Source organism: Haematobia irritans, chromosome 4 (assembly GCF_050003625.1).
Source record: "Haematobia irritans isolate KBUSLIRL chromosome 4, ASM5000362v1, whole genome shotgun sequence".
Lineage (NCBI taxonomy): Eukaryota > Metazoa > Arthropoda > Insecta > Diptera > Muscidae > Haematobia > Haematobia irritans.
In genome coordinates, this window is record NC_134400.1 from 159,729,328 (window position 1) to 159,851,432 (window position 122,105).

General features: G+C 33.8%; 4 protein-coding genes and 4 long non-coding RNA genes across 20 annotated transcripts; 2 read left to right on the forward strand and 6 right to left on the reverse strand.

The window, feature by feature from the left end:
- Positions 1 to 517: 517 nt before the first annotated feature.
- On the reverse strand, positions 518 to 76,863 carry ens (MAP7 domain containing protein ensconsin). 10 transcript variants are annotated; one of them, XM_075306468.1, is made up of 15 exons: positions 76,704 to 76,863; positions 57,090 to 57,140; positions 34,983 to 35,236; positions 34,781 to 34,917; positions 34,303 to 34,424; positions 33,374 to 33,640; positions 29,554 to 29,694; positions 25,326 to 25,886; positions 20,028 to 20,198; positions 16,353 to 16,522; positions 15,530 to 16,294; positions 5,342 to 5,587; positions 4,695 to 5,260; positions 4,468 to 4,622; positions 518 to 2,192 (listed from the first exon to the last, which is right to left on the reverse strand). In XM_075306468.1, exons 1-15 carry the CDS (start codon positions 76,750 to 76,752, stop codon positions 2,176 to 2,178), a joined length of 3,672 nt encoding a protein of 1,223 aa, XP_075162583.1. In that variant the 5' UTR covers positions 76,753 to 76,863; the 3' UTR covers positions 518 to 2,175. The 10 variants fall into 10 exon arrangements, with proteins under 10 accessions (XP_075162583.1, XP_075162586.1, XP_075162582.1 ...); XM_075306471.1 differs by having other exon boundaries at positions 25,638 to 25,886; positions 34,983 to 35,239; XM_075306467.1 differs by having other exon boundaries at positions 34,983 to 35,239.
- Positions 76,864 to 77,018: 155 nt separating this feature from the next.
- Positions 77,019 to 77,997, forward strand: LOC142234597 (uncharacterized). 2 transcript variants are annotated; one of them, XR_012721658.1, is made up of 4 exons: positions 77,019 to 77,069; positions 77,189 to 77,354; positions 77,419 to 77,524; positions 77,590 to 77,997. It is a non-coding gene; the product is annotated as an uncharacterized LOC142234597 (long non-coding RNA). The 2 variants fall into 2 exon arrangements; XR_012721657.1 differs by lacking the exon at positions 77,019 to 77,069 and having other exon boundaries at positions 77,087 to 77,354.
- A 2,696-nt stretch (positions 77,998 to 80,693) lies between these two features.
- LOC142234156 (uncharacterized) lies at positions 80,694 to 81,544 on the reverse strand. Its single transcript, XR_012721575.1, has 3 exons — positions 81,422 to 81,544; positions 81,267 to 81,345; positions 80,694 to 81,173 (listed from the first exon to the last, which is right to left on the reverse strand). It is a non-coding gene; the product is annotated as an uncharacterized LOC142234156 (long non-coding RNA).
- Positions 81,545 to 96,028: 14,484 nt separating this feature from the next.
- LOC142234157 (uncharacterized) lies at positions 96,029 to 96,880 on the reverse strand. The gene is made up of 3 exons (XR_012721576.1): positions 96,758 to 96,880; positions 96,602 to 96,681; positions 96,029 to 96,508 (listed from the first exon to the last, which is right to left on the reverse strand). It is a non-coding gene; the product is annotated as an uncharacterized LOC142234157 (long non-coding RNA).
- Positions 96,881 to 98,321: 1,441 nt separating this feature from the next.
- LOC142234008 (transmembrane protein 50B) lies at positions 98,322 to 99,237 on the forward strand. Its single transcript, XM_075305066.1, has 4 exons — positions 98,322 to 98,510; positions 98,579 to 98,713; positions 98,780 to 98,909; positions 98,990 to 99,237. The coding sequence occupies exons 1-4, from the start codon at positions 98,427 to 98,429 to the stop codon at positions 99,097 to 99,099; spliced, it is 459 nt and encodes a 152-aa protein (XP_075161181.1). The 5' UTR covers positions 98,322 to 98,426; the 3' UTR covers positions 99,100 to 99,237.
- Positions 99,238 to 100,419: 1,182 nt separating this feature from the next.
- Positions 100,420 to 101,633, reverse strand: TfIIEbeta (transcription factor IIEbeta). The gene is made up of 4 exons (XM_075305064.1): positions 101,474 to 101,633; positions 101,146 to 101,410; positions 100,794 to 101,084; positions 100,420 to 100,736 (listed from the first exon to the last, which is right to left on the reverse strand). Exons 1-4 carry the CDS (start codon positions 101,533 to 101,535, stop codon positions 100,476 to 100,478), a joined length of 879 nt encoding a protein of 292 aa, XP_075161179.1. The 5' UTR covers positions 101,536 to 101,633; the 3' UTR covers positions 100,420 to 100,475.
- A 2,090-nt stretch (positions 101,634 to 103,723) lies between these two features.
- Positions 103,724 to 105,161, reverse strand: LOC142236948 (uncharacterized). Its single transcript, XR_012722272.1, has 2 exons — positions 104,993 to 105,161; positions 103,724 to 104,056 (listed from the first exon to the last, which is right to left on the reverse strand). It is a non-coding gene; the product is annotated as an uncharacterized LOC142236948 (long non-coding RNA).
- An 8,542-nt stretch (positions 105,162 to 113,703) lies between these two features.
- On the reverse strand, positions 113,704 to 120,074 carry LOC142233619 (RNA-binding protein 45-like). 3 transcript variants are annotated; one of them, XM_075304611.1, is made up of 9 exons: positions 119,875 to 119,999; positions 117,346 to 117,696; positions 116,589 to 117,193; positions 115,986 to 116,049; positions 115,828 to 115,928; positions 115,659 to 115,765; positions 115,411 to 115,581; positions 114,930 to 115,001; positions 113,704 to 114,063 (listed from the first exon to the last, which is right to left on the reverse strand). In XM_075304611.1, the coding sequence occupies exons 2-8, from the start codon at positions 117,648 to 117,650 to the stop codon at positions 114,933 to 114,935; spliced, it is 1,422 nt and encodes a 473-aa protein (XP_075160726.1). In that variant the 5' UTR covers positions 117,651 to 117,696; positions 119,875 to 119,999; the 3' UTR covers positions 113,704 to 114,063; positions 114,930 to 114,932. The 3 variants fall into 3 exon arrangements, with proteins under 3 accessions (XP_075160726.1, XP_075160725.1, XP_075160724.1); XM_075304610.1 differs by lacking the exon at positions 113,704 to 114,063 and adding an exon at positions 114,106 to 114,674 and having other exon boundaries at positions 119,990 to 120,074; XM_075304609.1 differs by lacking the exon at positions 113,704 to 114,063 and adding an exon at positions 114,106 to 114,674.
- Between the last annotated feature and the right edge of the window lie 2,031 nt (positions 120,075 to 122,105).

Consider the following 122,105-nt stretch of genomic DNA (forward strand, 5'->3'; position numbering starts at 1 on the left):
CCTCTACAAAAATCGACTGCTTTGAAGTCTTCACGCACTTGAGAATTATACCATCATCTGTCACGACAACATTACCTAGATTTTTTTTATCTGATTCAAATCACGAAATTAATTGGTGCAATTAATATTTTAATTGAAATTGCCGCTTCCATAGCTATGTGTGTTCAAACTTTAAACCTTCATTAGCTAGTTCAATTCCTGCATATTTTATCGCAGTCGGTTGTGCGTTCGGTAAAGCGACATTTAGATAGAAAATTAAGCCACATTTTTTTTAATATATGAGAAAAATTGTCTAAGGTAATCAAGACCCAGCCTAATATAGTTGGGAAACAATGTCTTCCCGATTTCTTGAAAACATAGAAACTTTTGAAATGTCTACAAACTCGAAATGCATTACATTTCATTTATGTTAAATAATGCATTGATATTCATTTAGATTCAAAACCTTCTACAAAGTTTGTGTTTAACATCGTAATTTATTATGCTTTTCAATAAATTAATAAAGAAAAAAAAAGGATTTTGATCAAAGCTTAATTTTGTATTTTGTTTTGTTGGTTTAAATATTATTGGTAATACAAAAAAAAGAGTTTTATATAAGAAATAATAGTTTATAATTAACATTAACTACATAAAATACAAATTTGAATTTTGAAATTTTTAATTGCTTTCTTCTTCTAGAAGCTTGACATTATTGACAAGGATAAAAGAATAAATACAATCAAAAAAATGGTTTGCTTAATTTCCATCATTTAACTTTCATAAATAATTTTATTACACAGGCGGTTATTAAGGTTGATATATTTTGTATTTGTTAAATAAAAATTAGTTTAACCTATAATGCTACCAAATGTTTTTCTTTCTTCGTAATATTAAAAAAATAATATTAAATACAAAATACATATCGAATAATTGTTGCACAATTTCATTTTTAAATGAATCTAAGGACAATTTACAAGAAGAAAACAAGTGGTACTAGTAGAATATTTCACTTATGATGGGACGGGGGAAGGAAAAAAGACAGAATACATAAACATCAACAAATGAATACGACATTTAAAGACAGTTTTATATTACGAGACTATAGAATATTTATAGACAAATTTATCTGACTGTGAAAATAATGGATTGATTTGTGCATTTAGCTTTTTTGAGAGAACTGAATAAGGGAGTCTTGCGAATTTATTTTTTTTTCTTTTTTTGAAATATTCTGTCTTTTTTTTTTTTTAGAATATTGAACTTATTATGGGTCATCATGTGATAGATGATCGGTCTGGATAGGTTTTGAACATGTATATATATCTGTGTTTTCTTTCATTTATATAATCTATATATATTATATAGTACGTTCTATTTTTCTCCTCTATCATCATCTAAATATGTAAATATTGCTAGGCATGGATGTAGTATGTATATACGTATAATTTTTTGCAGTTTTCTCAAAAAAAATTTGCTCTAATTATTAGGCACACAGTTAAATGAAAATACAAATACAGGAGTTATGAAAAAATGTATATGTATTGTGAAAGCAACTTTCTTTTGAAAATGCCTATGGAGTAGCGTTTTGATCCAAAATATTATTTAGTTTTAATAGAGCAATATGCTGGCCTTCAAATAAAATAGCTTAGGATTCTTTAAAAGAAACAATTTTTAAATAAGAGTTTTTAAATAATTATCTACAAACTAAACTAACTTGCTTGTTTTTAGGATTCTCTCGTATTTTATGGTTATTAAACATATATATAAGTTTATCATTAATTAATTTTTCCAAAAAAGCTTTTAATTTTATATGTGTGTATGTAAAGTATAGTTTTATAGTAACCATATTTTTTTGTCTCGTATTTTATGTTTTCTCGTTACGTGTATGTATATGTGTGTGTGTCTGCAGAAGGTTGATGCCTTTTATTTTTGTTCTCTCCTCGAGGGGGGAACAGATTTTGGAATCATTTACGTCAACTTCCCACTTCAAATCATTGTTTCATTTTGGTGACCTATCACCTGCTTTTCTTCATACGGCATAATCATCATAATCATCATTGTGATTGTTGTTGAAGAACGAACCTCTTGTTGTGTTGCATTCAATATATTTGTATATATATATGTGTGTATTTCTATAGTGATATATAGACCTAGATACATCCAATAATCTCGGTTGGTTCCTTCTATCTATCGATAAACTCACAGCAATGAAATATCTAAAAAATATATATAAAAGGAAAAATTATGTATAGACTTACACAACAAAATTTTAGATGTAACAAAATTTTAGACACATTGTAAAAGAGTGAGCAACTTGAACTTCATTTTGGACTTATTGCTCCTTTCAAATGAGTCCATTCATATTTTTTTAATAATGCTTAAATGAATTACTAATTAAATTTAATCTATTTTTCTTATTCTTTCCACTATACATTTACTGTTCTGGAAATTGACTACTGAGGCAACCCTCGAAATTGTATAGTATGTAGAAACAATGGAGCCCGACCGAACACAATAGTATTGGCCGAGGGAAGCCTTTGTTAATTGGCTTCGCTCGGACACTTAAACTCCGTCAAACACTGCTCTCTTTTATCGCTGCGATTAAGAATTTAAAAACAATAATCCAATCACCGAGGAAAACTCGCCGTTTACGAGAATATATTACATTATATTAATTTTCTGTTTGCATTAGGCGGTAAGGCTAAAAAAGAGTTGGGTTCTATCGTCGGTTGCCACTTTTGGTAGAATTCTACCAAAAAATGGTATATTTTTTACTGTTTGGTAGATTGGTAGAATTCTTGATGCTTTGGTAGATTTTGCAAAATATTCCTCTCCAACTAAGTGGTACTTCACAAACTTTCATAGAAATACTTTTATTTTTATTGTTTTTTTTTTTTTTATAGAAATAAAATTTTGACAAAATTTTCTATAGAAATAATATTTTGATAAAACTTTCTATAGAAATAAAATTTTGAAAAAATTTTCTATAGAAATAAAATGTTGACAAAATTTTCTTTAGAAATTAAAGGCGTAGTTCACTTTGGGTAGAGTGAATTACCCGAATTTATTCTGATAATTGGTTGATAGTTTTGCTGCAAATAGAGGATGCTGATGAGGAATGTGGTAATTCCGAAACAGCTGTACATCCAACCATCTATAGGGCTTTGCCTAAATAAATTTGACAAGCATACTTTTCCTCTGTTGGTTAAGCTACACTTGTAGTTTAGTCAATGCACGGTTTTAAGCTGAAATTAAAAACAACAATAATGATTGAAGAATAAACCAACAATAACAAACAAAACGAAATAAAATTTTGACAAAATTTTCTATAGAAATAAAATTTTTACAATATTTTCTATAGAAATAAAATTTTGACAAAATTTTCTATAGAAATAAAATTTTGACAAAACTTTTCGTAGAAATAAAATTTTGACAAAATTTTCTATAGAAATAAAATTTTGACAAAATTTTCTATAGAAATAAAATTTTGACAAAATTTTTTATAGAAATAAAATTTTGACAAAATTTTCTATAGAAATAAAATTTTGACAAAATTTTCTATAGAAATAAAATTTTGACAAAATTTTCTATAGAAATAAAATTTTGACAAAATTTTCTATAGAAATAAAATTTTGACAAAATTTTTTGTTTGTTATTTTTTTTGTACAATGTTCTCCAAATTTTGGTAGATTATATTTGGCTCGAGTGGCAACCGTGGTTCAATCCCATTTTCGGCCGAAAACCAACAAGTTCTTCAGCTCTGTTTATCTCCTCTGTTGACAAAAGCTCTCTATGTGTGAAATTAAACTAGTGTTGGCCTAGGGAAACAAAAGTCAAGAAATCGACTCTCTGACTAATTGACTTTTGTAAAATATCGAAGTCGAAATTTCGAGTAATGATATATGCCAAAATCAAGTAATCAACTTTGATTTAAAATGAGAATTAAAAAAATCCACACAGAATCGTTTTTACAATAATCGTAATAATCTTTCAAATTTAGAAATAAAACGACTGATCGGTCAGATGAATATGGCGACTACATTAAAAATCGCGGGTTCTGAACCATTGACCAGCTGCTCTATTTTTGATTGGCATAGCTCTATATCGGGGATATGCAAATTACAGCCATAATTATAGTTCAAAGTAATACCGCTTATATATTATAATTGGATTGAATAAATTGTCAAATAAAGGGAGTGATGAGGATGTAGAAAACTGGAACAGTTTTCCCCTTCCTGTCTGGACAACATAACACCATGAAAATTAGTAATGATAGGCAAAAAATAAGCCATTCTATCATTAAACATACTAAGGTGCAAAGAGAAGCGTTTTAAAATGCTCGTCCGGCAATGGCATGATAGTTGGAATAACATCACTCCTGTATGAGTAAACTTGTTAGCCAAAGGAATGTAAATCATTTTTGATTATAGTCGCGATGGTGTCTAGAATATTGTTAGAAATATGGGTGTATAGTATATGTAATTAACGTACCTTTGTTTTCATGACTATCAGCAGTGACTAGCGTTGTAGTAGTTGTTGTTATTAGACTATTATTGTTATTAAAATTAACAGTATCCTGTGGTTCAAGGCTCAGATCGATCAACTGATTTGTCGATGGTACCACTGTTTGTAAAATATCGATATCACTACAAAATAAAATGAAAAGTTTTTTTTTTTATAAAAAAAAGAGTTCCCACAAATACTTGTCTACACCTTACTTTTTGTTGCTAATACTTTCAATGTGATGGCCATTACCATTTGCTACCGACTGTGATGTGGTATTGCTGTCATTATTTTGCAATTCGGCAAAGATTTGTTTGCCATTTGTCTCTTCAACAACTATTTGCGCTTGAATTTGCTGTTGCTGTTGCAAGTTCTGTTGCATATTCTTTGCATTCTCATCAATAATCATATTGGAAAAACTATTGATGAGTGAGTTTTCTTTGTCAATAACAGATTGCTCATACATAGCTTGTGTGTTTTGATGTTCTGGTGCGGTGGCAGCAATTATAGGTGGGTATTGCTGCGATTGGATTGCAGATTGTGATGATACTGCCGCTGGTGTGGATGGCGATATGGAGGTGGTGCTAGAACCAGATGTGGGTCCGCTGTTCTCTATACTGCTGTGTACGACTTCAGAATTCTCTGATGATGTTTGTGTTGGTTCAACCAATGTGGTGTTTGCAACATTTGAATTTGATGTAGTCTCTTGATTTCCTCCTACAACCGACGTTACATTAGGAGAGTCTTCTGCACCAGATGGTTTTGGTGAGTTGTTGTTTTCCTAAATTTTCATTAAAAAATAAAGATTAAAATTATGAGATTGATTTTAGATAGAAATAGAAAATATTTTGACAATGCCCACTTTTGTAGGAGTTGAATTTGGTGTGTTGGTAGCGGGACCAACCCTGCGGGTACGTGACATAATAGCTTCTACACGTTTTCGTCTCTCTTCGCGTTCTTTTTCTTCGCGCTTAAGGCGTTCAGCAACTTCAATTTTTTGTTTTTCAGCCTCCTCTTTAGCCTTCTTTTCTGCTTCTTCTCTTTCTATGCGCTGTTTCTCTTCCTCTTCGCGTTTTTGCCTTTCTTCTTCTTCGCGTTGTTTTGCTTCCTGTAATTCACGTAGATGTTTTTAAATTAATTCATTTGATAATGTTGCAATTTATATTACAAATTGTGTGGTAATTTAAATAACATAGTTGATTAACGCAATATATCCTTTTTTATACCAATATGAGACCAATCTCAATCTCTCAAGAATATGTTAATTTTTTTTAAATTTCTGTCAGAAATCATAAAAATTTTTAGGCATAGAATTGTGGAAAATAATATAAAGGTCATTTTTGTCCGGGTAGCTAGAAGTTTAGAATTTTAGCAAAAAGTCTCAAACTACAACAGATGAGTTGTAGTTTGTTGACCAAAGAAGTACAGGACAGCTATTCAAGATGAAAAAAAAAAACAAAAATTTTCTGTTTTAGCAATTCTTTTGTTAATATGGCAAATATCCTTCAATTATGGAACAGAAGACATACTGCTATACAGTCAGTAGTTCGCTGAAAATTTCTGCTCTTCCTAATTCAGTATATCGAAAGGGAGAAATACTATTGCATAAAATCCAAAGCAGAGGACTTTAAACATTGAAAACCAATTCCAATTTTTATTATACCCCTCTTGAGGATCGGATTTATATTTTGAGAAAAAAAATTAACTATGAAATTATTATAATCTAAACGTCTTTGTGGTGATGTAGCTGCTTAGAATACGAATGCGAGTTTGTTTAACCTATTGGTGTTGGAAGCCACATTATATATGATCTACTCGAATCTATTTCTTCAGTCAATCATAAACTATGTTATGCTTATTCAAATTTGGTCCCGATTTCCACAATATGAGCATATTATTCGCATAAGTATGCTGACCGAAATATCATAAAAGTTGTACGTTATAGCAACTCTACTTTGAGGAAGGCGATTATGAATAGTGAATTAGCTAAAGCTGACCAAAGGCTTCCAATAAATGAATTTGCACAGATATTCGTCAATGACATCAATAATGGGCTGAAAGCTATGGAAATAAACAGAGGGCCAAAAAGCGTAAATGATAAATGGTTCAGTTTATTTAAGAGAAATGAAGATGGAACAAATAAGATTATATAACATAGCTTTATGGTACAATAATGAATTTCACTGGGTCAACTATCGTGTATTTAGAAATGAATACACCAAACATTTAAGAGTATGTAAAGGAAACTATATAACATAAACAATAAAATAAACGAATGCAGCAATCAAAAGGATATTTGAAGAGCAATAAAAAAAATTGTTTTGAAAAAAGACGATGATTACGTACATGAAATCGAATGGGAGAATCGTTACACAAGATGTTAAAATAGCAGAAGAATTGAACTCATTCTTTATAAAAAGCGTCGAAGATATTTCAAAATCCATACCATACGTTATATATGAGAACAACATTAATGAAAATTCTGTTTTCAAATTTAAGAATGTAACTCTGACTGATATAAAGAATACAATGAAAGCTATGAACAATAAAAAGGATTACAATTTCTTAAATATTAATACGCTATTGAGTAACTTTGATTTATTCGGAAAACATATATACAAGTTGATTAATGATTCACTGGAGAAAGGAATTTTTCCAAATTGTTTAAAAGAGGCATGTGTAGTCCCTATAAAGAAGGTGCGAAATACAAAGAATCCAAACGAAATGCGACCGGTAAATATGCTACCGACATTAAGTAAATGAATAGAGAAAATTGTGTATAAACAGCTGAATGCCTATTTTGAGAAGAATTTATTACTGTATGAGAAGTAATCGGTATTTGGAAGTAATCACAGCTGCGAAGCTCTTATAAATCTCGTAGTATCAATGTAGAAAATAGATATTGGAAGAAAAAAACTGTATAGCTGCTGTATTTCTTGATTTAAAGAGAGCAGTCGAAATAATAGAGAGATTTTACTACTCAAACTAAAAAGCTATGGTATTAGAGGTACTGAATTATGCTGGTTTACATCTTATTTAAATAACAGATACCAAAAAACCAAATTTGGCGATCAATTTTCTAATCCGAAATTCAATAATTCAGGGGTCCCTCAAGGTGCGGTATTGTGTACCTTACATTTCCTGATCTATATAAATGATTTGGAATCGGTGGTAAGGAATTCAAACGTTTACATGTTTGCTGATGATACATTAATATTTGCTGTTGGAAAAACCCCTGAGGAATGTGTACGTAAACTGAACGAGGATTTAGCTAGAGTTGATAAATATTTAAAAATGAATAAGATAAAACTAAATGTTGAAAAAAGGCAATGATAATAAACGGATCTACATCGGAGCAAGTTTGAATGGATGGTACTGAAATCGAAAAAGTTGAGGAGATAAAATATTTGGGAGTTATAATGGATAGAAAACTGAACTTCGTATCACATTTAATTTAATTTAATTTATTTATTTTCATATGTAACTACGTTTGCAAGAAAATATCGAAAAAAGATGCGTTTTTAAGAATAATCAGATACACTTTATCAATGGCTACAGCTATAAATATTTTTAACACAACGATAAAGTCCTATTTCGACTATTGCTCTACAATACTGATTCTCGGTACACAACAAATGAGAGATCGACTTCAAAAACTACATAAAAGAGGAATACGTTGTATACTAAAATGTCATCGGTTTACCCATATTAACGAAATGTTGGAAAGTTTGCAATGGTTATCAGTGAATCAACGACTAACAATGAATGTTTTATTATTCATTTTCAAAACTAAACATGGAATGATGCCGAAATACATGGAACAATTTTTGAATTATGTTGCGGATATTCAACCGTACAATCTTCGAAATGTTATGGATTTCAGACTTGATTTTTCATCAACAAACTTTGGTCAAAACCTACTGTTCTACAAGGGACTTAACATTTTTAATGAAATGCCTCAAGAATTGAAAAATGAGAACAACATTTTTGTATTCAAACGTAAAATGTTTACATATGTAAAAGAAAGATTTTAGAAATTTCAATTTGTACTTATTAAGTTAATATATTGTATATAATAGCTTATTGCTAAATAAATCAATCAAATCGATCTTATCAAAAATGGGTACAAAGAAATCACAATTAGCTTGCTTTAAATCATCAAAATATCATCTATTATCATAAAATGATCAAGATATAGGATCAACCTTGGTTATTATTACAAAACATTGATTAAAAAATGTTTGTTATTGTTATGGATGGCAACACACTCCATGAATATCCAGAAAGAGTTAAGCAATTCGTTTTCTCTCACGCATACATACTAGCCATACGTACAATTGTCATTACATATTGTAACGGTATACATTTATTTCTCTTTGTTCTATACTTGATATTAACAATATGCTGATCTTAGAATCATTCCGTTTTGAGTAGAAACGTTGAGAAGTGTACTTTGATAATAAATAAATATATTGTTCTACCACTTAAATCGTTTACGTCTTGTTAGTAGGACAGTGGGAAGGACATAACAGTGGCGACGAGCACTGGTTTGTTTTATTGTAACCACCTTGGTGTAAAAAAATATGGAAGCTGTATTTGAAAAATTCCTCGACAAACAGCAACAAAAATTGATAGAGCAATTGGTGACTTTGACCAAAAGCTCATCTGTTGCATCATCAGCGAATTTTCGTACCACCCAGAATCGAATCAAACTTTTGAAGCCTGGTTTTCTCGATACGAGGTGTTGTTCTGTGAAGATGCTGATAAACTTTACGATGCGGAAAAAGTTAGGTTAATTTTGAGGAAATTGGAACCCCAAGTGTTTGACAAATACGCAGATTATATTTTGCCAAAAATACCCCGTGACCTTGATTTTCAAACCACAATTTCTACGCTCAAAACCATCTTCGGAAGGAAGGAATCGCTTTTTAGCACCCGAATAAATAGTTTGCAATATACAAAATGTGATGATGTTGAGTACGTAACATACGGCGCAATGGTAAACAGTAATTGCGACAATTTTGAATTCGGACAACTTAAGGAAAACCATTTCAAGTGTCTCGTTTATTCAAGGTCTACAAAATCCTGAAGATGGCGAAATAAGAGCTCGATTGTTAATTTTTTTTTTGGAAACTGATACTGAAGGCATAATTACAATTGACAATATGGTAAGCGAAATACACCGAATAATCAGTTTAAAGCGCGACGCAGCTTCGGTGGAACAAAGTACTATAGTACACGCCGTTAAATACAAGGATCAGAATAATGTAAACAAACAAATGCCGATGTAACTATAATTTCGGAAAAGGTTTGGTCCAAAGTAAATAAACCGTATATTAAACAGAGACGCATCAGGTCACGTCCTGGACATCATCGCCCAATGCAAAACAGAAATTGGTTTTCAAGGGAAATTTATAATGGCGAACTTATTTGTAACCAACCACCAGCACCTAAATGTAATGGGGACAGATGTAATGGATTTGCTTGACATCTGGAATTATCCCATTGGGGTTAAATCAGCCCCCGGAGCCTTCCAACAAGTTATGGACACAATCCTTTCCGGCATAAAATATGCGTACCTGCGCGCATGAAGTTTTCGCCCGATTCGTAAGGTATAATCTTACTGTAAATTTTGATAAATGTAGTTTTTTCTCACGCAGCTGTGCTTACCTTGGCTACAAAGTTGACGGGAATGGTGTCAGACCAGATCCAGGGAAAATTTCAACAATTTTAAAAATGCCAGCTCCAACAAACATATCAGAGTTGCGTTCAATTCTTGGAGCTGTGAACTATTATGGAAAGTTTATACGGAAAATGCGACAAATACGAGCTCCTTTGGACGAACTGTTGAAGCATGACCGCGAGTGGAAATGATCCGAGGATGCAAAAAATTCATTTTCAAAATTTAAAGATATTTTAACCTCGGATTTAATGCTTACGCATTATAATCCTAAGCTTTCCATGAAGGTTGCTGCGGATGCATCTACAGTTGGTATAGGGGCATATATATGTCATCAGTACGCGGATGGCTCAGAAACGGCAGTTTACCATGTTTCACGTTCACTAACGCCAGCCGAACGCAACAACAATTGAAAAAGAATGCCTCGCCCTAGTTTTTGCAGTTCAGAGATTTCATAAGATGCTCTACGGAAGTCATTTTAAATTAGAAACGGACCACAAACCATATTTGGGAGTAAAAAAGGAATACCGACGCACACTGCAAGTCGACTACAGAGGTGGGCATTAATCTTTTATTTTGAGTTGTCATACGTGCCAACATCGCAATTTGGGTGTGCTAACATTTTATGTAGACTAATTAACAAGGATCGGAAGCCGGATGAAGATGTCGTAATTGCCAGTGCTACATTCGACGCAGAGGTGAAATACATCGCACAGAAAGACATCGAAGCTTTACCCGTTTTATACAGCATGGTTCGGTCAGCTACACAAAAAGATTCTTTGCGGCGGAAAATTACAAAATACAACACATAGTGGCCAAAATCGATCACAGAAGATGAAAATGCATTTTTTATTCGTAAAGATGGGATTTGTGTTATCGATGACTGTTTACTTTTTCTGGGTCGTATTGTGATACCCAAGAATCTTCGTCAGCGAGTGTTAATGCAATTACATAAAGGCCACCAAGGCATTGTGCGAATGAAATCCCGTGCTAGAAGCTATGTGAATTGGCCAAACATAGATAAAGATGAAGAGTTCGTTCGCAAATGTAGTATATGCGCGACAACAGCAAAGGCGCCACCAAAAACAATGCAACCATGGCCGCTTGCTCCAAAGATAATAAAAGAGGAAGATGGGAGATTGGCTACTGAGCACATCAAACCATTTACCACATTAGTTTAATACTCGAACCAAACGCGTATACGACAAGTATTGACACAGCATTAAAATGCAAATAAAAAGAAATTAAGAGCACGAAATAAATTTCCATAAAGGGGAAAATGTAATTTTTTTTTGTTGTTGCCTAAAATTTAACATTGTTTCATTAAGAAAACAAGTAAGGAAAGTCTAAAGTCGGGCGGGACCGTCTATATTATAGCCTGTACCACTTTGTAGATCTAAATTTTCGATACCATATCACATCCGTCAAATATGTTGGGTGCTATATATAAAGGTTTGTCCCAAATACATACATTTAAATATCATTCGATCTGGACAGAATTTAATAGACTTCTCTAAAATCTATAGACTCAAAATTTAAGTTGGCTAATGCACTAGGGTGGAACACAATGTTAGTAAAAAAACATATGGGAAACATTTAAATCTGAAGCAATTTTAAGGAAACTTCGCAAAAGTTTATTTATGATTTATCGCTCGATATATATGTATTAGAAGTTTAGGAAAATTAGAGTCATTTTTACAACTTTTCGACTAAGCAGTGGCGATTTAACAAGGAAAATGTTGGTATTTTGACCATTTTTGTCGAAATCAGAAAAAATATATATGGGACCTATATCTAAATCTGAACCGATTTCAATCAAATTTGGTACACATGACTATATTACTAATTGTACTCCTAGTGCAAAATTTCAACCAAATTGGGCCAAAACTCTGGCTCCTGGGGCCATATAAGTCCATATCGGGGGAAAAATATATATGGAAGCTATATATAAATTTGAACCGATTTCAATCAAATTTGGCACGCATGACTATATTACTAATTGTACTCCTAGTGCAAAATTTCAACCAAATTGGGCCAAAACTCTGGCTCCTGGGGCCATATAAGTTCATATCGGGCGAAAGATATATATGGGAGCTATATCTAAATCTGAATCGATTTCAACCAAATTTGGCACGCATAGCTGAAATGCTAAATCTACTCCCTGTGCAAAATTTCAATCTAATTGGGCCAAAACTCAGGCTTTTAGGACCATATTAGTCCATATCGGGCGAAAGATATATATGGGAGCTATATCTAAATCTGAACCGATTTCAATCAAATTTTTCACACTTGACTATACGACTAAGTGTCATGTTTGTACAAAATTTCAAGCTAATCGGGATAAAACTCTGGCTTCTGGGTCCATATAAGTGCATATCGGGCGAAAGATATATATGGGAGCTATATCTAAATCTGAAGCGATTTCAACCAAATTTGGCACGCATAGCTGAAATTCTAAATCTACTCCCTGTGCAAAATTTCAACCAAATTGGGCCAAAACTCTGGCTTTTAGGACCATATTAGTCCATATCGGGCGAAAGATATATATGGGAGCTATATCTAAATCTGAACCGATTTCAATCAAATTTTTCACACTTGACTATACGACTAAGTGTCATGTTTGTACAAAATTTCAAGCTAATCAGGATAAAACTCTGGCTTCTGGGTCTATATAAGTGCATATCGGGCGAAAGATATATATGGGAGCTATATCTAAATCTGAACCGATTTCTTCCAAAATCAATAGGGTTCTATTCTGACCCAAATTAGGAACATGTGTCAAATTTGAAGGCGATTGGACTTAAATTGCGACCTAGACTTTGATCACAAAAATGTGTTCACAGACAGACGGACGGACGGACAGACGGACATGGTTATATCGACTCAGGGACCCACCCTGAGCATTATTGCCAAAGACACCATGTGTCTATCTCGTCTCCTTCTGGGTGTTACAAACATATGCACTAACTTATAATACCCTGTTCCACAGTGTGGCGCAGGGTATAATTAAAATTTGCATTTAAAAAATAAAAACGAAAAACAACTAAAAGATTACAAACATGTATTAAACTAATCTGGTAAATGCAACATTTGGTATGACGCAAGCCAATCTCCCATCTTCCTCTTTTATTATCTTTGGCTTGCTCAACGTCCAATGCAGCGAATACACATCGACTTGGCCGGGCCAGTAGATCAGACTACTTTTCTTTTGGTTTTGAATGCCTATTCGAAATGGGATGTGTTTCCTTTAAAGCCAACAACATCGAATGCAATAATTGATTGCCTCAACGAATTTTTCTCGTAAAGGGTGATTCTTTTGAGGTTAGGATTTTCATGCATTAGTATTTGACAGATCACGTGGGATTTCAGACATGGTGTCAAAGAGAAAGATGCTCAGTATGCTTTGACATTTCATCATGAATAGACGAACGATCTGCCACAACGTCGAATTTTCAGTGAATGGGCCCTAGAAAAGTTGGCAGAAAATCCGCTTTTTTATCGACAAATTTTGTTCAGCGATGAGGCTCATTTCTGGTTGAATGGCTACGTAAATAAGCAAAATTGCCGCATTTGGAGTGAAGAGCAACCAGAAGCCGTTCAAGAACTGCCCATGCATCCCGAAAAATGCACTGTTTGGTGTGGTTTGTACGCTGGTGGAATCATTGGACCGTATTTTTTCAAAGATGCTGTTGGACGCAACGTTACGGTGAATGGCGATCGCTATCGTTCGATGCTAACAAACTTTTTGTTGCCAAAAATGGAAGAACTGAACTTGGTTGACATGTGGTTTCAACAAGATGGCGCTACATGCCACACAGCTCGCGATTCTATGGCCATTTTGAGGGAAAACTTCGGAGAACAATTCATCTCAAGAAATGGACCGGTAAGTTGGCCACCAAGATCATGCGATTTGACGCCTTTAGACTATTTTTTGTGGGGCTACGTCAAGTCTAAAGTCTACAGAAATAATCCAGCAACTATTCCAGCTTTGGAAGACAACATTTCCGAAGAAATTCGGGCTATTCCGGCCGAAATGCTCGAAAAAGTTGCCCAAAATTGGACTTTCCGAATGGACCACCTAAGACGCAGCCGCGGTCAACATTTAAATGAAATTATCTTCAAAAAGTAAATGTCATGGACCAATCTAACGTTTCAAATAAAGAACCGATGAGATTTTGCAAATTTTATGCGTTTTTTTAAAAAAAAAGTTATCAAGCTCTTAACAAATCACCCTTTATTTTGGATGGCATGGCCTGGTGAGTGATAATGACACCCAATTCACATCACAAATATTTGATACTTTTTGCGCTGAGCGAGGAATACAACACATTTGTACGGCGACATTTCACCCCCAGTCCAACGGTCAAGTTGAGCGGTTCGTGGACACGTTCAGGCGCTCCTTAGAGAAGCAATCTTCTACAAATAAAGTAAATTGAATTCGGGAATTTCTTCTTTATTATCGAGCTACAGCTCATAATAATGTACCAGAAAACAAGTCTCCTGAGAGCCAGAATCTTCCTCGGCTACTGAAGTAAACACGTTACAGCCGCAAATTGAAAAATCATCCACTGCTGTGTCCACCCCAGTTGGGAACAACATTACCGAAGGAACACCAGTTAGAAGATCAAATCGATTAAGACGTAGGTCATATCGACTTCGTGATTTTACAACCTAAAAGGGGAGATGTTATGGATGGCAACACACTCCATGAATATCCAGAAAGAGTTAAGCAATTCGTTTTCTCTCACGCATACATACTAGCCATACGTACAATTGTCATTACATATTGTAACGGTATACATTTATTTCTCTTTGTTCTATACTTGATATTTACAATATGCTAATCTTAGAAACATTCCGTTTTGAGTAGTTACGTTGAGAAGTGTACTTTGATAATAAATAAATATATTGTTCTATCACTTAAATCGTTTACGCCTTGTTAGTGGGACAGTGGGAAGGACATAACAGTTATTAAAACATTTGTAGTTTTAGCATACTGCAAAAGTAGAACAGCCCATTTTCTTACCCTAATGTTTATAAAATAAAGGATTAAAGAATACGATGTTTAAAAATATATATACAAGAACTGATGCTGCAAAATACTTTAAATACATTTTTTAAAATTAGAAAATGTCAAATTGAAAATGCCAATTTTATACTTAAAGGCCAATATTTGAGTAGTCTCCGTTTTGAGTGAAACGAAATATATTTAAGATAATTTAGCAATGAGTAGTGGGTACAAGGATATTCCTGCAAATGGTGCTGTTGATTTGAAATTGTACGAGTCTTCGACATGGTCCGTAGTTCATTTTACTATATTCGTTTTATATTCGTCTAGCACAACTGAAATAAGTGTAAAAAAAGACTCACCTCTATGGCTTGACGCAAACGCTCCTCTTCGGCCTTACGTTGTTCCTCTGCTAGACGCATAGCTTCTTCTTCAAACTGGCGTTGTCGTTCTGCCTCCTCTTCTTGCCTTTTAAGTTCAGCCAATCTTTCGGCTTCCAAACGTTGTCTTTCCAATTCAGCCTGTCTTTCAGCTTCTTCACGAGCTAATCGCCTTCTTTCAGCCAATGCAGCCTTGGCTTCTTCTTCTGTTGTAATTTTACTCTTCGCCATCATTGAAGCTGTCATTGCATCAGGATTGTCCCCAACTGCTGGAGGTAAATCGCGCACCATTGATCCTTCCTTACTTCCACTACGGGATTTCGGTTTCTGTGACACTGTTGCACCTGGCGTTGAGTCCAATTCTGTATCTGGATCTTTTTCAGTGCCTTCATCAGCCTTTTCCTCGTGTGGTATTATCTCAACAAGAGGACTTTCCTTAGCATTATCGTTACTAATTGGTTTCTTCAATTCAATGTGTCCACCGCCATTTTGTTGAGCGGTCGATGGCGTATCAGATTTAATGGCAGATTCTTCTGTTTTAACTTGATTTATAGCTTCTTTCTGTTCTTTACTCTTAGTGCTTTGCTGATCTTTACCATTGCTGGAAATTTGTTTGTTTGATGGAGGCGTTATGCCTGATTTCGACATTAATTCCTTAGATTTTTCTTTGCTCAATTTGTGCAAGCGATCAGAACTGGCTGTTTTGGAAAGCGGCTTTGGTGTAGTGGCTTTTGGAGTTAACGGTTCCTGTAACAAAAAATATTATATAGTGACAGCAAAAAATGATACCCATTGTACAACTTACTCTCTTAACTGGTGTCTTCTTTTCGGCACTGAAAAGACGCGAGGATGATGATGTCACAATGAGTGAGGTTGACATCATATTCGTTGATCGCTTCGGTGTAGTTTGTGCGGATGGTGAAATTGATGAATTTTTCACGGGCGGTTTATTTTCCTTTTTAAGTTTATTTATTTCTACAGAAGAAGAATTGTACGAACCACATTTAAGTAACTGATACAAGATTATAAACCAAGATATATTTATTCAGGATGACTTAGGTCCCTCTTGCATACAAAGTGTCGTTTTCCTTTAATTCTAAAAGGTTTCTGGCCTGACAGATAGCGCTACTAGAATTAACACCATATGATATTATTTATCCCTAACCCGTGTATAAATTTGACAGTTGTCTTAATTTTTGAATTATAATATATCCTCTCAATTTCGGAAAAAAATTCTTCCGAACTATAACTCCGGCATCTAAGAACAGAACTTTTCGCTAGAAACCAGATTTGAAGAATAAGTTATTGCGAAAGCAATTCGAAGTCCATGGGACGATTTTTGGAATCGCATTCACTATTTTGTGGAACGTTTGTTTTAGCAACTTGGAATAGCTGTTGTGATAATCCTTACGTTAATATCACTGATTATGATATCTGGGTTTAGGATTAACAGTTATTGTTAATGGAAATCTATTAGTCGATTCTTCGCTTCGACTTCGACCTTTCTTAGTATTTATAAAATGGAAGTGCGAAATTTCAATAATGCTATGTAATACATTTTGTTATTGTATCACAATTTATCTCTGAATTCCCAATGCAGCTGATTATATAACGGAACACCCCGTTTGCACATGAACAATTTGTCTGGACTCAGTAAAAAAATTACAGGTTCCCAATTAAAGCCATTTATCAGACCAAGGAAGAACTGCTGTAATCACCCCGATGGGGACATATTTGTTAGCGGTGAAAATGGTGAAATCATCAATTTCTCTGTCAGTGGTAAAGGCCTATGGTCATTACCTAGGTGAGAATGCCAAAGTCCATTGTGCGTATTCAAATCTCCTTGTGCCAATCGGTTATATCCGCCCAACCGCAACACTAAGCGTGGAGAATACTCTAGGGTATAGCTCTCAACCAGAGGGATGTACAAATTGTATACTTCTATCTCAGCAATCCCAGATTTAAATGCAATGTAACAGTCACTAGTGTTTGGCACTGGCGATATAAATCCGTATTGAGCGAAGCTGTGTAAAAAGAAATGAATCCACAAACACCATTTCTCTTGCAATCCGTTCGTAGCACATTGTATTGTACCACTTTGGTCGACCATCTTATTCCGCTAGCAATGTAAACTGTGCAAATATCATTAGTGGCTTGAGTGGCTTTCTTGTCTTTTTTTAGAAAAAAACTTAGCGGTATTTTTACTAATTTTGGAACAGCTGTAACCTTTTTTTTACTTAAATAAAGCGTAAAATGTCACCTATCACAATGTGATTGGCAGCGCTCCAAGGATATCTTTTGACAAAATACGAAAAAACACATTTTTTACCAATTGAACTCACTATAAGAGATCGCATGGTGGTAATTGGTGACTTACTCACTGCCACCTACATTTGTGGGTAAGATTACAATACGAAAAAAGACACCGGTTGCAGTTCTCTGGTGCGCACTCAACTGATTCAATACATATATTTAGAGAACGAGATTCGCCGTACAAATCAACTAATTTGCCTTAACCCTTGTGTATGGGATAACACCGGAAGCGATACCAGCGTGATGAGGTCCCTTGGGACCTACAATAAAAAAGGATGGTAGAGACGTTATCCCCTCTACCATATTTTTCGATTATTTATTGTAGGTGTGATCTTCTATGACGCACAAATTGCATATATAGACATTTTTTTGTAAATATAGAGTTTTCTTTAATTTTTAATAGAATACAGATAATGTTTAAATTTTTGATAAGTATTCTAGACGCCCTGATGTTTGTCACAGGCGTGGTACCTATAAGTATCCTTATACGTACCAAGCAACAATATATTGTTTTTATAGTTGAATGTTCTGAACAAACTGGATTTTTGAAGGAAAAACAATACGATTTTTTTAGAGTCGTTCTCAGTATTATGTGCATAGTGGTTGCTTCAAACTTGGTCCAAATTGAGGCACATCTTGCCAAATTCCAGAAGCCGATGGGTCTGGAATATAAAAACATAGATCGGCCACGATTTCTATGAAGTTCAAATAACTTTGTTTGCACTTGTTGTTTCACTATAGTGGATATATCAACGGAAGACATAAAGTTATGTACTACCAACCAACGAAACCAATAGAAACTTCAAAAATGACAAATTCTTCTAAATAACGGTATTTTCTGAAAGGATGTTAGTGTTATTAACTGTTCTCCTTACAAATCTCGCAATATCTTTACACTGCATTTTAAACTGCGTTAAAACCACTAATGTAATTAGTGGTAGGTCCCATTGGACCTCCCAGCAAAAAAAGCGTCGCCAAAAAAGTAGTGAAAATGTTTTTTTTTTTTTTTTTTGTAGATCAGGAAGTGGTGCAAAATTGGCGCAGAAGCGACGAATTTAACATGGGCTTATCATAGGACGTATGTCCACCATTTTAAAAGCCGTTGCACTGGATTTGTATCACTTCTTAAGGTGTGAAGCGAATTCAGTGTTTTGGATGTGAATTAAGAAATTTTGTGATATTTTGACAAATAAATAATTTTAAAAATTTTTTATGAGTTTTAATGCATTCTTACACTTGTGTGGAACGTTTGGCATCAAATATTTTCAAAAATTCGCAATTTTTCTAAAATGGATTTTGAAGCAAAAAATTTTAAATTTTTCCGAAAAAAACGAGTTATAAAAAATTGAAAAGAAAGAACTTCCTGTGCAGTTAAAATGAAGAACTTCTTTGGGAGGACATTTTTGGAAGTGCTTTTAAAGTTGTGCCTTTAGAAGAACTTCCAAATTTTTTTGCTGGGCCTCATCACGCAGAATCGCATTAAACTTATTCAAATACCTATAAAAACCGATTTAATGATTCAATCACATAAAAATTTTAAGTTTTCAACTTAAAACACTTTAATACAAGAAGTCATAAACCATCACGCTGCAATTCATATAAAAGATAAAGTTATGTACGAATAAAAATTAAAAAGGTCCAGCGGGACCTCGTCACGCACAGAAGGGTTAAAAAGGGTTTGGATGTACAGAATTCTTTTAAAAAAAATTATATTCTGAAAAAAAAAATAAAAATTTAAATTCCCCAAAAAAACAACCAAAGGAGAAAAGAAAGAAAACAAATTAGAAATAAATTAATAAACATCCTTTTGCAAAAGAAAAGTGCCATCTGTGGTGTTCAGACAAACAATAGCGCAGTGAATTGACTTGAGACTTTTATACATTTCTTCGTCTATGCTTATACCCTGTTCCCCTATCTCATACGAAGGAAAATTGATTGTTGGATCTATTTCGAAAGACAAGTCACTTCATATTTTGCTATCGAGTAGGGGTCGAAGTCAATGTATACAAACGAGACGAACAAAAATAGAAGAACCCCCAAAATGATTCCAATTTAAGTGACAGTAACAGAAACTTAATTATTTTAAATTCAAATTTTGCCCAATTTCGCTACATGTAGAAAAACAAAATGTTGATATCAAACATTACCCAAAATATTTTTTACATACCATCTACAGATACAACTGTACCGGCAATACTGGCTGGACGGGGTTTGCGAGCAGCAGGCATTGATCGTCTATTGATAAACCCAGATGTTGACATTGTAGTGGATGTGGACATGGCACTACCGGGTCTTGATGTGGTATGGCCGCCGGGAGTTACTGTGCCAGATCTTGAACCTATATGTGATCGGGCGACGTAAAATTGTTTCATGTCATTATTATAATACTAATAATCACAAAGACAGGATAAAAAGGATTTTTAATGGATGATCATGAAAAAAAGAACTAAAAAATGTAAAATAAAATCGAATTTTATGTAAGAATTTTACATGGAATAATAACCCTTTACCAAAAAATTTAATCGACAACCAATCACCAGGACTTCAAATGTTTTTTTCTCTTAGACAACCATACAAAGGATGTACAATAGTTACAAATGTATGTATTTACTTGTACATACATAAAGTTAGTTACTTCCATTACGATTTGATTATAAAATGTACATATAAATACATATTCACAAGAGGAAATCACTCATTATACACAGACCGGTTAATTATAATCATGTTTATATATAGCATAAATATATGTTATATACATCATTTGTATATTAGAAAATATAAGGAAGGGAACTCCGTAGAAATTTGATATTCTGTAAGCCAAACACCACATTTTTTTAAAGGCCGAAAGCATTGAGATACCATACAAAATAAAAGATATAAGCTTCTGTCAAATACAAATGTAATTTAATTATTATACAATACAAACGTTTTATATAATGGGTAAAATAATAATACATCATAAACTGTGAGAATAAAAAAAATATGCCAGAATCTTTCAAACACCTTTAAGCGAAAAAAAATGGGGAGATTTAAAATGAGACCAGTACTGAAAGAAATAGAAAAATAAAGTTATATTGCTTATGTATGTGTATACATATAAAGAGAGAGATGTATACTATTGCGAGAAAACTTTTTCTCAGTAAGAAATCAAACGAACTTAAAGATAGAAATGTGTCATATTATACAAAATTTCTAAATACGCCAATTGATAATGAGGCCATAGAAGTCCCCTTGAAATATGAAGCATTGTTTTTCAATCATATTAATTATAATAGAAATTTGTAATTAACGTTTTCATTACCAAATTAAACTTACAGTTGAAAACATTAATCATTCATTCTGATATACAAATATCAAAAGAATATACTGGAATGTGTGTTATGAAAAGCTACTATCCACAATTCCTTCAAAAATTAAGTGAGTTTCTTCTGAAAAATCATTGAGGAAGGGTGACCAAGTCACCATCTAGTGTCATTGGATAAGAACATATGTGTTTATGTTAAGAAAAAATAGGACAAATAAAACGAAATAATATAAGATATCGGTTTGTTGTTCCATTAACATAGTAACCACCAAAATAAAAATACGATGAAGCCCGGCCTTAGTTAAAACGGAAAGTTGAAACGTGTTGTCTACAAAAATGATTTAAACAATAAAACGTAGTTAAAGCTGTAAAATAAACTTTACTGCTTTGACAGTGTCGATTTTTATACCCACCACCATAGAATGGTGACGGGGGTATAATAAGTTTGTCATACCGTTTGTAACACATCGAAATATCGATTTCCGACTATATAAAGTATTTATATTCTTGATCAGGGAAAAATTCTAAGACGATATAACCATGTCCGTCTGTCTGTCTGTTGTAATCACGCTACAGTCTTCAATAATGAAGCAATCGTGCTGAAAATTTGCACAAACTCGTCTTTTGTCTGCAGGCAGGTCAAGTTCGAAGATGGGCTATATCGGTCCAGGTTTTGATATAGTCCCCATATAAACCGACCTCCCGATTTGAGGTCTTGGGCTTATAGAAATCGTAGTTTTTATCCAATTTGCCTGAAATTTGAAATCTAGAGGTATTTTATGACCATAAATAGGTGTGCCAAAAATGGTGAGTATCGGTCCATGTTTTGGTATAGCCCCCATATAGACCGATCTCCCGATTTTACTTCTTGGGCTTATAGAAACCGCAGTTTTTATTCAATTTACCTGAAATTGGAAATCTAGAGGTATTGTAGGACCACAAATACGTGTGCCAAAAATTTTGAGTATCGGTCCATATTTTGGTATAGCCCCCATATAGACCGATCTCCGATTTTACTTCTTGGCCTTATAGAAACCGCTGTTTTTATTCAATTTATCTGAAATTGGAAATCTAGAGATATTGTAGGACCACAAATACGTGTACCAAAAATTGTGAGTATCGGTCCATGTTTTGGTATAGCCCCCATATAGACCGATCTCCCGATTTTACTTCTTGGGCTTATAGAAACCGCAGTTTTTATTCAATTTACCTGAAATTGGAAATCTAGAGGTATTTTATGACCATAAATAGGTGTGCCAAAAATGGTGAGTATCGGTCCATGTTTTGGTATAGCCCCCATATAGACCGATCTCCCGATTTTACTTCTTGGCCTTATAGAAACCGCTGTTTTTATTCAATTTATCTGAAATTGGAAATCTAGAGATATTGTAGGACCACAAATACGTGTACCAAAAATTGTGAGTATCGGTCCATGTTTTGGTATGGTCCCCATATAAAACGACCTCCCGATTTGGGGTCTTGGGCTTATAGAAACCGTAGTTTTTATCCAATTTGTCTGAAATTGGAAATCTATAGGTATTTTAGGACCATAAAGAGGTGTGCCGAAAATGGTGAGTATCGGTCCATATTTCGGTATAGCCCCCATATAGACCGATGTCCCGATTTTACTTCTTGGGGTTCTAGAATCCGAAGTTTTTATCCTATTTGCCTGAAATTGGAAATCTAGAGGTATTTTTGGGTCATAAAGAGGTGTGCCGAAAACGGTGAGTATCGGTCCATATTTTAGTATAGCCCCCATAAGAACGATCTCCCGATTTAACTCCTTGGGTTTCTAGAAACCGTAGTTTTTATCTGATTTGCCTGAAATTGTAAATATTCTGGTATTTTAGGCTCACAAAAACGTGTATCGGATTAAGTTTTTATCGGTCCATTTGGTAATGCCTCCATATAGACCGACTTCACTTCTTGAGGGTGTAGAAGGCGTACTGATCATGAAAATTGCTTGAAACTCAATGTAAAATTTCCAGATTTTACTTCTACAGATTTAAGATTTCAAATCAAGACGTTATTTTATAATTTTCTTGCACACTTACAAGAGATGTTAATGATTCCTCTAAAACTCAAACACAAATGGTTCTTATAAATCCAGAATCTGATATAGTCCTCATAGGTGAAATCTTTAAATTTATCTTCGGGAAGTGTCCTCAAGTCCTCAAGCCCTCCTGAAATTTCATAGGAAACCCTAATATTTGGTTCATGGTGGTGGGTATTTAAGATTCGGCCCGGCCGAACTTAGTGCTGTATATACTTGTTTTGTTTTATAGTCTGTGTAATAAACCCTGAACGCCACTGCAGAAACACGTATAACTAGCTATCCATACATTTTGTATCTTAAAATTCCATCAACTTCTTAGTTTAAGAATGTGTAATATCAGATATAGTCCATTTACTAGGCTTATACCCCGTGTGAAAGCCGCTCATTTTAGTAGATGGTAAAAAATGGCTTAAAACTTCGTATTTAGATCTTCAATTATTATTAAAACATGCAGTAGAGCTCGAGCGAAACGAGTTTTTTTGTTTGGCCGAAGCCAAAGGCGATGTTCGACAAAAATAAAACAATAATGGACCGAAGCCAAATATTTTCCTAAAATTTCTAATTAAAGAAGTTTTCAATATTAGCCTATTTTATAAACAAATGCATAGAAAAACAACAATAAAAAGTAATTCAGTGCAAATCGTATATTCTTTTAGAACTTACAGATTTTTTAGTATCCAAAAAAAGATTTTTTGTACATTATCTTCATGGAAACTTGATCTTCTTTCGGAAAAAAGACGTCTCGCTGCACTGAACAGTTGTTTGCTGGCAACTATTTATGGAACGCTTAAATATTTTATTGCTGCTGCTCTTAAATAATAGGTTCCGTAATATATGAATTCGTTTCATTCTCTAATAATTTTTTTTACTCACGTCAATTTTATTGCACATAGAGTCATGCATTTCCATATGGAGGACTTTGAGCTTTTTGTTTAATTTGTACTGGATTTTTGACTGAGATAATTCGAAATGAAATAAATTTAAGATAAGCGTCGGTGGTTTCCGCCTCTTGACGCCGAAGACCTATTATCGATTTTTGTCCGAATACCGCAGCGAAGATAAATAATAAATAAATGGAAACTTTTATGTATTTGTAAAATAATCATGTCCTCTTTGGAGGACATCAATAGTCAAAGGATTAAACGGTTTGTGACGAAATGGAGTTAAAAAGTGTCGTTCCACTATATCAAATATTTGAAAACTTACATGACTTCGTTCCACTATATCAAATATTTGAAAACTTACATGACTTCAGACATGTCCAACATTCACAGATTTCAGTAAAGCGTTCGACAATATCAACCATTTCATTATTAAAGGTGTTAAATTCATATTTTATCGATAATATGCAATATATTTGTTCGGGAATATATCGGAGTAGTCATCTTGATTCCATATTATTTTGTTTCTTCCATCGATTATTAAACGCGAAATCTAAACTATTTTATTGTATTAAATAGACACTAATTAAGTCCTTCTTGTAGACTATGCTTTCAATTCAATTAACTGTAAAACTTATCTGAGAACCGAGAATATTCAAAAATTGTCTCATAGTTAAGTTGTGAGCAGATTAATCTACATATTAGTCTGTAACAATGTTTTGGATCTGTTGACTTTTACTTAAACACTCGATTTGGAAACTCCCTAAATTCGAGGGTGTATCATTACAGATATGAAATAAAGTACCAATGAAAAGCATGGATGTCAGTATTGAGATTTAAATCATTATGAGAAATAGACATATTCGTAATTATTTGTAACTATTAATAAATATACAACATTTCTATCTTTAATTTCGAATCTATAATTATGATTGTTAATGAAATTAAAATACTTCTCAATCTAAGTAGAAAGGCAATGGAAAAATTTTGTTGATCTGTAGTTTTGATGTGAGGCAGAAAAATGGGATAGAAAAAAATAAACAAAATAATCGTAGAACAATAAAGAGGACTAAACAAATTGAATTCTGGGAAGAGAAAAACAATGGTGGTAAGTAAATACTTTTAGCAATATTTCTGAGGTGTTTTTGTGGTTTTTTGTAGGTGGTGGTAACAGGTATGATGTAGTAGTAGTAGTAGTAGATTGCAAACACGCACACACACCTGGGTTTAAGAGTAAACTAGGAGAGTTCATGAGTAACAATGAGTCTGTATCGAAACGGTAGAGGTTAGTATTAGAGATCTGGCCTCGTTTAGACGTGTTGGATGCAGATGAAGCTAGTGATGATTGTAGATATTTTTTGGTGGCGGCAGTTTGTAAGCCTAAATTCGAGCGTGGAGTTGTGTAATAAGATGATGACGACCAAACAGTGTCATTATTATCGTTACAACAATAATGACCCAGGTGTGTCATACTCTTACAGGCATTTCGACTGCCGCTACCCAATGGTAAAAAGCTGGTGGAAATGCCCCCACCTAAATTATACTTGGGACGAGGTGCCCCTTCACCAGCCAAATGAATCATACTCCTTGACATTTTGCTAGTCGATCCTGCAGAGCCCGATTTTCGACCGCTTGAGCGTCGCCCGCCTCCTAGAGATTCAGTTTCATCCATCATTTCCATATGCTCACGACGTTGACGTTCTAAAATAGCTCGTATGTGTTCGCCATTACGGCGAATAGGTTGAGCCAATTGATCCAAACGATTCATGGAATATGCACGTCCTAATCCCATAGACAGTAGCAACAGCAGTTATTTAAGCAGTAGGTGTATATGTAATACCATAGATGATGGCGTTTGTATATTCGTCAAGAATGGCAGCATCAGTTTATTTTTGTGTTTGTTTAAAGCGGCATTATAAGAAGAGTGATGATTTAAAAAATTTTTAAAAAATTAATCATAATAACCAAACGGGCAAATAAATGTGTTTTCTTAACTTAAAGCTATATAACTATCGGTATATGTAAGTTTCATGTGTACATTTGTATGTAGGGCCGAATTTTATTTTTATTAATACAAATCTCGATCAACCACATACGATCTCGATCATAGCACAATATAACTTCTCTATACTATTCATTAACTCACATTTCATTAACATGGTAAAATAAAATACAATAGAAGTGGTATAACAGAAAAATAAAAATAGCAAAAAAGCATCGAAAATTTGGATTCTTAACAGAATATCATTTTATATCATAATAGAGGAGAATAAGGAACTCAAAGACTAAATATATGAGTAATTTGTGTTCACAGAAGTGATATACAGTATTAAATTTGGGTTTCATAGTCAGCACTTAATGGAAAATTATAAAATGTCACACATTTCATTACGAGTTCAATTATATTTTTGGCTAAATGTGCTAAATTTGGTCTAAATCGGTTAAATGAACGAGTGATTTATTGAATAATACCCGCACAAAAAGAATACTTATAATTATAGTACGGGAGCGAATATCCTATAATTTTTCAAATGTTACAGCTAATACAATTACATGAAATAAATTAAGATATAAAGTTGAAATCTAGATATAGCTTACATATATAATATTCGCCCGATATGTACACTTGTTAGTGTCGTTAAGCAATCCAACTTTGGCTAAAATTGGTTCAAATTTAGATACAACTCCCATATATATCTTCCGTCCAATTTACGTTCACGCAAGCAAAGAGGCCAAAGTATCACTCCGTTTTACTTGAAATTCTGCATAGAGAGTAGCATTGACATTCTTTCTAAGTATGTCGGAAAGAATTTGTTCTGATTTAGGTATATCTCCTATATCGCATAACCCAATGTTCACAGAGATTAGAAGTGATATTTTCGATACATGTACATATATTCCGACTTTGTTCGAAGTCAACTAAGATTTGAATATAGGTTTAATGTACATTTTTTCTTTTGTATGTCTTTGTCTGACTTTGGGCGGCTAGTTTTCTAGAAAATAAAATTGTCGTTCTATATAATTGTATCGAATCACATCAGATTTAAATATATATGGGGTGTCTAAAGGTAATATAGCCTCCAATAAATTTCAACGACTTCGGATGAGAACGAATATGTTTATCTACACAAAAAATATTGTCTTGGGGCCAACGGTTTCTTGCGTTTTTTTGCTTAGCATTTTTTCCTTGAAATCGTCAAATGAAGTCGTTTTTCCTTATAATTAAGTGATTTGACATAAAAATGTGTAACTTAACATGAAAGAAATTTTTGTTTGACTAAGGTCAACTTGACTTTAATAATTTTGAAAAATTCTTCAAAATTAATGAATTTGTCTTTAAATTTGTTGCCTTTTTGCATACTGACTACAAAGCCAAAAAGCATTAAAAAATAGGAGACTTTTTCAACACTTTATTTTAAAGGCGTTTTTTACTTGAAACATAGCATAATTTCTACTTCAAGTCGGGTCTGAATTTTGAAATTTAAGTTGAAGAAGAGAGCTGTAAAAACTATTGAAATCAAATTTGTTTCCTAGTATTAAGGACGCAAAACTCATATTTAAAAGAGTTTTGTGTCTTAATTTTATCCTTACTTCAGCCTCGGAATCAATACCAAAATCATTAATGTAAAGAAAAAATCTTTGGAACCGGGCAAGCTTTTTTCAGTGTACTGAATGGTTCTGTAAAAATATGAAATCGAATTTTTGTAATCATTTGTAAATTGAAAATTGTGACTAATCAAGCTTTTCTATTGACTAAAATCGGCTATCTAATGGTGTTGGTAACTTTGAATTGGAAACTTATAATTGGCATTTGGTATACGTAATATATGTTTTGAGCGTCAATAACAAAATTGATATATTTGTGGAAGTGGGATATGTATGGGAGTCCTATCTAAATGTCCAAATTATTGACGGACACCGAATTTGTAGCTCTTCTGTAGATTAGATAAAATTTGTCTACATATTGGAGACAATATATAAACAGCACGGTTGCCACTCGAGCCTAAAATAATCTACAAAAATCTGGAGAAAATTTTACCAAAAAACTACCAAACAAAAAATCTTATTTTGTCAAAATTATATTTCTATAGAAAATTTAGTCAAAATTTGATTTCTATAGAAAATTTTGTCAAAATTTTATTTCTATAGAAAATTTTGTCAAAATTTTATTTGTATAGAAGATTGTGTCAAAATTTTATTTGTATAGAAGATGTTGTCAAAATTTTATTTCTATAGAAAATTTTGTCAAAATTTTATTTGTTTTGTTTTGTTATTGTTGGTTTATTCTTCAATAATTTTGTTGTTTTTGATTTCAGCTTAAAACCATGCATTGACTAAACTACAAGTGTAGCTTAACCAACAGAAGAAAAGAATGTTTGTCAAATTTATTTGGGCAAAGCCCTTTAGACTGCAAGATGGTTGGATGGACGCACGCTCAAAATAAACCAAACCAACTGCTCTCAAATCGATGATTTGACAGTGGCAAAGGAAAAGAGATATGTTTGTACAAATTTATTTGGCAAAGGCCGGCTATCATAAGCCTTTTTTCGGAAGGTTCAAGTGTGGTTCACTTTGGTTTTAGTGAACTGCTTGAATTTATTCTGATAATTGGTTGATAGTTTTGCTGCAAGTAGAGGATGCTGATGAGGAATGTGGTAATACCAAAACCATCTTGCAGTCTATAGGGCTTTGCCCAAATAAATTTGACAAATATTCATTTCCTCTGTTGATTAAGCTACACTTGTAGTTAGTCAATGCATGGTTTTAAGCTGAAATCAAAAACAACAAAAATTTATTTCTATAGAAAATTTTGACAAAATGTTATGTCTATAGAAAATTTTGACAAAATTTTATTTCTACAGAAAATTTTGTCAAAATTTTTGATTCCTATAAAAATTTTTGTCAAAATTTTTGATTTCTATAAAAATTTTTGTCAAAATTTTATTTCTATAGAAAATTTTGCCAAAATTTTATTTCTGTACAAAATTTGTGAAGTACTCATAGTTGGAGAGGTATAATTTGCAAAATCTACCAAAAACATAAAGCATTCTACCAATTTACCAGACAGTAAAAAATCTACCATTTTTGTAGAATTCTACCAACTGTTGCAACCGTGGTAGACAGTCTATGTAACTTTTATCTCAGAGGCGATTCCGTATAGATTGGCAGATATCAATTATTTTGTATATATAACTTCAATTTTCCCTTGGCAAAAAGTATGCATATTATATTTTATATATCTTCCACTTCGAAATACTGACAATAAAACCCAATCAAAGAAACTCTAAGAACGAACACAATACTATTAAGAAAAAATAATAGGTGAGGAGGTACGTAGTATAAGAGAATATTTCGGATGACAGTGATGATAGATAGAAGACATTTGCTTTTTGTTTTTTGATTGTGAGTGTTTGTTCTATGATATGTGTTGTAGCATTATGTGTCTTACCTGGAGTTCTAGAAGGTGTATTACTTAGTGATGATCGGGAACCGTAATGACCATCTCTGGGGCTTGGTATTGTTGGCATAAGATCAGTTTTTCGTCTGGCCACACTTCGAAACACAATATGTGAGGAGTCAACATGATCTTCTACAAAAATTGTACGTTCATAAGGGATACACATAAAAGAATTAGGAATATATCGACCGTTAATAGTGTATCGCATTAAATTTGAAAATTGTAATATCATTTAGGAAATATGGCATAACGGCACTAAAAAAAGCATGCGGCTGATATAACTTCTGAATCGTTAAGCGATGGAGATCATGTGAAAAGCAAATTGTAAGAGTCGGTAAACGAGAGAGATCTACGGCAAGCAAAATATATATAATTGTATGGAATATCTACGCAAGTAGAAATGAGTTGCTAAGAACAATTTATAATGAGAATATTCGATAATAATCGGTATTGATATGCCCTGGGTGCAAAATTTAATGAATTCCAAAAATCTAGTTAAATTTTCAGTAAGATTTTTCAATAAAATATATTTGGAAAAGGTCAGAAATTATATGATTATAATTTATATACCAAGAAATTGAGAATTTTAACATAATATTATTGGATATTTTGATATAATTATATATGTCACACATTAGACGACAATACCATGAAATTATTTGGGCAATGCAAGGAGCAACAAATCCAATTTTTATATTTGTAAGATCACATTTTATGATAATTTAATTCTCGAAAAGTAAATTTAATTGCTTTGCAGAATTTATTGATAACCAGACAGTCAAGTGTCAATAAAACTATATTTTATGAAAATTATAATAAAGTATGGATATAAACAGAAAAAACATTCGTAAGATTTATATTAATAATCATTCATGCAAATAATACTTGTCAGAAATAAATCAATTTGTAACATACATATTAGTAAATCATCATTAAACAAATCAGTCAATATGTTACTCTAAACCCTATTTCATGAAGCTCCGTTAGAGGAAGATTATCTATTATTTCAACCGTACAACATATATGTATATAAGGCAGTCTATATACATTAGTTAGCAACTTAACTGGTAAAAATATTCAGTTAAAATTAACATGCAACGAAAATATCTTCAATTTACTTTTTGTTATCTGACAGCTAAATCCTTACGGAGGTACATGAAATGGTTTTATAAATAATATGATGCATCAAAATACTTCCTAATCAGTAACATCAACGCACATATAAAGTGAAGATTCATTCAACACTTTTTTTTATTATTTAGGCCATTACATTTTAAATAGTTTAAATAACTTCCCAACTCATTCAGAAAATCAGTACGATTTCAACAATTAAAACGTCACCATGGTCCTGTTTCATTCGCCACATTAAAATTAGTAATTTAAAAAATTTTCAATCTATTGCAAAAAAGTAATTTAGATGCTCAATTTAGGATACGGAATAATTAAACCATTTTTCGTCAATTTTCACTATTAATTCCAATAACTTACTTTTTCCCCTAAATAGCTGAATACATAACCGAATGAATGAATTATAGGCGCCTTAAATTCAAAGGTTCTGAAAAATTCGTTTGTTTTGGAGATAATTTCGGAAATATTGAATTTTTTATTACAATGCAAATCACTATAATCAACAAACCGCAGCGAAAAGTACAAAATGCCAACTCAAATATTTCCAACAATGACGCAATATGGTGTCCAAGCTATAACATTCTGGGAACTTTTCAAGTTGATCTTTACTGTTATGAAAATCTATCGCCAAAGGTTTGACTCTGATTAAAATGATATATTTTTCATTTATTTTAAATAAAATTGAAAATTTTCTCAAATATACTAATGGACTTGTTGAATTTTTAAATTACGATAATGGCATAAATGGGATCCCCTATCTTAACGAAGTGAAGAGCACCATATCCTGATGGTGTTAAAGTGTAAGATAAGTTCAGCGAATGTCTCACCCAGGCAGTTTTCCAAACAGTTTTAAGATCTGAGTTATTGTTTACCGACATAATACACTAGTTTACAAAAAAAAAATCATGTACACTTGATGAGAGGCAACTTTTCTTATGTATTTTGATCTGCCGGATTCGAAAAAAAAAAATTTTAACATTTTTTTATGGAGCAGTTTATGAGATATGCCGTTATTTTTAGTTTTTCGCTCTTTTTTCACTAAACAAATTATATCTCGAGTTAGAAATGCCCGATTATATCGTTGTTAAATGAAAGGTATTAAGATGACGAATAATCGTTTATAATTGGATCTGTGATAAGTTAAGTGGTTCAAAAAATATCGATGCGAAAAGGCCAAATTTTCAAAAAATCGTATTTTACAATGGACCTTTTCCTCCAGAAAAGTATAAGCCATTAAATTTTAAAAAATATCGATGCGAAAAGGCCAAATTTTCAAAAAAAAAAAATCCTATTTTACAATGGACCTTTCCGCCAGAAAAGTATAAACCATTAAATTTTTTTCTCTCCATGGTCGTATAGATGATACTCTAACGTAAGTAATAAGACCAACTAGAAGAAAAACGACCGAAATATGACAAAGTTATAAGCAATTGAGTGAACAAATCCGATGTCAAATCATGCAAATATGAGCAACTCACCCACACAAAAATGCCTCTCGGCCACAGAGAAATGCATTTGTCATTTTTCTTTCTTTTTCTTCTAGTTAGGTTAGGTTAACCTAACCTAACCTTCTTCTAGTTGGCCTTATTATTTACGTTAGAGTATCATATACGACCATGAAGAGAAACCGGACGTTTTTTCAATGGTTTATACTTTTCTGGCGGAAAAGGTCCATTGTAAAATACGAATTTTTGAAAATTTGGCTTTTTCGCATCGATATTTTTGAACCACTTAAAATATCACAGGTTTAATTATACACGATTATTCGTCATCTTAATACCTTTCATTTAAGTACCAACAACGATATAATCGGACATTTCTAACTCGAGATATAATTTGTTTAGTGAAAAAAGAGCGAAAAACTAAAAATAACGGCATATCTCCAAAACTGTTCCATAAAAAAAATTTAATCATTTTTTCGAATTCAGCAGATCAAAATACATAAGAAAAGTCGACTCTCATCAAGTGTACATTTTCAGTGTAAACTAGTGATATTAATGAAAGGTATAAAAAAAGAGGCCCTTATCGTCGAACTTAATAGAAGATCGAGCATTAAAGTTCAAATATGTGTGGCTGTAGTAAGAGGATAATCAAACTTTTCCATATCGGAAAGCAGAGACATTATTTCGTATTCCTAATCATAGCGGTATGGTATAGTCCTTGTATATAGAATCATGCATAACCGCCTGGTCGCCTATATAACGTAAAGTTAATTTCAGATAAATTTCGAAATTTATGGCAGGAATAAATTGACATTCATATTTGAGTTAGTGAACTTCACGAGGTCGCAGTTTTTATTGAAAAAGGTACCAAAAAGTTCAAAAATACCCACATTATGAAGCGTCTTCGTTTGTAATTTCAATAACAAAAACATTTACTAATTTCCAGCTACTATATAAGTACGTTAATGTTACCGTTTAGAATTCTGATACATAGCAGTAAATAATAAAATTTTTGGCAAATATTGAAAGCTTCAATGTTTTTTCTGAAAGGTTTAGATGTTTATTATTAAAAATTGAAAAAAAGCTTTTAAAGAATGAGATCTTCTATCGCTACTATTTTTACTTTCCATAAAAAACTTGAAGCTTTCCTTTTACAATGCCAAATTTTGTTATGATGATGTTAGAAAAACAAACAAACAGACAAAAAATAATAGATGCAATTAACATAACTGCATCCTCACCCTTAGCAGATGAACAGAAATTATTATGATTTGGGGTTTGTCTATAATGATGATTATTATGATGATTATTTTCTGTGTTGTTGGTTGTGTTTTTGGTGTTGCTGATGATTTTTGAAGTTGAATTGATCGTTGTTGTTGCCGGAATTGGTGGTCCATCAATATTTATTTCACTACCAACAATGGAAAGTGAAAATCTTTTTGGTGGCTCATCATTTATGTAGCCCCAATTAAACACTTCATACATTGATGATCGACTACGACGATGATCTTATGATGTTGTCATTTTACGTGAAAAGATGAAGGTGGAAAAGTGGATAAACAGAAAGAAAAGAGGTGACAATAGTAATAAATAATAATAATAATAACAAACACTCGAGACTAAATTGGAAAAAGTGCTTACGTTAACAATAGAGCAAGAAACAAAATAGGAAAATTAAAAGAGAGCAAATTAATAGTAATATAGAAATACGTATATAAATAACTGAAAGTGCTTTCTTTCCTATTTCATTTATCATGGCCAGATGTTTGGCGAACATGCCTCCCATACAAAAATGGAGGCATCGGATAAAACAACCCATCTAGTTCGTTTCTCTCCGTTTTCAAATTTAGTTCTTAAAACAACGCATATGATTCAAAATAACAGATATTTGAACTTGTAAGTAGTAAAAATAAGTGTTAATTTGAATGTCAATATATCTTCTGTGTATATTAACTCATTTCCAATAAGAAAACACCGAAAATAATACCTCTATTAATTACTATATTACGAAAACATTGGTCCAACAACATATCATATACTAGAACTTGTTAACAATTATTTAACAAAACGAAAGAAATGTTGGACTGTTGTCAACTATAAGTTCTGTAATTTTTTACGTTCTTTGGCAGGCTGAATTTGGATAAAAGTAAAAAAACTCAGATGAACTTACCCTCATGTCTGTCTGTACCACTGGCTGATGTTGCACGCTTTTTAGAACCACAATCGTTCAGTTCACGTTCGGAACTACGACGTGAAAGTGAAGCACCTGCAACATTCGATATTGAAGTTGAACTAAAACGAAAATAATAGCATTATATAAAACAAATTAAGAAAATTGCCATTTGAATTAAGATAACATATTCTAAGCAATTTTGAAAAACACAAATTAATCATCGTTTGTTTTTCAAATCATCTAACTAATACCCATTTTTAACTTCTTGAGGGTATTTTTATGCCTAATTCCATCAAAATATCCAATCTTTAATTTATTAAATTTTTAAAGAAGCTCATCTGGCAGACTTTAAGAAATTTTTGAACGAAGCCGAGTACTCGATCGCTCTCAAATGGAACACATTTCATATAAATATTTTTTAAACTCTACTGCCACTTATCAAATAATTTTATCTAAAAATTATACTAAAACTTACCGTCTTTGACCCAAGAATGTACTAGACGACACCATTCCAAAATCAGCAGGCTCCAAGAGGCGAGGAGTTGAGGAACCAAAAGCATATCCAATAGAATTTCGTTCTCGTTTTTTAACTTCGATTCGGGACTCTCTTTCCTGTTGAAAAAAGCATGGGAAACTAAGATCTCTTAAGTCATATGTAATTCTAAAGTGTTAATTACCATATTTTTTCTCAATATATATTCTCGTCTTTCTTTTTCAGCTTCCATGATAGCCTTCTTGCGTTCTTCAACTTGTGTACGCTTTTCCGAATCCCTTTGCCGTATTTCATCGATTCTTCGTCGGCGTTCCTCTTCTTTTTGCTCACGATATCTTTGTGCTGCTTCTGCTTGAGCCTTAAGTTCCTCTATTTTTCTTTGTCTCTCTTCATTTTGACGTTCTCTGGCAACTTTTAATTTATCGTCACGCTCTTTGGCTGCTGTTGTTTTGAACATCATACCGATGAATAAGGTCGAAGATGATCAATAACCACATGTCGACAGTCCCATATTAGTGAAGAAAGATTTATTTTCACCATAAAAAACATTAACCATCCATCCATACATGTGTAAATGTATAGCGGATTGTACGAAGCAGCCATTTCAGTAATAGTTTAAAAGTAACAAAATTCACATTGGGGTATGAAAGTTAATGTTTATTTCATTTTAGCAACGATTGACGGCAAAGCAACACGCAATTAGCATGAAAATACAAGAAAAATCACTCATTAATATCAATTTGCTTATTGTATAGGAATGTGATAAAAATATTCACATTCCCAAATAATATAATGGGAGAAACCATGCAACTCCAAAAAGATTGCTTCTGGCATATCGGAAGCATTTTTCTTTCTAGTTTATGTTTTTTAACATTTATCTTTTTTAACATTCGTATATGGCCCAGATTATTTTTGTCAGCAATCTTGTTTGATTTTGCAAATAATCGGTTCAGTCGAAAATCAAAAGTTTATTATTCGTTTTTGTCGATTTGAGTAGATTTTAATAGCATCAAAAGACGAATCCCAGTAAATGAATCCAGACATCACTTCTTGGGCTTCCGGGGATCACAATTTTATATATATATAGCCCAAATATGAACGAATAATATACATTTTTATCTATAATTTACAAGTTCTTCGATATCCATTAGATCTATACCCCTATATCAATTGATCCTTAAATTTCAATTCTTGATGGAGACGGATTTTAGTCATGATTCATGTGTTTTATTCTTCTTCAATTTTGATATCTATATATAACAGGTTGGCTGATAAGTCCCCGGTCTGACACATAGATGGTGTCGCTAGTATTAAATGCATATTATTTTTATATAGTACCAACCTTCAAATGATTCGAGTCAAAATTTGACGTCTGTAAGTCAATTAGTTTGTGAGATAGATCGTCTTTTGTGAAGCAACTTTTGTTATTGTTAAAAAGAGGAATTTCGTGTTTTGATAAAATACTGTTTTCTGAAGGGAAAAAATACGGTGAAGCAAAAACTTGGCTTGATAATGAGTTTCCGGACTCTGCCCCAGGGAAATCAACAATAATTGATTGGTATGCAAAATTCAAGCGTGGTGAAATGAGCACGGAGGACGGTGAACGCAGTGGAAGCCCGAAACAGGTGGTTACCGACGAAAACATCAAACAAATCCACAAAATGGTTTTGAATGACCGTAAAATGAAGTTGATCGAGATAGCAGAGGCCTTAAAGATAGCAAAGGAACGTGTTGGTCATATCATTCATCAATATTTGGATATGCGGAAGCTCTGTGCAAAATGGGTGCCGCGCGAGCTCACATTTGACCAAAAACAACAACGTGTTGATGATTCTGAGCGGTGTTTGCAGCTGTTATCTCGTAATACACCCGAGTTTTTCATCGATATGTGACAATGGATGAAACATGGCTCCATCACTATACTCCTGAGTCCAATCGACAGTCGGCTGAGTGGACAGCGACCGGTGAACCGTCTCCGAAGCGTGGAAAGACTCAAAAGTCCGCTGGCAAAGTAATGGCCTCTGTTTTTTGGGATGCGCATGGAATAATTTTTATCGATTATCTTGAGAAGGGAAAAACCATCAACAGTGACTATTATATGGCGTTATTGGAGCGTTTGAAGGTCGAAATCGCGGCAAAAGGGCCCGAATGAAGAAGAAAAGTTTTGTTCCACCAAGACAACGCACCGTGCCACAAGTCATTGAGAACGACGGCAAAAATTCATGAATTGGGCTTCGAATTGCTTCCCCACCCACCGTATTCACCAGATCTGGCCCCCAGCGACTTTTTCTTGTTCTCAGACCTCTAAAGGATGCTCGCAGGGAAAAAATTTGGCTGCAATGACAGTGACTATTATATGGCGTTATTGGAGCGTTTGAAGGTCGAAATCGCGGCAAAAGGGCCCGAATGAAGAAGAAAAAAGTTTTGTTCCACCAAGACAACGCACCGTGCCACAAGTCATTGAGAACGACGGAAAAATTCATGAATTGGGCTTCGAATTGCTTCCCCACCCACTGTATTCACCAGATCTGGCCCCCAGCGACTTTTTCTTGTTCTCAGACCTCTAAAGGATGCTCGCAGGGAAAAAATTTGGCTGCAATGAAGAGGTGATCGCCGAAACTGAGGCCTATTTTGAGGCAAAGCCGAAGGAGTACTACCAAAATGGTATCAAAAAATTGGAAGGTCGTTATAATCGTTGTATCGCTACTATGTTGAATAATAAAAACGAATTTTGACAACAAAAATGTATTTTTCTTTGTTAGTCCGGGGACTTATCAGCCAACCTGTTATATTTTATATTTTTATACCCACCACCATAGAATGGTGACGGGGGTATAATAAGTTTGTCATTCCGTTTGTAACACATCGAAATATCGATTTCCGACTATATAAAGTATATATATTCTTGATCAGGGAGAAATTCTAAGACGATATAATGATGTCCGTCTGTCTTTCTGTTGTAATCACGCTACAGTCTTCAATAATGAAGCAATCGTGCTGAAATTCTGCACAAACTCGTCTTTTGTTTGCAGGCAGGTCAAGTTCGAAGATGGGCTATATCGGTCCAGGTTTTGATTTGGGGTCGATTTGGGGTCTTGGGCTTATAGAAATCGTAGTTTTTATCCAATTTGCCTGAAATTTGAAATCTAGAGGTATTGTATGACCATAAAGAGGTGTGCCAAAAATGGTGAGTATCGGAAATCTAGAGGTATTGTATGACCACAAATACGTGTGCCAAAAATTTTGAGTATCGGTCCATATTTTGGTATAGCCCCCATATAGACCGATCTCCCGATTTTACTTCTTGGCCTTATAGAAACCGCTGTTTTACTTCAATTTATCTGAAATTGGAAATCTAGAGATATTGTAGGACCACAAATACGTGTACCAAAAATTGTGAGTATCGGTCCATGTTTTGGTATGGTCCCCATATAAAACGACCTCCCTATTTGGGGTCTTGGGCTTATAGAAACCGTAGTTTTTATGCAATTTGTCTGAAATTGGAAATCTAGAGGTATTTTAGGACCATAAAGAGGTGTGCCGCAAATGGTGAGTATCGGTCCATATTTCGGTATAGCCCCCATATAGACCGATTTCCCGATTTTACTTCTTGGGCTTCTAGCATCCGAAGTTTTTATCCTATTTGCCTGAAATTGGAAATCTAGAGGTATTTTCGGGTCATAAAGAGGTGTGCCGAAAACGGTGAGTATCGGTCCATATTTTAGTATAGCCCCCATAAGAACGATCTCCCGATTTAACTCCTTGGGTTTCTAGAAACCGTAGTTTTTATCTGATTTGCCTGAAATTGTAAATATTCTGGTATTTTAGGCTCACAAAAACGTGTATCGGATTAAGATTTTATCGGTCCATTTGGTAATGCCTCCATATAGACCGACTTCACTTCTTGAGGGTGTAGAAGGCGTACTGATCATGAAAATTGCTTGAAACTCAATGTAAAATTTCCAGATTTTACTTCTACAGATTTAAGATTTAAAATCAAGACGTTATTTTATAATTTTCTTGCACACTTACAAGAGATGTTAATGATTCCTCTAAAACTCAAACAAAAATGGTTCTTATAAATCCAGAATCTGATATAGTCCTCATAGGTGAAATCTTTAAATTTATCTTCGGGAAGTGTGCTCAAGTCCTCAAGCCCTCCTGAATTTTCAAAGGAAACCCTAATATTTGGTTCATGGTGGTGGGTATTTAAGATTCGGCCCGGCCGAACTTAGTGCTGTATATACTTGTTTTATTCAAAGATTATAAACTTTCTTTTAATTAAAATTGCATTATTTAATGTATCGTTAATATTTAAATTGCGCATGCTAAAATTTAGTTTGCGTAATCTTTAATGCCACGTAAATATTGTTTTCAGTGTAGGCAGAGTCAGCGCAATAGTAATGGCAGAATGTGGTCATATCGGGTAAAAGTGAATGAATTCTGAGATTGAGAATACTTCCACACCTTTAATTTTATTGACCAATAAATCATATAGCTTGTAAAATAATATGTATTGCAATTAATAGTGATTACAAGTTGTACAACTATTATTAATATTTTAAATTAAAAAGTAATTAAATTACCATATAATCCCCAAAGCGAATTTTATTCTACAATAGTTTATGAAATTATTATGTTTTGAGAAAGTTTTCTGGACTTCTTTAATTTGTTGGGTGCGTTTCTTAAATAAATTTTTACTTTTTAAATAAAGATTCGTGTCTCCCAAAAAATTGTCCAGAATTTCTTAATATTTGTAACCAATAATGCACCCATCTTGAACTTCGTGTGGCACTAAAGGCATTTTTGCAATTTTGAACTCCAATTTTTTCCCTTCAAACTACGAAAGGAAATTAAAAATGGTAAAAAATAATTGTCTAATAAATTTTCTTGAATTTGCCGAATAATTAACCAAAGTTTTCCTTCCTGGTGGGTTCACTCTTTTTTTTTTTGTGAGTTTATAAAACTCAATTTGCGGCAGATGGTTTGTATACGAGCCATGCAGTAAATTTCTTTTATTTTGAAGTGAGAACCATATCGTTAATATATTATATACTTTTATCTTTTTAACGAAATTTGAAAATAAATATCAAATTTAAAAAAAAATGCCCCAAAGTCAATGTCATAAATTACATATATGTATATTCCTTCCTTCTACATAAATAAAATTATATGTGTATGTTCGCTTAGGGTATGCCTAGAATATGTAGTCATTAAACATAACAGAAAATCCCAAGCAATTACTGACTTTTAGATACCTTTTGGGAGAACAAAAAAAAACTTATCGTTGTTTGTTTGCCATGAATGATCTTTGAACCAATCGTCACCCTAAATCTATTGTTAAAAAAAATACGTATCAATGAAAATACTACTTTCTACTTTCTTCGTTTGCTTTTTCAGTTATATCAACCAATGGAATTGCAGATACAACTATACAAGGCCTGTATGTAAGATAACGTATCATTTTCTTTTGCTAACTTTTTTATTTTCAAAATTTTTCATTTTCTCTTCGTTTACTATATTAAGATGATTGCGTCATAATTGTTCCCAATTACTGATGACGGTAAGATTTTTTTTTATTATTTATTTCATAAAGAGTCAAGTCGCTAGACCATATATGACCCAAAAATAAATAGAATAAAAATATTATAATAAAAAGAATAATATCAATTAATCAAGACTATAGAGTAGCCGGTGATACTATATAGTCTTGATTAATTGATATTACAAAAAATTTACTAAAATAATAGAATATAAATAGAATTACAATGATATAAAAAACAAGTATATACGGCCGTAAGTTCGGACAGGCCGAATCTTAAATACCCGCCACCATGAATCAAATATTAGGGTTTCCTTTGAAATTTCAAGGGGTTTGAGGACAAATCAAGCAGAACAGTTCAACCAGTACACTTCCCGAAGATAAATTTAAAGATTTTACCTATGAAGACTATATCAGATTCTGGATTTGTAAGAACCATTTTTGTTTGAGTTTTAGAGGAATCATTAACATCTCTTGTAAGTGTGCAAGAAAATTATAAAATGACGTCTTGATTTGAAATCTTAAATCTGTAAGTTTTACATTGAGTTTCAAGCAATTTTCATGATCGGTGCGCCTTCTATACCCTCAAGAAGTGAAATTTGAGGCAAATCGGATAAAAACTACGGTTTCTAGAAACCCAAGGAGTTAAATCGGGAAATCGTTCTTATGGGGGCTATACTAAAACACGGACCGATACTCACCGTTTTCGGCACACCTTTTTATGGTCCTAAAATAATTCAAGATTTCGAATTTGATGCAAATTGGATAAAAACTACGGTTTCTAGAATCCCAAACAATAAAATCATTTCTTTCACACCTATTTATAGTCCTAAACAACCTCCAATAACCACGGTTTCTACAAACCCAAAAGTAAAATCGGGAGATCGGTCTATATGGGTTCTATACTAAAACATTGACCGATACTCACCATTTTCGGCGTATTTATGGTCCAAAAATAATTCTAGATTTCGAATTTCATGCAAATTGGATAAAAACTACAGTTTCTATAAGTCCAAGAAGTAAAATCGGGAGATTGGTCTATATGGGGGATATGCCAAAACATGGACCGATACTCACCATTTTCGGCACACCTCTTTATGGTCCAAAAATACCTCCAGATTTCCAATTTCAGGCAAATTGGATAAAAAACTTCGAATTCTAGAAGCCCAAGAAGTAAAATCGGGAAATCGGTCTATATGGGGGCTATACCAAAACATTGGCCGATACTCACCATTTTCGGCACGCCTATTTATGGTCCTAAAATACCTCTAGATTTCCAATTTCAGGCAAATTGGATAAAAACTACGGTTTCTATAAGCCCAATACCCCAAATCGGGAGGTCGGTTTATATGGGGACCATACCAAAACATGGACCGATGCTCACCATTTTTGGCACACCTCTTTATGGTTCTAAAATACCTCTAGATTTCCAATTTCTGGTAAATTGAATAAAAACTGCGGATTCTAGAAGTCCAAGAAGTAAAATCGGGAGATCAGTCTTTATGGATACTCGCCATGAACCGATACTCGCCATTTTTGGCACACCTCTTTATGTTCATAAAATACCTCTAGATTTCAAAATTCAGACAAATTGGATAAAAACTACGATTTCTATAAGCCCAAGACCCCAAATCGGGAGGTCGGTTTATATGGGGACTATATCAAAACTTGGACCGATATAGCCCATCTTCGAACTTGACCTGCCTGCAGACAAAAGACGAGCTTGTGCAAAATTTCAGCGTGATTGCTTCATTATTGAAGACTGTGACAATAATAACTATTCAACATTACCTAGCATATAGTCTAGAAATGAGAATATAGGATTAAATGATTATAAATTTGTTTAAATAAAAATAAATAAATAATAGGAAAAACTAATACTGAGAAATTACTTACAAAATGTATAATATACAGAAAAGAATAAAAGAATTATATCTACTTCATATTAGTGTATATCATTACCTATTAGTTAAAGTAGGCATGAGAACCAATTCATATTTTAGTTCATTTATTAATATAATTATTTATTTTTTTTTTTGTTAATTATTATATATATCTTTTTTATGTAGGAATTTGCTTTCAAAAATTGTCTAAAACACCAGGGAATCATTAATCATTACTTATATTATAGTGAGCCATCAATTTCTTACGAAAAGAACGTGTAGTACATTCAAAACTTCTTAAGGGAAGAGGCAAGACATTGTATAGTCGGGCAGCCCTAACGTGGAATGATCGCTCTAATATTGAAGTTAACTTTGGGATAAACATCTGAGGATTCCTAGTAGATCTAAATCAATCAAAAATGTAGGAGTTCTAGCTCTATATGCGGTCTAGAAATGCATAAGGACGCAAATCTTTATAAAATCAAAAAAGTTACACCCCAAAAAGTCCATTACATATGTGGTTATATGTTGTCGTACATTAAGTGAATATACAAAACGAATTACTCTGTTGAAAATTGATCTTAATTTCTGTAGCAGAACCATAGGAACCCCAGAGTACACCTCCAAACAATATAAGAAAATTGGCATAATCAACGCATGAATTATTCTTTTTCTCATTTCCAATGGAATACATAACTCTAAATTATACAATTTCCTTAAAATAAAATTTGCCTTGGTATTAATAGAATTTATATGTAATTCAAAATTCAATTCATAATCAAAGACAAACTACTGACAGAATACTACTCTGACAGTAATACCAATAGGGGCATTACCAAAACACAAAGGCTTTGTCTTCCTAGTGTTAATTACAAGCTTATTCACATGCATCCAGTCATCCAAGTACTCACAGCTGTGATCAATGATACTCTGCAAGACATCTGAAAATTGCATATCACATCTGAACAAAATCGGTATGTCATCCGCAAATACAAATGGCAAACAGTTTGAGCTCGAAATCTCACCAAAGAAATCATTCATATACATGATAAAAAGTAGGGGACCCAGCACAGATCCCTGCGGGACGCCACTATAATGTAGGTTACATTTAAGTTGAAAAAACATATCAATTATTTATTACAAAAAAAAAATTATCCATATTAGCCATATTAGGCAAATCCGAAGGCAAAATCCCGTTCTTAAATTGTAGTCAGCCCTAAGAGCATTAAATGGGCCTACATTATGGGAAATTTTATCTGCGTTGAGATTATCACTCCACTTTTTCTCTCTTTTAGTTTTAATATAAAACTCAATAAAAAAAACTCAATGTTGCAAATTGCTGGTGTGCTATGTAGAGAACTGCAACCGTTCAGTTTTGTTCGTATTGCAGTGTTACTCACAAATGTGGGTGGCAGTGAGTAAGATATAAATTACCTTACACTCTTTTACTTTAATACAAATGCAACAACAAAAACTAACATCGACATCACAGCAATGCTTGGACAAAACACGAGTCTCCCCGAAAACTTACACTGAGCGCGATTGCAATGAACTTGGAAGTCATTCAATGTTAACAACATTGATCTTCTAAACAGATTTGGCGATTTGTTCATAGTAGTTCTGGTTGTAAGAAATCTAGACATTTGACTCATTTTACACTTTTATTGAAATTTGAGTGTAGGTAAATTAAAACAAGTATATATAGCAGTAAATTCGGCCGGGCCGAATTTTAAATACCCACCACCATGAATTAAATATGATAGTTTACTTTGAAAACTTTTCGTCGTAGTGGGTTACTTGATAATATATAGAATTGTAGGGGTTTGATGACAAATCTTCTCCCAAGGCAGTCAGCTCCCGAAGACAAACTTTAAAGATTCTACCTATGAAGACCAGATAAGATTCTAGATTTATGAGAACCAATTTTGTTTGAGTTTTAGAGAAATTATAAACATATCGTGTATATGATTAAATTACGCCTTGATTTGAAATCCTAAATCTGTAGATTTTTTCCGCCATTATTTAAATAAATACGTTGAGTAAAATCTGGAAAGGAGATTAAATATTTACATAAAAAATGTTTATCGGGACAAGAAATTCATAATGATATGGTGAATGTGTTAGGTGAAAGTGCTCCTTCATATGCAACAGTAAAAAATTGGGTTGCTGAATTTAAACGTAGTCGTACAAGCATTGAAGATGAACCACGTAGTGGACGTCCAAAAACAGCAACAACAACAGAAATTGTAGCCAAAGTGCATGATATGGTATTAAATGATCGACGAATAAAAGTGCGTGATTATAGATTACTAATTTCCAGCAAATCGGATAAAAACTACGGATTCTAGAAGCCCAAGAAATAAAGCCGGGAGATCGGTGTATATGGGGGCTATACCAAAACATGGACCGATAGGTACCATTTGCTACTCATATATTTGTGATCTTAAAATACCTCCAGAATTTCAAACAAATCGGCTAGAAAACATAGTCTCTAGACGCCCAAGAAGTAAAAATCGAGAGATCAGTCTATATGGGGGTTATACCAAAAAATGGACCGATATACCTCAATTTCGGTACACTTATTTGTGGTCTAAAAATACCTCTACATTTCGAATTTCAGGCAAATCGGGTAATAAATACAGTTTATAGAAGCTCAAGAATTTCAGGCAAAGCGGATGGTAAATATAGTTTCTAGAAGCCCAAGAAGCAAAATCGGGAGATCGGTCTATATGGGGGCTATACCAAAAAAATGGACCGATGGGCACCATTTTCGGCACACCTTTTTATGATCCCAAAAGAACTCTAGATTTTCAATTTCAGGAAAATCGGATAGAAAATATAGTTTCTAGAAGCCCAAGAAGCAAAATCGGGAGATCAGTCTCTATGGGGCCTATATCAAAACATGGACCATTTTCGGCACACCTTTTTATGGTTCTCAAATACCTCTAGATTTCCAATTTCAGGCAAATCGTATTGTAAATATAGTTTCTAGAAGCCCTAGAAGCAAAATCGGGATATCGGTCTATATGGGGGCTATACCAAAACATGGACCGATGGGCACCATTTTCGGCACACCTTTTTATAGTCCTCAAATACCTCTATATTTCCAATTTCAGGCAAATTGGATAAAAACTACGGTTTTTATAGGCCCAAGACTCCAAAACGGGAGGTTGCTTTATATGGGGGATATATCAAAACATGGACCGATACGGACCATTTTCGACTCACCTCTTTATGGTCCCAAAATACCTCTAGATTTTCAATTTCATACAAATCGGATAGAAAATACTGTTTCTAGACGCGCAAGAAGCAAAATCGGGAGATCGGTCTATATGGGGGCTATACCAAAACATGGACCGATATGGACCATTTTCGACACACCTCTTTATAGTCCCACAATACCTCTAGATTTCCAATTTCAGGCAAATCGGATGGTAAATATAGTTTCTAAACGCCCAAGAAGCAAAATCGGGAGATCGGTCTATATGGGGGCTATATCAAAACATGGACCGATACGGACCATTTTCGACACACCTCTTTATGGTCCCAAAATACCTCTGGATTTCCAATTTCAGGCAAATCTGATAAAAACTACGGTTTTTATAGGCCCAAGACCCCAAATCGGGAGGTCGGTTTATATGGGGACTATATCAAAACTTGGACCGATATAGCCCATCTTCGAACTTGACCTGCCTGCAAACAAAAAACTAATCTGTGCCAAATTTGGGGACGTTAGCGCCATTATTGAAGGCTGTAGCGTGATTACAACAGACAGACAGACAGACGGACATGCTTATATCGTCTTAGAATTTCTCCCTGATCAAGAATATATACTTTATATAGTCGGAAATCGATATTTCGATGTGTTACAAACGGAATGACAAACTTATTATACCCCCCGTCACCATTTTATGGTGGTGGGTATAAAAATGTACTACAATTTAATTTAATTTCATTTATAAGTGTATGATTATTGAAATATTACTGGATATACCAACATTTTATATTTATATACTAGTCTTGTGTCGTTCCGGAACGAACCAGTTCCAATGAACGGTTCACCAAATGGGACGACCGGCACTAATTCCGTCACTTTAGTTCCTATAGTTTCTTTTCTTATTTGTGTCTCATTCATAAAAAAAACTTATTCGCTTTAAAAAATACATCGAATACGGAATATTAACCAAAACATTTATACGAGGGCAGTTCGGAAACTTCTTAGCCTAGCACAAAAAGCGCGGTATAAACAGAAAAAAGTTAAGGGTTTTGGAAACTTCCATCTCTGTTATGTTTCGATCTGGCAACTCCTTCATATAGAAACAGGTGTTCAAAAAAGAGGCATCCGCAATATTTTTACAATGGAAAAATTAGAAATGCGTGCTGTCATTAAATATTTACATAAAAAATGTTTATCGGGACAAGAAATTCATAATGATATTGTGAATGTGTTAGGTGAAAGTGCTCCTTCATATGCAACAGTAAAAAATTGGGTTGCTGAATTTAAACGTAGTCGTACAAGCATTGAAGATGAACCACGTAGTGGACGTCCAAAAACAGCAACAACAACAGAAATTGTAGCCAAAGTGCATGATATGGTATTAAATGATCGACGAATAAAAGTGCGTGATATTGCTAATATCATGGGCATCTCAAATGATCGAGTCCATTTAATTTTGCATGAAAACTACAGATGAAACTGCTTTCTGCAAGATGGGTGCCGCATTTGTTAACAGTCGATCAAAAACGCATAAGAATGAACATTTCTCAAGCTTGTTTGGATCGGTTAAAGCGAAATAAAATGGATTTTAAGCCTCGTTTCATGACTGATGATGAGACATGCACGCAGAGAAGGAATATGATCACCTCAAACATGTTTCAAGAGCAAAATGTTATTTTTGTATGGTGACCATGTAACATGTTTGTCATTAAAAAGTTGTTTTCTCGTCAAATATAACCTGCTTGCCGAAATCAGATACATGATTTCCGAGAAAATAATATGGTTTCGAAAACCATGTTACATGATCACCACCCAAAAATAACATTTTGCTCTTAAAACAAGTTTGAGGTGATCATATTCCTTCTCTGGGTGTGGATCCACCACTATACTCCAGAGACAAAAGAACAATCCAAACAATGGACTGAAGCTGGAGGAAGTGCCCCAAATAAGGCAAAAACAATTCAATCGGCTGGTAAGGTGATGGCAACGGTTTTTTGGGACTTCAAAGGTATTTTATTGATTGACTATCTGCAAAAGGGTAAAACAATAAATTCAGAGTACTATTGCAACCTTTTGGATCAATTAAATGTACAAATTCGAGAAAAAACGTCCTGACTTACAACACAAAAAAATAATTTTTCATCAAGACAACGCACCAGCACACAAGAGTGTTTTAACAATGGCTAAAATCAACGAATTAAAGTACGAGTTGCTTGACCACCCACCTTATTCTCCTGATTTTGCTCCCAGTGATTTTTACTTGTTCCCAAATCTAAAAAAAAATCCTTGCTGGCAAGCGTTTTACCTCAAATGAAGATGCAATTACTGTTATAAACCACTATTTTGAAGACCTTGAGGAAAACTATTTTAATCAAGGGATAGAATTGCTAAGGACCATTTTAACTTTCACATAGTTCAACAAATTTACTGTAATATAGTTAATTTTTCGTAACCACAACGAAAATTAACTTAGCTAAAGGAAAACTTATAAAAATTCAGTAAATGTTGTTTAGTTCACTAACTACGAAATGGGAAGGATTTTTCCTTAAATAAATTTCCAATACAGTAGTTAATGCATCGTTGATTCTATTATAAAAATACATGGGCAATATAAAAATCTTACTACGAAATGTGGACAATTTACTATGAAAAAATTTTGTAGTAAAAATTAACTTAACGACGTTACCGATTCGTATGATGGCTACCTACAGATTATTTCCCTTTTTATTATATGTTGGAGTATTTTTCCTCACATTGAAAATTTTAGATAAAGTAGAATAAAAAGTAGTTAATATTAATTAAAGAGGGAGATATGAAATGGGCTTTTATAGTGTTAGTGTCAGAAACCAGAGATTAGCCCCATACTTGTAGGAAAGGCGCTTCGCACTTACTGGTTTGATGCAGACAATTTTTATTTTGCTATTTTCTCAAAAGTTCCCGCAAATTTCTGTGTCGATTGCACTAAATCATTAATTAAATGTTTCATGAAGTGTTTTTGTTCTTTTAAAAGTTAAAAAATGGCTAAAATAAGTGAATTAGGTTTTGTTACGAATGCAAAATGAAAAGAGAAACCGAAAAAAGTTGCAAATTCTCTTCGAACATGTATGGGGCTAATCTCTGGTTCTTAAGAAAAAAGAATAACAACATGCCCAATTCACATCTTCCCCTTTAATTGTCTTTGTCATTTATGCTGTTGTTGGTTGTTTTGATTTTAGAGACAATGGAACATTCTCCTTGTGTGTTGTTGGTATCTTTTGTGGTGAGAGCAGTGGTGCCAACTGTTTTGGGCTGAAAATCGTCAATTTTTAAAATATTTTTCGTCAAAATCGTCAATTTGTCCCAAAAAATTCGTCAAAAAATCGTCACCCATAAAATAGCTGAAAAAGGAACAAATTAAAAGTTTTATTAAAAAAAACATTAATAATTCCGTTTAACCCTCTAATTAAGTCATCTAGTTTCCAGTTTTTTAAACGAAGATTAATTAAATTAAATTTTTAATTAATTAAAAGTAATATTTCTGATTGTGACTACATGTACTACATTGTTTAACAAAATTTTCTTGACAGAAAAATGTCCTATTCTCCAAGCGAATTTAAATCCTTATTACTGGCTCGTGTATATTTTTTATTATTTCTATTACCGGTAATGAATAAATTGAATTTAACTAAACCAAGACAAAAGAATACCTTGCAATGTTTTAGTTTCAATTTAGGTTTATTTATATTGATTGCTTTGAAATTTCTTTCTACATTGGAGACGGTTGGGAGCAAGCTACATATAAATTGTCATATTTTGAGATTAAAAAAGCTTGTTTACATTACACCTTATGAAATACGTCAACTTATAACTACATCACTTTGAAAAATCGTCAAATCGTCATAAAAAACGTTAAAAAGAAACACTTGTGTCGAGCATTTTAAAAAATCGTCAACTCACAACTACGTTGTTTAAAATCGTCGTCAAATCGTCAAAGGCAAAATTTACCATCAAAAATCGTCAAATTGACGAAAAATCGTCAGAGTTGGCACCGCTGGGTGAAAGTTGTTTTCTTGCAATAGCGAGATCAGAAAGGGATCGTGTGTGTGGAGTTGTTTTTCTTTACACCAGGTATGTATGTATCCTTTATGGCTATTTGTGTCTTTGAGTTTTATTACTGCATTCAGTTCTGTTGATGCATTTATGAAGTGTACACGTGGTTTTAATTTTGCAAAATTGTAATTATTTCGAAACATTTTAGAAACTGAGAAGTGAATAATGTGATGTTAGAGAAATCAAAAACGCTTCTTATTGATAAATAACAGATTAAGGAACTTAATATTTCTGTTAATAGTTTAAAATTAGCGCGGATTTTTAATTGATTTACATAAAAGATATACAACATGAGTGGTAATAGGATGATCTATATTTATTCTACATCTGGATCACAGGTTGGAGATGCAACCATTTTTTTTGAATCTATAATTTTTATGTTACAGCAATTCCTACAGGTGAGTACTAAGTTCGAGTTTAGCCGCTAACATTAAAAATAAATAACTAAGTATAAAATTATACGTCTTCGATACAAATTTAAATATAACTTGATGGAGAATAGCCCAAACCAAGTTTTTTATAAACATTATTTTTTTATAATGGATTATTAAAGAAAACTTATCATGAAAATTGCGATTTTAGCCTCTAAACTCGAAATGCTATACTGACAAGTGGAAATTATGTCTAATTTTATAATATTTTTTATTTCAAATAAATTCTGAGAATAATTTCAAAAACGTCCCAATAGTCCATGGATATGATTCCAATAATGTACCTACTGGATGGATTTTTCAAGTTTTTCTATAAACGGTATTTTGTCCGTTTTTAATAAAACCAAAATTTCAATTTATTAAAAATAATTATTTTCACTGCAGGTAGGCAGGTCTTGTAATGGTAATTTTTTTGAATATTCTTAGTGTTTAATGCTAACTAAGCTGATATCCTTATTGGCTTCAGGAAATACTCTTGAAAATCGTAAGTTAAAAATCAATATGAACGATAGAATTTGATATTTTTCTTATTTTTTTGTATAACTTTGCAATTTCAGATGCTTATAAGACAAATCCGCCCAACAAAAGTTAGCCAAAATCGATGAAATTGGACAACAATTCAATGAATATAACAACTTATGCCACATATATCTTTCATATGGATAGAAAACACAGAAATTTAAATTAATTAGTTTAGTCCTAATAACATAGAAGATTACTCTTTTGAAGAAGCAATTACTAACTACCAACAAGTAACTGCATCCAACGTACGAATAAAAATATTTCCTTTATTGTATATCATAAGCCATAGTTTTGTGTAATATAATAATAATTTTTTGAAATAAAATACTGGTGGTTATAGAAAATTGACTTGTTTTGTACGAAAAATTTCTTAGTTGTATACAGGCTTGTTGTACCTTTGATTTCTCAATTTCTCTACTTTTTTGAAAATGATACCGACAAACAGTTTATTTCAAACCAATTTCTTAATACAGGTTTCCCAAAAAATTGTACATTTTTCCGGATAGCAGGAATATTCCGCAGCATAGTAATAATGAACTAAAATACGATGCAATACATGAAATAATTTATAAGAAAATCATGAACTTATCTAGATGAAAAAAATCTTTGGCGCCAAATCATGGTCATTCTTACTATGGGTTAGTTCATTTTTCATAAAAAATAGTAAACTTTTTTTTTCGGTGTATTGAAGTTTCAGGAGATTATATTGAAAAATAAAATAATTTTTGAAAAACTAACTATTCTCTTTCATTGATAGGCTAAGAAGTTTCCGAACCGCCCTTGTATTTCTTCATATAAACGTGCTTCATCTCCCACTACTTGCATGTGAAAGTAGTGAATTTATTCTTAGGAACTAAATGGAACGATATAAAGACTCTAGTTTCTCTCGGAACGTAGACGAAAGTTATGTTAAATATTAAAACCGGTACGAATTATTAGACCGATATGGAACAAAGGAACGATTTAAAGGAACTAGTTCCTTTCTAAAAAAAGGAACGATAAGTCCGAATCACTACGGTGAACGGTTTTGCCCAAGACTAGTGATTACAATTTTTTTCATTTGAGCAAAACTTTGATTGTCGGTATTTGCTTAATGACATAGGCATAGCTAAACGGGTTTTATGTGTTTGCCATCTCCCCCTACCAAATACTATGCAGTATTTCTTCAAACTATGATTATATATCATTGAATTAAATATTCTGTTTTCTTCATCTACACGAATTAATTGTTTTTCTTTTTGAAGTATCTTACCAATGAGCACACATTGTAGCTTTCACCCCCCAGTGACAATTGTGACAAATGAAAATAAAAATTCAAAATAAAATTATTTTATACAAAAAATTTTCAAATATCAATTTGCTTTAAATTTATGACAGAAAAGTGTCGAAATAAATAAATAAATTATTCTTACGAACCGCAACACATTTCCTCATATTTCGCATACATCGATACATTTCCAGATTTTCTTTATTTTAAATTTCCCACTTGTTGAACAATGTTTCCATTTGACTGAAAATCAAAGTGGCAATATGGCGGCGGACATTGTTGTTTCTGTAATACTGGAATTACCTTCCTTAATATGCCTTGGTAAATTTTTTCTTTTTTGTTTTGTTTGAGAAAGCGGTATGTTGTTTTTATTCAGTAGATTATTAATTTTATTAAAATAAATATAAATAAAAAAAACCAAACGCAGCGTCATTTTTTGGTTGAGCAGGTTGTGTATTTATTAAATTTATTAAAAAAACATAAAGGGTGATACGGTCAAAATTTGGTCAAGGGAAAACGCGTGTAAATCGGTGAAATCGTTTATTTAAAAAATCAAATTAAATTTCTTTTTCAAGTTCAATTAGTATAAAATTCAGGAAAAATATTCAGTTAGGCTTTCGCTTTTCCAAATCCGAATTGCCGGGCCTCGCGCTTGACACCTGCCATCAGATTTTGTACAGCCACCTTGTTCACCTTCTTCGCCGCAGAAATCCAGTTTGCCTTGAACTGCTGCTCGTCCTTAGCAGTTTGTTTGGCCTTCTTTAGGTTCCGCTTGACAATAGCCCAGTATTACTCAATAGGGCGGAGCTCTGGCGTGTTGGGAGGGTTCTTGTCCTTGGGAACCACCTGCACGTTGTTGGCGGCGTACCACTCCATGGCCTTTTTACCGTAATGGCAAGATGCCAAATCCGGCCAAAACAGTACGGAACAACCGTGTTTCTTCAGGAAAGGCAGCAGACGTTTATTCAAACACTCTTTCACCTAAATTTCTTGGTTGACAGTCCCGGATGCTATGAAAATGCTGCTTTTCAAGCCACAGGTACAGATGGCTTGCCAAACCAGATATTTCTTTGCGAACTTTGACAGTTTTATGTGCTTGAAAATATCTGCTACCTTTCCCCTTCCTTTTGCCGTATAAAACTCCTGTCCCGGAAGCTGCTTGTAGTCGGCTTTGACGTAGGTTTCGTCGTCCATTACCACGCAGTCAAACTTCGTCAGCATCGTCGTGTACAGCCTCCGGGATCGCGCTTTGGCCGACGTATTTTGTTTATCAGCGCGATTTGTAGTCACTACCTTCTTATAAGTCGATAGTCCGGCTCGTTTTTTGGCTCGATGCACGATTGTAGACGATACACCCAGCTTATTTGCGGCATCTCGGAGAGGTTAGGGTTTCGCTTGAAACTAACGGCAACTCTCTTTGTCGTCTCAGCGGCTTCCGGTTTTCGATTTCCCCCCGATCCAGACTTCCTGGCTGTCGACAAACGTTCCCCAAACACTTTAATTACATTTGTAACGGTTGATTTGGCAACTTTTAGCGATTTTGCCAGCTTTGCGTGCGAGTAGCTCGGATTTTCGCGATGCGCGAGCAAAATTTTGATACGCTGCTCTTCTTGCTTGGACGGCATTTTGACAACTGAAGAGTGAATTCCAAAATCAAAATAGGAGCAACATTCTATACACACACACCTTCAAAATGAGGGGTGTTCAGGTTTTTTAAATGCAAAATTGAAAGAAATTCGTCAAGTTTATATTGACCAAATTTTGACCGTATCACCCTTTACAATTTGTAAATTCAATGAAATATCAATAATATACTTCAAAAGAACGTACCAAATATTTTGAAATGTTAATGTACAGAAGTTCCATGAAATGCTTTAATTTGTTGTAGGTTTTCCATTATTAGTTGTTCACTAACTTTATTTGTAACGGCTAAATTTCTTGCTAAAATATCGAAACTTCTATCCACTTCACACATTTTAAAAATATTGATACGATTTTCGTCAACTTATCTACAGTGTTGCCAGTATTGGGGATTTTTCCCCAAATTGGGGATTTTTTTTCATGATTGGGGACGAAAATTTTGAGTTGGGGATTTGGGGATTTGATGGGGAATTTTTACAAAATTGGGGATTTTTGTGGGGATTTTTCAAAAATATTGCTATTGCCTTAATAATTCGGAAACTAAGTACGTTAAGTTACACGCGTATCGCAAAATCTCAACACTTTTACTAACTCATCTCAGTTGCCACGATTTGTGTTAGTTTTACTTACTCATCTCTGACATTATGTTACGTCGTTTACTAACTCATCTAAGCAACCGCAATCTATGGAAGTTTTGTTTACTCATCACTAACTAGTTACTATGTTAACTTGCTATCTCTTTTTGTCATATGTGTTTGGCTATATTGGTAAATAAATTTGAAAACTAATCTGGTGCAAGGATGCAAAATTTGGTACATGTGTGTAACAAAACGGTTAACATAGGCATAGAAAGTACCATATTGTTCATTCTTGTCATTAGATTCAAATTGTGAAATAAACTGGAATTTCATCGTACACAATGTCAACGCAATCAAATAATTCCACAAAAAGAAAACATAATTCCGATTGGGAACGTGAAACATGGGCTCACGGTAAGTAAATAAGTTGTTCTCTAGCTTTTTTTATCAGATTTCTAACAATTTTTTTTGTAGGCTGGCTAAAGCCAATCAGTTTTGCCCCAGAAGCTTTTCGTGTGGCCAATGATTTGTCAAATAATTCTTGGTGCGTAGCTTGCTCACAACCATTGCAATCGCAAAAAAAGGATTTAAAAAAGCACAGTGAATCCGTTAAACATAAAAATAATTTTTCTACGCTTTATGCAAAAAATACATTGGATAGATATGGTAAATTTAATGTGTTTTCTTTAATCCATTCCAATTAAAACAAATTATTGTAGGTATTGTATGTGACAAACCTGAGGAAAAAATTTTGGACATCAAGTTGGCAATCTTTGTGGCAAGTCACACGTCTATTTCATGCATTGACCATTTAACCGATATGCTAAAAACACTATCAATTAAAGAGTTCGAAAAATTAAGGTTACACAGAACAAAATGTAGTGCCATAATAAAAAATGTCATTGCTCCTGTACTACTCTCCAAATTAGTAGAAGACATGGGTGAGTCCAAGTATTCGCTAATTCTAGATGAATCAACAGATGTTGCTAATAATAAGTGGATGAGTATGTGCATACGATTTTTTAGTAAAGTACAATGTGCCATTCGAACTGAATTTTTGGGTATATTTTTGGTAGAAGAAGCTACAGGAGAAAAACTTTTGCATAGTTTATTAGCATACTTAGCCAAAGTTGGTCTCAATCCAAAAAATATAATAGCCCTTGGCACAGATGGAGCCAATAATTTATGCGGTGCTCGCAGAGGACTATATGGTTTAATGAAAGAACAAAATTCGCAATTGATTCTAGTAAAGTGTATTTGCCATTCGTTGCATCTGTGCTGTTCAGATGCTTCTAAGGTTTTTCCAGCGGAGGTGGAATACTTGGTCAAGGAAATTTACAACTATTTTAGTAACAGTCCGTTACGTACTATTAAGTACAAGCGAGCGTTCGATCTCATAAACACTGGTACCGACGTAATAAGGTATAGAAAGATTATACAAATTGCTGGAACGAGATGGTTGTCGTGTGGTTTTGCAATAATGCGAATCTTGGAGCAGTGGGTGGAACTAAATTATCATTTTTCAATTATATCGACAGATGAAAATGATTTAACTGCCAAAATGATAAACGAATTAATGACAAAAGCAGAAATAAAACTTTATTTGACTTTTATGGCTCCTATAATAGGCGAAATTAATACGCTTAATCTAGCCTTTCAAAGTGATAAAATGGACCCCGGGACGGCCTACGATAAATTAGTTTTATGTGTGTACTCGTTATGTACAAGAATTTTAAAGCCATCTGTAACATCGTGCATAAAGGATGAATATGATTTTGATAAATTAATGGAATTGTTAGATAAAGATTCGGTATATTTGCCACTAGATGCAATGGACCTTGGATACGATTTTGAAAAAGACTTAAAGAATTTGCCTGATGAATCGCATATGAAAATTAGAAAGCTATGTTTTGAATATTTAAAACGTTTATTGCTACAAATGCTTAAGCGGTTGCCATCAAATATTAATTTTTTTAAAAGCTACAAACGATTCTGTCCAAAAACATGCTGCAATTTATTGTGTCAACCAAATTTTACTTCCATGAGAAATGGATGTATACGAATCGCAATGGAGGAAATTGCCATTTATAAAATGGAAAGAATTGTTTGGAGAACAAGTAACATTGGATTTAGCAACATTTTGGGCAAAAGTGTATTCATATGAAGATGCGTCAGGGTCAAAGCCGTTCGGGGATCTTGCTGAAATGGTATTGAATATGCTAGCAATTCCTACAAGCAATGCTTGTGTGGAAAGAGTTTTCTCTGTCATGAATTCTGTCAAAACGCGACTTAGAAGTAAAATGCAGTACGAATTGCTAGAAGCTCTTTTAAGAATAAACACGCAATTTTCAAATAATTCTATTTGCTGCAAAAATTTTGAACCTCCATTAGAAATGGTAAAACTTTTTAATTATAAAAATTTGTATAAACCAAATGAGTCCTCTGAGTCCGACGAGTTGGAAGTTTTCAACATTGTAAATGATTTATAAATTCGATCTTTTTGGAAAACGTTTGTGACAATGTAATGTAATGTAAATTAGAATATTTCTAGGAAATGAATTCAAATGTAGAAATTTTTATTGTTTTTGTTTATTTTATTTTTGTTTTGTTCATTTTTTTAATGTAAATGCTACTTATAAAAGCATCTAGTCTGTGAATTTAAATGCCAATGAATACAAAATAAATTTTCATTGTTTTTTGTTTTAAAAATTCGTCAAAAATGTGTTGGGGATTTTTTGGGGAATTCCAGTTGAAACTGGGGATTTTTGGGGATAAAATCCTCCAGATTTGGGGACAAGAGCTGGAAAAATACTGGCAACACTGCTTATCTATGCAAAGAAAGCTTTTCGACACTTTTAGACATAACCAAAATGTCGGTATTGTCTTCGTGTTGAAACGGATTTGAGATGAACTTTATCAGTAATAGTACCAAATATTAAAAAAAAAACTAGCTAATGAACAGAAAAATTACAAATTTTAATATTCATTAACATCCCTTTTAAAGCATTTCGAAGAGCAAAGGCTAATTGTTTAAAAGTTAAGCGTGCTTTACACTTTGAACTACCGTGAGACGGTTGAAAATGTTCCGATGGGGAACACTTATATAAAGGAACGTACTTACCTTTTCGTTCTACACTGCCTTCCCGGCTTTCTGTTCGTTTAGTTGATTCGGCTAAAATAAAAGAGAGAAAACATATGTTTTACAATTTTGTCGAAACCTTCGCAATAGTTTTGCAGTAATTATTATTATTTTTTTTTTCTTGTAACGACTATATAATACAGATTTTGTATTACCGCAATTTATTAAGGAGCGTTTGGTACACGCCCTTATAATGCCCAATATCCTATACTGTATTGAAGTATATGGCGGTGGAACGGTATATACGAGTAATATTTTACTCGACTACGGGTGGTATTCAATAGAGTAATTCGATATATATACACCCAGAAAAAGTGTCTTCGAAACTAAAGGAAAAAATGTTCATCAATTTAGTTTAGCCATTTTATTTCCATTAAGTTAAATTTACTTGTTTCAGTAAAAAAAACTCCTAAACTGAAAGCAGTTAGGAATAGTTCATTAACTAGAATAAGGCATGGAATTTTACTAATACTAATAAAAATTTTCGTTTTTTGAAAATTATTAAACATAAATAACAAACAATAAGTCTAACTTTTTGTGAAAAAAATTGGTTTATGATTTTTTATATTTGTAGGCATTGAAATTGTAAAATGAGGACAAAATCTTTATGCAGCAACTTTTACAGTTGAAACTAATATTTCAATGCTGTTGATTCTTAATAAATATATTCAATAAATAATAAAACATTTCCTTATTGAAGAAAAAATTGCTTATATAAATAAATAAAATTGTATAAGAAGATAAGCAGTTTACAACAAATATGTAAGATTTGTCCAAATGAATGAAAAAAGTTCAATGAAATCATTCCATATATGAATTCAATACACTTACATTTTTTCATTCTGTAGTATAGTGGTACATAAATATAAGAAAATGTTAACTAATATAGGGAATGCATTCTACCTAATTTCTATGAAAATCACATCGTTCAAACAAATAAAAATGTCTTTGGCGCTATACAAAGTTCAACTTTCTTCACAATGAATTCATTTTAACTTAAAGAAGGGGTCACTTTTTTCTGGGTGTATTCATGCTATAGATTTGACCATGTCTCCTGACTTGTGAAACAATTCCTGGGTTGCTCATTTGATAATTTCATTAAGGTTAGAACCTTACTTATGTTTTATAAGATCTATAAGAATCGTTTACCATTGTTCCTTTATGAATCATTCAATTTTTGCCACTCGGTATGTGCTAATCAATTGGTGTTGCCCAGAGCTGTATCCGTTATGTGTGGATCTTTTTCAGTTAGAGGCATTTCAATATGCTCCCTAACCCCCTCCGTGTCTTTGCACTCTCAAACAACACATATAAAAAGAAACTTCTCCAACATTATGGTGATTTTGAATAGATTTTGAATCACTATTTTTGATTTATAACTACTTCAACTTTTGCTCAAGAAACTGATTATGATTTTTTTTATGTTTACAATTTATAAAAAAAAAAAATTTAAAACAAAACAAATAATAAAAAAATAAAAAAATATATTTTATTAACCACTTAGATTGACATTGGGGTTTTATACCGGCCAGTGTTAGTAGTTTTTTATCGGAAGAAATAGTTTATTTTACTTTAAGTATGAATTTATGTGAAGAATTCGTATATATTTAATGATTTATTATAAAAAATATAATAAATAAAACTCAAAGCAAAAAAAAATACAAAAACAAAAAAAATTAAAACAAAAATAAAGGAATAGATTGTAATGATAAGTCCCGATTAATTTAGAAGATTATTCTGTTTAATTTAATATTATAATTAGTTTAAGCTTTTATTTTATCTTGATTTTAAAATGTTTTTGTAGTCTTATTGTAATTTGTGTTAAATTGGCCACCTGAGGCTTCGAATTACAAAATAAAGTCAAATTAAAAAAAAAAATATTAAAAAATTTATGGAGGAAGAGGAGTTTTTGTATCGCTTCTTATCTGAATGTAACTCATCCGAAAATTTGGTTGCTCATAAATGTACGTACAGTTACTGAAGTTTTAATTCATATTAAATTTATTGGTTGTCATTAGATTTATCGAATAATTGGAAATGACAATTTTCCGATTAACCTTTCTAGTGTCTATGAATAATTGCCCCAAGGCTATGGCAAGCATATTTATATGCTAAATACATATATCAAAATCTTCAGACATAAATAATTTGATTTTATTCTATCTTTTTTGGTTTCAAATAGAAAATAATAATAATAAGAGGACGAAAATGTCTCTTCTACAAAAACAACAAATGTCAAGCGTAGATGTCGCACAATACCTGCAGCTTTGGTAATACCGACGTTGCGGTCGAAGCGTTGTTTTGATAAATTGTTTATAAAGGCATCGGCAGTTACAATTTCAAATTGTCTGCCAAAAAAATTTAATGCAATGAAAACATATATAAAAAAGAACATTTGTTACTACAAAGTAGGTTTTAAATCCTATTTTCTTTACTGTTCGTAAAGTCGGCAGAGAACTGAACTGGGGGACGCCGACGCAAACTGTATGATATTTGAGAGAATCGCCGACAAAAACTGCATGATATTAGAGAAATTTTCCTCATGACTGCCACCTACTGACGCAGTTTCGCTTCACAGTTTCGTTCTCTTGTGTTTTTATTCTCTTTGAGTAACCAAAGATAATTGAGAAGAAGATGCAGTCTTATCATAGCAAAACTGAAGCACCAGAGGACTCTGCCAACAAAATATCATGAAGACTGCATCTTCTTCTCTATTATCTTTGGAGTAACTCGTATTCAGTGTTGCCAGTATTGGGGATTTTCCCCCAAATTTGGGATATTTTTTCGTGAATGCGGACGAAATTTCTGAGTTGGGGACTTGGGGAATTTCCATAAATTTGGGGATTTTTGATTGCTATAGAAAATTTTGCCAGAATTTTATGTCTATAGAAAATTGTGTCAATTTTTTTTTCTATATAGAAAATTTTGTCAACATTTTATTTCTATTTCTGATTGATTATCGTTGACCTTTTTATTTTATTTTTAAGCAATACTTATCATAGTTTCGGCTATAGGTCGATTAAAAAACACAGGATTGATGTTTTTATTTAAGTTTTACTTCCACTATTTCGGTTGACTTCGTCAAAACCGTTTTCAAGGCTGAAGTGAAACAAGAAACAGAAATTTTCAAATTTAATTACAAAAATCACGAACAAACAGAACCAAACAATAAATTATTTAACTACTATTACTATTTACATTTATTCTGGTGTGCACAGCTTTACACTCTGTTTTACACTGAATCTAATTTTCTATTATGTTTTTGTATTGTATGTCTATACATTCAATGTCTTTCTTGTAATTCATTCTCTCGTCAGGTGGAGTGTTGATAATGTGCAGCATTTCAAGAGTAAATCTGCGTCTGTAGTTGTTTTCGTCGTCTAGAATTTTTACGTCTTCTAAGTTTGGCTTGTGACCTGTCAGCGCACAGTGGGCCGCAAGCGCTGTTTTTTGCTCCATGGGTTTTTCAGTGGCTTTAATATCCGATTTGTGAGAAGATAATCTAGTTTTCAGTTTTGTCATTGTAGTACCAATATATGTCTTTTTACATAAATTGGATTTGTCACCTTTACATTTAATCATATAAATTACATTGCTTTTACCGTAATTTTTGATTTTAGTTTTACTAAATAATCCATTTACTGTTTTCGTAGTTTTTAACGCGAGCTGATATTTCTTTTTGTGGTACAAATTAGACTTGCACAGTCTTTCCGAAAAGCCAGATATATATGTCACTGGCTTGTAAATTTTAAGTTCTTTTTCGGTATTTCAATCTTTGTTGTTAATCTGCTTTGATTTTACTTTATATATTAGATTTTGAATTGTCCTTAATGGGAAATCATTATTGGTCAGTATTCTTTTGATTTTCTCTCCATTTTCGAAATGAAAACTAGGATCACTAATGTTGAATACTCTCCTGATAAAGTTCGTCGCAGTATTGATTATGATACGTTTGCTATGATTTGAATAAAAGTTAAGTAGACGTCCCGAAGCTGTCGGTTTTTGGTACCAATTTAATTTAAGTTGATTGCCTTGTCTGTGTATTATTGCGTCAAGATATGGCAATTTTTGATCCTGTTCCTCTTCCTTCGTGAATTGAATTTGTCGGTTGTAAGAGTTTAAAGCTTTTAGTGTTTCTTCGACGTCTGATCTTTTTATTATCGCGAATATGTCATCTACATACTTAGTTATTATACGTGGTTTAGTTATCTTCTCAAATACGTCGTCCAAAAGTTCCTCCATAATTATGTCTGCTATAATTGGTGAAGCGGGGGATCCCATGGACATGCCTTTTAGTTGTTCATAAACCTTGTCCATAAATAAATACAATCATCACACATATAATGCCGCCAAACGATACTCAAAAACCCTAAAGCAGACTGCAAATCTAAAATCTTCTGTAACATTTCTGATAAAATTACAAACGAGCAGGTATCATACCAAATTTAATTAGAAATGCCACCAAACACACATATACCATTTTCAAAACAGACAAAAACAAAATTATCCCGCCAAATATTGACAAAACATTACAAAAGCACACGTATAATTTCCATATGAAACTCTTAAAACTTTTGATTGAGTATAAACACAAACAAATACACGAAAATCAACAAAACAATGTTTGCGCGCAAACTCAATTAGTTGAGCTTCTCACACAAGATGATCTCAATCTATACTTGGAGAGTGAAAGTATTCTTTACAACAGCAGAGTTCAAAAGAACAAAGACACACACATCAAAAAGTTACAAGTACTCAAACAACAACACAATAAGCAACATAACATTAACCCTCTAATGCCCAAGCCCGCCTAAAGGCGGAAGCTTTTAGTAAAACACACCTTAAGACAACAAAAATGGATAAAATAAAAAGAAAACTTAGTTGAAACTGTTCAAGAGGCTTTGCAGCACATACTGAATTTTACCGTATAAATTTTTCTTGTTTACTTTTCTTGCTTTCGTGTCGTTAACATTGAAAATATAATCAGCTGGCAAAAAAATTGGTGCATTAGAGGGTTAACATTAACAACGATTGGTTTGTGAATAAGACAGAGAAAGATATACCGAGAGAGGTACAATGGATACTCTCACTAGGCCCCAAACACGCTCTCCCCCATACCAACACACAATTTCCACTATTACAAGCTATTGCAGAAGGAGAGGATTGTATACAGACGATAGAGAGCAGAGAGGAACAGGAGATGGCGAGAACTAAGCTTACAGCATTAATAGATGACCATTTGCGTAAACCAAAACTGAGCATGAGAGACAGATATATAACAAACACAGTGGTACAAACACGAAAATATTTAAAGGACAATGACGACATTCTGATTCTAAGTGCTGACAAAGGGGGGAAAACAGTGGCAATGAACAAAATGGACTACGATTTAAAGATGAAGGAGATTGTACACGATACGTGTACGTATAAGCGATTAAAAGTGGATCCAACTTCGAGACTTCAGACAAAGAATAATAAATTAGTGGATAAACTATTTAACCTTAAAATTATTAGTGCAGAGGAGAAAAACAAATTGACCAGTAGGACCGCAATAGCGCCAAGGATTTATGGACTACCAAAAATACACAAGGAGGGCACACCATTACGACCTATTTGCTCGTCAATTAACTCGCCATCGTATAATCTATGTAAATACATAGTAAACATATTAAAAAAAATATTAGGGAAGATTCGAAATACAATGTGAGAGACTCGATAGCCTTTAAGACGAGAGTGAACAATCTGTTGATACAAGATGACGAAATTTTAATCTCCTTTGACGTTGTATCCCTGTTTCCAAGTATTCCCATAAACTTGGCGATTCAGACGATTGAAAGAAAATGGACGAAGATTGAGCACTACACAAAAATACCTAAGGACGTATTCATAGATTTAGTAAAATTTTGCATTAAGGATACAAGATATTTCAAATTTGAGGACAAGGTTTATGAACAACGCTTCACCAATTATAGCAGACATAATTATGGAGGAACTTTTGGACGACGGATTATGGATAACTAAACCACGTATAATAACTAAGTATGTAGATGACATATTCGCGATAATAAAAATATCAGACGTCGAAGAAACACTAAAAGCTTTAAACTCTTACAACCGACAAATTCAATTCACGAAGGAAGAGGAACAGGATCAAAAATTGCCATATCTTGACGCAATAATACACAGACAAGGCAATCAACTTAAATTAAATTGGTACCAAAAACCAACAGCTTCGGGACGTCTACTTAACCTTTATTCAAATCATAGCAAACGTATCATAATCAATACTGCGACGAACTTCATCAGGAGAGTATTCAACATTAGTGATCCTAGTTTTCATTTCGAAAATGGAGAGAAAATCAAAAGAATACTGACCAATAATGATTTCCCATTAAGGATAATTCAAAATCTAATATATAAAGTAAAATCAAAGCAGATTAACAACAAAGATGGAAATACCGAAAAAGAACTTAAAACTTACAAGCCAGTGACATATATATATGGCTTTTCGGAAAGACTGTGCAAGTCTAATTTGTACCACAAAAAGAAAATATCAGCTCGCGTTAAAAACTACGAAAACAGTAAATTGATTATTTAGTAAAACTAAAACTAAAATCAAAAATGACGATAAAAGCAATGTAATTTATAAGATTAAATGTAAAGGTGACAAATCCAATTTATGTAAAAAGACATATGTTGGTACTACAATGACAAAACTGAAAACTAGGTTATCTTCTCACAAATCGGATATTAAAGCCACTGAAAAACCCATGGGGCAAAAAACAGCGCTTGCGGTCCACTGTGCGCTGACAGGTCACAAGCCAAACTTAGAAGACGTAAAAATTCTAGACCACGAAAACAACTACAGACGCAGATTTACTCTTGAAATGCTGCACATTATCAACACTCCACCTGACGAGAGAATGAATTACAAGAAAGATATTGAGAACTGTGCTCGAATATATAGACATACAATACAAATATAAGAGAAAACAAGTAATGAAAGTCTAAAGTCGGACGGGGCCGACTATATTATACCCTGCACCACTTTGTAGATCTAAATTTTCGATATCACATCCGTCTTGGGGGCTATATATAAAAGTTTGTCCCAAATACATACACTTAAATATCACTCGATCTGGACAGAATTTGATAGATTTCTACAAAATTTATAAACTCAAAATTTAAGTCGACTAATGCACTAGGGTGGAACGCAATTTTAGTAAAAAAGAAGTAAGGAAAGTCTAAAGTCGGGCGGGCCGACTATATTATACCCTTCACCCCTATGTAGGCCAAAATTTGTGTTACCATCTCAACTACTTCACATTTGCTGGAAGCTATATAAAGGAGACAATTTTTTTACTTCTACAAAATCTCTAGAATTAAAATTTAAATCGGCTAACGCTATCCAGTTAATTGGAGGAAACTTTCATTGAAAATGGGTCTAAAATGTGGAACAGTCTACCATATTTCCCCAACTCTGGTGTACGTATATATGGGAGCTATATATAATCTGAACCGATTTGGACTAAATTTGACATGTATACACGGATGAAAAAGACAGTTTTTCATATGTTTGGCTATAAACATTATATGTTTGGAACACAAATTTTTAAACACAATATTTTTGAGTGCAAGCATATACTGTTCATAAACTAGCATAACATGTTTGGGACATATATGTTAATATGTTAGAACATATTATGTTCGGGACATAAAATGTTTGTAAATATAATATGCTTGGATGCAAACATATATTAATTTAGAAATAGCCTATAAACATATATGTGTTTAGTAGCTTGGAGCGCTATTTAACAGGGAGCGATATTGAATAGTTGGTTGTTGTTGCTTGTTATTACAAAATTAACATTTTATTTTTCCTTGGGCAATTGATCAGCTACTTCTTTGATCCTTACAAACTGTGTGGTCCGCTGTTCGAATCCCCGTCCGGCAAAAGGTAAAATTAAAATAAAAAAAAATCATACAATTGAATAATTTCTTCTACAATGTTTGTATTACAGAAAAAGGTGCTAAGAACTAAAAAATCTCGTGGAAGTGAGAAAGATGTCGGGGAATATACAATTGGGCAGAAACAAAATTTTGAGCATTCAGGTCGAAAACCTATGTTGTTAGCACCTATATTACCTGTTTATTTTCATAATTCATTATGATTGTAAATAAATAAATAAAATTTTGAGCACAATATTGTTTGGGAGAATTTTTTTTAAGCATATAATATTTTTGGGTGCAAAATGCTTCCAAACATATTATATGGTCACATAATAACATATTGTTTTTTGGAAGACAACATTATTGAATTTGGATGCAAAAATACAAAATGTTTGGAACTTAGACTACCCAAACATATATTGTTTAGACCAATATGCTTTCAAACATATTATATATTGGTAGAGATCAAACATATAAATGTTTGGGCAATACCCAAAAATGTATATGCTTGAAGCAAAATATGTTTGGGAGTATATGTTACAGAAGCGATTTTTTGTAAGGGTGTAGTTACAATGATAATTCTGCTATCTATGCGAAATTTCACGTAAATGGGAGTATAACTTGGCCCCCCTCGTCATATGAGTGCAAATCGGACGGAAGATATATATGGGAGCCATACTTAAATCTGAACCGATTTCAACCAAATTTGGCACAATTACCGATACTACTAAACGTACTCCTTGTGCGAAATTTGAAGCAAATCACGGCAAAACCCTGGATTTTGAGACCATATAAGTTCAAATCGGACGAAAGATATATATGGGAGCTATATCTAAATCTGAACCGATTTTAACAAAATTTGACACACTTAACGATACTATTAAACGTACCCCTTGTGCAAAATTTGAAGCAAATCACGGCAAAACTCTGGCTATTTTGGCCATATAAGTTCAAATCGGACGAAAGATATATGTGGGAGATATATCTAAATTTGAACCGATTTCAATCAAATTTACCAAGCATTGGTAGAATGTCAATTCTACCCTCTGTGCAAAATTTCACAAAGATCGGTAGTAAACTTTGGCCTCTGTGGTCATATGAGTCTAAATCGGACGAAAGATATATGGGAGCTATATCTAAATCTGAGCCGATTTGGCTGATATTTTGCAAGATTTTCGAGATTCATAAAATATTTGGATGTACGGTATTTCAAGAAAATCGGTTAATAAACACGCTAACTATGACCAAATCGGGGATAAATATATATGGCAGCTATATCTAAATCTGAACCAATTTTTTCCAAAACCAATAGCGATTGCCTCTGTCCCAAGAAACGGCCCTATGCCAAATTTGAGGACGATCGGACTTAAATTGCGAGCTGTACTTTGTGCACAAAATTACATACACAGACAGACGGACGGAGGGACAGACAGACAGACGGACATCGCTAAATCAACTCAGAATTTAATTCTAAGCCGATCGGTATACTAAAAGATGGGTCTATGACCACTATTTCTTGGTGTTACATACAAATGCACAAACTTATTATACCCTGTACCACAGTAGTGGTGAAGGGTATAAATAGATTCAGTGTAAAACAGAGTGTAAAACTGTGCACACCACAATAAATGTAAATAGTAATAGTAGTTAAATAATTTATTGTTTGGTTCTGTTTGTTCGTGATTTTTGTAATTAAATTTGAAAATTTCTGTTTCTTGTTTCACTTCAGCCTTGAAAACGGTTTTGACGAAGTCAACCGAAATATTGGAAATAAAACTTAAATAAAAACATCAATCCTATGTTTTTTAATCGACCTATAGCCGAAACTATGATAAGTATTGCTTAAAAAAAAATATTTCTATAGAAAATTTTGTCGAAATTGTATATCTATTGAAAATTTTGTTAAATTTTTTTCTATTGAAAATTTTGTCGAAATTTTATTTCCATAGAAAATTTTGACAAAATTTTATTTCTGTATAGAAAATTATGTCAAAATTTTCCAAACTTTTTTTTCCATATAGTAAATTTTCACAAAATTTTATTTCTATAGAAAATTTTGTAAAAGTTTTATTTCTATAGAAAATTTTGTCAAAATTTTATTTCTATATAGAAAATTTTGTAAAAATTTCATTTCTATATAGAAAATTTTGTCAAAATTTTATTTCTATACGAGGGCGGTTCGGAAACTTCTTAGCCTATCAATGAAAGAGAATACTTAGATTTTCAAAAATATTTTTATGTTTCAATATAATCTCTTGAAACTTCAATACACTTAGTCCAACGCTTTTCTAGCAATTCTATCCCTTGATTAAAATAGTTTTCCTCAAGGTCTTCAAAATAGTGGTTTACAACTGTAATTGCATCTTCATTTGAGGTAATTGCATCTTCTTTTTGCCAGCAAGGAATTGTTTTAGATTTGGGAACAAGTAAAAGTCACTGATAGCTAAATCAGGAGAATAAGTTGGGTGGTCAAGCAACTCGTACTTTAATTCGTTGATTTTAGCCATTGTTAAAACACTCTTGTGCGCTGGTGCGTTGTTTTGATGAAAAATTATTTTTTTGTGTTGTAAGCGAGGACGTTTTTCTCGAATTAGTATATTTAATTGATCCAAAAGGTTGCAATAGTACTCTGAATTTATTGTTTTACCCTTTTGCAGATAGTCAATCAATAAAATACCTTTGAAGTCCCAAAAAACCGTTGCCATAACCTTACCAGCCGATTGAATTGTTTTTGCCTTCTTTGGGGCACTTCCTCCAGCTTCAGTCCATTGTTTGGATTGTTCTTTTGTCTCAGTTATGAAACGAGGCTTAAAATCCATTTTATTTCGCTTAAAACGATCCAAACAAGCTTGAGAAATGTTCACTCTTATGCGTTTTTGATCGACTGTTAACAAATGCGGCATCCATCTTGCAGAAAGCTTTTTCATCTGTAGTTCTTCATGCAAAATTAAATGGACTCGATCATTTGAGATGCCCATGATATTAGCAATTTCACGCACTTTTATTCGTCGATCATTTAATACCATATCATGCACTTTGGCTACAATTTCTGTTGTTATTGCTGTTTTTGGACGTCCACAACGTGGTTCATCTTCAATGCTTGTACGACCACGTTTAAATTCAGCAACCCAATTTTTTACTGTTGCATATGAAGGAGCACTTTCACCTAACACATTCACCATATCATTATAAATTTCTTGTCCCGATAAACCTTTTTTATGTAAATATTTAATGACAGCACGCATTTCTATTTTTTCCATTGTAAAAAAATTGCGGATGCGTCTTCTTTGAACACCTGTTTCTATATGAAGGAGTTGCCAGATCGAAACAAAATTTAACATGCGTTCATAACAGAGATGGACGTTTCCAAAACACTTAACTTTTTTCTGTTTATACCGCGCTTTTTGTGCTAGGCTAAGAAGTTTCTGAACTGCCCTCGTATTTCTATAGAAAATTTTGTCAAAATTTCATTTCTATATAGAAAATTTTGACAACATTTTATTTCTATAGAAAATTTTGTCAAAATGTTATTTCTATAGAAAATTTTGTCAAATATTTATTTCTATAGAAAATTTTGTCAAAATTTTATTTCTATATAGAAAATTTTGTCAAATATTTATTTCTATTGAAAATTTTGTCAAAATTTTATTTCTATATAGAAAATTTTGTCAAATATTTATTTCTATTGAAAATTTTGTCAAAATTTTATTTCTATATATATTTTACCATTCTAACAAACAATAAAAAAATCTGCCATTTCGGGTAAAATTCTACCAAATTTACCAAACATTTTTATCCATACAGTAAATTTTCACAAAATTTTATTTCTATAGAAAATTTTGTAAGTTTTATTTCTATAGAAAATTTTATTTCTATATAGAAAATTTTGTCAAAATTTCATTTCTATATAGAAAATTTTGTCAATATTTTATTTCTATATATCTATAGAAAATTTTGTCAATATTTTATTTCTATATTTCTATAGAAAATTTTGTCAAAACTTTATTTCTATATAGAAAATTTTGTCAAATATTTATTTCTATTCAAAATTTTGACAAAATTTTATTTCTAATTTTACAATTATTAATCAAGCTTTATGGACAAATTTAGATTAAGGAACTTGATTAATAGCGTCATTGAAAAGAAAACGCCAGATACAAATCTATACACGCCTAGACTGTACATGTTTCGGTTCGGGCGAATGAACCTTTCCACAGCCTTTAGTATATATTAGAGATGTGCACGTGAGTAATATTTTACTCACGCTCACGCACACTCACGACGGAAATATCTTACTCACGCACACTCACGCACACTCACGCACGATATTGTTTGGTAGGCCTCACGCTCACGCACACTCCCGAAAAGAAAACTTGTACTCACGCACGAATATGTCGTGACTCACGAAAAATACCGTGACTCACGAAAAATATCGTGACTCACGAAATATGTCGTGACTCACGAATAATTTTATGAGTAATTTACCTGAGGGACGTGTCTGAAATCATGAGCACGATTAAAATCGAAAGCGTTATTAAACTCTTAACATTCTAGGATCACTTAAATTGCAAATGAATTTAACTTTTAAGCGTTTTATGTTGGAGAGGGCGATTATTTTCGTGAGCGTAAGTTGTTACTCACGCACACTCGCGAAGATATTGTTTTCGTGACTCACGCTCACGCACGACATTTTGGTTCGTTAATCACGCTCACGCACACTCACGCCGTTGACATGAGTGTGACTCACGCGTGAGTCACGAAAATTTTCGTGAGTCACGACAATTTCGTGTCACGTGCACACCTCTAGTATATATCTGGCTGGGATAGATAACTCAATTTTGGGCCCTTTATGCTAACTCCTTATGGAGAAAACATCTAGGAATTTTCCTCCTACAAATTGATTCATCTTTACTCCCACTGTACATCATCTTTTCATATAACTACAAGTCCCTTAATCTTGTTACTGCAGTAATGCAACAACACGAAATTTATTTTCAGAAGCTATTTGTTTGAATTCACCTAAGTGGTGAACAACAAAGACCATTAATAAAGAAGACGTGAATTGGGCTTTGATAGTGTTAGTAATAGAAAACAGAGATTAATATCATACTTGTTGGAAAAGCGCTCCGAACTTACTGGTTTGATGCAGACAATTTTTATTTAGCTATTTTCTCCAACATTTCACGCAAATTTCTGTTTCGGTTGCACTAAATTATTAATAAAATGTTTCACAAAGTGTTTTTGTTCGTTTAAGAGTTAAAAAAATTGCTAAAATAAGCGAATTAAGTTTTGTTACGAATGCAAAATGAAAAGAGAAACCGAAAAAAAGTTGCAACGTCTCATGGAACATGTATGATATTAATCTCTGTTTTTTCAAGAAAAAGAGGAAGAGCAAGCTTATCTCACGTCTTCTTTATTAATGGTCTTTGGTGAACAATCGAACAATGCTTTTTGTTTCTACAGTCAACAACAACATGTGACAACTTACACAAACCAAAGACCATTAATAAAGAAGACGTGAGATAAGCTTGCTCTTCCTCTTTTTCTTGAAAAAACAGAGATTAATATCATACATGTTCCATGAGACGTTGCAACTTTTTTTTCGGTTTCTCTTTTCATTTTGCATTCGTAACAAAACTTAATTCGCTTATTTTAGCAATTTTTTTAACTCTTAAACGAACAAAAACACTTTGTGAAACATTTTATTAATAATTTAGTGCAACCGACACAGAAATTTGCGTGAAATGTTGGAGAAAATAGCTAAATAAAAATTGTCTGCATCAAACCAGTAAGTTCGGAGCGCTTTTCCAACAAGTATGATATTAATCTCTGTTTTCTATTACTAACACTATCAAAGCCCAATTCACGTCTTCTTTATTAATGGTATTTGACACAAACTTGTTTCAAGGAGACAACAACAATTCTAACGCGTATATTAGTAGTGTTTTTCCTAGTTTTACGACGGGCTTTTCATTGCTTATTATTTTTCATGTTAGCCTGATACCGAAACAGGCAATTAACGTCCAAATGCATTATATCTTAATTTTACAATTATTAATCGAGCTTTATAGACAAATTGAGATTAAAGAATTTGATTAATAGAGTCATTGAAAAAAACGCCAGATGGAAATCTATATACGTCTAGACTGTACATGTTTCGGTTCGGGCGAATGAACCTTTCCTTGATTAATAGAGTCAATGTACAGTGTAGGCGTGTATAGATTTGTATCTGGCTTTTTTTTTCAATGACTCTATTAATCAAGTTCCTTAATCTAAATTTGTCCATAAAGCTCGATTAATAATTGTAAAATTAAGATATAATGCATTTGGATATTTTACCAATCTACTAAACAATAAAAAAATCTACCATTTCTGGTAAAATTCTACCAACTTTGGCAACGTGTCTACCACCTAATTTTACTACTTGAAGATTTAGAATTAAATGTTTGTTCATAAATACAAGGTGACAATTTTCATACCTCCAGCATTTGGAAGACGATCACCACTCTCTTGGTGTTGTGGTTCGAAATCTTGATCTTATTCCATTTGACATAATTTTAATTTTTAAATTATTACTGATTGTCTACAGCAGAGCCTTTTGCTTTATTTTTTTTTTTCAAAAAAAAAAAACTTGTCCAAAATGTATTGGGTATTTTTATGAGGAATTTAAGTTTAAATTGGGGATTTTTGGGGACGAAAACATCATAATTTGGGGACAAGAGCCAGAAAAATTCTGGCGACACTGTTCGTAACGCACGGTTGGGTTTTTGTTTTTCACGTAAAGGTGAGTACTAAGCAGCGTTGCCAGAATTGTTTCATCAAAAACCGCTAGATTTGTCCAAAAAACTAGCCAAAAAAAGCTAAAAAATGTTAAAAAATAGCTAGAAAAAAAGTTAAATTTTTTTGTATCAAAAGTCATATTTTTGATTAAAATTTAACAAACTTAAAGGCTTTATTTCACTTAAAATGCATATTATTTTAACTGTATTCATTTTATTTCCATTTCTGTGAGACTGTAAGAAAATCTAAGTCATATTAACTCTGTTTGCATACTCGATACATTTTGATTACTATCACAAATTTTTACTGGAAGTCTTTCATTTATATTTCCTAGTAAAAACTTTTTCCCGGTAAACTTGCAATTATTCTGGTTAATCATCAACAAGTCCAATGTCACATAGAACTGCATTGGAAAATATCAATATATTTCGTTTTAACTGAATTAATGATAAATTCGTTGTACGAAAATTTCCCATACAAATCTATTGTTGTCCAATTTTCGTAAATGTAAATCCATTCCATGAATAAATAGCAGATTTGTTTTTTATTGCATTTTTTTTTTTTTTTGATGTTAAAAAATAATACCACATTCAAAACTTTATTTCCTTAATTATTTCTATGTTCGGTTCCAAAGATTTTGTACACTAATGATTTTGGTATTGATTCCGAGACAAATTTGAATTTATTCGTTTTTTCAGCTTTTTCTTCATGAGCTATCACAGTGCTTTAAAAACGTGCTAACGACAACTTAAATTTCCAAATTCAGACTCGACTTTAAGTAGAAATTATTATGTGTATACGTTTTTAAAATAAAATGTTGAAAAACCTATTCTATTTTTGAACGATATTTTGGTTTGTGGTCAAGATACAAAAACTCCACAAATTTAAAGACTATTTAATTAATTTTAGGAATTTTTTAGAATTGACCCTAGCCTTTTTCATGAAAAGATACCAATTTTTAAGTTGAATCACTTAACTATAAGAACAAAACGATTTTATCGGCTTTTGGACAAGGAATACAGTTTATATAAGAGAAATTCACAAATGCTATTATAACCAAAATTCGCGTTCGTATTTTAAAGACATGAAATCTTTGACCTCACGACAATACTTTTTCAGTGTACAAAGCAATTCACATCTACTATTTTAATTTGGTAATATCATAATAACTTTAGAATACGTATTATAATAACATAAAAAGGATAAACGAGTCAAATGCTAGTATTCCTAATAATTTACTGACAGTTTATATAAGGAATTTGTATGGTAATAGTAGATTTAAAGTATACGATAACTTGTATGAATACGAGGAAAAAACTTTACAACAAGGTGTATTTGCTGCAAAAATGCCCGCATAATGGCTGGAATAATTATTAAGGCTTCAATTGAGCTTTGAAATATGTGGAAACCTTTATTCTGGCAGCAAGGCTTAGATAAAAACGAAGTTTTATCCATACTTCAATAGGAACATGTCGAAAATAAAAAAAACCAAAAATAGCTAAAAGGGTCATGAAAAAAAGCCAGAAAAAAAGCTAAAAGCTAAATGCATTTTTTCCCCGCTAAACGTCTTCAAAAAAAGCCAAATCTAGCGGGAAAAAAGCTAAATTGGCAACGCTGGTACTAAGTTCGAATTTGGCCGCTAAAGTGAAAACTAAATCAGCAAAAAATGGCATAAAAATATGCATATTTGTTGCAAATTTTATTATAACTTGATGGGGAATAGCCCAAAGCAAATTTTAACAAAGTTTGAATCCATTAAAATGGATTATTAAAGAAAAATCCTGAAAAAATACGATTTTAGCGGCTAAACTCGAACTTAATACCCACCTTAAAGGTGAGTACTAAGTTCGATTTAGCCGCTAAAGTGAAAACTAAATCAGCAAAAAAGGCATAAAATTCTACATATTTGTTGCAAATTTTATTATAACTTGATGGGGAATAGCCCAAAGCAAATTTTCTCAAAGTTTGTATTCCTTAAAATGGATTATTAAAGAAAAGTAATTGTGAAAAAATTACGATTTTAGCGGCTAAACTCGAACTTAATACCCATCTTAAATTGAAAAACATGATTGGCAACATTCTGTCTGCTGCGTTCGAAATGTGTGCATACATATTTTAAAACGCCCACGCTTAAGATTCAAATCCTGCTCATTGCTAGTCAACTCTATAATTAGAAAAATTGACATTAATTTGGCTGGCGAACCATAATCTAGTTTGCTATTTTGTTACTTTTGCCTAGTTTGAAAATATCATGAGTCACTTGAATTTTGTCGTGAGTAGTGTGATTTTTTGCTTGCGAGCACGGGTTTTCATTTCGTGAATATGCATGAGAAGTATAGAAGTATACATTTTCCCTCATGTATGTGCGTGAGTGAAATTTTACCCACGCGCACACCTCAACTTTATGGTGCCGCATACTAATACTTCCATGTGTACAAACGGAATAGCAACTAGAGGTGTGTACGGGAATAATATTTTACTCACGCACACTCACGTCGGAAAATCTTACGCACGATTTTGTTAGGTAGGACACGTTCACGCACACTCGCGAAAAGAAAATATGTACTCACGCACGAAAATGTCATGACTTCCGAAAAATACCGTGACTCACGAAAATTGTCGTGACTCACGAATAATTTTATGAGTATGATTATGAGCATGATTAAAATCGAGGGGCGTTATTAAACTATTAACATCCCCGGTGTCACTGAAATTGTTAGCGTATTTTTCCTAACTCACGCTCACTCACGACATTTGGTTTGTTAATCACGATCACGCACACGCCGTTGCGATCACGCATTAGTCACGACAATTTCATGTCTCGTGCATACCTCTAATATCAACCTTAATGTATTGTGTAGGGTATAAAATCCAATTCAATTGGCAAGAGCAATTTCCAAAAATTGCACACCATTATATTACTCGTAACATTTGTGTATACACGTGTGTGCTACATATGGGTATCTTTGAATATAGAATCTACTACATCTATTTCTGATATCTACTTAAAGCAAGTCTACAAAAAATTTTCTTTTATTGGTTTGTTCACCTCGAAATAGCCGAATGCAAATACTCAACATGTCGTGTTATGCACTGCGAGCAACCGAAATCAATGGCATGAAAACATGCTGCATGCCACTAGTCATGTCTGTGGGGTATAGAGCATCATTATGATGCTGAATCCTGGTAAAAACGACAAACATCAAATAAGATAATAAATAACCAATAAGAATTTATTTTGTAAATAATAGAGTCACCATACCCAAAAGAAGTTCGAAGCGATACAGGTAGAAAGGTTGCAGACAGCATCAAAGTTTCACTTATACAATTTTTGAACTATGAAACACGAGTATATGAAAGCTGAGACAAAGAAAAAACAATATACAGCAGTATGTACTTGCTTGTGAATGCTTTGCATCGTTTTTTGGAATTTACTTGAATTATTTTTAAACCTACTCCAAAGTGACTTTCAATTATTTATTGTCTGGCGCTACTGCCTGTTTTATAAGAATGATGGGCGCTTTTGTTGCTTTCGCCATAAGTGGAAAAACAACAACAGCCAAGAAAAGAAGTGGCATTATGCCACTAGCTAAGTGAAACAAATGAAATGGTTAGTATAAAGGGAAACAGAAAACGTTCATATACATATTTCACTAGTTAACACAAGTTCAGTTTCCAGAAACAATCAAAACCATAATTCATTATCCACCAAGCAATAAAAGTCTATCATGGTAATAATATAACTTGACTTCCATTTATTTAGCATTATTATATAGTGTGTCGAATGATTTTTTTTCTTGGGATTGTTGTAAATGTAGATTTCTTAAATCTTTCTAAGATTCTAATGTTTTTACTACTGTGAGCAAAACATAGTAAGACTGTGTTCATAATTTTAAAATTCTTTATTTATTCTCACAACTCTCTTTCGCCCCCCTTGAAGCCATACACCGGCAAATAATTTTTAAAACAGTTGCTAAATCCAAATTCCGGAATAGCCTTTAATGCGCTTAGCGATTTACATTTAATGTCATCAATTGATATAATCGAGTTCCCCCAAAGAGTTTCTGAGTAGCCAAATGGAACCGTTTGTTTGGTATGCGTTTTTTTGGAACCGTTTTTTTTTTGTATGGGTATTGGTAGATTTTTTGGTTAAAAAACTCACGAAGAATCAATGCGGTATGCGACGGATGGTGCCTTATCATTCCAAAATAGCTTCATGTAATCAATCGGACTAAAATCGCTTAAGTTCCAAGTGACTTCTTTTAACATTCTCAAATACGGTTATAACGAAATACTAAACATGGTCTTTGCCAGTTCGTTAAAACCGTGTTCGACTGTATATTTTTTCTAGCCTCCCGTGTTGAAGTAGTAATGTTTTTTGTTTGCAGACGACATCACATTATTGCCCTTTGCCAGTTGACAATATTCTTCGTTTGGAAAAAGACATTTATGCCGACATTGTGGTAGGATTTTCCCCGACAAATTTTTCTTTGAGTGTATGCATGGTGGGGCACAACACATATACTGACAAACATCGATGTAAGCACTCATATACACGCACACAAAAAGCGAAAATTTTTTGTATATTAAACAGCTGCTGCTCCAGAGAATGACTGCGTCTATTAATGCTGTCATGGGTCATCGCTGAATTTTTCTTTATTTTTTCTTATAGCACATATCGGACAATTTTATCATCCATTTTGTAAAAACGTCAATATTTCTTCAATATTACAGCAATACTTGACAAGTTTTGCTATATTAATCACCCGTTTTTTTCTTTACTGTCTCCCATTAGCTTTGGTCATTTCGCTTTAATTTTAAGCCTTTTGGAGATTTATTAATGAAATTTTATAGTACTTCACATACCTGGTATATCGTTTATTGAAATTTCGTGTTCACCCCCAAGACTCGCCATATTTTATCCACTTATTTTTAATTTATTTCAAAAGAAATTTTTCTTTCACAATTTTTAGAACTAAAATGACGAAGACACCTTGATAATGTTTTTCTTGTCAAAAGGCATAGTTGCCACTTGTCTCTTTCTAATAAGATGAACTATCCATCTCTTTCTTTCCTATTTCTGCAAGGAATATAAATATTCACAATTTTTTCCACCAGAAGTGGATGATGGTGACCCTGTTAAAAATCTCCGCACCCAATGATCATTCCAAATGACAACCCAATAAACACAGGATGAGCGTTTTTCAAATGCAACAACTTTTCAGTTTGAGGGTAAATATAATTTTCAACATAAATTCAACATGACTTGAAATAGCTCATCTTCAATACATCTTCAAATTGTTTGCGAATTACTTCCAATTTGCCAAAATGTTGACGAAATCTTTGAAAAGGTGTTGAAGATAATTTGAGAAAACTTTGACAAAACACTACCCTAAAATGCAACGAAAAAACCATGTGGTTTTCAATACTTATTTGTGCAACGAAGTTCGTGGTCAATTGCAAGAAATAAAAAAATGGAAAATTTTAGACAAATAACCAAATAGTTTATAAAAATAGGTAAGTGAAAATAAAAAATGAAATAAAACTTTAAGGAAGTCACGAAATGTATATCTCTTTGCAGAAAACTGAAATTATGGATTCTACGTTCTTGAAAACATTAAAAAGCTGGCCGATGAAAAAATTGTGGACAATTAACTGGAACTGCTTCAAATAGTTTATAATAATTAGTACGTCAATATGAAAAATTAAATCAACACTTTAGAGAAGTCACTAAATTTAAATCTCTTTGCAGAAAACTAAAATCTTTGGATGCTACATTCTTACAAACATTAAGAAGCTGACCAATGAAAAATGAGTGGCTTATCGACAAGAAAAAGTTTCCAGACAAGAAAAAGTTTCCAGAAACATTACAAGTGCAAGCTATTAAAATTGTTAAAAGCAACAAATTGTTGAAATCAACAACTTCTGGATGTAAATGTGCATCACATCGTCAGTTTAATTCATATGCTATTATCAGTTTAAAATGGATATTTTGTGAATTCCTTCTGCTGGAAATCAATTCTAACACGCGGTCCAGTACGTTCCTAATTTCAAATTGCCCGCATGTTAATAAATGTTAATGCTGTTTTATGACACCAAAAGGAAGGAAATCGAATTATCAATGCAAAAGTGTTTACTAATAATGTTTAAGATATTTAAAGTTTTGTTATTTGTTTTTTTTTTTTTTTTGTTCTTATTTGTTGATATGTTTAATAAGATTATTATTTATCAATTGGTATTGTAGTGTATTATGTAGTGTAGTGTATTATTATATATTTTATTTTGATGAAAATTAATAAATTATACAAAATTCATAGAATTTTGGCTTTGACTTTCAATTTGAAGTGGGGATATCATTCATACAAATTTAGGTTGAAAAGTATTTGCAACGATGTTAATTTGAATTTGACTCGCATCGAAAATTGTTTGACAAATTATTGAGTAGCGATGCATTTCAATTTGAGGATAACACTTGAGATATTATTGCTAATGTGTTGAATTTCACTGTTGAGGGTAATGTCTGTTTTTTGTTGAGAACGCGATTTTCTCAACAATTTCTCAACTTGAATATTACCCTAATCCTTTGAAAAAATGTTTGAAAAATTGTTGAAATTTAGCATTTTTCGAACGTTTGTGTTTATTGGGAATAATCGTTATTGTGGGTTGCCACACTTAATATACTTAGTACGAAAAGTGGATATTTTCATATGTACTAAATATCAAGTAATAGGGAAACCACACCATGCGACTGAAAGTACACCAATTTCACATTCACACTATAAGAAATTCAAGGCGCGGTGCAGGGCCACAGATTATATACTACGTTCACACATGACCGAAATCTGCTCTAGACTTCAGTCTAGCCTAGATCTCGATTGATTTCAGTATATTTGAAATGGGGAAATATCAGCCTAGCCAGCATTTCAAAGTTCCATTTCAATCTCATCGCTACTGCGCCTTGCAGACTATAAGTTTATCCGGACGACAGTAGTCGTGTCGAACATATCCCATATATTGGCCACATCATAAGTTAAGTCCGAAGGCATAATCGATACTGCTGCATGCTTATGGGATCGATAACACATTTACCGATTATTTAGCCATCAACGAATGGTCGTATCGATTGGACACACTGTAAGATTCTTTACAAACACAGACATTCCGACCGGAAAAACTTATAGTCTGTAAGACTCATACCACAGCCTCTTAAATGTCACTACAACAATCGCCAACTGTGATGGGGGAAGCATATGAAAAAGTATGAAATGTACATGAAAGTATTTTGCCATCACTATTGTTACACGAGCCATTTTAAAGGGTGATTCTTTTGAGGTTAGGATTTTCATGCATTAGTATTAACTTTTTGTTGCCAAAAATGGAAGAACTGAACTTGGTTGACATGTGGTTTCAACAAGATGGCGCTACATGCCACACAGCTCGCGATTCTATGGCCATTTTGAGGGAAAACTTCGGAGAACAATTCATCTCAAGAAATGGACCGGTAAGTTGGCCACCAAGATCATGCGATTTGACGCCTTTATACTATTTTTTGTGGGGCTACGTCAAGTCTAAAGTCTACAGAAATAAGCCAGCAACTATTCCAGCTTTGGAAGACAACATTTCCGAAGAAATTCGGGCTATTCCGGCCGAAATGCTCGAAAAAGTTGCCCAAAATTGGACTTTCCGAATGGACCACCTAAGACGCAGCCGCGGTCAACATTTATCTTCAAAAAGTAAATGTCATGGACCAATCTAACGTTTCAAATAAAGAACCGATGAGATTTTGCAAATTTTATGCGTTTTTTTTTTTTTAAAAAAGTTATCAAGCTCTGTAATGGACTAGTTTTGTAGAATTAGCGGTGGCACTCTTAGCGATTGGTTGCGGCTGTAGCTCGCCGGAAACTGGGGGTTCTTTCCGCTATAATCCATACATTCAAATTTGAAGTGCCTGGTGTCATAAGATTTCCAAACGATTTAATTTCGAACACATAACGATGGACAGTTACCCTTTTGAATTTGAAGCTATAAAGAAAACGGACGGACGGACATCCTCCAGCTGACTACCCCATTGTTCGAACAAGAGAATGTGTGTTGATTACATCCCGAACCAGGTGTATGTGGTCCAATGGGCTACCCCCCCTTAATATGATCCTTAGATTGATCATCCTTGAGTTTCCTTTTTAGCCCTTTATGTACAATCTTAAAAGAAACTCCCAAAAATATGCTACACAAAATTTCCTTTCACATCAGCTACATCCTCGACCCTCAAACAGAAACTCAACACATCATAGAATCAAATATTCTTTCAAAATCCAAAATATATTGTTATAAATTCCATATTAAAATAATAATTTGTAAACAAATTTATAATAATGAATAAAGGTAGTATAACACTATATAAATATAAATAAATAATGTAGCATAAAGGAGATAATAACAAGGTCCAAACTTATGAATATATCTTTTTCTGTATTATGAATTTAACATCGGTTATTTTCCTTTTTTTTAGATTTTAGGTATCGGCTTATTAAATAGTTTTTACGGTTTGGACGATATTATTATTTATTATACAAGATTATTATTTCTAACATTTAAAATTTTTTCGAATTGATAATCTTTTTAACATTTTTTAACATAATATAAAATGTTCATTCCTTTAGTTGTTTAACAATGTTATTTCGGTTCATGCTTTTAACTTCTTTTCTTTTTTTTTTATTTGTCTTTCTGATATATTTGCATTTTTCTTTAAGGTTGAACAATTATTAAAGTTTAGAAAATCTTTGCTTTTTTTGTTTTTTACATAAACTGATTCTTCAATATTTCATCTTGTGGTAATTGTGTGAGTTGTATGATTGGTTTAAATTTAATTATTTTTCTTCATATTTGTTAGAAAGTTTTTTTTTTTTTTTAGTTTAATTTCATAATGATTATGTATGGAGAAAAAATAAGTCATAAGGATTTTGATTGCGTAACGGCCCGACACGTGTTTTTTATGAAATCTACATTATTTTCATTAGTCTTTCCGATATCTTCCCCGTTTTTGCTTTTCAAGCTTTTAAAATTCGTTTTCATGTGTTCTTCGACTTATTCTCCTACTGTGCTCGTTATGTTTCTTTAATTCTTTCAGAAACATGTTTCATAATGTTATGTACTCACTCAACATTTTCATTCTCTTAGCAAGGTTAAGAACCTGACTTCCTCGGGATACCTAGTTGCCTGCGCGTTTGGATGATTGATGCCAGTGGCCACCAGGTGGGTCTGGCTATCTAATTGAAACTGCTAGATGGTCCTGAGTGTTCTTCTACCAAAACGCCGTTTCGTTGCCAACACAATATCCTAAATGGGTCATTGTCAAAATAACACGAAATAAAACCAGGAATTATTTCATTGTCTCATCGTATGATAGAAATCATGCATTTCAATTCTTACCCGAGGTTAAAAGAAAAAAAAAAACACAAAAACAGTATTGATATGCAACACAGTTTCGGGTCTAAGAAGAATAACAAATCTAAACATTAAAACGCAGTGAAATGAAAGTTTTACATTAGAATTTATAACGCGGTTTCAAACTTCGTAATATTTACCGTGATGAAAGCAAATTAAATGTTTGAAAGTTTACACTGTAACTGTGAAATAGCAATCTTATTACTTCGACTTCAACATCAATAATGAACAATAGCAGTTACCATGAGGTTCATATACCACCATGTTTTTGCCCTCATCTCACGACTTTGAGAAAGGTCAACTCCTGTCCTGACTCCGTATCCTCAACAACCATGGCTTATCTACTCCTTTTTTGTCCAAATGTTGGTCGAATCGCAAATTGCCTCTGATTACCCATAGATGGCGTGTTTGTCGACATACGTTATGACTGGGGAATTCAAATACCTTTTCCAATAAAAAATGAACATGGCAACTATCATCATTTGTTCCGCCTATAACTTCCATTTCGTCACCTAATATGCAAGTCCGCCGTAGTCTCGTTTCCCAAAACCGCACTAAATTATTCTAAATGAGAACCGTTGGCAGATCACACATAAAATAAATTTTGCTAAAACAAAATAATCCTTAGGCATTGTAAACAAAAATTCCATTTAGATACATTGTGCTATATCTCAAACAATAAAAAAAAACAAACGAGACATGTATCCAAATTCATTTGAAAAATCTGCTGCAAGTTTCAGTCATCCGCCATCATAACTGTAATAGAGTGGCCGTCACAAAGCCAAATTTTGTGTTCGTAAGCCATGAAGAAACAAAATTTGGGAAATACGAAGTCGGACACAATGTAGGAAAAATGTAAATCACTAATTCCCCATATCCGAGTAATGTAATTATAAATTCCCATGAAGCTACGTCCGTATAAACGTTCTCTATTAGGTGACACGCGTAAGATAATAAAAAGCTAAAAAAAACGAAACCTTTTCCTAACTTTCAGCTATACCCATAACCCTAGCCATTGCATCATACGCCTCATAACCATCAAACCATACGCATAAAAATATTAAAACTGAATATTCCTGTTCACCCAATCAACTGCCAAGCTATATTTGATAGCCTCCCAATTAGGCTGCCCATGCTACTCTTAGTAGCCACTTCAGTTCTAGGAACAAAGTTCCCAGACAGCCTATTGACAGTAGCATCATTAAAACGCATAATGGTCCGGTGAACCATGGGATCTAGAAACCGCCATGCTGTGGGACACTTTTTGTGCCACAGCTGTGCCTAATCCATGCCATCCAAGCCAATATCACGCCTGCAAAGATGTAAATATCCATTGGGACGGCCGAAACCATCATCATTTCCTCCAAAGGAGACGTATACGAACAATCGGCACACAGAAAACAATATAACTGTTACCGCACAGCTATAAATACCTTTGTCCCGCCATGCAAAAAAAGACCCAACTAATTTCTTTGCCCAACAACCAAATTTCCGATTATCGAAAATCATCTACGGTTTCATTCTAAGGCAATCAAAAGGCCTGTTGGATCAACAAAACACACCATACTTTTTACAATGGCGGATAAAGTTTGTGCCAACTCCCCTGAATATCGGTCTCTAGTTCCGGTCATATAAGGACGCAGTGTCGCTCGTCATCACATTTCTGAAAAGCACATACCCCGAAAAAAAGAATATGCAAATGCAGTTATATGATCACTGCCCCTTAAAAAAAACGTACTAAACACAACGAAGGTGAAATTAAACCCAGCAGAATATATGATGACAGTACACATATCCGAATCGACGAAATGTCAAGGCTCAACTTTTCCACACAAAAACAAGGCAACCATACGACACTCAACTGCGACATTGTTCGGTGTATTCATCGGCGACCAACCAAAATTACCCGATGGTGTCATTTGCCTGCTCCATTCAGAATTTTAACATCAAGACATAACAACGCATCATTTTCCTTCTGGTGTACAAAATCGTAACAAACGTTATGAGTCACCAATACGATCCTGTTTGAACAATCTGACAACCCATAACCTTCGAATACTGAGGATAAAGTGCCGACACTTTCAAAACTAGCTCATCGGTATATGGAATTCTATTATTATTGAAAAAAAAAACATCAACAAAAATGGTGTGAACAACCTTCGTGAAAATTCCTGTACGGTCACCAACCGATCGAACTAAAGTTAAAAGTTAATTGCTTACTCTGCAACTACAAATTTTTATACTGGTAACTATCAGAACCAAGGCCATCCAATTATTTTTCCAATTGAAATGTCTTCAGAAACGAAAATGATGGTATCAATCACAGCTTTAATTGGGCATAGAGAAAAAAAGTCTTCATTAAAAAAAATTAATTTCATTAGCTAATTTCAATTAATTTCTTAATTGATTCAATTAAAAATTTAATTGTTGTTGATTGCAAAACTCAATTATTTTTTTTTTAAGTTAAAAAGGTATATATTTTCAAATACTTTCTTAATTGGATTAGAGTTTTTTTATCTGGATCCGAAATTAATTAAAAATTTAATTGTATAAATTAATTTTTTAATTAACAATTTTTAAATTTTCAATCATCGACTTAATTAACTTAATGTTAGTATCTTGATTAACAAGTTAATTTATTAATTGCAAAATTTCAACTTCAATTAATTTTTTTACTTGAAGACACTTTGGTGATATTTTTTCTGTGTACCTGATCCAATCACGGAATTATTTGATCCAGTCAATTTCTGAACAGAAATTACTTACATCACGTACAGAAAAACACCTAAAAACCAATACTATTGCTACAAAAACCAAACAGTTTCAATGACCATCCTCAATTATTTCTGTTTCATTGCTACTATTAATTCATTTCATATTTTTTTAAGTTAAAATATAACATTGTTGTATTTGTCCTATAGGCTTTCTGTACTGTGTGACATAAATAAAAATGAAATAATTTCCTGTAGCCTTACAAAAACGATATACCTGAAGTTTTATTTTCCTTCGATCTGAGCAAAACTTCGTTGAACTAATGAATAGTCCGCATACTGAAATAACTCTTTTCTAGCAAGTTCCTCTATCGTACCTTTATCTGGATATAACTACCACTTAACTAAAATGTTTAAATTGATAGGCTTAAATTCAAATCTCAATTAAAAAAAAATGTATTTTTAAATAAATTCCCTACCATTTTGCAATTCCATTAGCAAAACCAAATAATTTTTTAAATTTGGGAATTTGTATATCATTCATTCACGTAGCTCTATTGCGTGTGATATGATACCAATATAGTGAGTTGCACTATGCAGTAAATAATTTCTTGCTTCGAATATTTTCTGTATGTGTAAAATGGCTGGGTAATATAGTTCTATCCCATACTTATCAACCTAGAATTTTAGATGTTGAGCGTGAAAAGTACCAACTAACTTACCCTTAGAATTTTCAATTTCATAAAGATTCTTGCCAACTGCCCTTCTAACCCTACATTTTAGCCATGGTTTGCATAACTTGGAGTTTATGCCTTTCGAGAAATTACTTTGAACAAAGTTTTTCCTATAAATTTCTTGACCTGGCTTAAATGTTATCTCCCGAGAACGTTTATTATAACTTCTGACGTTGCGTGTATATGCCTCGTGCAATCGTTCGGTAATCTTCTTATGAATCAGTTGCATTTTAGACGATTTAGGTAAAACCAAAATCTCACCATCAGGCAAAGCATTAAGCTTTCTCAGAATTGTGTAGGCTTGAGCATGGGTTATCATGTTATAACCGAACAGTGCGCAATATGGTGTCTCCCCTGTTGATGCATGTATGGTTGATCGTAGTGAGCATTCAATCAATGACAAGTTCTCGTCCCACCTATTCTGCTCCTTCTGTAGTAAAACCCTAATGCCACTCAGTATCGATTGGTTAACCCTTTCGCTGGCATTCGATTGTGGCGAATGGATGGCTGTGCGCATGTGTCGTATTCCATATAGGTTTATGAGTTCCTTGAACGCTTCACAAGTGAATTGTTTTCCGTTATCGGAATGAAGAGTTTCAGGAACTCCAAACTTGTGGAATACCTCTGACGTGAGAAATTTGATAACTGATTTCGAAGTTGCTTTCGGCATTGCCTTTAGCAAAACGAACTTGGTCCTATGATCCAACACTATAAATATATGTGTGTTTCCATTTCTTGTTCTGGGATATGGTCCCAAGAAATCAACATATATCTTCTGAAATGGGCGCTCCGTCTTCACCTCTTGGCCCATGGTCGGTCGAAGAATCTGTTTAGTGTGTTTGTTCTCTTTGCAGCTTTCGCAATTTGTTACAAAATCTCGAACGTCTGCAGCTAGTGTTGGCCAATAAAAGAATTCTCGAACATCGTGGATAGTTTTAGCTATCCCCCCATGACAGGTATTCAGTTCATGTGACCGTTTGATGACGCCACGAGTGAGGTCTTCTGGGAGCCATATTCTCCAACACTCCCCTTCATCCACTATGTCGCCACGATTGAATCCGGTTCTCTTCATGACAATATCATCCTCTACTTTTAGGTCTGGTAAACGTTCTCTGTTCTGATTAATCATATCCTTTAATGCTTCATATTTTGGATTTTGGAATTCAGTTGAGCTCAAATCAACAAACACATTTTCTTCAAAGCTGAGCTCTTCCATGTCCAAACGTGAAAGCATATCTGGGACGATATTTTTCGAACCCCTGCGATGCTCGATTTTAAATTGGTAGCCCTGGAGCTTGAGACTCCAGCGAGCTAGTCTCCCATTCAAATCTTGTTGTTTCATCAGCCATCGCAGACTGGAATGGTCCGTGATGACTGTGAAATCCATTAACTCAATATATTGTCGAAATTTTTCGATAGCTAAAACCACTGCCAGACATTCCTTCTCTGTTGTTGAATAATTCTTCTGGGCAGGGTTTAGCTTCTTCGAAAAATATTCGATAGGATGTTCCTCCCCCTCACTATCCTTCTGGAACAATACCGCCCCTACACCTACGTTCGAAGCGTCGCATTGGACATAAAAGGGTTTTTCAAAGTCTGGGCTTCGTAAGATCGGACTGGAAATTAATCTTTCTTTCAATATCTCGAAAGATTTTAATGCCTGTGGAGTAAAACTAAACTTAGCAGATTTCCTTAGCGTGTCTGTGATCGGCGCAGTCAAAGTTGAGTAATCGGGAATAAATCGTCTGTACCACCCCACTGTTCCTAGGAACTTTCGCACATCTTTAGGCGTTCGTGGTGGTTTAATATTGGTGATCGCTTCCACTTTGCATGGATCGGTCTTCAATTTTCCATCACCAACAATGTATCCCAAATATCTAAGTTCCTTGTAGCAAAACTTAGATTTCTGCAAATTTATAGTAAGTCCAGCTGAGGTTAGTCGTCTACCAACCTCCCTCAATATCTCGACGTGAGATTCAAAACTCGAAGATACAACCAGGAGGTCATCTAAATACACAAAGACCCTGTCCTTGAGTCCCGACGGAATAACTTTGTCCATTAATCTGCACATGCGTTGTGCAGCATTGCACAGTCCAAAGGGCATGACCTTAAATTGGTAGTGAGGTCTCCCTTGGACTGTGAATGCTGTTTTTGGCCTACTTGATTCCTCTAAAGGAATCTGCCAAAAGGCATCCTTCAGGTCAATAGCAGAAATGAAAAAAGTTTCTCCCAGTCGGCTCAATAGTCCATCAATATTAGGCAGGGGATAAGCGTCCTTCTTCGTAACCTTATTTAATTCTCTGGCGTCCAAACAAAGCCTATTCTTATTAGGTTTTATCACAAGCGTCACTCTGTTGTTCCACGCTGCCTCTGTAGCCGGTTCAATGACATCCAAATCCAACATTCTGTCTATCTCGGCATATGTCAACTTCTGTATAGCTGGAGATATGGGGAAATACCTCATCTTCCTAGGTTCAGAATCCCCAGTATCTATAAAATGAGTTTCTAAATGTGTCTTTCCTAAACCAAATTTGCTGAAACATTTAAATTCGAGTTTCGCGCTCTCAAGTAGGATCTTTTGCTCATAGGTAAGTTCATGAATCTTGGGATTATCATTCTCGGTTATGGCCAGTTCCTCAACTGTTGGATTGTTAAAAGTGATCTTAATACCAAAAGCAGTCCAAAAGTCATAGCCGAGGATGAGTTTTTGGGACAATGAAGGCACCAAATAAAATGTCATTACTTGAGATTTATCATTACATTGTATAGTGGCCTTCACCTTGCCAACTATACTTCTTCCTCGTCCGTCTGCAGTATGAATCTTGGATTTAAAATCGAAAATTTTACATCCCATATCTTCAACACTTTTCAAGCAGTCCTTCCCCAAACAGGTAACACTGGCTCCACTATCCATTAACCCCCTTATTGGCCTATCATTAATGAAAACATCCAAATATGGTCTGATATCGTTGCCAACAGATAAACTCGAAATGGAAATTTGTTTCCTTTCAGCTTTTCTGTCTCGGTGTCTAATCCGGGTATTTAATATCCTTTTCGTCGGTCCTTTATCAAAATCCTTGAAGATCTCATTTCTAATTCGCTTGTAATTGGCCAGTCTGTCCTCATAAGGGATCAAGACTTTAAGTTCTGGCCCCTGTCTCCTAGTATCTGTATCATTTCTACACTGGGAAAAAATAAAATTATCTTTGACAACATTTGCAACCCTCTGTAGATTGTTGTCAACATCATCAATGGCGGTTTGTGAATCATTGTGGTATTTGAAATTTTGGACATATAACGATTTGTTATAGTCAGGAATACTTATTGGGGCTGATTCGCTTCCGAACATGATGGCCCCTTCCTCATCATGCTCCTCGGGTCTTTTCCCGCACATCGTGGACACTTCGGAGATATGACATCCTCGAACCCACATTTGTAACAAAACAGCGTTCGTTTCTCCGAATCACAGTCCACAAATGTGTGACCTGAACGTCTACAATTCCAACAAATAATCTGCTTTGTTGGTTGATCACTGAGCCTTAGAGCTTCAAGATGATAATCTTGGTCCAAATCAAGTTGTGGTCTTTCGTAACAAAATCCCGGCGGAAAATCCAGCTCATTTACTCTGCGCAGCGGCTGCTGCTGTTGTTGTCTGTAGGAGCTTCTTTTAGAAAGATTTCTTTCTGCCCGCCTACATTCCTCGAGTAAATGATCCATGCTGGAGATATACATCGGAAAAATGAGTTGTGCCAATCCATCTTTGAGGTTGTCCTTGACAATCTTCACAAGCTCATACTCCGGAATTGAAACTCTCATTTGGTTATTCAATACCATAATGTCGTGGAGGAAACTATCCGCACTCTCACCGTGGTGTTGCCTTCTTTCCATTATACGCCGTTGGATTTCGAAATCACTTTCGAATCTCTGGAATTTTCGTTTCAAATTATATTTAAGATTTTCCCAATCGCTATTCGGGTTTTGCCTTCTGAAATTCCAGAACCATTCGAAAGCGTTTCCGGACAACAATCGGTGAAAGCTTTTTATGAGTATTGGCCATGGGCAATTCATATCCGCTCTAATAGTCTCTACTCTAAATAAGAAATCCTCTACACTGACAGATTTGTTACTCCCATCAAATTGTATACCCCATTTCTCCAGATCTATATTACTCTGGGCCCTTGGTGCAAAACCAACCGCAGACGAAGATATAAAATGCTGTTGAGGAGGTGGGGGTATATAATTTGACCTATTTTGTGTAAAATTGTAATTTGGATTATTGTCCGTCGCAAAATTGTGAGACGTATGAGGTGGTGGTGCATAATTAGACCTACTATGTGGAAAATTGTAATTCAGATTATCACCCGTTGATACAGGAGGAGGTGGTGGTGGATAATTAGATCTGTTTGGTGGAAAATCATAATTTGGAGTATTGTTTGCTGTAAAATTGTGTGGTATAGGAGGTGGTGTTGTACCGAGATGTTGATGCGTAAAATTTTGTTGTTGAATTGTTTGATTCGATCGTGTATTACACATTGTCTGTTGCCTTTGTTGTGGAGCAATATTCGCCCCTGTAATATTATCATTGTTTGATCTGTGGGAAACAACACTTAGCGGCCTGTTACTCCCCATACCTATATTTGCATGATTCCTATCAGAAGATGATAATTGCCGTTCCGATCTAATCGTCTCCCTCACTATTTCCGGTATAATTCGCCTCAAACTCTCTTGTACTTCCCTCATAGATCCAGCTTGAGCTGCACCTACCGAGGCTGCTACATAGTCTTGTATCGATATCCTGTTCTCATTCGAAGTCGATTCTCTATTCCGAATATTTGACGTTCCTAAATTCTGAGACTGAAAATCGTTTCGAATCCCTATAGCCGTTAGGCTACTATACTGGGGCGACGGTATAGTACTTTCGCTCCCAGTCGATGCAAAACTATGAGGACCTAAAGTAACGTCCTGCTCATTGTCCTGAACGGCAACATTGGCCGGTGTTGTGGCAGAAGTTGTATACGTATTGGTTGGTGTTGTTGTAGTTGTTGTAGTTGCGGTAGTTGTAGTATTAGTAATTGATGTAGTAGTTGTTGTTGTAGTCATGGTGGACGCAGTACCTCTGGCCATTGACCTGAGTATCATAATATAAATCACACAAAGCAATGAACTTCAACTTTGGGTATTCTATCCAAAATGTATTGATTCCTTCAAAAATGAATCCCAAAAAAAACTTGTCAGTAGTTACGTTTTTAAATTATTTCAAAATTCCGTAAGATACATTTGTTTCAATTTCTCTTATTTATTTCGTAATTTTTTCAAATGTAGCTTTTTTAGCTGTATTCTCATCAAAACTTTCTAACTTCTTGTTTTTTTTTCCAGAAGATGCAATATTTTATGGTCGAGGTGTTTGTAGCTGAATGGCGGAAAAATTGTGGACATCTTTAATCAACATTTGAAAATTTTAAATTTCGTTCTTTTTTTTTTTAATGCTTAAACTAATTTCCATTTGTCTTTATGAATCAATCAAATTTTCTTATTTTCTTGTATTCGAAATTTAAATAAGACTTTTCTATAAAACTCCCAATAAACTATCTCTTGTCCTACACTTGGAGAAAAACCTTGTTCCAATTTTCTTTAAAATTTATTTCTGTAAGTTTTTTATTTCTAAATCTTCTCCCCATGGTCAGCTAAAGAACTTTTGTAACACATCACTCGGGACAAATACTAACATGTAGTAACTAAATAGCAATCGGCCAATGAATAACAATGTCGTCGCGAACAATCGAAAACTTGGCGTTAAGTCGATTATGACTTACGACATTTCATATTCACGACTGGAAGCTAATCAGTCACCCAGTGTATGACGCACTGTCAAGATCTGTAGCAACGCAGGCATAACAAGTAAGGATTGTTTTCCGGGACTTACAGATCTATCGAAGATAATCACACAATGGTAAATATGATTTCAGAAATATAGTGCCAGATGGAGTCAAGTGGCTATACGATCATATATTTCCAATCCGATATGGTAGGCAGCCAATGGTTCAGAACTGCCATAAAGACTTGTGCACTTACTAGAAGTCCAAATGAAAAGACGTTTATCTGTGTTGCACTGGAACCATTGGACTGCCCCACGTTGGGCGCCAAAATGTAATGGACTAGTTTTGTAGAATTAGCGGTGGCACTCTTAGCGATTGGTTGCGGCTGTAGCTCGCCGGAAACTGGGGGTTCTTTCCGCTATAATCCATACATTCAAATTTGAAGTGCCTGGTGTCATAAGATTTCCAAACGATTTAATTTCGAACACATAACGATGGACAGTTACCCTTTTGAATTTGAAGCTATAAAGAAAACGGACGGACGGACATCCTCCAGCTGACTACCCCATTGTTCGAACAAGAGAATGTGTGTTGATTACATCCCGAACCAGGTGTATGTGGTCCAATGGGCTACCCCCCCTTAATATGATCCTTAGATTGATCATCCTTGAGTTTCCTTTTTAGCCCTTTATGTACAATCTTAAAAGAAACTCCCAAAAATATGCTACACAAAATTTCCTTTCACATCAGCTACATCCTCGACCCTCAAACAGAAACTCAACACATCATAGAATCAAATATTCTTTCAAAATCCAAAATATATTGTTATAAATTCCATATTAAAATAATAATTTGTAAACAAATTTATAATAATGAATAAAGGTAGTATAACACTATATAAATATAAATAAATAATGTAGCATAAAGGAGATAATAACAAGGTCCAAACTTATGAATATATCTTTTTCTGTATTATGAATTTAACATCGGTTATTTTCCTTTTTTTTAGATTTTAGGTATCGGCTTATTAAATAGTTTTTACGGTTTGGACGATATTATTATTTATTATACAAGATTATTATTTCTAACATTTAAAATTTTTTCGAATTGATAATCTTTTTAACATTTTTTAACATAATATAAAATGTTCATTCCTTTAGTTGTTTAACAATGTTATTTCGGTTCATGCTTTTAACTTCTTTTCTTTTTTTTTTATTTGTCTTTCTGATATATTTGCATTTTTCTTTAAGGTTGAACAATTATTAAAGTTTAGAAAATCTTTGCTTTTTTGTTTTTTACATAAACTGATTCTTCAATATTTCATCTTGTGGTAATTGTGTGAGTTGTATGATTGGTTTAAATTTAATTATTTTTCTTCATATTTGTTAGAAAGTTTTTTTTTTTTTTTTAGTTTAATTTCATAATGATTATGTATGGAGAAAAAATAAGTCATAAGGATTTTGATTGCGTAACGGCCCGACACGTGTTTTTTATGAAATCTACATTATTTTCATTAGTCTTTCCGATATCTTCCCCGTTTTTGCTTTTCAAGCTTTTAAAATTCGTTTTCATGTGTTCTTCGACTTATTCTCCTACTGTGCTCGTTATGTTTCTTTAATTCTTTCAGAAACATGTTTCATAATGTTATGTACTCACTCAACATTTTCATTCTCTTAGCAAGGTTAAGAACCTGACTTCCTCGGGATACCTAGTTGCCTGCGCGTTTGGATGATTGATGCCAGTGGCCACCAGGTGGGTCTGGCTATCTAATTGAAACTGCTAGATGGTCCTGAGTGTTCTTCTACCAAAACGCCGTTTCGTTGCCAACACAATATCCCGAGGTTAAAAGAAAAAAAAAAACACAAAAACAGTATTGATATGCAACACAGTTTCGGGTCTAAGAAGAATAACAAATCGTGATGAAAGCAAATTAAATGTTTGAAAGTTTACACTGTAACTGTGAAATAGCAATCTTATTACTTCGACTTCAACATCAATAATGAACAATAGCAGTTACCATGAGGTTCATATACCACCATGTTTTTGCCCTCATCTCACGACTTTGAGAAAGGTCAACTCCTATCCTGACTCCGTATCCTCAACAACCATGGCTTATCTACTCCTTTTTTGTCCAAATGTTGGTCGAATCGCAAATTGCCTCTGATTACCCATAGATGGCGTGTTTGTCGACATACGTTATGACTGGGGAATTCAAATACCTTTTCCAATAAAAAATGAACATGGCAACTATCATCATTTGTTCCGCCTATAACTTCCATTTCGTCACCTAATATGCAAGTCCGCCGTAGTCTCGTTTCCCAAAACCGCACTAAATTATTCTAAATGAGAACCGTTGGCAGATCACACATAAAATAAATTTTGCTAAAACAAAATAATCCTTAGGCATTGTAAACAAAAATTCCATTTAGATACATTGTGCTATATCTCAAACAATAAAAAAAAACAAACGAGACATGTATCCAAATTCATTTGAAAAATCTGCTGCAAGTTTCAGTCATCCGCCATCATAACTGTAATAGAGTGGCCGTCACAAAGCCAAATTTTGTGTAAAATTGTAATTTGGATTATTGTCCGTCGCAAAATTGTGAGACGTATGAGGTGGTGGTGCATAATTAGACCTACTATGTGGAAAATTGTAATTCAGATTATCACCCGTTGATACAGGAGGAGGTGGTGGTGGATAATTAGATCTGTTTGGTGGAAAATCATAATTTGGAGTATTGTTTGCTGTAAAATTGTGTGGTATAGGAGGTGGTGTTGTACCGAGATGTTGATGCGTAAAATTTTGTTGTTGAATTGTTTGATTCGATCGTGTATTACACATTGTCTGTTGCCTTTGTTGTGGAGCAATATTCGCCCCTGTAATATTATCATTGTTTGATCTGTGGGAAACAACACTTAGCGGCCTGTTACTCCCCATACCTATATTTGCATGATTCCTATCAGAAGATGATAATTGCCGTTCCGATCTAATCGTCTCCCTCACTATTTCCGGTATAATTCGCCTCAAACTCTCTTGTACTTCCCTCATAGATCCAGCTTGAGCTGCACCTACCGAGGCTGCTACATAGTCTTGTATCGATATCCTGTTCTCATTCGAAGTCGATTCTCTATTCCGAATATTTGACGTTCCTAAATTCTGAGACTGAAAATCGTTTCGAATCCCTATAGCCGTTAGGCTACTATACTGGGGCGACGGTATAGTACTTTCGCTCCCAGTCGATGCAAAACTATGAGGACCTAAAGTAACGTCCTGCTCATTGTCCTGAACGGCAACATTGGCCGGTGTTGTGGCAGAAGTTGTATACGTATTGGTTGGTGTTGTTGTAGTTGTTGTAGTTGCGGTAGTTGTAGTATTAGTAATTGATGTAGTAGTTGTTGTTGTAGTCATGGTGGACGCAGTACCTCTGGCCATTGACCTGAGTATCATAATATAAATCACACAAAGCAATGAACTTCAACTTTGGGTATTCTATCCAAAATGTATTGATTCCTTCAAAAATGAATCCCAAAAAAAACTTGTCAGTAGTTACGTTTTTAAATTATTTCAAAATTCCGTAAGATACATTTGTTTCAATTTCTCTTATTTATTTCGTAATTTTTTCAAATGTAGCTTTTTTAGCTGTATTCTCATCAAAACTTTCTAACTTCTTGTTTTTTTTTCCAGAAGATGCAATATTTTATGGTCGAGGTGTTTGTAGCTGAATGGCGGAAAAATTGTGGACATCTTTAATCAACATTTGAAAATTTTAAATTTCGTTCTTTTTTTTTTTAATGCTTAAACTAATTTCCATTTGTCTTTATGAATCAATCAAATTTTCTTATTTTCTTGTATTCGAAATTTAAATAAGACTTTTCTATAAAACTCCCAATAAACTATCTCTTGTCCTACACTTGGAGAAAAACCTTGTTCCAATTTTCTTTAAAATTTATTTCTGTAAGTTTTTTATTTCTAAATCTTCTCCCCATGGTCAGCTAAAGAACTTTTGTAACACATCACTCGGGACAAATACTAACATGTAGTAACTAAATAGCAATCGGCCAATGAATAACAATGTCGTCGCGAACAATCGAAAACTTGGCGTTAAGTCGATTATGACTTACGACATTTCATATTCACGACTGGAAGCTAATCAGTCACCCAGTGTATGACGCACTGTCAAGATCTGTAGCAACGCAGGCATAACAAGTAAGGATTGTTTTCCGGGACTTACAGATCTATCGAAGATAATCACACAATGGTAAATATGATTTCAGAAATATAGTGCCAGATGGAGTCAAGTGGCTATACGATCATATATTTCCAATCCGATATGGTAGGCAGCCAATGGTTCAGAACTGCCATAAAGACTTGTGCACTTACTAGAAGTCCAAATGAAAAGACGTTTATCTGTGTTGCACTGGAACCATTGGACTGTCCCACGTTGCTGGGCGCCAAAATGTAATGGACTAGTTTTGTAGAATTAGCGGTGGCACTCTTAGCGATTGGTTGCGGCTGTAGCTCGCCGGAAACTGGGGGTTCTTTCCGCTATAATCCATACATTCAAATTTGAAGTGCCTGGTGTCATAAGATTTCCAAACGATTTAATTTCGAACACATAACGATGGACAGTTACCCTTTTGAATTTGAAGCTATAAAGAAAACGGACGGACGGACATCCTCCAGCTGACTACCCCATTGTTCGAACAAGAGAATGTGTGTTGATTACATCCCGAACCAGGTGTATGTGGTCCAATGGGCTACCCCCCCTTAATATGATCCTTAGATTGATCATCCTTGAGTTTCCTTTTTAGCCCTTTATGTACAATCTTAAAAGAAACTCCCAAAAATATGCTACACAAAATTTCCTTTCACATCAGCTACATCCTCGACCCTCAAACAGAAACTCAACACATCATAGAATCAAATATTCTTTCAAAATCCAAAATATATTGTTATAAATTCCATATTAAAATAATAATTTGTAAACAAATTTATAATAATGAATAAAGGTAGTATAACACTATATAAATATAAATAAATAATGTAGCATAAAGGAGATAATAACAAGGTCCAAACTTATGAATATATCTTTTTCTGTATTATGAATTTAACATCGGTTATTTTCCTTTTTTTTAGATTTTAGGTATCGGCTTATTAAATAGTTTTTACGGTTTGGACGATATTATTATTTATTATACAAGATTATTATTTCTAACATTTAAAATTTTTTCGAATTGATAATCTTTTTAACATTTTTTAACATAATATAAAATGTTCATTCCTTTAGTTGTTTAACAATGTTATTTCGGTTCATGCTTTTAACTTCTTTTCTTTTTTTTTTATTTGTCTTTCTGATATATTTGCATTTTTCTTTAAGGTTGAACAATTATTAAAGTTTAGAAAATCTTTGCTTTTTTGTTTTTTACATAAACTGATTCTTCAATATTTCATCTTGTGGTAATTGTGTGAGTTGTATGATTGGTTTAAATTTAATTATTTTTCTTCATATTTGTTAGAAAGTTTTTTTTTTTTTTTAGTTTAATTTCATAATGATTATGTATGGAGAAAAAATAAGTCATAAGGATTTTGATTGCGTAACGGCCCGACACGTGTTTTTTATGAAATCTACATTATTTTCATTAGTCTTTCCGATATCTTCCCCGTTTTTGCTTTTCAAGCTTTTAAAATTCGTTTTCATGTGTTCTTCGACTTATTCTCCTACTGTGCTCGTTATGTTTCTTTAATTCTTTCAGAAACATGTTTCATAATGTTATGTACTCACTCAACATTTTCATTCTCTTAGCAAGGTTAAGAACCTGACTTCCTCGGGATACCTAGTTGCCTGCGCGTTTGGATGATTGATGCCAGTGGCCACCAGGTGGGTCTGGCTATCTAATTGAAACTGCTAGATGGTCCTGAGTGTTCTTCTACCAAAACGCCGTTTCGTTGCCAACACAATATCCTAAATGGGTCATTGTCAAAATAACACGAAATAAAACCAGGAATTATTTCATTGTCTCATCGTATGATAGAAATCATGCATTTCAATTCTTACCCGAGGTTAAAAGAAAAAAAAAAAACACAAAAACAGTATTGATATGCAACACAGTTTCGGGTCTAAGAAGAATAACAAATCTAAACATTAAAACGCAGTGAAATGAAAGTTTTACATTAGAATTTATAACGCGGTTTCAAACTTCGTAATATTTACCGTGATGAAAGCAAATTAAATGTTTGAAAGTTTACACTGTAACTGTGAAATAGCAATCTTATTACTTCGACTTCAACATCAATAATGAACAATAGCAGTTACCATGAGGTTCATATACCACCATGTTTTTGCCCTCATCTCACGACTTTGAGAAAGGTCAACTCCTGTCCTGACTCCGTATCCTCAACAACCATGGCTTATCTACTCCTTTTTTGTCCAAATGTTGGTCGAATCGCAAATTGCCTCTGATTACCCATAGATGGCGTGTTTGTCGACATACGTTATGACTGGGGAATTCAAATACCTTTTCCAATAAAAAATGAACATGGCAACTATCATCATTTGTTCCGCCTATAACTTCCATTTCGTCACCTAATATGCAAGTCCGCCGTAGTCTCGTTTCCCAAAACCGCACTAAATTATTCTAAATGAGAACCGTTGGCAGATCACACATAAAATAAATTTTGCTAAAACAAAATAATCCTTAGGCATTGTAAACAAAAATTCCATTTAGATACATTGTGCTATATCTCAAACAATAAAAAAAAACAAACGAGACATGTATCCAAATTCATTTGAAAAATCTGCTGCAAGTTTCAGTCATCCGCCATCATAACTGTAATAGAGTGGCCGTCACAGCTCTTAACAAATCACCCTTTATATTTTGTGAAATACCAAGCGCAACTAGCTTCTTACAATTTATTTAAATAAAATCGATAATGAAGTGCTGAATACATAGTGATTTCGCTTAAAATTGTAAAAGGTATATTGTTGAACAATTTTTGACTTTCCAAAAGGAATAAAGTGATTGTTTTTCAGATAGTTTTCCAGACACGCTACCTCCATCGAGAATAAAAACACTGGCTGATAGATGCTGCAACATGTAACTTGCCACTTGTGATGTGCTTTACAGACTATTAGTTATACCGGACGGAATGTCGGTGTTTGTAAAGAATCTTACAGTGTGTCGGATCGATACGACTTGTCGGCGATGACTAAATAATGGGTAAATGTGTTATCGATCCCATAAACATGCAGCAGTATCGATTATTCCTTCAGACTTAACTTATATTGTGCACAATATATGGGATATGTTCGACACGAGCACTGTCGTCCGGAATAACTTATAGTCTGTAAAGCGCATAATTTACAAAGCAGCGCTTCGACCGCAACGCCGTTAATGCGCTTTACAGACCATAAGTTATTCCGGACGACAGTGCTCGTGTCGAACATATCCCATATATTGTGCACAATATAAGTTAAGTCCGAAGGCATAATCGATACTGCTGCATGTTTATGGGATCGATAACACATTTACCGATTATTTAGTCATCGCCGACAAGTCGTATCGATCCGACACATTGTAAGATTCTTTACAAACACCGACATTCCGTCCGGAATAACTGATAGTCTGTAAAGCGCATAATACCAAAACGCTGCGGGCATTGTGCGACATCTATATGGTAAACATTTGTCTTCCTTGCAGAAGAGAAATTTTCGTTCTCTTGTTTCCTACTCTCTGGAGAAGGATTTTCTCAAATTTTACCAATATGGCAGCGCTCTATAACAGCTGGTGATTCACTTTGTTGTTAAGTCAGAATCCTGATCTCAAATAAGTAGACGTAAAACTGTTTTTTGGGCACATTTGGCTGTTTATTTTACCACAAAGATGTCTATTTTGGAAAATATAAAGAACTGGTTCACATCAGAAACTGCCCGCAACAAAAATTCTTCACTAATCGCTGGACTACTGGTACCTATCTTTCGTTCGAAGTATTTATGTATTTTGTGTACACTATTTTTATATTCCTTTGTTGTTAGTTTTTCGCAGGATGGTGGACTCTGATAGACGCAATGTCTGTGGATCCAAAACATCAGATAACTACAGGACATGTGTTTATAGGAGTTTTTGGGACGATAAGCTTTTTTATGGTTAATACTGTAAAGAATTCTCACGTATGTTTCGTTCTCTTATCCAAAATACGAGGTTTTGGCAAAATTTAATGTAATTTCTCTCCAAAGATTTCTGAAGACAATACATCCGAATCTGGAGCTAGAATTGCCAAGATATGGCTTTTAATCGGTTTTGTTATGGGTTTTGCTTCAATTATCGCAGCAATCTGGGTTATGATTGATGATTTCATCAATAATCGTAAGTATGAAAAAAAATAAAGCATGCTAGTTGATATTAATGTGATTGACTTCATTTCCTCTATTCGATTGCTGAAATAGCTAAAAAGGAATCTGGCCTCGGTGTAGCCTTACTAATGCAAAATGTATTAATCTTGTTCGCCAATCTTACATACAAATTTGGACGTGACGAAGAACTCTGGAATGAGTAAAGGTGGTGCTAAGTATTTGAAAAAATACCTTAAAGCAGAGGAACATAAAACGACACATATTTAATACACTTATAAAAGTTCTAATCGATGCGTAAATATTAATAAAAACACAATAAATCTCATTATTCACTACTACAAGTCTTCTACTCAAATTTAAATATAAACTATAAAAATCTTTAATAACAATTTTAGTTTACATAAATTAGAACATGACAAACTTCAGTAAGGAATCAGACCCATATATGTTGGCAAGTTTTGCAAATTAATTTTGAAAATTAATTGCACTTCAGCGAAACGAAATTTAAGATTTCCTTAATGGTATATATTAATAAGAGAAATAGTATTTATGGTAGCGGAAATCAGTTCAATTTATTTTTAATTATTAAATAAATATTTTCGCAAAAACCTGGATGTGAAAGATTATACGCGTGGGTTGAGAGTTTCTAAATTCTTTTGTGAGAAAAGCAACCGGAACGATAACCTATAATAGTATCCTTTAGTGGTGATTTGCATTACGACTTGCTAGAAGAAGCAGTTGCCTTAACATTTATACGAAAATTGATTGGCATGCACACACCAATAAGTTTAGGGATCTGTTTACATAGACAAAAGAAAAAAATGTAACGAGAGCAAAATAGTTGGACGTTTTAACAGTTTTTTTCTGCTGAACAAGGGAAACAAACTCGTTTGCAAAAATAGCAAAATTACAACGGAATTTTTAATGTTTGCTATTTCAGCAACGAAGAACTTTTTAGTCATCAACATAAAATGCATTTTTAAAGACTATTAAGATTCGATTCACTTTTTTCGTAAGTCACTCGTGCATATAATGCACTACCTGTCTCTTAGTGATTCCCCTATTACTTTTAATAAGAATCTCTATGAATACGCTAAACTTTATGGAAAAGTCTGCAATATTTAATTTATAATTTTTTCATGAATATTTTAGAGTTATGATTTAATAGTACGTTCCATCATAAAGTTGTGTTACTTCTTTTAGTTTTAATTTTTTACTTTTGTAATTTGTCATTTTTATATTATGATTTATTGTTTGTATATGTTGTTTTTGTTTATTTATTTTTATATTACCCTTATATCATTTAAGGCTGGTTTTTCGTCCAAATGAATTCTACATATTATTATAATTTTTATACGAACTAACTGGACTTGAAGATTGAACAAGAACTTCAGCTACAGCAACAATTATTTTTGCTATGATTTCTCTGTGTGTACTTTAGAATGCCTCACACATTGAAGAAAAAATGCTTTTGCTTCATAACATTTTGTGGATCAATATTATAATTTTCAAAAATAAAATAATTTCAAAATAAAAAGGTACTATGTAACTTTATTTAAAAAGAATCGAATATTAATGCTTATGTGGGATTCACACCCTTTAAAGTCAGTGTATTGTCCTCGTATGTTTCCAAAACATCTGCCAAATGTTCGTTATCCCTTGGCTTCTTAAATTGTCTCTTTTTACTAGCAATCTTCTTGCGTTTCGGCACTTGTTTCTTAGGGCCCCCATGATCTTGCATTGAACGAATACCTTGTTTCTCCAAATATTCATCAATTTTAGCATCATCCATAGCATCAACAGTAGCTGAGCGCCAAAGCTTTTGAAATTCTTCGTCAACCTTTATCAAACTATACTCTTTATATTCTCATATTATCAAAAAATGTTGGAAACTTACCGTAAAATTGGCAGTTCGATCATTATAAAATAAAATTTTCTTCTTATCAATTGGCCTTACAATAAAAATTATTTCCGATGCACGATTCTTCAGTACTTTTTCGCAATGCGGCAATGACTCTTGTACATCTTCCAACAAAATACCACCCAAACCTTTGAGATCATGTTGCTTTAATAACCGCAACAGACTTTTACCATCCTTGATTTTGTAGACGGGTTTGTAGCTAAACCGCAAGCCATCTGGAGTAACTTCAATTTTGGGATTGTTCATAAGAGCTTCTGAGCCCAACCACTACAATGGATATATCATTAGATCCGTTATAACTAAACAAAATTACAATACGAAGGCATACATTCTTTACTGACTGCCCTACATCAAGTTGATTCGTTTCATCTAATATGTCATCTAATGTCAGTGGATGGTCGTCGCCTTCTTGATGCCTGGTTCGCATATGCTTCACAATTTTTGCTAACACGCCAAATCTATATTGGGAGCTTCCTGCCATAGTCTTGTATGTCGTGGCATCGAGCTTTGGCGCTGTAGGTGGACGAATTTTTTTTTGACGATCATCCTTTGGAGGGGCAAATACCTTTTCAACTTTGGCCTTCTTTTCAACTCTATTAAATATAAAAAAAAAACAATATAAATAGCTCTATGTATTGAATACAAACATAATTTACGTTGGCGTGGCCATCGCCCTCTTTTTGAACGCCTCGCGCTCCTTCAAGAGTGCTGGATCCATATTTAATTATTTTCTTTATTCAATGTTTTTATATTTTAATAACAAAACTATAGTGCTTTCGTGTGAATTTATGATTGTTTACTATCAGAGAGTATTAAGAAAACTAGAGGTCGAAAATTTCTCTTCTACAAAAACAACAAATGTCAACCGTATAGATGTCGCACAATGCCTGCAGCTTTGGTATAATGCGCTTTACAGACTATCAGTTATTTTTTTCTCATAGCTCTCTACACCTTGACATTTGTTTTCTCTTTATAAGAGCACAAGGCTTATGCACTTTACAGACTATCAGTTATTCCGGACGACAGTGCTCGTGTCGAACATATCCCATATATTGTGCACATTATAAGTTAAGTCCGAAGGCATAATCGATACTGCTGCATGTTTATGGGATCAATAACACATTTACCGATTATTTAGTCATCGCCGACAAGTCGTATCGATCCGACACACTGTAAGATTCTTTACAAACACCGACATTCCGTCCGGAATAACTGATAATCTGTAAAGCGCATTAATCTTATTATTCTCAATTATCTTTGTCCACACAAAGTGTAACTAAAAATGAACTAGAAGTGTTGGTAAGTTACATGGCTGAACAAGAAGGTTAAATCATAGGCCCATATGATTACAATTTTTTTATTACGAAAAAATTTTAAGATGTCAAAATCATATGTTTATGGTGGTTGCAGCTCTCCAAATGACACTGCATAGCAAATGCATCTAAAACCAACTCACGCATTCATAGCTGGAGAATTATTCGAAGATGACTTTAGTATCTAGATAACATATTCCAGTCCCAAAATGCCACACACATCAGTTTTTAAACAGCATCATGAACTGTTTTTGTAAATAGCTGACGAAGAGCCATTTGACTGACTTCCATTCTTAACTTTGGTTGGTATTATAGTCTTATTTGTCTCATATCGGCGTTCCTCGGATGAATTATCCACTTCACAATCACTCATAGGTAAAGCAATTAAATTTGAACCTTCACTTTTCTCTGAATTTTAATTATTTTTTTAAGACAATTGAAAGAATAAATAATTTCCACTTTTAACATAGCCATACGATTCTTTTATCAGCTGATTTTGGCTTCTTAAAATTGTAAACAACATATTGAAATTTTTGTAATCGTGATTCAACCTCTTTATTCAGCCATGTTAAATTGTTTTATTAAAACAAACAGCTGGCCACATGACAGGTATTGCGACCAAAGATAATTGAGAAGATGCAGTCTTGTCATAGCAAAACTGAAGCACCAGAGGGCTCTGCCAACAAAATATCATAAAGTTTGCGTCGACGTGTCTCTCAATGTACTGCCGTTTGCGTCGGAAAATACCATAACATTTGCGTTTTTCATACATTTCTGAATAAAAACCCACAAAAGCAATACCAAAACGATTGTAGAAAATTAAAATAGAACGTATGTATGTGTATTTTAAAGCGAATATTCATTATGGTTTTATGTGAATATTGCCGTTTAAATTTATTCCTGGACAGAGCTGCCTTGGGAAAAATTGACAAATAAAACAATTTTTTTCTCATATCCCTCTACACCTTGACATTTGTTTTCCCTTTATAAGAGCACAATGCTTAATCTTGTTATACTCAATTATCTTTGTTGCGACTACAAAAACAAACTACAAACAAAATACAAACGCGTTAGTTGGTTCTCAGTATGACAACTGAATATAGTACTTACCTTTACCGCTAAATTCAAAAATGTACATGTAAAAGTAGAATAAAAATATAACTTTTTGGGAATATTTTATTAAAACTTTGTTTCTATTGGCCTATGGGCTTGGATAAATATAAAATAAATACATAAAAGTAACCGTGAAAAATTGGTAATTTTAGCGCGATAATGCATTCTTTATAACGGCCTCTAATGTAAAAATTGGTGTGATTTTATAAATAAATAAATAAAAGTAAAGATGAATACTAAGTAAAGTAAGATGAGTACAAGTTTAGCCGCTGAAATCAATAGTATAAAATAGTAAAAATAGTATAAAATGATACCTCTTTCAAGCAAGTTTTATTAGGAAATAGCCCAAAGCAACTTTTTATAAAGTTTATATATTCTTTAAAATGTATTATTAAAGAAATGTAATCGAAAAAATATGGCGATTTTAGCTGCTAAACCCGAACTTAATACTGTAAACAAATCATTGGAGAGTAACAGGTCTATAGCAATTGATTTGTGACTATTTATTGTTCTCATCTTAAGCTCTACTTATAACACAATATTCTTCATTGTTTTTCAATAGTGTTTTCTTACAGCCATACCATCTATTCTCAAATTGTTTTTAAACTAATGTAAATTCATAAATCCAATTTAAGCTGAGTACTATGTTCAGTTTTCAAGCAGAAAACCGGCTTGTTTTCACGGTTTTTAATCAATTCCTTTGATCTTTTCCATTCATTATTTCACAAGGCTTTATAAAAATATAATCGTCTTCATATAGATTTTTGTACTTTTAATTTAGTGTTTTGGTGGGAAATACGAACATAGTACTCACTTTTAAAGGGTGATTTGTTAAGAGCTTGATAACTTTTTTTTTAAAAAAAAACGCATAAAATTTGCAAAATCTCATCGGTTCTTTATTTGAAACGTTAGATTGGTCCACGACATTTACTTTTTGAAGATAATTTCATTTAAATGTTGACCGCGGCTGCGTCTTAGGTGGTCCATTCGGAAAGTCCAATTTTGGGCAACTTTTTCGAGCATTTCGGCCGGAATAGCCCGAATTTCTTCGGAAATGTTGTCTTCCAAAGCTGGAATAGTTGCTGGCTTATTTCTGTAGACTTTGGACTTGACGTAGCCCCACAAAAAATAGTCTAAAGGCGTCAAATCGCATGATCTTGGTGGCCAACTTACCGGTCCATTTCTTGAGATGAATTGTTCTCCGAAGTTTTCCCTCAAAATGGCCATAGAATCGCGAGCTGTGTGGCATGTAGCGCCATCTTGTTGAAACCACATGTCAACCAAGTTCAGTTCTTCCATTTTTGACAACAAAAAGTTTGTTAGCATCGAACGATAGCGATCGCCATTCACCGTAACGTTGCGTCCAACAGCATCTTTGAAAAAATACGGTCCAATGATTCCACCAGCGTACAAACCACACCAAACAGTGCATTTTTCGGGATGCATGGGCAGTTCTTGAACGGCTTCTGGTTGCTCTTCACTCCAAATGCGGCAATTTTGCTTATTTACGTAGCCATTCAACCAGAAATGAGCCTCATCGCTGAACAAAATTTGTCGATAAAAAAGCGGATTTTCTGCCAACTTTTCTAGGGCCCATTCACTGAAAATTCGACGTTGTGGCAGATCGTAAGTCTATTCATGATGAAATGTCAAAGCATACTGAGCATCTTTCTCTTTGACACCATGTCTGAAATCCCACGTGATCTGTCAAATACTAATGCATGAAAATCCTAACCTCAAAAGAATCACCCTTTATATATTAAAAGTTAAACATATGAATATTTCATAAATTAAGTCTTGACAGCAGACAAAATGTTTGCTGATCGCATTTAGATGACATTTCAGGCTTCAAATTAAAAACAAGTCAAATTAAATAAAATTAAAAACTATTTTTTTGGGCTCTTGAAAATACTTTGGGTATGTATCTTGTATTAAAAATAACCACACGATAGACGATTTAATTTTTTATAAAGAAATTCAAGTTATATTGATGAAGGTTTTACAAAGACAAGTATACATATAATGAAAAAATTCAACAAACAATTCAAAGCCTATTTAAATTTACATCAAAGCTATTCTTTCAAAGGCTCTTATTTTAAATCATAAATAACAAGTGTACCGATTGCAGGTGTATACCACAACACCCCCTCTCAATCGGCCAGTCCAAGATTGATACATAGTTTCGAAAAACGTCCAATATCTAAAGATTTTGTAAAAACATCTGCCAATTGATCTTGAGTGTTAATGGGTTCCACACTTATTAATCCATTTCTTGCGTGGTCTCTCAAGAAATGATGCTTTATATCAATATGTTTGACTCGTTTGCTTTCCAAATTCTTTGACATTCCAATACACCCTCTGTTGTCCTCATAAATCTTCACGGTATAATTTTTAATTTCTCCAAGGTCTTCCATTAAGCCACGAAGCCATATAGCTTCTGTTGTTGCTAAACTCAATGCCACGTATTCTGCTTCTGATGATGAAATTGCAATTGTCTGCTGCTTTTTGCTACACCAGGATACTGAAGAACCATATATTTTAAAAAGAAACCCACTTACAGATTTACGATCATTTTGATCTGATGCCCAGTCGGCGTCAGCATAACCAACTAGCGGCTCATCATTTCCGTTCTTAAAGAATAATTTATATTCCATTGTTCCTTTTAAGTATCTCACAATTCTTTTGAGATGTTGCCAATGGGATTCAGTGGGGTTATTTTGAAACCGACTCAAATAACCCACGGAAAAACATATATCGGGTCTTGAGGACAGCATTATATACATTAAACTTCCTATAAGTTCGCGATAGGGTCTATCAGTGCAAGAGCCAGATTCACTGATTTGTAGTTGTAGACCCTTTTCCATTGGTGTTTTCACACTGTTGCAATCTTGCATACCATATTTTGTTAACAATTTTTCTATGCTATCTTTTTGAGAAATGTGCAAGGTTCCATTATTTACTATGATCTTCATACCAAGGAAATTGTTCAGCGGTCCACAGTCTGACATTTTAAACTTCTTTGAGAGTTTATCCTTTAGCTTGTTAATGCTCTCCAAATTATTTCCAACCACCAACATATCGTCTACATAAAGTATTAAAAATATTCTAATTTTAGGTTCGATTTTGGTATATAAACAATAATCATGTTTAGATCTGGTAAATCCAAGAGACAAAATGAAACTGTTGAACTTTTCATTCCAACACTTCGGCGATTGTTTAAGTCCATATAACGACTTGATAAGCTTACATGCAGAACCATCCTGTTCTTCCAGACCTTGTGGAATAGCTATATAAATATCTTCATTTAAGTCTCCATGCAGAAAAGCTGTCTTCACATCAAGTTGGTGAAAATGGTATTGTCTTCGGATTCCCACTGCTAGGACTACCCTTATTGTTGTTAATTTTGCAACTGGAGCATACGTTTCATAATAGTCGACTCCATATTTTTGCTGAAATCCTTTGGCGACCAGCCTAGCCTTGTATCTTGAAGGATTGCCCTGACTATCATTTTTGAGGGTAAAAACCCACCTAGACTTCAACAACTTTGCTTCTTTTGGTATTGGTACGATATCCCAGACGTGATTCTCTTGCATAGACATTAGCTCTTCTTTAACAGCATTCATCCATTTATCAGCGTCGTCTCTTGTAGATATTTCCTCATAACTTGTTGGAACGTTATTTATATTTATATCTGCTTCAAATCCAGTAATATAATCAAAGAACTTTCCGGGAAGTCTACTTATTCGGCTACTTTGTCTTCTGGTCTCTTCAGATGGTTCTTCATCAAAGCCGACTAGGGGTGAAACATTTGAATTGTCCGACTCACCGTCTTCCTCTGGTTGAATATTATCAATAATTTCATCAACTGTGTCAATTGGCGCATTTTCAGGCACAGCACCATCTTCAAACTCCCCCTCTTGCTCGTGACTGCTGTATATTAATTTAGGCCTTTTGATTTCTTCTTGAACAGATTTATATGGATAGCGATATTCATTAAATTTAACATCACGGGCTACAATGATTTTTCTTGATTTAATATCCCATAGACGGTATCCATTTGTTGCGTATCCAACCATAACCGTTTGTTTGCTTTTTGGTTCCAACTTTTTTCTTTGGGGTTCGGGAATCCAGGAATAGGCTAAACATCCAAAAATTTTGATCTTCGTTAAATTTGGTTTTTCTCCGTACCATATTTCTGATGGTGTTGTCGTGTTCTCAATTGCTCTGGATTGAATTCGATTTATAGTATAAACTGCAGCGTATGCAGCCTCATTCCAAAGACACTTTGGTACGCCTGATTCAAATAACATCGCTCTAATCTTTTCCGAAATTGTTCTATTAAATCTTTCCGACACTCCGTTTTGTTGGGGGGTATATGCGACCGTTGTATCTATTTGAATTCCTTTATTTTTGTACCAGTTCAGCTGCTCTGTTGATAAATATTCTCTACCTTGGTCGATGGTTAGAGTCGAAATTTTCTCGTTTGGGAACATTGCTGTAACTAGTGCTTCGTATTCCTTTAATTTGTTGAAGACGTCACTTTTTTGTTTTATACAATAGATTACAGCGAAGTGACTAAAGTCATCTATAAATGTTACGAAATATTTCGATCCATCCCAAGCAACTGGGGTTATCGGACCGCACACATCCGAATGAATTCTTTGCAGTAACCTTGTTGAACGTTTTCTTGTGCCATTGAAAGGATTTCTACAGTGCTTAGCTTCCACACATACATCACACAAATCACGTTCCCCATTCTTGGAAGTACACTCTATCATCTTATTTTTAATCAACGTTTCCATTGTTGTCTTACCGCAATGTCCCAGTCTTGTATGCCATAAATTAAAAACATTTCTCTCGCAAGACAAGGCGTTTTTGTCAGTGTAGTGAAACACGTCCGTTACAATTGAGTTATTACATATGACTGTTTATTGTTCTCTTCTTAAGTTCTACTTATGTTACAATATTCTTCTTATGTGCTTTTCAATAGTGCTTCTATTTTACAACCATGACATCTCTCCTCTGGGTCAAACTGTGATGTAAAATCATAAATTCAATTTATTCATTAAAAAATTCATAAAAACGTAAAGTTATTCAATATTCATCAAGTAGCTTCCTGGGCGCACGTCGTTCTCTGTTTGATCTTCGAAGAGCACTATCTTTCAGCGACACGTCTCGATCTTTTCCTTGTGGCTGAGTTGAAGATTCTATGTGTCTATCGCTCGACTGACTGTTATTACTTCCCTCTTCACCGTTCGATGTTACTACCGGAATTGGTATAGCCATATGAGAACTTCTCGCCCTTGGTGTTGTTGAACTATCTTTCCCGTTGGGTATATTAATATGTTTTTCGTCTTCGGATACATCAGTTATATTAGCACCAACTATTCGCATTTGATCGATATGTCTTTTCCAAATTCTGTTGTCGTCCAGCTTAATGTTATAGTGCATATCGCCTAACCTCTCCACCACTATACCAAATCGCCACTTTTTCTCGCTCATATAATCTCGTACGGCTACCCTTTCACCAATGGAAAATGATTTTATAGTGGGCACATAAACTTGTTGTTTATTGTTTTGTGGAAGAAGAAAATCAAGTCTCGACTGTATTTGACGACCGAACATAGACATTGCAGGAGATTTGCCAATTGCTGGATGAATCGCTCTTCTATATGCAAAGAGAATTTTGGCTAACTCGGACTCAAAATTGTTTGTGTTGCAATTTGAAGACTTTAATTTTTGTTTGATGGTTTGTACGTAACGTTCTGCCTGACCATTAGTTGATGGATGGTAGGGTGCTCCTTGCTTATGCACAATGCAATTGCTTTTCAAAAATTCTTTGAATTCGCTGGAATCAAATTGTCGACCGTGGTCACTCACAAAAACATTTGGTATACCAAAAGTAGAAAATATTTGTCTACATATTCGAATTGTAGTTTCGGTGGTCATATTTGTTACCGCGTGTACTTCTGGCCATTTCGTGTATGCATCAACTAAAACAAACAAATATTTACCTAAGATTGGTCCCGCGTAGTCAGCATGAACTCTTTCAAATGGCTTACTAGGACTACGCCACATGCGTACTGGTTCCACTTTCATAGGCTCCGGTCGCGATAATTGACAAGCAGCACAATTCTTTACCATATTCTCTATATCTCGATCAAGATGATTCCACCACACGTAACCTCTTGCAAGACTCTTCATTCTGGAAACTCCGAAATGAGCTGTATGTAGTTCATTCAAAACTGCCTTGCGTAAATTCGGAGGAACATAAACTCGAAGCCCCCGTAGTACACATCCGTCGTGTAGACTGAATTCGGTTTGTGGAATACCAAATCTATGTTTGTCTTCACAGCTACGACCATATTTCAATGCTTCCATCAACATTCGTATTTCACCGTCGGTTTTAGTCTCACGTTGCAGTTCATTTTGTGTTATGGGTAAACCTCCTATGGCTTCTCGCTCTACCATATAAACCTCTTCTGTAAATTTATAAACGTCCGTACTGGGCAACCGTGACATTGCGTCCGCGTTTGCATTGTCTTTAGACGTTCTACATTTAATGACATAGTCAAATTGTTCCAAATACAGTGCATAATGCTGCATTCTCGTGGAGGACAGTGTAGATAACCCTTTTGATGGTGAGAAAATTTGTGAAATGGCACGGTTGTCCGTAACTAGTGTAAATCGTCTGCCAAATAAATATTGATAGAATTTTTTTATTCCAAAAACCACAGCGTAAGCTTCTTTATCAATCTGGGAATAACGTTGTTGAACTTTACTCAACGTTTGCGAAGCAAATTGTATCGGCCTTTCTGTTCCATTTTCGTATAAATGACTCAGGACAGCCCCAACTCCCACCGGGCTTGCATCAACTGCTAGGATTATTGGTTTCCGAGGATCATAATGGTCCAAAACCGTGTCAGATTGTATTTCCATTTTAATTTCGTGGAATGCTTTTTCGCAATCTGCATTGAAAATGAACTTTGTTTCTTTTTGCAACAGACGATTTAAATGAAAAACTTTATCGCTGAGATTTTTCACAAAACGTCCGTAGTAATTAACTAATCCTAGAAAAGCGCGTACCTCGTCTTTATTTGTTGTTTTTTTTCATATCTTGAATGGCTTTTATTTTATTTCCCATTTTTGCTATTCCATTAGCATTGATTACGTAGCCACAATATTCTATGGTATCTTTCATAAACTCTGATTTGTCCAAATTCACCCGCATGTTATATTTGTCCAAAATCTGTAACACGCTTTCGATTCGCTGGATGTGACTGGCATCATTATCTGCTGTTATTTTAATATCGTCGAGAAAAACTGAAACACCCGGTATGTGACCCAACAATTGTTCCATTAATCTTTGCCACTTGGCTGGCGCACACGATACTCCAAACATAAGACGCATTGGTTGATACAACCCTCTATGGGTATTCAGCGTCAGTAGATGTCTATCCTCCGGATGTACCTCCAATTGTAAATAGGCTTTCGAGAGATCTATCTTTGTGAATTTTTTCCCACCGGCCATCTTGGAAAATAGTTCATCGATAGTTGGTAACGGGTGCTCGTCGACTAGTAGTGCAGGATTTAAAGTCACTTTGTAGTCCCCGCATATACGTACCTCACCATTTTTCTTAGGTACAACAACAATGGGTGTTGCCCATTCACTTGTGTCTACCTTCACCAACACCCCTTCGTGAACTTGTTTTTCCAATTCTTTTTCTACGGCTTCCATAAGAGGAAATGGCACTCTCCTCGATTTTAAAAATACTGGAGTACTGTCTGGCTTGATGTACAACCTTGCTTGCAATCCTTCAATTTTGCCTACGGAGGATGAAAATACCACAGGGTATTTCGTTCTTAAGCCCTGGATGCTGAATTCTTGTACATTATTAACTTCGTAACGATTTCTATCAACTCCATTAAAAATGTTGTTCCAATTTAACTTAATATCGCTCAACCACTCTCTTCCACAGAGAGGTTTGCGATCCGATCGTACTATGTAAAGTTTCAACGTTTTTTTTATGATGCCACATCCCACACTTACATTAACGTAGCCTAAACAGTCCAACGGCGTGCCGCAGTAACTCACAAGCTCCATTTCAGGTTTATTTACCTTCAATTTACCCACATACTTCTTCGCGTCATTTATATTAATAATTGATACTGGTGATCCAGTGTCTATTTCAAATTCTACCTTTTTATTATTAATTTCGAAATAGTGCAATATTTTTGATCGAATGTTTAATACTGTAGAACTTTCCTCAATTTTTAACAATTCTTCGACGGTCTCACCACATTCAATTTGATTTAACTGCTTTTTCGCCTTTAAACACATTATCTTTAAATGACCCTTTCTCTTGCAATGGTGACATTTTACATCTTTGTATTTGCATTTATCCGCGTAGTGGTCAGTGCAACCACAACGATAGCATGTTGTGTTTTCTCTTAAACTCTCATTTTTGTAACGGTTCATTTTATATTTTGCATTATCATGAATCTGCTTCTTACTATGCAATTTATGCACTCTCGCTTTTTCTGTGCAGCCATTTTGAAGTTCCTCACCTCCCTTTTCAGCTAGCTCATAAGCAGTTGCCATGTTTATTGCCTCATTTACTTTCAACGATTTTTTTTCCAATAATCTATGTTGTATTCGTTTATCCATTATCCCGAACACGAACTGATTCCTTAACGCCACTTCTAGATGTGCACCAAAATTACAGCCGACTGCCAACTTACGTAATTCCACAGCAAATTGAGCGCAGCTTTCATCTGATTTTTGTTTTCTGGAATTAAAGCGAAAATTTGCCAACAACTCGTTTGGTTTGGGATCGTAATGATCTTCAAGAGTCTTTACGATGTCGTCGTATGCCATGTCTTCCGGTACAACAGGCATAACTTTGTCACACAAAAGGTTATATGCTTTAATTCCTATAAAATGTAAAAGAAGGGCCTTATGTTTCGAAATGTGGCAGTCGTACAATCCTAAAGCTGTTTTAAAACGCTTCTCCCAACGACTCCACGTAGTCTTCTCCGCATCAAACGGCTCAAAATCGAAACATGGTATTTTTGCTTCAGTCGTCATAGTATATAAAACTCCACGCGCAAGATCCTTATGTTTCTTTTAAAGAAAATATCCTCGTCGCCAAAATTGTAGTGAAACACGTCCGTTACAATTGAGTTATTACATATGACTGTTTATTGTTCTCTTCTTAAGTTCTACTTATGTTACAATATTCTTCTTATGTGCTTTTCAATAGTGCTTCTATTTTACAACCATGACAGTCAGGAAGATTAAATACTACTTCATATAAACCACACTGTAGCTTCGCCGATGCAACCATATCCGTTTCTTTCAATATCACAGCGCCGTTCTTTAAAAATTTAACATCCAAGCCGGATTTAGTAAGTTTTCTTACTGACAATAGATTGTCTCTTAAGGAAGGGGCATAAAGTACGTCCTTTATAGTTACTTTGATTCCCTTGTTGCTAATGCCATCAATATTGCCAATATGTCTAGCAAGAATGGATTCACTACTCTTTGCGACATTGATTTCGACCGGAATTCCTAATTCTTTCATAGTTGAAAAATAAAACTTATCTTTTACCATATGGTCGCTGGCGCCAGAATCTAATTTGAAATGAATTTGTTTTTGTGTTGTTGGTTGCATCCTTGAATTCTTGTATGCCATGAAAGAAACCGCCCTGTTCTCTGCAGATCTTGCATCCTTCTGCCAGCAATTCTTGGCTTGATGACCTGTTTTGTCACATTTGAAACACTTACCATTGAACTTTTTCTTTTTCAAAAATTTCTTGCTGGAAAATGCTGTTGTTCCATGTTGAACTTCTTCATTTCTGTCAGAAAATTTTAATTCCTCACTTATTAATCTTTCTTTGGCCATGTTAAAAGTTAATATGTGACCATCAACGTTCTGTAGAGCTGTTACTAAAGGATCAAATTTTTCTGGTAAAGTCAAAAATAGTTGGGCCAATACATCACTTTCTTCCATATTTGCTCCAGCAAGCTTCAATTGTCTTATATAATTTTCAAATTCAGCCAAATGACTAACCACAGAAGAACTTTCGGTCATTTTCATTTTCGAAAGCTTCTTCCTTATCAATAGCTGATCCACAACTGATTTCTTTGCGAAAACTTGCCATAAACTTTCCCACATTTCTTTCGCCGTCTCTTTTTCGCGAACAAAACTTATACAGTCAGCATGGAGGAAGCTTACAATCTTGTCTTTCGCCTTTTTATCCTTTTTTAGGAACTCCGCCTTTTGAGCAGCTTCGATTGGAGGATCGCCGGTTAGAACGGTCAACAAATCGAGGGAGTCCAAATGAATCTTTACACGAAATTGCCAATCGTCGTACCCCTTGCCGTTAAACTGAGGTATTCCGTGTTGCTCTTTTTCGCCCATAACCTCTTGTATTAAAAATAACCACACGATAGACGATTTAATTTTTTATAAAGAAATTCAAGTTATATTGATGAAGGTTTTACAAAGACAAGTATACATATAATGAAAAAATTCAACAAACAATTCAAAGCCTATTTAAATTTACATCAAAGCTATTCTTTCAAAGGCTCTTATTTTAAATCATAAATAACAAGTGTACCGATTGCAGGTGTATACCACAACAATGTAGAACTAAATTGGGCAGCAATAACCCATGCGGAACGCACATGTAACCCTTCCGTTTGCATCGCGATTCTCGATACAATCCGATCGCATAAGCATCGGCCCGAAGAACAAGGAATAATGTGTATTTTAGTTGTTTGGCTCGAAGGTACAAAAAATATCACCGATTTAACACTGTAATATATACTACACATTTAGAAGTGAAACAAGCATATATAAAGTAATTAAACTGTTTATTATTTGAAAATTGGGTAAACATGTTTGCATAAGAATATGGGGTTATAGTCGGATAAAGAATGTGTAAGAATGTTATGTTTATACATACGAAATCTTTCGAGGAAACTGGGCTAATGCCCAAAAAATACTTATATTTGACTTTTAATTTTGTAAACGATTGTCATAGAAATTAAAACTGCGAATTGTCCGTTGCTGGATCACTTATTTCTTGAAAGCGACGGAAAATAGGAATCTGTCTTTTATCATCATCCATTTCTGCCTAAACTGTAGTATTCCGATTAAAAACAGTCTTCTATGTCCTACGAAGATAAGCGAAAGCGATTTCTATAGAATAGGTCCGTGTGAATGTTTTGGTATTGCTTCGTCATTTTGTCGTCCAAGGCCCTTAATTTATATCCGATTCGGTATATGCCAGCTTCATAGTTGAGGTAAAGTTGAATGTTCCTCGTCATTTATAAAATATTTATTAAATGTATTAATATGAAAGTAGAGTCCTTTCGTTTTTATTCATTGATCAATCGTTCATTATATTGTGTCACTATTTATGTCTGTGGAAATAAAAAAAATATCTCGCATTAAGCTGTTATAAATGTGGTCGGAATATGTCTATGGAAAATAAAAGAGGGATGACGTGTTTGAAAAATACAAAAAAAAAAATAAGCAAAGGAGGGATGAAATGTCTAAAATTCCTATTATTTAAACAAAAAGAGTAGTCTACTGTCCTCCGTAGTAAAACACACTTATGAACTTACCTCTTTTTATTTTTGTACTGAAGAAAATTATTTATTCTCAAAAAAACTTACACTTTAGTTACGTCGCATGCGTTTTCGTCCATCATCGTCATCGCCTCCCCCACGTTCTTCGGCTTTTAGGACCTAACGAATGAAATTTGTGTAATTAAAAAATAAAGTTAGACAAACAATAAATAACATATTAAAAATAATTTGAAAAAGGCTACTTTTTTCCAGCAGTCTCAATGTCGTGTACAACTTTCGTATATCTAATCAGTGTATGACCGTCAAAGTTACAATTTACCAACAGCACTAGAATCTTTTTATTATTAAAAGAGCCATTTTCGGTTTGAATTTAAGTAACTGGTTCTTATACACTCATACACGAAGTAAGATTTCGTGCAGTATTGCGATAAAAAATTTATTCCACACTTTGCGTACGCATGTATACTATTATGTTATTATTTGAATATTGTTTTTATTTAACCGGTAAGTTAATATATTTTTGTTTTTGTTTTATTATAACACCTATTTGCATACATTTATTTCGTACCTTTATTTTTGTGCCACAAATTTCAGAACCATGGAGAGCTCGCATTGCAGATTGGGCCGATTCCCGGTCAGCATATTTAACATATCCACAATTTTTATTGGGCAATAAATACACATCTATTAAACCTCTCCAGCACGAAAAAATATTTTTCAATATAGAAACTGGCAAATTCTGCAAACAAATTGATAAAATTATTATATGAAATATTTAAATTTGAATACATTTTGCTATATTTAAAACAAACTTACCGCAGCTAATACTATGAATAAACGCTGTGCAACGGGTGCGTCGCATGGAGCCATAGGTTGGGCTTCAGGCAAGGGAACATTACAAATCGAATCCTTTTTAGGGCGCCCTAAAATGATATGAGTTAAAAAAATTGGATAACATCCTTTTACGATTCGAAGACAAACATACTATCAATAAACGAAGTATCGATATGCTTAGTGCCGCTTAAACCAGAGACTTGTATAATTAAGCGTTCACCCAATGGGTATTCTAGGCCATGTAGCTTGTCCCTATAATTAAAACGTAAATCAATTATTTGACATATTTTCTAAATATTAAAAATATACTTCGCGTATATTGCAGCTTCGGGATTATCATAGACAACAAGGGCTTCATTGGTGCGTGGATCGTCTGTAAGCGCAAAAAACACAAACAAGGTTTAGCTAATAAAGAACCAATAAATTAATAATAAATCAAAGATATTAGTTTCTTCAAAATTAAATATCACTTGAAATTTTTGTATGTATTGAATTAATTTTCCTAAAATTTAAATTGAATTTGCAAAACTCGAATAATCGATTGAGGAATGATTCACCGATATAACAACATATTTAATTTTTAAATGACAACTTGATTTGTACTTTATTCATAGTTAGTAGTCCGTTGTAATTTATATAAATTGGCCGCTAAGTGGCTTCAAATTACATGATGAAAATAAAAATAAATAAATAAATAAATAACTTGATACCCAAGACACCATTCTTGAACACCTTAAAAAAGATTGTGTCAACGGTCATTTGTAAAATGTTGGAAATGTACCTGTATATCCAAAACAGTTGTAAAAGAAAATGTGCAAGTTACATGTCTCGATATTAATGTTATAACTCAAATATACATACTACATTTTTTAACCTTGTCGAAATAATATAAAAAATTAAGTAAATACTTACGTTCTCTTACAATTTGACAATAGTCCAAACCAGGAATTATATCAAATAAACGCCACAGTTGATCTTGATTGACACAATTACTAACTATGACTTCTAAGCATGTTGGTTGTGTTACAGGTTGCGAGTTCGGCATTCCCATAAACTGTGTCATATTGCTGTTGAACGAATTGTTGCCCCATTCACTAAAGCCATTATTAAAGTTTCTTCCTCCAATTCCTCTCTGCATTCCACCCATATTACCGCCACCAAAACCACCACTACCACTATTAGAACCACGCCCGGAACCCATCATTGAATTATCATCTCGACCATATTGGTCACGATTACGTTGTGTACTTCCTTTGGGTTCTGCGAACATCGCCTTGTAGTGATGTGGGCAGTTTTCAAAGGCAACGGCAGCATCGTAGAATTTTGGAAAGCGTATATACGCAAATCCTTTGGGATTGCCCGTCTGTTTATCACGCACAAGGTTTACATTTTCAACTTCTCCCCATTGACTGAATTCTTGCCGCAAATCATCTTCGGTTGCAGTTTTTGGACAAACAATAAATAGGCGAACATACTTCTCATGTTCATTCTCCGATTTACTTGAACCTTGATTACGACTGTAAAATATAAATATAAACTTATGGTAAATATAAATAAATAATTTTATTTCGGAACATATACTCGACTCATATAGTCGATATAGAGTTCATCCGTTATATTAAGGCAAAGGAAGGAACCAAGAAACCTAAATATTTTATACATCACTTACTTCGCTGCCACAAGAACTTTCAAAGTTCTATTCCCAATGGTTTTACCATTCATTTCTTCTTGTGCTCTTGCGGCGTCAGATGTCTTGGAGTATTTTATATAAGCAATACCCTTATTTTCTCCTGTATTTCGATCTTTTACTACCCATATATCCTCGATATCTCCAAACCTCGAAAATACTTCGCGAAAGTCTTCTTCTTGATGGGCCTTGTTACAAATAATGAAAAGCCTTGACATTGGAGGTTCATCTTCGTGAGCCTCGTTACCACGACGAGAATCACGATTTCCATTCCGAGATTGTGACATATTTAGTGTATTTAATAATAAATGTATCCAAACTTGAGTTAGAAATCTAAAAAAACGATATAGTAAGAGGTTAGTATATATGGGATCGAAAAGGTCCCAGATAAATTACAAAACGAAATATTTGACATTAGGAAGGAAGGATTTGAAAAGTAGATCGGGAGAAATAAGTTCCGATTGAGATTCGGAATAGGTAATTTTTGTTTACTTATAGAATATATGTAGTAATGAACCCCATTCCTTAATAGTGTTTAGTATGTATTTTAGCTGTGAAACATTGGCGTAAAAGACCTGCATTAAGCTTATGGAACAAATCTACTTTAGCACAAGTTGTTAAAAATAAACAAAATTTTTTTTGAATGTAGGAGAAGGGATTTCAAATCGAAAATGTAAGGTAAAAAATTTGGCGAAAAAGCCTAGTTTTCGAGATATCGACATCTGAAAATCGGTATTTTCCTTTATATTTTTCTTAATTCTGACAGCAATTTTTCATGAAATGAATAAAATTCCGTTTTTTTGCGTTATTGGTAAAAATAGTACATTTTAAGCAGAAAATATTAAGTAAAAATGTTGTCGGAAGAGCGTAGTTTTCGAGATACCGATCCACCTTGGGTATAGGTGGCCGGCCTTAAGCCGGGATTTGACACTTTCTCCTATAGACAGGGTCCAAAGTGGGCTAACGCGAACCCAAAGATATAGGTAGCCGGCCTTCGGCCGGGGTTTGGGATTTTCTCCTATGGACAGGGTTCAAAGTGGGCTAACGCGAACACAAAGAGGATAGGTAGCCGGCCTTCGACCGGGGTTTGAGATTTTCTCCTATGGACAGAGTCCAAAGTGGGCTAAAGCGAACCCAGGACCTCTCCGGGTCCATGTTATTCTAAATATATTACTTTTAGGATGATTATGTGTGATGGATACTAAATTCAATATACGTGGCAATGAAAACTTTAGGGGCCCGTAACTCCGAAAATAGGTCTTTCCGCCAAAAAGTGGTATATTACATTTTGTGTTTAGAATCCACACGCTGGCCAAAAATTGGACCAATCGGACCACTTGTACTAAAGTAGATTTAAGCCTAAATTAAATACATTTCATTCAATAACCCTTATTATTTTCATGCAACATTTCACACAGCTCCCCGAAAATTGTTTTAATTTATTTAAATTGCTTGGTGGATTTGTAACTTCACTTATACCTTATTCACATTAGACTCGAAATCTACTAAAAGTTAAAATTGGCACTGTGAAATATATTACACGTATGATTAGTTTATGACTTTATGGCAGTGCTGCCGCTAGTGAAAAATTGAGTGAAGTAGATTTTGGAAAAAAGTGGAGTAGATTGAATAAAATTGAAGTAGCATATATTTTTGAAAACAAAACAATAGAATTCATTTTATTATACCCTCCACCATAGGATGGGGGTATATTAACTTTGTCATTCCGTTTGTAACACATCGAAATATTGCTCTAAGACCCCATAAAGTATATATATTCTGGGTTGTGGGGAAATTCTGAGCATGTCCGTCCGTCTGTTGAAATCACGCTAACTTCCGAACGAAAGAAGCTATCGACTTGGAACTTGGCACAAGTAGTTGTTATAGCCCCCATATAAACGGACCCCCAAATTTGGCTTGGCGGGGACTCTAAGAGAAGCAAATTTCATCCGATCCAGCTGAAATTTGGTACATGGTTTCAGCATATGATCACTAACAACCATGCAAAAATTGGTCCACATCGGTCCATAGTTATATATAGCCTCCATATAAACCGATCCCCCGATTTGGCTTGCGGAGCCAAGCGAACCAAATTTCATCCGATCCGGCTGAAATTTGGTACATGGCGTAAGTATATGGTCTCTAACAACAATGCAAAAATTGGTCCACATCGGTTAATAATTCAATAATTAAAACCGCTATGTTCATCGTAATTAAAGGAATAGGAAAAACATTTAGGTAATATGGGGAAAAATTTAAAAATTTGAAGCAGAACAAAAAGTGAAGCAGATTTTTGGAAGAAGGAGTGACGAAGTGAAAATGAAGCAAAATACTTCGATTGAAGAAGTAGCGGCAGCACTGCTTTATGGTATTACTGCTTCCAGTAAAAATTTAGAGTTAGAATTATTAAAAATTGTCGGGTACAACCTAACCCGATGCATTGAAGCCATGCATATTGAAGACTATAGCACATATATTGAAGGGATGAAATAGAAATGTCCATATTCTCACCTCGCGAAATGTTGTATATCAATGAATTTGAAACAATAATCGTTCAAAAACTATTTACACGTATGCCGGTATAAATTATTCAAAAAATACACTTCTTTTATACAATTATACTTACTAGCCTGAACAGCGATGAAGAAGAAGAAGTACAGAAGCCCCCGCATACCCGCCATACAACCCCCTCCCTTTGACGTTCATATGCCCTCAGGACATATATCAGGAACGGCATTGTAAAAATTGACGCCGCGAAAATGTTCGTCATCGACATCGGGGTGTATCCTCCTCGAGCGGCAGCGTCGAAATTTCCAACGTCCTTAACGCCGTTAAACCAATCAATGACGACGTATAGTGAAATAACGCCGTTACAAACTTAAAGTCCAAAGCCTTTGATGTCAGATATTTAACCCGCATGATGTAATTATCGAATTATTGTACTAGGCCCGTTCCTGTATCTACCCTACCAGCATTTCAAAGTTCCATTTCATCCTCATCGCTATCACAGACTCGTGATACTGCAACAATCGCCAACTGTGATGGGGGAAGCATATCAAAAAGTACAAAATATACATGAAAGTATTTTGCCATCACTATTGTTAGAAGAGTCATTTTATATTTTGTGAAACGCCAAGCGCAACTACCCTGGCAACATTTTTTGAATTTGGGGGCGCTTTTGAGAATCCCCACTACGTCGAAAACAGTCGTATACGATATCCTCGGAAAAGCGCCGTCACTATTGAGAAGTTGTACCACGCCAAATTACTACAAAAAGTATGGCATGAGTGCAATTATTAGGTGCCCTTATGGATACATTTAGAAGGACGCCAATAAGAGCCCCTTCAAATAATTAGACAAAGTGCATTTTAAGATAGTTGTAAAAGAATCATTGTGGTCAAGTAAAACACGATTGTTTAGATGTTTATTAATTTTATTAAACATTTATAAATTCTCATGAATATAACATTTATACGACTATCACATCATAATTAACATAATTTTGTGCATTAATAAAAGATTGATGTTGAGTTACAAGTTGCAAGTTACATGTTGTAGCGTCTATCAGCCAGTGCTTTTATTCCCAATGGAGGAAAAATATTTGAAAAAAACTATCACTTTATTCCATTTGGAAAGTAAAAAATTGTTCACCAATATACCTTTCACAATTTTAAGCGAAATAACTATGTTTTCAGCACTTCATTATCGTTTTTATTTAAATAAATTATAACTTGCTACGTGTAAATCAACATCATTCTTTTATTAATGAAAATAGTTATGTTAAATGTGATGAGATAAACGGAAAAATTTTATATTTATAAGAATTTATAATTGTTTAATCAAATTAATAAACATCTACACAATCGTGTTTTACTTGACCACACCCAAAAAACACAAGGATGAGCATTTTTCACATGTAACAATATCAATTTAATAGTGAATCCCATATTCAACATTTATTCAAATGGCCTTGCAAATTGCTGGCCTTCAACAAATTTTCCAATAGGTTTGAAGCATTAAAATGAAATTTAGTTTGAAAAGTTGTTGCTAATATGTTGAGAAATTGTTGCTAACGTGTTGAATTCTATTGTTGAGGGTAATGTCTGTTTTTTGTTGAGAACGCGATTTTCTCAACAACTTCTCAAATTGAATTTTAAGGTAATTCTTTGAAAAATTTTTGAAAGCGTATTGAATATAAGCATTTCTCCAATGCTTGTGTTTATTGGGCAATGATTCTTTTACAACTACCTTAAAATGTACTTTTTCTGGGCTCTTATTGGCGTCGTTATAAATTGATCTAAAAAGGCACCTAATAATTGCACTGATGAGAATCTTTTTTGTAGTAACTTGGCGTGGTACAATTTCTCAATAGTGGCGGCGCTTTTCCGACGAGTTTTTGATGTCGTATACGATTGTTTTCGACTTGGTGGGGATTCTTAGTAGTGCCGTCAAATTCAAAAAATGTTGGCAGGGTAATAGTTTGCAATATTTATCACAAGCTTCTTTTCTCTAATTGGTGTTGTGTCGTTCAATGATTTGAATCGAAAATGGTTAGCTTTTTTATATCAATCTTTCGACTTAGAAATTAATTTTGGAAAAAATGAACAATTTTTTTCCAATTGGCATTGCTATATAAAAAACAAGTAAGGAAAGTCTAAAGTCGGGCAGGACCGACTATATAATACCCTGCACCACTTTGTAAATATAATAAAGGTTTTTGTACCAAATACATACATTTAAAT

Bases quoted from the DNA above. Each gene is read 5' to 3' on its own strand.
- LOC142234008 (XM_075305066.1), top strand. From the start codon at position 98,427: ATGTCTATTTTGGAAAATATAAAGAACTGGTTCACATCAGAAACTGCC. The intron at 98,714-98,779 runs GTATGTTTCGTT...TTCTCTCCAAAG, and splicing joins ATACTGTAAAGAATTCTCAC to ATTTCTGAAGACAATACATC. The intron at 98,910-98,989 runs GTAAGTATGAAA...TTGCTGAAATAG, and splicing joins TGATGATTTCATCAATAATC to CTAAAAAGGAATCTGGCCTC.
- LOC142233619 (XM_075304611.1), bottom strand. From the start codon at position 117,650: ATGTCACAATCTCGGAATGGAAATCGTGATTCTCGTCGTGGTAACGAG. The intron at 115,766-115,827 runs GTATGTTTGTCT...ATATCATTTTAG, and splicing joins CGATACTTCGTTTATTGATA to GGCGCCCTAAAAAGGATTCG. The intron at 115,582-115,658 runs GTAAGTTTGTTT...ATTTGTTTGCAG, and splicing joins TATTCATAGTATTAGCTGCG to AATTTGCCAGTTTCTATATT.
- TfIIEbeta (XM_075305064.1), bottom strand. From the start codon at position 101,535: ATGGATCCAGCACTCTTGAAGGAGCGCGAGGCGTTCAAAAAGAGGGCG. The intron at 101,411-101,473 runs GTAAATTATGTT...TATATTTAATAG, and splicing joins AGGGCGATGGCCACGCCAAC to AGTTGAAAAGAAGGCCAAAG. The intron at 101,085-101,145 runs GTATGCCTTCGT...TATCCATTGTAG, and splicing joins TAGGGCAGTCAGTAAAGAAT to TGGTTGGGCTCAGAAGCTCT.
- ens (XM_075306467.1), bottom strand. From the start codon at position 76,752: ATGGCGAGTCTTGGGGGTGAACACGAAATTTCAATAAACGATATACCA. The intron at 35,240-57,089 runs GTAAGTACGTTC...TCAAAACAACAG, and splicing joins AGGCAGTGTAGAACGAAAAG to CAGCCAAAGAGCGTGACGAT. The intron at 25,887-29,553 runs GTAAGACACATA...CTATGGGATTAG, and splicing joins TACACCTTCTAGAACTCCAG to GACGTGCATATTCCATGAAT.